A 127,188-nucleotide genomic window follows, 5' to 3' on the forward strand; every position below is an offset into this window, starting at 1 on the left:
ATGAACCCTCCCTTAAAGGAGCCTTCATTACAGGTCTGAACAATTCAACTGAAAAGAATAATAAATTTTTACAGACATAAAATTAAATATTCAATTTAAACTAATACTAAATTTAATACACTGATCTTAGATCAACTCAACTAATTGAGTTTCTCATATTTAGATTTAAAAAGAAAAACCGATTTCTTAAAATGTAATGTTTCCTTTGAAGCAGATGTTGTGTTGACTAGTAGTCAACTTTGCAGAATCTTAGACATTTTAATATCATTTTAGATAATTAGCTGTACTGATTTAATTCCCAACTACTGTGCCTTTGAGTTCCATCTGGCTGCCATGTAGATATCAGTCTCACAGGAATCTTGCTGAATGGCCACTGTGCTGAATGCTTTGAGAAAGCTTTAGAATTACAGAGGGTAGTCTACTCCTCACACTAAGTGAGTGACTGTATAATTTATTATCCAAATTGGGATCTCATTCAGGACAAAAGAAGTACTATTAACACTTACTTCAGAAAATAGGTGTAAATTGAGACCTCCTTACCTACAGGTGAGATTTTTGTTTTTCCTCAAAGTGATTTCCCAGAAGGGAGAGAGACAGAAATAAAAATAGATGAAGATATAAATATAGATTTTATTCAAGCTTTCATGAAGTTTCTCAAATTCTAGGTCAATCCAAGTTCCTTTGGGAAAAAACAAAAACAACAAAATACTGTTTAGGAAAGGTTCATTATCCTGAAATTATTCAACCACTGCTAGTTTTATATTTTTATAAACACTTATGGTCATAGGGCTACATGAAAGGTCCTCAAGAACCAAAGAAGAATCTGGCCTCCAGAGCCCTACATCCATGCCAAGCATGCCTGGGGATGTGGAGGGACCTCAGAAAAGTATATTATCTGTTCTTGGTTATGGAGAGCAGTGATTTGAATCATGGTCTTTCTGATTACTTCATGGCTGCATTTGTGCTGGTAACTTTCGATGCAAAAGTGCAGGTCTAGATTGTCCAGTTGCTATGGTGAGGCAGGCCAGAGGATGCTACATGCAAAGGCACACAGCTGTATCAGTTGAGACCTTGAGCTCAGACATGAGCTCAGACACCAACTCCCGAGCATGGAAAATTGTAAGGAAAACAAGATGACCCTAATGTCTCGCTAGTCCCACATCCTTCAGATTGCGTACTTTGCTCAAACTTTCCCACAAATAACCTTTTGATGAAATCTTTATAATAAACTTGTTGAACTAGCTCTAGGTCAAACTCTATCCAAGGCTGGCGACCCACCTGGCCCCCTCTATGTGTGTCTCTTCATTTTTTCTTCATCCCTCATCACCACTCATATGGTTTCTTTCCCTGAGTTAATGGCTGGGGCTGAGAGATGGGGCTGCATCACTAGGCGGCTTCCTCTTAATTGTGAAGAATCTGTTCTCTTACCTTGTTCCTTTACAGGAACTTTAGACTTTTTGAAGTGCTAGAGTGGGCTTAGAGGTGGATGAGGAGAGCTAAGCCAGAGGACCTGGGATGTGGGGCACTGAGGTGACTTGGTGGACTCCACTCTGTTTTACTTTTCCCCACATTTTGTTATTGGTACATTGCAGTTATACATATAGAAGGGATTTGTTGTTACGTATTTGTACATGCTCACAATATAACAATATAATTTAGCCAATATCATTCCCTAGAAATTCCCCCTCCCTTCCACCTCCCACCCTTCGTCCCTTTCCTCTACTGATATCTCTTTGATTTTTAGGAGATCTACCCTCACATTTCTTGTCCTTTTTCCTCTAGTTTCTGCATATGACAGAAAATGTATGACCCTTGACCTTCTGAGACTGACTTATTTTGCTTAACATGATGGTCTCTAGTTCCATCCATTTTTTCTGCAAAAGCCATAATTTCATTTTTCTTTACAGCTAAATCAAACTCCATTTGTAGACCACAATTTTTTTTATCCATTCATCCTTTGATGGACAGCTAGGCTGGCTCCATGGTTTGGCTATTGTGAGTTGTGTAGCTAGGTTTTAACGAGGGTCTACAGAGGTGCTCAGCATCAGCTTAGGGATGATGGTTCTGGCACGCTTCCTTCTCCAACCATCTCTAGTTATCTTTCTGGTTGGTGACAGTTGAAAGTGGCTAATCAGTTACACGTCTTCTTTGTGGGACTTGGTCAAATCACAACTACCACCAGAGGGCTATGACATAAAACCAAGGAAGCAGATTTCATCTCTGCCACAATCTTAGGGATTCCAATTCCTCCATATCTAGTTTCTTTGAAACTGGAATCCTTTGCTTGGGTAAAATATGCTCTTTTCTTCATTGAAAAGTGCTTTCCTCTCATTTCAAGCACAGATGGTTGGAATCCAGTCATGATCGAGTTCGTCACCAAGTGCTTCCCTGTGCACATCCTCACACAGCTGGGTATTGCATCAGTCCTGATCGGGCTTTCAAGAAAGATGCTGGAAACCAGAAAGTGCTCAGGAGAGAGCTGCCAGCATGGCACAGGATCTGGAAACTGAAATAAATGAAGAACAAGCAAAAGAACATAGAATCTCTAGTTTGGAGAAGAGAATGCTATGTTAAATTGAGGGCTACAAGTTGCTTGTAATGCAGAATTGGGAGCTGATATGGATGATTTGGGATTTGCAAAGATGATAACATAATAAAATTTAAGGCTATTTAACATTGGAGTGGGCTGGGTTGTGGTCATGTATATCCTGTCACCAGAAATGTTCATGGAGAGTCTGGATGGGCATCTTTCAGGGAAGCAATCTAGGGATCTCCTCCAAGGGCCAACTTGTCATGAAAGGCTCTGAGTTTGAATTTGGGATATAAATAGGCTTGTAACAAAGCACCTGCCTTTGAGGGTCTTTCTTCCAAAAGAAAGAATGCCCAAGATAGGATCCTTTTGGTTTCATTTAAACTTGGTTGAGTAAAATACTGGCTTTCTAAGAAGGGATACAAAAATATTAGCATCAGTCTGAGAAAGTGTATGACATAGAGTCTGGGGCCATTGAGAACTGTGGGTGGAAAAGGAGGTGGCAGACTCCAAGGCCTCCTTAGGAGGTGGCACCTGGGCAGAGCTGGGAATGAGATTAGTGGAGAGTAATATTCCAGGGCTGCAGTTGGGGTGTGGGGAACACTGTGAGAATAGAATGATGCTAGAATAAACAGCATGCCTCCACTAGGAAGGAGGGTGGGAGAGGAAAGGGCTTGTAGATATTGGAGAGCCCAATAAGGGACAGATTCTGGAAATCCTTGAATTCTAGACTATTGGAGTAAATTCTCTATTAGGGTTTGAGTTGCTTAATAGCAGTGCCCTTTAAAAAAAGTTTTGATTTCATTATTTCTCCAATATTATCAGAGTAGATGTTTCATATATTTTAACCATGATTTAAGTTTTCTTGATGATACAACTGATAAGAATATCCTACTAAATAATTTCTAGAATCTGCTTTATCTTTTTCATTGGTGTTGGGGATCGAAACCCAGGTCCTTGTGCATGTGAGGTAAGCATTCTACCAACTGAGCTATATCCCCAGCCCTCCTCAATGCCCTTGATATTTGACAGGCAGCACAACTTTCTTTGTGCAGGGTCTCAGAGAGGCAGAATGTTAGAGTAGCAAGTTAAGATCATGGAATTTTCCTGACCTCTTTCATCACGGCAGGCTCTAGCTCTAACAGGTTTTTAAGGAAAATAGTACATTCTTTTTGGTATTTGCCAATATCAGCCTACCCATGCCTAAGCCCTTAAGGCTCACTATATAATTACCCCCAGGAGGCCAGAGGTCATTTAGAAGGGCAAGTGTAGGCAACACCCAGCTATTAGAAGTCAAATTTCAGAGCTCTCACTAAATTCTGGCCTAAAGCATTTTGGAGACTGGAGGAGGTCTATGGGTGGGGGGAACTTTGAGGTCAGTATTTCATGCCTGAAATGAAGGCATTTAGCTTTTGAGATTGGCCTGGGCTGGCTATGTTCCTTCAGGGAGGGTGAGGGTGCATGCTGGACTGGGCAGCCTTTTCTCCTGAAGCCACTGGTAGTAGGCCTGCTCTGCCTCAGCCTCAGTCTCCTGAGAACTCTCACACTGGCCTATTCTGCCTTTCTACATTTATCCTGGACTCCTTGGGAAGAAAACTGAGATGGAACTCAGGGATCCTCCTATGACTCCTGTGGTTCAGGCAGAAAGTGAGGAAGAATAGTCTCTCTGGAAAGAATCCTTCAGTGAGCTTAAGAGCAGCCAGCCAGCATGTCTTCTCTTTCCCGGAGAGGGAGAGGAAGCTGGGGAGTGGGCTGATCTGAAATTGCTCTCCATTCAGGTTGATTCCTTGGGCAAGATGGCAGCAGTGACCAACTTGCTCCTATAAGACCTGCCTGCAGACAACTGCTTCATATGTTATAATTAGAGGGGCCCTAGAAGCTCCCCCATTTGGAAGTAGCTTCCACATTAGGATATTCTTAGAATTAAGTGCTATCATTAAGATAGGTTCACTAACATAAATGGTGCCTTGAGGTTATCTTTAAAAATGCAGTTTCACCAGGAAGCAATAAATTAATCTATTGGTGTTCATTCCAATCTCTTGATAGGAATGTGCTGCCCTGAAAGCATTAGTATAGGAGGAGCAGCAAAAGGCAACCGAATATTTTGACTTGAGAGAACAAACAGTGTAAAGAGGACTTGCCCTGGGATGACACTGACCTATCGGGAAGCATCTCCTCCCTCTGGGACCACAGCTTAGGATAAGGTATTAGACTTTGAAATGAGAGCTTTCTAAGCCCAGTTTTATGCTCAGTGACTCCAGGAAGAGTCCGGCCATGATCACCAATTCCAACCTTCCAGCCTTGAGATGTGCTGTATTTGTAGCTCCAGGATCTTGGTCTTTGATACTGGGGGATCTCAAGCCTGCTCTCTGGAGGAGAAAGTCTGTTGTCATAGCACTCAGCAGGGCAGGCAAAATTGTTCATTCCTATCCCAGTGCAGAAGTCAACCTCTGGCTCCATCTGTCTCATGCAGAGCCAAGGCTCTGGCTCAGATGCTTTCAAGAGAAGGAGCCGGCCAGCAGGTGTCAGTAAGTTCTAAGATGTGTGGGGAGCCTGGCTGGATGATCAAGAGTGTGCTCTTTTTTCAAACCAGTTTAACATTCAAGACTTCAGAGGGGATGGGACTGACAGAAGGGCCTCGAGTGGTGGGGCTGCTAAGGAGGAGAGCAGGAAGGGCAATGCCAGTCCATTTCCTTCCAGAAAAAAAAAAGCAGATTTGTTGTGTGCTCAAGAATTCGAGGAAGGCAGTCTTACAAACGCAGGCTGAAAGATGCATGGTAACTGACAAGGAAGAGATTGAGAGGCACCAGACAGCAATCCATTCTGTCTGTTCCTCTGCCACCGGGCACTGCCCACCTCTGTCCTTATCCAGGAAGCCGCTTCCATAGGCATGGGCCTGTGACCTAGATGGCCAATCAGAGTTCACCTGGGCACTGCTATGAAGAATTATAGGTTTCTTACAGCCAAAGGCATTTAATCCGTAGGTCTATGATACTTGATCTGACAGACCTTTTAATCCTATGTAAAAACCAGCGTGTGATTTTTCTAGAAAAGGGATTGACAGTCCAGAGATGCTCTTATTTTACATTAGAAGCAGTTGTTCAAATATAAAAGCACTGAAAATGGTTTTCTTCTGAAAAACACCTATTAGCCAACTAAACAGGGGCTGGGTAGAAAGTTGGTTTTCACTTTAAACCTACATTCATGGATTCTGAAGGACCAGGGTTGCGTTACATCGTTAGTCAATCATCAACTAGCATGTGGAGGTGCTGTTGCTGCTGAGGAATGTCACTTAGGCAATAGATGGTCTTGAACTAGACCCTGAAAGGAACTGGGTTCACAAGCATGCAGAGTAGAAGTGATTAATTAAAAAGCAAAATCCCAGCATTCTTCTTGAATTTATGAAATTAGATGCATTATCATTACAGAAGAATTAGAAAAAATGCTTAGTGAGTTTCTTAAGTTACGTTTTATATTTTGCAGTTTTGTTTTTTAAGGTACAAGTTTAAGGTCTTTCCACTTGAGCCTGAAGATCACAGTTGGTAAATTCTCAGCCCATTCACCATGACTGTACCTCCGGTGTTTGGTAGACATTAGTGGATCCCAGCACAGGATCGTGCTCAGTCCAAGTGCGATCTTGTAGTTGACCTCAACACAGAGCTCTGTCATCAGCACTCATTATCAGTACATTAGTGTTGGCCTACTGTGTGCCATGTAAAGAAAGTTCTTTTCCAGCATAAAACGCAGCCAATGTACTATTTTATGTAAAGACTCTGAGCAGAAACTTTGCTGGTTCTTATCTGTTCCTAAGCTGGTGTGAGCCAGGCTCAGGGAAGCACACAACTTCCAAATCAATCAACTATAGATTGTGATACTGATGCTGTGAATATAAATGTTTATGGAAAGGCAAAGGAAGATAAGACCAGTTACTTTTAAGTTCTCAACACGTCAGTTTCCTGTCCCTGTGGGCAGAAGATAAATATTCATTGAATGAATCGAAGAATGGTGAACTGTTGAAGGGGACACAGTCAAATTTTCACATTTTCAAATGTGTTTTGCTTCGCACTGACAGGTACCAGACAAACAGTCAAGGAGACCCCAAGGTCTTCTGTAGTTCTTATAAAGAAAGTGGCAATCCCCACCAAAAGCACCAGTTTGGACTAAAGTCTGTCTGGGGCTAGGAAAATTTCCTATTTTTAAGCTCATTTATTCTATGGAATCTTAAGATTCATTCTTATATCAGAGGACTAACAGGTTCTAAAGGAAAGAAGTGTAACAATTTTTTCCCCCAAAGTTGGGGATGGAACCCAGGGAATCTCAGATGCTAGGTGAGCGCTCTACCACAGAGCTATGTCCCCAACCAGAAATGCAGAAATTCTTAGGAGGAGGTATATTAGCATTCTAGGGTAAAAATACCATAAGCAGGGTAGCTTCAAACAACAGGTGTGTTCTCTACTGTTCTGAGGGCTAGAAAACCAAGATGTCAGCAGGTGGACTCCTTCGGAGGAAGAATCTATTTACTTGCCTCTCTCCTAGCTCCTGTCCCTTGTCAGCATCCCTCATGTCCCTTGGCTTGTAGCTTTAGAATCTTTAGATTCTCTTTGTTCATTTTCACAGTGTCTTCTGTGTGCATCAGTATCCATGGGTTCATCTTTATTATAAGGACAACAGTCATATTGGATTAAGTTGTCACCCTGCTTTAGTATGACCTCGTTTTAACTTGATTAGTCATGCCTGCAATGACCCTATTTCTAAATAAGCTCACATTCTGAGGTACTGAGGGAGGTTATTGAACTGGGGATGGGAAAGTATCTGAGCCCATCACATGCTGAACACCGGTGAAGCATGCAAAGTAACATCTTAGTTATGATTTATGATGGCAGGTTCATGGGGCCTTTGAAAGAAGCTAAGATATTAAAGAATGTAGCCACAATGGATGAAAGTGTCTCCACATTGTTATTTTTCCATCTCTGCTCCGATTAGAATGCCGATAGCCACTTAAAAGGCAAAGGTTTTGTATCATATCACCAGACCCCAGAACCATCTTCATTTTTAGGATCCCAAACTTGGAAGACATCTGGCCCATATGACTTAGTATTTGTATCAACAACGCAAATTTTCTGTATTTTGTACAGATGGCTTGTCTGCCCTGGGCTTTCTAACCCACCAGATTTTCAAAAATGGCTTCAATGCATGTGGAAACAGAAAGAAAATCCACACAGGTTAAAGTGCTATGAGGCTGATTGGCTAAGAAAGGTTGTGTTTAGAATAAGCCGATACTGAAACAGTCCGTTTTAAAGAACCGATTGATAATAACCCCATTTTGATTGTACCGATGAAAAAGGACAACAAAGCAGACATATTTTGTAGCATTTGTCTGCTACTATTTCTGTAATTTTTCACTGGGCAGATGCTGGAATGATATGTATTCTATATTACGCAGCAATAGTAGACAGACAGCTAATATTGTTTTCCAGTCTAGTTATTCATATCTCAGCACTGCTATAGGAAAAAAGTCATTTCATTCTTTCTACTGCAGAGAAAGGAAGGAGTTTGGGTTGCCACTGTTCACCCTTGAGTTGGAACAGCCTGTGGCTAATGGCCATTTGCAAAATCACATAGAGAGATAATTTTTTTACTTGCTTTTCTTTCTGGTCCCCAAAGACTCCACTGTCAAGTGTGGTCATTGAAAATTCTATTAAGGGATTCTATAAAATGTAGCAGGAAGGGAGAGAGAGGCACACGTGTCCATGTGACCCTTGAATGGGACTTAACATTATCCCTAGGGACTAGTCACCAAGATGAGTGCCAGGCATAGGCCACGCTGTACGATCCACTGGGGCATCCAGAAGTTTCCTCAGGGAAGAAATGCTTTTCCCCTTGGGAGCGTCCAGGATCTCACAGGGCACGGAGTAGATCTAATCCTTTTTGGCTGGTTGCACCAAGAAACTCTCTGTTCCCAATTAAATCAATTATCTGGATAATCTTTAAAATTAATGGCAGAGTGCTTGAGCCGACAGGACTGGTCGTAGCAAAAGTATTTGTGTGCATGGTTTAACCCACTGCAGCTCTATGGCTGTCTGAGGCTGGGGCAGAGAAAGAGACACTGAGAGTGTGCTGGAGTCAGCTTTCCCAGTTAGGAATGGGCTCTAACTAAGCTTCAGTCCTTGGGCTGTGGAAAGCGCTTTCCCCTAGAAGTCAGGAGATCATGTTTCTGCTCAGCCTCTGGCACTAGCAAACTGTGTCACACTGAGCAAGATTCTATACCTCAGAGTGACGCATCTCTACATCTTTCACCTGAAGCAGTGAAGCCAAATGGTTTTAGTTGGTATTTTTGAAGCAAATGTTGAATATTAGGCATTGTGGAAAACCTAATATTCAAGCAGTGAAGCCAAATGGTTTTAGTTGGTATTTTTGAAGCAAATGTTGAATATTAGGCATTGTGGAAAACATTCTTTCATTTAATCCTCATAAACAATTGTTTATGAAAAACAAGATACAGAGAGGGTAAAGTAACTTCCCCAAGGTCACACAGCTAGTAATTTCCCAAGACCAAGGTCTCTAAACTCTCTCCTGACTATAATTTTCATGGCTATTGTGAAAATCAAGCAGAAGGCTTGGTGGACCAACTAAAGCTCGGGCTAATTTAGATTCAAAATCTGTGAACTAACGGCATGGGCATCACCTGCTAATTTTAGGGAAACTCAGAATCTCAGATCCCACTCCAAAGGTATGAATGAGAAAATCTGCATTTTTAACTAAATCCCAAAGTGACTCATACACCTGTAAAGGCTTGAGAGGCATTCATCTAAGGTCAACCAAGGGCCAGTCGAATTGGAACCATCACAAGGAGTTTCTATTTTCTCTCATCTCTGGTAAGCTCTGAGGGTCCTAGACTGGGGTGCCAGGGGACGGGTGCTGTACCTCCATTCTAGATGTTGTTTTAAGCCCTATGAAGGCTCTACACTTCGTCTTTTATGTCTTACCCAAATCATAGTCTTCTGGTTTTGAGCTTTTCTTTGAAAAGGAAGCCTCCAGTAACCAGAAGGAGAACCAGACTTAGAAGAGCTCTTTGTGGGCCACTTACAGGGGGGGAAGCTATTATGAAGGGATTAATGTATGTGCAGGATGAAATTCTCCAGTGTTCTTCTGCAGGCAGGAGAAATTGCTGTTCTAACTCTCCCACTGGCTTCCCTCCTTTATTTAACAATGACTTCACACAAAGCTTTTCTATGGAAAGATAATTGGATTTCTAACTCTATTTGTTCAAAACTCACTTAACATTATAATGGCCCTTGTTATATTGTTGGTATCAGCTCATCAGTAGTAAAGTACCAATTTCTGGATACATATCTAGATTTGTGCACATACATCTAGCATTGCTGAAGCAGGACGGGAAGAAGAAACTAGTAATAGAAATCCATCAATAAAAACAGATCCCTCACATGCCCTGGTGCACCAGGCTTAAATGTGCTGAGTAAGTTTAGGTTTTCCACACCTGAGTGCTATTTTTATCTTACCTATGTTTATATTTGTTTAGTGTTTAATCACTGTGGTACTTTTGGCAAATGGGTCACTGAAGAAGAATACCAAAGAGGAACATAGCCTGCTGTATGCATAACTGAAGTGCCAATTTCACTCAATCTAGAATGAATTAAACATACCCTTTAATCTAACAGTGATTATCCCTCACTGCCTCTCAATGAAGTCTGCAACAGAACCCTGCTTCCTGAATATGCTAAAGATTCTCTTAGACATTTTTAGTGCTCATATCATTGGATATATCATGCTTTGCTATTTTTATCTGTAAAGAAATCTGGTGGAGGATAAACCTTGGTCTGGAGGTCAGAAAGTCTGGTTTGGAATGTGACTGATATCACTAGATACGTGGTCAAGGGTTTGTCACTAAATATCCTAGAGACATAATTTTCTTATTTAGATAAGAAAACAGCCATGCTTGTATCATTGAAGCTAGTACTAACTTCATAATGCTGTTCAAAGAACCTCCCAGGGCCTCAGTTTCTTACCTGTTTAGTGAACTACAAGCTGATCAGTCTCACAGGCTGTTTGTATTAAATAAAATAATATATATGAAATTATAAGGAACCACAGATGGTTCTCACTATCCAAGGATAATTGATATTCAAAAAAAAAAAAAAAGGGAAATCATTTAAAACATGAATCAAAATTTCACAATAAATGGTATTTTAAAAAGTATTGGTGGTATTTTATTATTAAAAGTGAGATGTACAAAAATAAGTTAGTATTTGTCATATATTTACTAAAATCCTATAATTACAATCATTTTGCTAACTTTTAGAATCAGAAGATGAATCAAGGATTGATCTTTTGGCTTAACTTTGTTGACAAAACTTTAAGACCTCCTTGACTTTTGACCTTTGCTATGGACATGAGAGCACCATTTTGGCAAAAATACTAAGGGACTTCATTCATTTCCCAGGGGGCCTCTTTTAGTTCTCTGATATTCAAATCACTCTCTTTCAAAGCTCAAATTATGTCCTAGTCCCAGTCAGATGAAAGCTTGTATCTATTGCAGGGTATGCAATTTCACTTTGTTACAGTCAATTTGCATTTGATTTGCATTGTATTATTGACCTCTCGGGAGTGTCCCACAAAGATCTGATGCCATGTGTGAGGGCAGACACTAGCATATGGGAAAGTGATGATTGAAAATGAACTCATTGTATAAGTGGTCAGTTAATGAGCAAAACTTTTTTTATCCTGAGAATTTTTGCTTCCCTGCTTCATCATGTTGGAAATGTATGAATATAGTTAATGAACCTCCCTTTCCCTTCTCCCATTAGCACTGACACCCAAGAATTTGATTAGGAGCCACATTCTTAAGAATTGGATCATATTTCAAGTGTCCTTGAGTGGGAGACACTATTTTTAGGCATTCATTTTCAGGTGACTCAAGTAAAATGAAAAACCTACCTAATCCCTGATTTAATCTTACTTTTATATATCTGGGTTTCCAGGAATCACATTTTTTTTAGAGCAGGCCACACCCATATTTCATCAATGAATGGGGGTGGGTGTCAAATGATGTTGCCTGACCTTAGGTCTGCAACATTTTGAGGTCAGGCACAGGTGGATCATGCATGGGCATAAGTTTCCAGGTGTGGGAAGGGTTAACTCCTGTGTGGAGCCCTGACCCTTCCCTGCGCTGCTATTTGATGGAGGTCTGCACAATTCTTCCATTCCTCTTCAGGCAACAAGGCTTGATGATTAAAGACACAAGCAGGCTTGGAAAGGACCAGCTCTTCTCTTCCAGAGCACCTCCCCTAACCTGTAAAATCCCTGCCTTGTCTGAAAGAGGAAGTGTCCTATCTTCAGGATCACAGAGGTTACCCCTTCCCCATCTTGAAACAAACTCCACTTTCCTGTCCTATGGGATAAGGGCTGAGATCAAAGAGGGTTTCATGGAGTTATTGTTAGGTTTCTTATGCAGGCAGCTATGGGCAGAAATTTAGGAAAACAGTAGAGCTTTTCAGGGGAATCTTTACATGATTTCATTACGCTAACACAAACCAAGTTGCTTCCGGTTTCTGCAGCCAAATCTTGGTGTGACAAGAAACTTGGGTTCTGAGAAACTGGAAGAACTTTTAAATGCATTTTGTTCTTTTCTTCTTTCCAAGGAGGTTAGTGGGTGGAGTGGGAAAGTAGAAGAGATACTGGAGGGTCTGCTCTTGCTGGCTGGGCAGGAAGGGAGGCACCATAGTGTTGGTAAGGAGGAGGTCTTTGGAGGAAATGAAGGATTTCCACCTGAAGTCCTCACACAATGCAGTGACCCTCCCCAACTTATTCCTGCCGGGTGTAGGCCTGCCAAGCTCCCACATACTCTCCAAAAAAGAGGAGTCAAATATTGACAGTCTTGAGCTTCACTTCACCACATCTTAAGACAGTCCTAAATGCCTGCAGCTTCTCATTTAGGGAAGAGAGGAGAAATTCCCTTGTGAAAATTCCTTTTGAAGAAAAAAAGCTCTAATGTTTAAAATCAATTCACAAGCTACACCTTTCTCTGTTCTCTCTGGGGCAGCTGGGTCTTCTCCAAGTAAATCACAGGGCTGAAGAGCATTCAATGGGAGGTCTTCAGAGTCTCCATCCCACACTGTAAAGTGCAGCCTCGAGGGAACTATCCACTTTACAGATTATCCTGTTCAGAAACACCTGGACACTGGTGTGTTCGGAAGGTGGATTTAGGAATGTGGTGCAACCCTCACCTTCCAAAACGGCACTGGGAGGTGGTCAGAGTCCTGTGAAATGAGAACTCAAGCCTGGTAAATGGGCAGAGAGAGAGAGAGAAGCAGTCTCCCCAAGGGCATCCAGGTGCCTCTGACCTGCAGCAGGTAGCAATTTAGCCACCCAGGGGGCTCACAGAGTATTCACTGGAGGAAAGAGCAATTCCAGAGTCTGAATAGACCTTGAAGGTAAAGCCTATTTGATTTATATCTGAAAAAAATGATGATTTCGTGGGAAAAGCCCGTCAGTGGAGAGATGAATATCACTCAAGGGCCTATCATGTGCTTGCTTAAAAGAACACAGAGAACATAGAAGTCATGATCTTCCTTGTTTAGAAACTTACCCTCCAGGTGGGGGAGATAAGGTAAAAACACTTGACCTTAGAAGGAGCCATTCTCTGTGGGCAGTATGTCATGTTTGGTGCCTGGAATCTGATTTCTTGCCTTGAATTCTGGCTTCATCCACTTACCAGGAGCTTCATCTCAGGAAAGTTACGTCATCACCCAGAGCTCAGTTCTCTCCTCTCCAGCTTGTGTACCATAATGGCCCCTCCCATGCAGGGAGGAAAGATCAAACGAGTTGTCCCAGTAAAGCACCTAGCACACAGAAGTTCTCAGTACACACCAGTGATCGATACTATCCATCATTCAAAGATGGAGTATACATAAACTGTAAAGTCGTGTGGTATGACCTCAAGTAACCAGCAGTTCAGAAAACTGGGAAACAAGTTGGATTTGAGGCACTTGTGGAAAAATGGGTTGGATTTTGATTATGTGAGAAATGTGAGAGCAGGCACAGAGAGTGTGTTTCTAAGCACAGGCAGTTTGGTTGTCAGCCAGCCTGGAGGAGAGGACTGGTGAACATGGTGGGAAATTGGATTCATTTAAATGTGCAGAATGAGAAAACTGAACTGAAGCAAACGCAGCTGAATACGACAGAGAGAAGATCTGCATGGTGTAAGTTTCTAAGCATGTAAGATCGAATGGGCCAGGGTGCAGGCAGTAGAGATAGCAGTAGAGACAGCCTGGAATTAGGCTGGCTAGCTGCAATGACAGAGTGATCTGGGGGTGTGGCAACTGGAATCTGCAGTAAGGATTAGAAAGACATTTATATGAATCAGGATTTAGTTACATGCATGTGCACGTGAAAGTTGAATGCTTATGTTCATTCAGATATCTGACTGTAAGGAGCAGAAATGCACTCCAGTTAAATCAAATAATTCAACATTTGTACACAAGCATGGGAGTTCAGGAAAAGCTAAACAAACTATCAAATGGAGGTCCCTGGGAGATGGGAACAAGAGAGTCTTCTATACCCAGATGGCTCTAGTCAGATGCCTATGTGTTTCCTTCTAATGCTTCACCAATCATAGCTTTAACTGTGTTCTATGTGTCTGCACCTCAGTTCTCTCCCTCCACATGGCTCCCTGCCCTTTTAAATTATATTTTCTATACTTCACAGTGTCATGAGGATAATATTTTGCAAATATTAAACAAATCTGTTTTCTTTTCCTTCTAAAATTGGATTATTTTCCACCTCTGAGGCTCTCCCCTAAAATCCCTTGTCCTGTGAGGGGGGGAAAAGCAGGTTTGAAAGTCATGCTTGGATGAGAGAGAATCTTCTAGACTTTTTTCTAGAATTTCAGGAAGTGACTTGGATGATTTCCATGATAGAATCCTTCTGGGGTACAGAGCTGATGCCTTTCTGTCCATGATGGCAAAGTAACATAGCTTTAAGTAATGATGGGGAAGGATATGATGTTGATGGGGAAGACAAGGGAACCCCCATCTTTTCTAGCCTGAGGGACTGTGGAAAAATGGAGAGAGAGTGATGGAAAGAGACATGTTCTCATATCTCTAACTTTTACCTCAAGGCCAAACTTAAAGAGCAGTGGGCAGCTTTGGGAACATCCAGGTAACTTGGTACTTAAGTAGCATGAAGATTTTTCTGCACTCTATGCCTGAGACTCTGAACGGCAATCACTTCCCATTTTGGCCTCTGCAGTTCTCTGAGACAACTTCATCTGGGTGAATCTGATTGTGTTGCATGGCAGAGGAGACAAAGTTCCTGGTGGTTTTTTTTTTTTTTTTTTCTGGTCTGATTTTGTTATTCCAGTGATATGGACTTAGTGTAGAAGAAACTGAAAGCTTGAGGGAGCCCTAGATTTTAGCATGTGTGCTTGATGCTGTGGCAAATGAATGGAAGTCACAGTTGCTTAGGAGAGATCTTTAAACTCAGCCAAATGGAGTGAGGCTACATGAGCCAAGCAGGGCTACCAGCCACTGTCACAACTGCAAGAGATACCTAACTGTCCCACCAAGTCAAGTGACACCTAACCTTGCCTTTTGAACCTCTTTCTCTTTAAAACCTCAATCTTATAGAAGCTCCATTTGCCACATAGTCCTAAAGGCCACGTTGAATGAGAAAAGACAGTAAAATAAACCCCTAGTAATCATATCCCAAGGAATCTCAAAATTATTGCAGCAAATCAAGAACTGGACTAAAGTAGTTTGTTTCATTCTGTTCCTTTTATTATGTAGTGGGTGGGGGCTCACGAAGGAGATCAAAACAACTATGAATCAAATGAAGAATCTCGATTTCCATCAGGCCTAATGCCACAGGCCTGTAATCCCAGTGGTTTGGAAAGCTGAACCAGGAGGATTGTAAGTTTGGGGCCAGCTTTAGCAACTTAGTGAGACCCTCAGCAACTTAGTGAGATCCTGTCTCAAAATTAAAAATAAAAAGGGCTGGGGGATGTGGCTCAGTGGTAAAGCACCCCTGGGGGAAAAGAAGAGGAAGAAGGAAAAGGAGAATAAGAATAATAATCATCTGTATTTTCCCTACACAGTGGAATTGTGGTTTAATTTTATAATACCTCTATGAGAGTGTCTACTTGCTCATAGTTTCCACTCTCTAATAACCTCACTTGGATATGGTCCATCAATGACTTCCCAGCCAACTTTCCAATTGCTCTTTAAATCATTACCTACAATTTCATTTCTCACTGGTAAGTGTCTGACTTGCTCACTATTTGTTAGTTCAAGGACTCCTCAGTCAGAGGATCTGCTTGGGCCAAATTATTATTATTTTTTATTTCAGCCAAGTTGTTATGGATTGAAATCTTACCTTTAAGAAATGAGGAGACAGAAATTCTATACAGGGGATTTTTAGGAAAGTGTCTGAAGTAGAACACTTAGTAGAATATTCAGTTCTGCTCTAGATCACCTATGTTTAAAGTCATGACTAAAGGAGAACTGGAAAAAGTGCCTGCTTAAAGGAATAAAAATGTTCTGTTATGACAACAAATTCCTTCCCTATAAACCTCTCCAATAGGTTTATGTAATTGTGATTGAGTTTCTCCACCACCAGAATAAGCTTAGGGAGTTCTGTGAATTTTATTTCCTTTTCCCCCGGTGGAGAATCAGGGATCAGTCAATCCTTTCTTAATCAGGATTTTATTTGTATTTTATAACCACTCAGATATTATAGTTAATAAAATGCTGCCATTGTATGTTATAAATAAGTGGAACATGATTTTAAAAGAATTCAAATACATTAAAACACATCAACTAAAATCACATGCACACTGGTCTTGTTTGAAGGTTCAGAAGATGGTTCAACATTTGGGTGTTTCTCTGGCTTAGAAGTATGAAAATCAGTCATTATTGCTCTTTATATGTGCGTCTGAGAGAGTTTTGGTTAATAGTCTAAGTTAGTCTATAACGTCTACCTCATGTTGTATTTTATTCCAAGTTACATTCCATCCAGAAGCAACTTTGGGGTGTCCAGCAGTAAATTTCCTACCTCATAAACATCTTTGTGAGGAACTCCACATGTCACGTAGCAGGGATGAACCATTTGCAAAGCCATTCCAGGTGATCTGCACTCTTCTATGAACCTATAGGAAAGCCACATGATGACCTGAGTGGGTAGGGAATAGAGGTGGCTGCTGGTTTACTAATTGGTCTAACAGCATGAGTCTAAATCTGCCTTTTCCCAAGTTTGGATGTCAGTGGGAAGAGGAGCTTGTTGTTGCTGGCATCTGTTTTAAACATGGGCTTTGCTCTCTGTTCAAATCATAAAGGTTTACCCAAGGCCCAAGGGACCAATGGGAATGGGGAGGCACAGAAAGTCTGTTTCTCTTTAATTATTAAAGACCTTCATTAGCAGGTGCTAGCAGCTTATTGACTTTTTAAAAATGAAATTCTTAAAAATCTCAGTTTGGGTAAATATGAAACAAAAGTTTTAAAAGCATATTGAGAAAAACCAGGCCTTTGAATAAAATACAATCATAAAAATAATAACAGCTGGGCATGGGGGCACATGCCTGCAATCCTGGCTACTCAGGAGGCTGAGGCAGGAAATTTGCAAGTTTCTAGATCAGCTTCAGCCATTTAGAGAGATCCTAAGCCATTTAGTGAAACCATGTCTCAAAATGAAAAATAAAAAAGGGGCTGGGGTTGTGGCTGAGAGGTAGAGCGCTCACCTAGCATGTGTGAGGCACTTGGTCTGATCCTCAGCACAGCAGGGTATTGTTTCCACCTATAACTAAAAAATAAATGTTTAAAAAAATTTTTTTAAAGGGATGGAAATATAGCTCAGTGGTTGTTATGGTTTGGATGTGAGGTGTCCCCAAAGAGCTCATGTGTGAGGAAATGCAAGAAGGTTCATAGGAGAAATGTTTGGGTTATGAGAGTCTTAACCCAATCAGTGAATTAATCCTCTGTTAGGGGTTAACTGAGTGGTAACTGAAGTGGAGAGTGTGGCTGGAGGAGGTGGGAATTGAAAGTATGGCTTTGGGGTATGTATTCGTATCTGGCAAGTGGAGACGAATGTCTCTGCGTCTTAATCACTATGTGAGCTGCTTCCCTCTACAACACTCTTCTGCCATGATGTCCTGCCTCACCTCAAGCTCCAAGAAATGGAGCCTGCTGTCTATGGATTGAGACCTCTGAAACCATGAGCCCCCAAATAAACATTTCCTCCTTTATAGTTATGCTAGTTGAGTCTTTTAGTCACAGCAGTAAAACAGCTGACTTAAACAGTGGTAAAGCACCCCTCGGTTCAATCCCAGTACCAAAAATTAAGAAGAACTCCATGCTGCATAAATATTGTAGATAGTTAACACCTACCTTCTCTTCATGTCTCATTGCTAGAATTTCATATTGGTTTATTCTTATTGGATGACTAACCAAGTAATGGTAGAAATAGTAAACTGACAGCCTGGCCCTACTCAGCCCTAGCAGCAAGAGCACAGGAATTCTCAGCTGATCTTGGGTCTCATCTTCATTCTCCTTGTCTTCTCCATTGCGGTCCTTCTTCACTGTCTTTGGTGTGGAAGGATCCCTGCAGAATTATGGTCTGGAAGATCGATTCACATTTGGTCTGCTGATCTACTTTGCTCTCTTGCACCCTGGTTGTCAGTGCCTCCCTCATTTTGGAATACTATGGGGACACCCATAATAATAAAGTGGGAACTTTTTCCCTTAGCAGGGCCTGTAGGAGTGCTATCCAATCCTGCTTGCTTTATGTACTCTCACTACTCTGATAATAGTACTGGCAATTGTTTGGTGGACCCCTACTGTGGAAAGCAGTGACTTGGATCATGGTCTTTAACTGCCTCAGAGCTATGGCTGCACTTTGCAATGGGAACTTTCTGTGCAAAGGTACAGGATAAGATCGCCCAGGAGCTATGGTAAAACCCTGCCTGAGGACGTTCTGTCTATAGACACAGAAAAATAACAGTCTTGACCTTGAGCCCAGGGGACAAAGAATTCTGAGCAGAGCAAGATAACCACAATATTTTGCAAGTGAGGTAAACTTTAAACCTGCGACCTGCTTTGCAGAAACTCTGGACGATGGGCTTCCTGATGGGCTTCCAGCAGGATAATAATAGGATGTTCCTAGCACTACAACAGTAGAATAGCTACAAAAATGTTTTTAGTTTGGTAAAATTTTAGTGCACAGACAACAATGTGCACCAACTTCCTGATTATGAGACCCCTATATAATAAACTTGCTGAGCTATATAATAAACATGACCCAGCTTCTCTGGGTCACTGTTCCTCCATCAGAGGTCAGTGTTCCACCTGGTCCCACCCAGCTTTTTCTCTGTAAGTGTTTGTGTGTTTTTCTATCCCGCATTGTCCTTTACCAGTTTCTAGGGTTTGGCCATGCAGATAGTGGCACCCTACCAGGTGGAGAGCAACTACAGGTGTTACAGTCAGGGGCATAATGCCTTGAACTGGAACACCACTAAACTCCACAATCTCCCTCTCAAACCCTGGGAAAGTCATTTTCTGGGTTTTCTTATAGCAGTCAAAATACATTCTTCTGGGTGTTATTACTGATGAAATGACACCCATGATTTACACTAACGTGTTTTACTGTTTCCCAAATCTTTGTTGGGATGCTCCTGTTATTCCCACTTCAGATGGCAGATGTGAGGCTGCCAGGGACCACCAGCTTGCTGTGAGCCTGCCAGTGGTGCTGGGCTTGGTGTTCACAAAGTGCTAAGGGCAGCCTTGGAGGATACTCCTTGGGGTCTCCGGATCTCCTGTCAGCTGTTCCTGGTTGTGTTGATGGTGACTGGGCTGACCAAGGCAGCTGTGGCTCCTCCTGGGCTATGATGATGACTAGGCCAGCCATGAGAGCAGGCTCCTCAGAGCTCTTTGGGGTCCACCAGAAAGTCTCCTTTTCTAATTCAATGCCACTCCTTAGTGTTATATGTGGTGGGAAATAGTGTATCTCAATATCAGCTATAATTGTAAAAAAAATAGTGCCAAATTATAAATAAATGTAGCTTTCATTATACTTGCAGATAAGGGGCAAGCAACTATCCTTTATTCTATTCCAAGTGGTTCAACCAATATTAGTTAATTTATTTTAATTCAAATAACAAATACTTGGTGAATATATACTACATGTAAGATTCTGTATACTGCTGGGGCACAAATCTTTCTAATTGGCTTTTCTAAATTCTAGCATGAACTTCTACAACTTCAGTCCTCATTTAAGGTATTTGCTTGTTTGTAGGACTTCTGATGTCAGAACAATTCAAGATCTTAGGGGAGAAGAACTACATAGTCTGAATGTGCAGAACATTCGAGTTGGGGGTAGATAAAAGGGTGGAGGCCTCTGAGAATGCATAGCCAGATTTTATCAGGAAGAGTAAGGATGAGGTTAGTGGGCATCTGCCTAAGCATCTAATCTATAAGGGGCTCAAAGCATGACTGGACATGGAATAAGGACAAGTTTCTTGCAAGAACTCATCTCATGGGTGGCATTCTGTGTGTTGGAAAGAGGGGTTGAATGTGCAGCAGGAGACTTCTGGTTGTGCATGCTTTAGTAATAAAGGACGTTAAAGTTTATTTTGCTTTTTCTGAGTGAGGCCCACAGGTTTGTGGTAAGAACTGAATTGCTCAGAAAAAGAAAAGAAACTGCAAGTTTCCCGCATGTCTGCCTTCAACCTTTCCCTCATGTAGCACACAGTCTCTCTTCTGAGTTAAACAAGAATTTTAAGAATATTGGTTCATTGGAACCAGTCTGTGTGTCCATGGACACTGATGAGCAGATACATAGGCTGGTTGATGAATGGATAAAGAAAAAGAGGGTATATATACACAGTGGAATTTTACTCAGTCATAAAAGATAATGAAGTAATGTCATTCACAGAAAAATAATCAGAGCTGGACAGTATCATGCTGAGCAAAATAAGCCAGACTCAGAAAGTGACAGGTTGTATATTCTCTCTTGTATGTGGAAGCTGGAAATAATATATATATATATAAAAGGGACTTCATGAAAATAGAAGAGAGATCAGTCAAGTTGAGGAAGAGGATCAGTGGGAGGAAGGAGAGGAAGAAAAGTGGAGTTACTGGGAAAATATAATTGAGCCAATTATGTTAGATGCATCTATGACTATCTCACAATTAATCCCACTATAATGTATAAACATAATGCATCAATTAAGAAAGCAATAGGGGTTCAAAAAGTTGCAAATTACTAGCTCTTTAAACTATCAGATTCCATGTTTAACCATATTCTTCTTTCTTCTCTGGGACTTACCCTACCATTTGTGCTTTATAAAAAGGAGGAAGTCAAAAAGTCACCGTGTAACGGGTGACTGACTGTAAGGAGTTAGATATGCTAGGACATGGTGGGACTCACTAAGTTGCTGGCCATAAAGAACAACAGCCATTGAACTGCTCAATCACATCTGCTTGCAATTGATAAAGAGCTGTAAGGGGCACTAGCAATAGGCATGCTTAGCAATGACTGGTTTCAATTGATAGGGAGCACAGCTCCATGGTCATGTGCAAAGAACATGCCCAGTTGCAATTACATCACCTCACTGGACATAATCAATGGACATTGATTTTCACTGGGTGTAACAGTCACCAACGTACACCACCAACTTGAATTGTATTTAAATTGCTTGTTTTGCCACATTGAAGAATTTTGCTCCAAGGACATCGGTGATACTGGCGGCCCTGCTGTCCATCCCTGGACTGACTCCAGCATTCCCTGACATCCAGCCAAAGGCTGGAGAGAACCACCAGACAAGAACAACATATGCTCTTTGGCTAAGAGAAGTCATGTGGCATAGGAGATATTTTGAGGCTCATGATTATCCCAAGATTGTGTGATTTTCTTATAGTGTCTAATTAGTGTGCATGAATGCTAGTTTGGGTGTTGAAGCTTACCCAACACTTTTTGCATTAATTTTTTATATTTGATGATTGGTGTGATTAAATATATGTTTGCATTTAAGGACAATCTGTCTCTAAGTAATTATTAATAGCGCCACTCTCAACAGTTGGCATAGTCGGCAGGATTGCTTATGACTGCTTAAGGCCTTGATGTTAGGATACCCCAGGGTACGAATCCTGAACCAAGAGAGTGAAGATTACCTCCAAATGGCACCTGTGGGGAACCTTTCTTGGTAGGGGTCTGCCTTGGGGAAAGGAACACACACCATGTTATAATCGCTATTAGCCACCTCCAAAAGCTACCCTTGGGAACCCATGGTAAGACCCGCCCTGGTAGGGGCGAATGCAATCTAGTGTAAGTAACAGTTGGTATTAGCTATCTCCAAAAAGCACCCACGGGAAGCTGTGGTAAGACTGGCTCTAGTAGGGGCAAACTCAACTTCCTTACAGGGAAAGGCTGGATGCAGGAATGGTTAGCAAAATAGTTATGTAGACATGCAGAATTATTAATTGAACCATCTCTGCCAAGCATATATACCAATAGCAGTATATCGTGGTATCGTAGAAAGCACACAGTTAAGGTAATATTGCATATAGCTGTTAAGTTACAGAGTTGATGCAGATTAAAGAAAAACTAGACAAATTGTAATTCTGGTCAAAAGGAACCATAAGGGAATTAAAACCCTAAAACCAATGGCGAGGCATAGAGAGGGCTACACAGGAAAAGCTCCCAAAGTTCTGGAAAGGGACGAATGTAGAAGTAGCATTAACAAACACTGAAGTAGTGCAACCCATAATTACTCAAGCAAATCTGAAAGAAATAGCTTCGATATTGTGTAAAACAATCACAGATGTAGATGAAGATAGACAAAAAGGAAAAAGGCTAGCCAAAACAATTTATTGAAAGAAGTAAAAATGATCCTATCCTACAGGACATGGTGGAAGTCCATAAGGAATGCCTGCCGGTTTTTACAAATAAAATAATTAGGCCAGGGAGCTCTGAAAATCCAGAACAAACTGTTGATATTAGAGACTTAATCAGGACTGAGATACAGTCATATAGAAGTGAGTTTGCACAGGGCTGGGGATGTGGCTCAAGCGGTAGCACGCTCGCCTGGCATGCGTGCGGCCCGGGTTCGATCCTCAGCACCACATACCAACAAAGATGTTGTGTCCGCCGAGAACTAAAAAATAAATATTAAAAAAAAAAACTTCTCTCTCTCTCTCTCTCCTCTCTCACTCTCTCTTTAAAAAAAAAAAAATTAAAAAAAAAAAAGAAGTGAATTTGCACAGGGATGTCAAATACTTTGGAAACAGGGTATTGGCATCAGATCAATATTGGCATCAGATCAATATTGGCATCAGATTCACCATTTTAGGTTGGAGCCAATTTATCTAGAGGCTCTAACGTTTCGGCTCTGAGGCAATGCTGCTTAACTTCCCTAAGAACATGTACCTGCTAAATGGTCAACAGCTTCCCATAAGAACATGTACCTGCTAAACCATCAACCCCACCCCAGCTTCTGATGTCACTCCTAAGCAGCTTATGAAATTCCTCTAGTGGGCTATAAAGCTGCTCTGTGAGTGCTGACACACTGCTGCTCTCCTCCAAGAGACAGCCTTGTCCTTTTGCCTCTTGCTACTGACAGTAAATCTCTTGCATGAGATTTCAGTATGGAGCGTAGTCTTTGGACTTTGTATGGACTCTGCGAGTGTCCATTCACAGGGGAGCAAACAGAGTGAGCGTTTTAGAATGGGAAATGTCAGCCCTAGTAGGTGTCATAGAAAATCCACAAATCCACGATGCACTACTAAAGTTAATCGATGACCAACCCCTTGAGTCATACTCCATATTTAGGTGGGTAGCCCAAACTTGGACTAAAGCATTTCCAATGATAGAACTGCTGTCCTTTGGTACACAGTTACACGGGGCCAGAATAGACCAGTGTATAAAACTGTGTCGTAAGATTGGGACTATTGTAATGATATACTCTGAGGAGGCTACAACACCATAAGCTGCTCCTATAAACCAGGAGATAAAGAATTTAGTTATCAAGGGAGGACCAAGCATCTGAGGCTAACATTATCTGCAGCACTAGCTAACACCACCACCATAAATGACATAAGACAGGCCAGAAACCTGGAGTCAGACAAGACCTTTCGTTCATTACTTAGGCAACAAATGTCCTTCCTGACATCATTTCAAAATATTAATATATAAAACAGGCCTGACAGATGTAACAGATGTAGAAATCCCAGGTGATACGTACGTAATGGTCAATACCAGGGAAGAGCACACACGGGACCACCCTGTATGAGGGGATGGACCAATGCGGAGGGATGGCCCAATAGAGAAGGAAGAAACCCCCCAAATGCCAATCAAATTATTCCAAATAGACCAATATTTAATTCAAAAAATGGATGGAGGGGACCCCTTGGTCAGGACTGGGGTCCTCAAGGTCCAAACAATTTTCATCAATGGCCCACTCAAGGGAGGATGACAAATTGGAGAAACCAACCCAGGTATGCATAACTAGCACAGATAACAGACCATATACCTCCTTATCCATTTTGTATAAAATTATGATTTAAATTTTCTCATAGCTACAGATAGCCAAATAACTCTTGTACGAGACATCCTTGCAAAAATAAACAGACAGCTGGAAGCAGAAGGCATATCCAGAGAAACTTAGAGTTTATTTTATAAAGACCCATATTCTTGCATATAATCGAGATCCCATTAAGGCTGAGTTATTCGTTGTACAACAAATTCCACATAATGTCCTGGGGATGGATTACATCCCCACAATATTTGGAACCTTACTGCCTCTAAAAAGACTCAAGCTTCTACATATTTGTCCACAATTAAAATGCAGCCTGTTAAACTTCCTCTGGCTACACTTTCTTTTACAAAACAATATCCACTAAAGCGGGGGGGGCCACATGGAAATATCTGACAAAATATAAGAATTATTATAGTGATATTATTGAATCAACACAGTCATTTATCTTTAACAGTTTGGATGGCCTGTTCTAAAACCCAACGGCTCATATAGATTTACCGTAAATTGGACTGAAGAGTACCCCCACTACTAGGAAATCTCCTAGAAGTAGAAGAGATCATAAATACTATCACCCAAGATAACCCAGGATACTATGCTACTATTGATTTCACTGGTATATTCTTAAGTATACCCATAGATGATAATCCAGAGAGCAAACCATGTTTACATGGAACACTAAACAATATTGATTCAAGAGATTACCTTAGGGATATAAGAATAGTCCTAATCTAGCTCATGCTACTATCTCACAATACCTGGACCCCAATAAGACAACACACCCAAAGATCAAAATATTAAGTTATATAGATGATGTCATAATTTATGAACAATATATACCCAAGGTACAAGAAACACTTGATACAGTGGTCATAGAACTTACTAAAAATGGCTGGATCATTAATAAAGATAAAGTACAAGGTCCTGCAGCTCAAGGAAAAATTGGGGGAGTAATTTGGAATGCCAGTGGACAATTAATTTCATCTACCACCCTTGATAAAATTATTGCTCTACCTGAGCCCACAATCCAAACACAAGCCCCAAACTTTTAAAAAATATTTTTTTTAATTGTCAATGGACTTTATTTATTTATATACGATGCTGAGAACCAACTCAGTGCCTCACACATGGTAGGCAAGCGCTCTACTACCGAGCCACAATCTCAGCCCACGGACCCAACACTTTTGCATTAGTTATTTATATTTGATGATTGGTGTGATCAAATATATGCTTGCATTGAAAGAAAATCCTCCTCCAAGTAATTATTAATAACGCTGCTCCTGACACTAACCCCAAGCCTGAATGCAAAAAAATAAACTAAGAGCTCTGAGAATCAACGTAGGTGTGGGGGATTGGTGTGTGCGGGAGAGTTCCCCTCCCCTTTCTAGTCAGCCAGTCTTCAGGGAACTTGATTAGCACCATCTATACCTACCTTTTGACTTCCCCTAGGATCTAACTATTTTCCTTTGAAGTGTAAATGCCCCTGTGAAGGTTCAGGGACCAAGGCTAGAGATTTATGGAAGACCTTGAAAAAGGAGCCAGTTCTTCCCTTTATCACACTCTATGCTTTCCTGCTTGAAACCCTGTGCATGCACAACTATGTATCATTTAGACTAGAAAATTTATGACACTAGGTAGCCTATAAATGTTGTGAAAACTGGTGTTGGGAGCTCAGAATTTGGAGTCTGATCTCCTCTGGGCCTGCTGGAAGCAAGAAATAAAGTTTGGAGTTTTTCTCTCCGAGTGCTGCTTGCTGCTTCTTGACAGTCTGTTTCCCTGAAACAACAGGAGGGCCAGAGGGGGTTTGTGGACACCCATCCAATTTCCACCTCTCCCCTCTCCCAGCTAAGCAGGGAAAGAACAAATGTGTCCTTGGGCATTGCCCACCCCACCCCCATTACAACTTCATTGTATCTGTGTGATCTCCTTGGGACCTCATGAAATGGTTCTTACTACCTGCTGCATTCTAAAATAATGGCCGACTGTCAATCCAGCGTCTGAGAGGGGAGGGGAGGGAGAGATTGTTGAGGGCAGGGGAATTGAAGGAACTCCCTTCAGATAGCTTCCAGTTCAGGGTACTAAGAGTCCATCACTTGCAGAATATCAGTGTATGATTAAGGTTGGAAGAGGGGAGATTTCACATGGTCATTTTGGAAATCTAACAAAAGTTAGAGTTAGTTGAAAAACAAAACACGAGAAATAGGTATTTACTTGAACATTCATCTGTTATGGTGGGCTCCAGGACAGATGGAAAGACACTTGTAGGATTGTACGCCTTCAGTGAGATTCTCAAAACCAAGGCACCTGAGGGGATAAAACCTTCCCCATTAAGTTTTTTTTTTTTTTTTTTCTGGTACCAGGGATTGAACCCAGGGGCACCTTACCACTAAACCACATCCCTAGCCCATTTTTATTTTTTATTTTGAGACAGGGCCTCACCAAGTTGCTGAGGCTGGCTTTGAATTTGTGATCCTCCTGCCTCTGCTTCCTAAACCACTGGGATTACTGGGATTACTGGCATGAGACACTGCCCAAACTGTTTCAGGTGCAATACAAATCAGGTAACACCAGTTTTTATTATGTGTTCTTTTCCTCGTTTTCTTTTGTAAGCCTCCTCCTCTATAGTTCAGCATTATTAGCACCAGAGAATGGGTTTTCAGCCTCTTTTGCTTTTAGGGGGTGATACATTAGTGAGTCTTTTTTCTCTATTGTGAATAACAGGTGCTGGAAAGAGTCGAGTAGGCCTTAGCAATCAGATGAATATTCACTGTGGGCAGTCGGATTGCAGGTGTACCAGGCACTTTAACTGACTCATGCAGTTGAGATCTAAGATGATATTGAAGATCTTGGTCTGTATTAGAACAGTCGGCCAGCTTTCATTTGGGATTCTAAGGTAAACTGGGAAGTATTACCTTGGAGAAGAATTTTGTAAATGTTTTACATTAGTTTCTTATGATCACACATTAGAATTCGAAATCAGTATTTGTTTAAAGGCCTAAATCTTGTTGACAGATTTTACTTGGAAAAGATTTAAGCAAGACGACTTACATGTGATTTTATTTATTTGAACGAACAGGCCCCATTGCAATTGGAAATAAAAAAATCCCCTTGGCTCTAAGCATTTCCCTTCACTGTGGTAATTCATTTTTTTATTTCTAATAGTCAATCTCTTTGATTTCCTCAGTTTTATTTTCCTTTTGTTTTCTTCCCTAAAACCTTAAGAATAATGAGCAACAATAGAGTGTAAAAGGTTTTATGCTCAGTTTTTGATGCAGAAATTTAGCACAGTATTTAGTTAAAGAGATTCATTAGAAATAAATGAATACATTTAAGAAATGACGTTTTCCATGCACATATTCTGACAGACTGTTTTCTGGAGACAGGAACATACTATTCTCTTCTTCTGATTTTTAAAGAAACCACAAAGGGTATTAGCAACTATTAAGCATAGAGGCAAAGAGTCTGAAGACTGAGGTAAACAGTTTGGCTCCAATTGCTTACATGGATTACTTGGCTTGGTTTCTTTTAAAAGTACTGTTCTTGCTTGTTCTTGTTCTCTAATAAGGTAAGAGATGAAAAACATTAACTCCAACCACAAAATTTCAGTCTTTCAAAGGGACCTTAGAATAAGAAGGATCTGGTATTTACTCAGTGCATAAAAAGGACAAAAATCTATTAGTCAAGGAATTTTTAAAAATGGACTTTTAGAGACAGGGATGTAGCTCAGTAGGTACATTACTTGTCTAGCATGTGCAAGGCCCTGGGTTCAATCAATCCCCAGTACCAAAAAAAAAAAAAAAAAATCACACATAAAAACAAAACAAACAAACTTTCATTTGCTGCTATCAAATGTGACTATGGACTTTGAAACACAGAGGAAGTCATAAGCAGATAATATAACTGATGGTGAATTATTAAAATTCATTCAGGAGCACTCTAGACTTATATAATGTCCTTCATTATATAGTAATCTGATCTGTCGAATTTGAATTTCTTCCCCTATGGAATTAATAATTAATAAGTCAGAAAAAGATTTTGTATACTTCATGACTAAATTAACTTTAATGATTATTTAAATTCCTCAAGTCCATTCCTGGGGAAGGAAGTGGTTAGAGGGACAGAATCCAATAGAACTATGCTAAAGGCATATTATGGACTCTCTGGTTATTAGAATCTGAACTATCAGACAGAATGACTAAAATGAATGAACAAATTTTACTTGGAGAAAGAAAACAAGACTGAATAAAACAAATACAAAAAATACAACAGTTCATGAAAACTCGTGCTATCCATATACGTTTCATTGAGTGTTCATTAAACTCCAAGAGTGGGCCCCTGGCATTTCCATTCCCAGAGGTAAAATTCAGACCCAGTGGGTCTGGCACACGTATCCTCTGGTGATCAACCCTGTGCTCTTTTTCCTAATCCACAAGCCCTCCCAAGTAAGTGTCTACTGCTGTACAGTGGCTAATTTATGAAGCTGCAAAAAATGGGGGGAGGAGGTAAGGTTGTCAGAATTAACACATAATTAATTTTAACTAGCATCCTCTATTTCATTCAGCAACCCTATCTATGTGAGAGGTATTGGGCACTTGGCTAAAAAGGAGAGACCTGAAGGAAAAAACAAGTCAGAAGTTGGAATCCAACAGTGAAAGTTGGTCTGATGAACAGTCTTGTGAGGGTAAAAATATCAAGATGTGGGTACGCTGGGAAAAAGTATGATTGTGGTAGACCTTCAACAAGCAGGAATTATTCTTACCTATAATGGATTCAGGTCTCTTTTTGTTCGTACTAGGGATTAAACCCAGGGGGTGCTCAGCCTTATCCCCAGCCTCCCATGTTTGTTTTATGTTTTATTTTGAGACAGGGTTTCTCTAAGTTGCTCAGTGCTAAATTGCTAAGGCTGACCTGGATCCCTCTGCCTCAGCCTTCCAAGTCACTGGGATTCAGATGTGTACTACCATGCCCAGCTGGATTAAGGTATTTTAATCTAGAGTAATGCATACCATTAAGTCCTTAATGGTTAATGTCCTAGGCACTAATAGTAGCAACTCACTATATAGGTATTGAATGACTGAATTAAGAGCACAAACTTTGGAATCTCATTAAGTGCCACATATTAACTCTGTTATTTTGATCAGGTCACTTAACATTTTTGGGCTTCAGTACCTTTATTTGTACATTGTACAAAGTTAACATTTCTGTCTCCAAGTTAGGCACTCAGTCAGTGGTGGAAATGGCTTGTCTTCATCATCATTGTCATGGTTGTGATCTAGAATAGCAACTACTAAACATTTTCTGTAAAGCTCCAAATAGTAAATACTTTAGGTTTAGAAGGTCATAACATTTCTGAACCCTGAACTTTGCCATTGTGATTCAAATCAGCTATAAACAATATGTATAGGAATGGGCTTGGCTGTGTTCCAAAAACACTTAATTTACAAAAAAGGGCATTTGGCCTTAGGGCTGTACCATACCAATTCTTGATTTGAAGGAGGGCTCCTCAATCTCTTCCCAACTTTCATCATCATGGGGAAAAGATGTAGAAAGAAGGAATAGGATGCTGCTGGACCAGGTAGATGATCAGGAATACAGTTGAACATTTTTTAGGCAAGTCATTATCTATACAGTAGATATTTGACCTTTGATAGAATTGTTAGCACAGTTCTCTAATTGCTAGAGATGTTGAACATTTTTTTCATCTTTAGATGGAGATGTATGGGAGCCACCTACAGGGCATGTAACAGGAGGCAGTGGCAGAAAACTTGGGTGTCAACCTGTCAACTGTGTGTGTTGAATGTCAGCTGACCTATTAGATTAAGAAAGAGGCACTCTCTAGCAAAACATTGAGGGCAAGGGTTGGGTTTTATGGACTTTTATAAGAATAACTAACACAATAATAACAACAACAAACATTTTTCATTATTATCATTATCATTATTATTATTATTATTATTATGTGCTTTATTGTGTGCTGCTCATTGTGTTAAGCAGTTATATGCATTATCTCATTTAATACATCTGAAATTCTCAAAGAACAGATACTATCACTCTTTCCAGTCTATAGATGAAAAAACAGATTTGGAGACTCACATGATCTTATCCAGAGTTATCCAGAGTTCAAATCTGGGAAGTCTGACTCCAATGCCAGAATGCTGAACTCCTACCCTGTGTTGCCCGAGTCCTCATATGAGGCTTGGTTCAGTTCCTTGTACAGGGACTTATTCATTACTGTCCTATAACCATTTGAAGAACAAGCAAATGAAGGAAGAAAGGAAGAAAGGAAGAAAGGAAGGAAGGAAGGAAGAGAGGGAGGAAGGAAGGAAGGAAGGAAGGAAGGAAGGAAGAAAGGAAGGAAGGAAGGGAAGGAGGAAGAAAGTTTATTTTTAGGCAAGTCATTATACACACAGCATATATTTGACTTTTGATAGAATTGTTAGCACATTTCTCTAATAGCTAGAGATGTTGAACATTTTTTTCATATATTTCTTGATTGATTTATATCACCTTTTGAGAAGTGTCTATTTAGTTCGTTGGCCCATTTATTGTGTTATTTGTTATTTTATTTTTTTTTTGGTATTTAGCTTTTTGAGTTCTTTATATACCCTAGAGATTAGTGCCCTATCTGATGTGTAAGTGGTAAAAATTTGCTTCCAAGCTGTAGGCTCTCTATTCACCTCACTGATTGTTTCTTTTGCGGAGAAGAAGCTTTTTAGTTTGAATACATCCCATTTATTAATTCTTGATTTTAATTATTGCACTATAGGAGTCTTATTAAGGAAGTAGGGGCCTAATTCGATATGATGAAGCTTTGGGCCTACTTTTCTTCTATTAGATGCAGGATGTCTGGTTCAATTTCTAGGTCCTTGATCCACTTTGAGTTGAGTTTTGTGCATGGTGAGAGATAGGGGTTTAATTTGTTACATATGGATTTCCAGTTTTCCCAGCACCATTTGTTGAAGAGGCTATCTTTTCTCCAATGTATGTTTTTGGCACCTTTGTCTAATATAAGATAACTTTAATGATGTGAGTTAGTCTCTTTGTCCTCTATTCTGTACCACTGGTCTACCAGTCTATTTTGGTACTAATACCATGCTGTTTTTGATACTCTAGCTATGAGAAATGCAAATCAAAACTGCTCTAAGATTTCATCTCACTCCAGTCAGAATTGCAGCTATTATGAAGACAAACAACAATAAGTGTTTTCGAGGATGTGAGGAAAAAGGCACACTCATATATTGCTGGTGGGATTGCAAACTGGTACAGCCAATGTGGAAAGAAGTTTGGAGATTCCTTGGAAAACTGGGAATGGAGCCACCATTTGACCCAGCTATCCAACTCCTTTGTCTATACCCAAAGGATTTAAAAATAGCATACTACAGGGACACAGCCACATCAATGTTTATTGCAGCACAATTCACAATAGCCAAACTGTGGAACCAACCTAGATGTCCATCAGTAAATGAATGATAAAGAAAATGTGGTATATGGACACTGCACACAATGGAATATTACTCAGCAATAAAAGAGAATAAAATCATGGCATTTACAGGTAAATGGATGGAGTTGGAGAATATAATGCTAAGTGAAGTTAGGTAATCCCAAAAAACCAAATGCCATATGTTTTCTCTGATTTAAAAGCTGATTCACAGTGGGGTTGGGAGGGGGAACATGGGAAGATTAGAAAAACTCTAGATAGGGCAAAGGGGAGGGAAAAGGAGGGGGCAAGAGGTGTAAAAAATGGTGGAATGAGGTGGACATCATTACCCAAGTACATAGATGAAGATATGAATAGTGTGAATATACTTTGTGTACAACCAGAGATATGATAAATTGTGCTCTATATGTGTAATATGAATTTAATCCATTCTGTTGTCATACATGACAAATTAGAATAAAAAATTTTTAAAAAAGAATTATTAGCACATTCATGAACCATCTTATGAATCTATAGATGCATTTTTTTTTCCAAGGAATTTGAAGCATTTTACCCACAGGTGACTCCCAACATTTCAGTGTTGAAAGCTGAGTGTTTTATCTTCTCCAATTCACACGTGGAAAGAGGAGTGCAGGCAGATAATAGGCCTTCTTAATTGGAGACAGACATAGTGAAGAAAATAATGGAGTATTATATTATTTCAAAGAAGAGGTCTTGTTTATGAGGGATGATGGGACAGTGTAACTACCTGTCACAGTGTTCTCACAATTTCACTGTGACTGACAGCAAAATGTTGTAGCTGAACTGGGTAAAGATGTGTATACTAGAAAAATAGCAAAAAAGGAAAAATGCAGGCTTGAAAATTATTAATAAGCTTTCTACTTTTTATGGTTTTATCTTTTTTTTAAAGAAAATCTTATAATTGGTGGGAGAGGGAGGGCAGGAAAGAAATTAAATATTGTATTTCTCAGTTTTCTTTTGGAGAATCATGGGCTTTCCATCTTGGAAATCATTTCCCTCTGGTCATATGAGATGGTGCTGAGATTGCTGCAGTGGGCCATGGGGAAGAGTGAGGCTGATAAAAAAAAAAAAGCCTAAAAACCATCTCAGATCCAATTCTGATGGGAGTGCGGCATGTGCTGGAGGCTATTTGGTAATGGATTTTGCAGCTTTTGCATTGTCTTCTCCAGAAACATCTGCCACTAGTATTTCAACTGGTTCCTCTCATCTCTATAAATAGTCAATGATTTTTACATAAACAGGGATAACAACAAGAAATTACCTTTATGCTGGGCTAATGAATTAGTCATTTTGTTAGGCTAATGAGATTTTTTTTCCATCAAAAAGTTTCAACTATGGTAAAATATTTGAAACATAAAATTTACCATACTACGCATTTTAAGTATACAATTCAGTGGCATTAAGTATATTTGCATTGAGGTAAAATATCACAACCACTGTTTCCAGAACTTTTTCATCCTGCAAATATGAATGTCTCTATCCATTAAACATTAACATTGCCCTTCTTCTAGCCTCTGACAACCATCTTTCCACTTTCTATTAGTTTGGCTATTCAGGGATCTTGGACAAGTGGAATCATAGAGTATTGTCCTTTCATGATTTGTTGGTTTCATGTAGCTTGATTTCTTCAAGGAATCTTCTTTGAAGACATTCATCCATGTTATAGCATGTGTTAGAATTTCCTTCCTTTTTAAAGCTGAATAATATTCATTTGTGGTGTGTCTTACATTTTATTATCCATTCATCAGTTGAGAGACACAGGTTGCTGCAACCTTTTGGCTACTATTCACATGAGTTGGGCTAATGAATGTTAGATGACCCTGTGCTAGGCACAGGAAGTTCTCAAAGAGTTTTTATTTTAAAGTAAAATCACATGTAGCCAGCAATTATAGCATCGTAGCCAACACTTCCTCATTGACTCATTTGATACTTACGGAGAGGCTACTGTATGTGTACAGTAGAGAATTAGATCTTGCCCAGAGAGAAGGGTTGGCCTTTGTATTTAACTTCTGGGAGATAATTCTCTTGGTTTTTGGGATGCTATGCCTGATAGTTGTACTTTGTTTGCTTGGGTGCAAAAGGTCATACTGGGTAGTCTAACGACATGATTCAGGAAGCAAGCTAGCTATATTCAGATAATCCTATGACAGGGCTTTGGGTTGGAAGATATCAGTATTGAAGGTGGGAGAGTACTGTGTCCTGAGACCACATGAAGAGGACAACAGAAGCTCCTCTGCCCTATGCTACTGTGTTTTTAAGTATAGACATTTTTAGTGAGTCCTGGGAGTAAATTATTAAATTTGGGAGTCCTTGCAGTAAATTATTAAACTTGGGAAACCTGAAGGTAGTTTTGGGAAACCCCCAAACTTGCAGAAGCAAGGGCAGTCACGTTTTATTGTCTTAAATGCTCACACTTAAACATTGTGCTAAGTCATGTTGTTGCTAGAGAACCTGTGGAGCACCAGAGACTGTTAGTTTAGCTAGAGGGAGGGAGGGTGAGTATGATGTGGAAGGGGCCCCAAACCATGGCAAGGGAGAAGACAGATTTCGAGTACTCCCACAGGATGTTGGAGGGCATTGAGGGGTCAAATGCCATGGTGTGTAGAAATGGCAGGAAGTCTGGCATGGCTGGTCTCATTCCAGGCTTTTGGTATTTCTCTGACCCCATGAATGGCATCTCCATCCATCCCATTGGTCCCACCAAACCTCTAGAAGCCATCTCTGACTTCTCTCTCTTTTCCTCAGCCTCACCACCTACTCATCCTCAAATCCTGTGCATTTTATCTTATGATCTCTCAGGTCTACCTACTCCTCCCCATCTCCTCCACTGTTTTTTTACAACTATAATCTGTCCGCTGGACCCCTACAACAGCCTTTACCCTTGTATACCAGATCCACTCCTCCCTGTCAACCATTCTCCACCTTGTAGCCAGAGTGATCTGTTAAAAAATACAGAAATAAATAAATAAAATATGATTATGTTTTCACACCCTCCTTCTCCCAATCTCTTATTTAAATTTTTGTTTTTCTCATTCCCATGAGGGAAAGACAAAATCTTCCACCTGGCTTCCAGGTGCTATGAGATCTGATGTCTCTTCCAGCATCTGCCATACCATACTCACTCACCTTCCCTCGCTTAACCAACCTATCAGCCCTACTAACCTGTCAGCCTCTGGTGCTCCACATGTTCCCTCCCAACAAAATGGCTTTGCACGTGTGCTTCTCCCTACCCGGGCTCTCGTCCTCCCATTCTTTGCCTCATAAACACACTTTCTTCATATCTCAGTTCAGGTTTCACCTCCTTGGAAGGAACTGTCTTCCTTGACTTCTGTAACTAAGCGATAACCCTCTAAAAGTGTTCCACAGTACGGTGAACTGTTCTCTTACAGATTTATAAAAACTGCAATTTTAAGTTTAAAATGGGCATTTACTAGGCCATGTAACTATTATGTCAAAGGAGGGCAGGGAGCTGGGACTCCAGGGGCTCCAACAGTGTTCCAGGACCTGTCTGTCCCTTTTGTTGGCTTCTTTCTTAGCTAAGCTTTCTGCCTACAGCAAAGGTTGTAGGCAGAGACCCCAGCTCAAAAGCTCACAGGGAGATTTGACATTTGCTTGTATGAAGATGTTTCTAATGTCTGTCTCCTTCCCTGAATGGCGAGGTCAATTTCTACCCTTACGGACCTGGCACATTTCCTGGCACAGTGGGAATGAATGGATGGATGAAAAGACCCAAAAGATACGTGTGTGAGGAGAGGAGAGGGAGGAGATGAGACTAAATTGGGAGACATGATGTCTCTAGGATGGCTTTCTGCAGAGAGACTCCTAATTCTTTAAAATTAGGATGCTTTTGATATAAACGAAATAAAGGCAGATGGCTTCAAAGTCAAAACTTGGAGAAATTAAGAGACTTTTTTTTTCCCAACGGAAATATGAAAAGGATTTTTTAAAAACTTTATTTTTAGAATAGTTTTACATTGCTACACAACAATTGTTAAAAAATTGAGGAGATAATACAGAGTTCCCATATGCCTCACACTGAGTTTTCCCATTATTAACATCTTACATTACATTATGGTACATTTGTTGCAATTAATGAACCAATAATGATATATTTTAATTAACTATAATCCACAATTTATTTAGATTTTCTTAGTTTTTTAACCTAATGTCTTTTTGTTGTTGTTGTTCCATGACCCTGTATTAGTTTTCTGTGGCTTCCATTAAAAAACTAAACAAAACAAAATAATTCACAGACTTGGGTGGCTAAAGATTCCAGAAATTTATTGTCTCACAGTTCTAGAGGCCAGAAGCCTGAAGTGAAGGTGGCAGTAAGGTGGGGCTCCCTCTGAAGCCTGTGGGGAATCCTTCCTTTTCTCTTCTTAGCTTCCAATGCTTCTCTGGCTATCTTTGGTGTCTTTAGCTTGCAGCCATAGCTACATTCCTGCCTTCACTGTTCAATTGCATTGCCCATGTAACTCCACATGTCCATCTTAAAAGGATACCAGTCATACTGGATTAGGGATCTACCCTACTCTTGTACAACCTCAGCTTAACTAACTAATTAGTTAATTTAGTTAAGGGAACCCTACTCCAGTATGACTTTATCTTAACTAATTACATTGTAATGACCCTCTTTCCCTATTAAGGTCATATTCTAGAGGATCAAAGGTTACAACCTCAGCATCTCTTTTTTGATAGAATACATACTTCAATGTGTAACAGATCTCACCAAGATACTACATTATGTTTAGCTGTCATGTCTCCTTAGGATATTCTTGCCTATGCCAATTTCTCAGACTTTCCCTGTATTTCTGTGACTCAACACTTTTGAGGAATACTGGCTAGGTGTTTTGTAGGATGCCCCATAATTGGAATTATTGATGCTTTGTTCTTAAGACTAGAGTTGTGTTTTACTGGGAGGAAGAACACTGGTGTATATTTTCATCACATCTTATACTATTAACTTAATTGTCACTGTAGATATCAATACTGTAAAGTTGCTCTTTTTCTCTCTTTCCACATTATACATTTTGGAAGGAAATCACTATGCACAGCAGACACCTAAGGAATGGGAGTTAGGCTCCTGTTTCTTTAGGGTGGATTATCTGCATAGATTATTTGGAATTATTTGCAGGAAAGATTTGTCTCTTATGCTCCGTTTATTAATTTATACAACCATTTATTCATTTAATATGAACTCATGGGTTTTTATTTTATAGAGAAAAGGAAGAGGGCTGTGGCTATAGCTCAGTGATTACTGCTTGCCTCACATATGTGGGGTCCTGGGTTCCATCCCCAGTACTATAAATAAATAAATAAGTAGAAAAGGAAAGATAGAGTCCTCTCCCACCCACCCCAAGTGTGTTTGTGTGTGTGTGTGTGTATGTATCAAGAGAAAAGGCATGTGAAAACATATGATAAGATATCTGTCTACAAGCTGGGAAGAGAGGCCTTTCCAGAAACCAATCTCAAAATCACCATGATCTTGGACTTCAAGCCTCCTGAACTCTGAAGAAATAAATTTCTGTTGTTTAAGTCACCCAGACTATGGAATTTTGTTATGGTATTTATAGAAGACTAATATAGCTCATTTATTTTTTCTTTCTGAACACTTCTTTATTTTTTTTGGCACTATAAGATACACCAAGCTCATATTTCATATTTTATTTCCCTAGTTCTAGAATTCACCATTTCTTCAAGGATTCCTGGCTAATTTTATTGGAGGAAGATACTAGAAAAGAGATCTGGGTGATGAGAAGGATTCTAGATGAAGAAGGTGAATGGTTCAGAAAATAGGGAGAACAGAATTATAGGCACAGTGTCCATGGAAAAGGGAGGAAGAGAATTGACAGGAAAAGAAGAATTTCCTGGTTAGATATAAGAGTGATGATGGGGAGAGATGAGTGGTGGGATGTAAATGAAGAGGGCAAGCACAGAGGGTCCAAAATCTGCTGAGAGGCATTAAAGAAAAGAGCTTTGATATTAGTTGAGTCAGTGATTGTCAGTCATTGAGAAGCTCTTCAATAATTGATTAAAGATATCAACAGTCTATTCCTTTCCCCACTTTTAAAGAATAACTATCTACTTAGTTATAACTTCAGAATCTTGTGAGAGCATAGATTCCCTCAAAAAGTTCAAACAAAATGGAAAACCAGGGGCAGTGGCACATACCTGTAATGCCAGCAGGTTGGGAGGCTGAGGCAGGAGGATCACAAGTTCAAAGCCAGACTCAGCAACTTAGCAAAGCTCTAAGCAACTTAGCAAGAGCCTGTCTCTAATTAAAACACAAAAATAGACTGAGGATGTAGCTCAAGTGGTTAAGCACCCCTGTGTTCAATCCCTGGCACCCAAATCAATCAATTAATCAGTCAATCAAAAAGGAAAAACATGATAGCACCTAAGCATTGCTGCCTTGCTCTAGCCATCTAATGAACTTGAGTATCAAGAAATCAAGTTAGTGCTATCAGCTGGCCTTCATATTGAACATAATGAGTATTAACATTTCAATTATGTGGCCACTGGAAGTGATGGTCAGAAAGACTGGATCGCCATCTGTTCTGTCATTAAACTGTGCTATTATATTTGAACTGTCCCATAGAACTTTTTGAGCTTCTTCTGAGTGTTGTTTTATGTAAAGTCACACCTTAACCTGTTATGGGCTGATTTAAAAGTTAAATGGATCCAATTCTGCTCAGACATCTCATCCTATGCAGAATTGGCCCCCCTTTCCTCATGAGCCCACTCATATAGAAGCTGACATCTCCACCCTCACCCACTTGCACCCTGACCACCATGTCTTTAAACTATGGAGCTGGTGCTAGCTTACTTCCATAGTAAGTACTGGACCTCCAATTATGAGAACTTGGTGACACTTTATGAAATATGTCTTACAATTATACTTGCCTCTCCCATCTGCCTTCTTTGTAGTTTTTCTATTTTTAAGTGGCCCCCTACCCGCATTCAGTGTCTTGGGCTACAGAACTGTCCACTTTCTGCTCCCTTGGCCCAGGCCAGAATAAAACCTCTGTCTTTGCTTCAAAAAGACTCGGCATTTTAGTGGGATTTTGAAATAGTGCCTTAACAAACCTAACTCATATTATATCTTGGCAGTCAGGAATGACAACCTTGAGCACCTGTTTGGCACAAAGACAGATTTTAGTGACTGACTTGACCATATTGAGCAAAAGAATAAAAGTAAGCATAGTGGTTATATACAGAGTATACCATTGTGGGGAACTGGAATTCATTTGTGAAAGTCCTTAGTAGGATGCTTGACTCTCAGAGTTCTGGAGAGTGTGTCCTGACTTCTCTATTTGCCCTCTTACTTCTCGCTTTCTCTTTCTCTTTACCCTTTTTCTCGTTTCCTAGATGTATGTGGCTCTTAAACTTAGCTTTCTATGCAGGTCTTCCAGCCCTCAAGGGCTGCAATCCAAAATATCTTCTTGGTCTTCATGCATCAAAACTATTTTCTGAGATTTTCATCTCATCAGATGTGAGAAGAACACATTTTCTTAGATGGATAAAGAAATCCATAATAAATTGTGAATAGCTTATAGAAATCAATATATTACTCATTACATATTATTGACACATTAAATACACTTTATTTTGTTCAAGAACATCCTTATTTAGGGGTGTGTGCATGTGTGTGTGTGTGTAGGCACCCTCTCCATACCTATGTCCAACCTGAGAAGCTATATAGATCAAGGTGATTAGGAGGATAGGCTCTGGGATTAGTCTTCCGGGTTTTATATCTGGACTCAGTCTTGTACTACATATGTGATTTTATTCCAAATCATTTAGGCTTTCAAAGTGTTAGTGTTCTTATCTCTAAAATGAGCTTAATAATGAGAGCTACCACTTCAGATTGTTGTACAGGACATGAGATGATACATGTAAAGTACTTTGATGAGTGTCTGATGCACAGTAAGTTGCCTTAAAAAGGCAGATATCATGATGGTGGATGATTCAGGCAGTTACTCTCCCACACCACCTGCCCTTCAAATATCAAAAAAGTTGGGATACAATGTGACACTCTTCTCCAAAATTTCTTACTGATGAGAAGAGTATTTTTGTGTGTGTGTGTTGTCCAAGAACAGAAGCATCATTCTAAGAACTCAGTATCATAGTATAAAGTAATTTGAAGGTTTGTGCTATGGACTGAATTATGTCTCTTCAAAATTCATATGTTTAGCCAGTTATAGTAATGCTACTTAGGAAAAAGAAAGATTCCAAGTTTTAGGCCAGCTTGAGTGAGAGCCTGACTAAATAAAAAAGGGCTGGGATATAGCTCAGTGGTACAGCACTTGCCTAGCACATGTGAGGACATGGGTTCAATTCTCAGCACTTGGAAAAAAAAAGTTTAAGCCCTAACCCACAATATGATAGTATCATAAGGTTGAAAATGTGGGACCCCTTGATGGAATTAATGCCTTTTAAAAGATGAGACTCCAGAGCTGTCCTCCACCCACCTCTGCCATATGAGCACACAGCGGGAATGTGTCTGTCTGGAAGCCAGGAAGAGATTCCACACCAGAAATCAACCATGCTGCCACCCTGATCTTGGACTTTCAGCTTCCAGAACTATAGGAAAATAATGCATTTTAAATGCAACTAAGAACAGAGCAGGGAGGAAGAGCATGAGAAGAAGATCACCATTAAACAGGGACAAGAGGGGGGAAGGAAAGGGAGAGAGAAGGGAAATTGCATGGTAAAGGAAGGAGACCCTCATTGTTATACAAAATTACATATAAGAGGAAGTGAGGGGAAAAGGGGGAAAAACAAGAGAGACAAATGAATTACAGTAGATGGGGTAGAGAGAGAAGATGGGAGGGGAGAGGAAGGGAGGGGAGGGGGGATGGTAGAGGATAGGAAAGGCAACTGAATACAACAGACACTAGTATGGCAGTATGTAAAAAAGTGGATGTGTAACCGATGGGATTCTGCAATCTGTATACGGGGTAAAAATGAGAGTTCATAATCCTCTTGAATCAAATGTATGAAATATGATATGTCAAGAGCTTTGTAATGTTTTGAACAACTAATAATTAAAAAAAAATTTTAAAAAATCACCTCGTCTATGGCATTTTGTTACCGTAATCAGACTGACTAATTCAGTTTGACTAACAAGTTAGTCTTACAACTAAAGTTATCAAATGTCAGAATTTTTGAGTGAATTATAAGAAACTTTCTAATAAGGCTGAGACTTTATTCATTGACATGTGATTGAGTTCACTGTATTAATTATAGTCACAGGCTATCATCCGAGCCAGATGTCTTTTAGATGAATCATACAATCATCATCTCTGAGCTGGATAAGAATGTAGGAGTCATTTGATTTATCGTCCCATATGGCTGGTGAGGTCACTGGGGTCCTGAGTGGTTCAGGGTTTTAGCGTAGGCCACTTAGCTGAAGCCCAGGTTTCCCTTTTTTGGCTGGTGTTCTCATCACACAGCACCTCAGTGCACACCCTCCGTCACAGGGTTGGTGGAACGGTGGAGATGAATTAGCCCAAACCAGAGCTTAAAGAAAGATGGCCTGCATATCCTTTCCTAAACTATTTTTTGTTTCCATGTGAGAAAACATTGTGTAGCAGCATCAACTTGTTTCCATTGTTACTTGACTTATTTTTTTATAATGGACCTGAACTTCCCCTTGAACTCTGCTCCCCCAGCAAAGTGGGTGGGTTGGAGTCATCTACGTTTGCCAACAGACAGCATTTACTGTCTCTCCCATTTAGATGGTCTCTTAGATCATTTGGTTTATGTGGGGTTGTTCTTTTTCATTTCTTTCCTGTCTTCCCGATCCTTCTCAAAATGGCCTTGAGGCTGTGTGTCAAGTTTGTGTGCTGCCCTGTACTGCCAAATCTGGCTATTGAGCTGTGTATGCTGAGCTCTGCCTGGACCTGTCTCTGCTTTGGGTGCACAGCTCAGGTAATCTGCTCTAGCCCAGGCCTCCACTAGTCCACCCATTCTTTCAGTTTTAGTAGCTCCTGTCCTTCACTGAAGAATTGGGAACTTCTGGATCCTCTGCTCTGGGGATGGACACAGTACAGCTTTTGGGCCAATGGTTGTTTTTGTATATAAGGTTTTAGTGGAACATGGCCATGCATGTTCACTTATATATAAACTATGGCTGCTTTCATGCTACAACAAAGGTATGAATCACTGTTACACAGATTTTCTTGTTCTCAAAGCCAAAAATATTTATTATCAGTCCTTTACAGAAAAAGTTTGCGACCATAACTCTAAACCAGCAGTGTCCAACAGAGCTTTCTGTACTGTACAATATAGTGGCCACCAGCCACATAGAGTTACTGAGTGCCTGAATTGTGGCTATTGCAACTAAGGAATGAAATATTACATTTTATTTAATTTTGATTACTTTAAATTTTAACTTAAGTAGCTATAGTGTTTATGGCTACCCTAATGGGCAGTGCAGCTCTATGCACTCTGAACAAGCCTTGGGAAACCGGGAATTCTACCTGAGTTATCTTTTCTCTGGCTTCTTCCATTGAGTTCTATATTTTGGCTCCTGGGACATGTTGTCTGAATGCAAGGTTTTATATCAGAGGTATGCAGCTTTTCTCATACAGACTGGGGGAAACATGCTATTACTTCCTGATGTTCCAGATTCTTTCATTTCCATCAGATGTTTTTAGCCCCAAGGTTTGATGCAGGGATAGGATGCAAAGAGCAAACTCTGTGCCATTCTTCCTTTCCCCACAATCTCTTGGGTTTGAGCTGGCAGACATTTCCTCCTTTCTCGTGTAGCTGAGACTTCTCTTATAATATGGTATATTTGCCTCCCTCCTGAGATAACATCGATTTTTTTTTCCCTTCCAAGGACTATCAGATGGATGAGGTGCAGAGATAGAAACCAGCTTAACTAGAAGGGAGGTCCATCATATTGACATTCCAAAATACTGTTCTTGATAGGATTGCTACATTAACTCGATTTATGTGTGGTTAAAAGCTTGACTATTTTCAGATTCAATGCACATTTGTTGAGTGCCAGATATGTTTCAAGTGCTCTCAGTTCATTGCTAGAAAGGATCTAGTCTGCTTCTCCCCTATTTTCTGCCCCTCCCCCCCACCAAGGTTACAAATACAGTTTCACAATCAACTTGAATCCTCTTTCTGCAGTTGTAGAGGGAAAACTTGCAACAGAAGCACAGTCTTTTCTTGAATCATTTACAGTTTTTGAACTATTACCTTTTCTGGAAAGCCTTTCCTTATCACCTCATTTAGACCTACTTCACTCACTCACCCCATTCTTGCAGTACCCCATTCTTGTTCCCTGCTTCGTTTTTCTCTATAGACTTTGTCGCCAAACTTCATAATTATTTGATCAATTAATTTCCTGACTCCCCTTCAGAATCCAAGAGCAGGAATTCCGTCCTTGCTTCATTACTGTATTCTTGGTCTACCAAAGAGCACTTGACAAAATATAGGTATTTGGTTATTTTTGAATGAATGAGAGAATCAGAAATACACCTCACAGAATAATTTTGGTGTTTAGAAACAAACCAATCTTCCTTATGGTTGAAGATGGAGAAGGACAGATGAAATGAAGAGGTGGAGATGTGGAGAACCCCTCCTTACTGCCTTTGTCAGGGTAGGGAGTTGAAAAGGAGCAGGGAATTTGATCTGTATCATGGATTGAGAAACCAGAACTTTGAGAATGATGATCTGCTCTTGGAAGACAAGATATATAAACTTGTGCTCTGATTCCAAATTCCAAGTACTTTTTTTTCATGCTATGTTACTCAGGCTGGCCCTCAAACTCCTAGGCTCAAGTGATCTTACCTCAGCCTCCCAAAGAAGTGACACTCCAGGAACCACCATATCTAGCTTACTGTACCATTTCTTTTTACTTGATTAAAAATTCTGGGACTAGGGCTGGGGATGTGGCTCAAGCGGTAGTGCGCTCGCCTTGTATGCGTGCGATCCGGGTTCGATCCTCAGCACCACATACCAACAAAGATGTTGCGTCCGCCGAGAACTAAAAAATAAATATTTAAAAAAATTCTCTCTCTCCTCTCTCACTCTCTCTTAAAAAAAAATTTAAAAAAATATTCTGGGACTAAAGATGTCTAAAATTTCAGTAGTTATCAAACTTCTGGTGGTGTCTTTTATTTTATTATTTATTTTTTCCACATTTTAAAATTGGTGCATTATAGTTGTTATAATGCTGGGATCTGTTGTTGCATATTTGTTCATTCATATGATCGAACTCTACAATTTGACCAATATCCCTCCACAGCACTTCCCTCCTCCCTTTCTACCTCCCATCCCTGGGTGACTTTCCTCTACTTAACTCCCTTTGATTTTCATGAGATCTGCCTCCACCTTTCTTTCCCCTTTTCCTCTCTAGCTTCCGAGTATGAGAGAAAACATTCAACCCTGACCTGAGTTTGTCTTATTTTGCTTAACATAATGGTCTCTAGTTCTATCCATTTTCCTGCAAATGCCATAATTCCATTTTTCTTTATGGCTGAACAAAACTCCATTGTGTGTGTATACCACATTTTCTCTAGCCATTGATCCACTGATGGACACCTACGCTGGTTCCATAGTTTGGCTTTTGAGAATTGTGCTGCTATAACCATGAGTATGCATATATCACTGTAGTATAATGACTTTAATTCTTCAGGATAAGTACTGAGGAGTGGTATGGCGGGGTCCTGTGGTGGTTCCATGTCTAGTCTTTTGAGAAGCCTCCATACGGATTTCTATAGTTGTTACACTAATTTACATCCCATCAACAGTGTAAAAGTGTTCCTTTTTTTCCACATTATCTCCAGCATTTATTGTTATTTATATTCTTGATGATTGCCATTCTGATTTGTGTGATTGAAATTGCAGTGTAGTTTTGATTTGCATTTTCCTAATTGCTAAAGATGTTGAACATTTTTTCATGTATTTGTTGGCTATTTGAATTTCCTCTTTTGAGAAGTGTCTAGTTAATGTGATTTTCATTTTTAAATAAAATAATTAGGCTTATATTTATATTTGGAATTAGCTGGAATGTTTTCAAGTTATTTTGCACATTAGCAACTTTAAGTTGTAATGTGTCTTAAATTGGTCTTCTGTTTTAGAAAATAAAAAGGGGCTAGCAAATAAAATCACTGGATGTAAATAAAATACTAGATAATATTTTATTATACTACATATTATACATAATATACCTAATATAATAAAATATTATACTACATATAATAAATTTTTACATAAATTATATATCATATACAATAATATTAAAAAATATATATTATAAATTATAAAGAATTTTATGTATTATAAATACTATATGTATCATAAACCATCATATATTCTGCATTTGTAAAGCATTGTTATTGTTACCAACAGCAGCAATCTACAGAATCCTTGAAATAAAGTTTTCTTTCTTACTTTGCCAACTGTATAAAACTATTTAAGAATTGGAAATGGCCTAACATTTAGTTACTTAATGAAAATAGCATAGATTTCCCATTCTGTTGAAGTGATAGGAATCTCTACAATCTCATCAGATAGAAAGTAATGGCTTTGAAAATGCAGGAGAGGGGGAAAAAGAGGAATCAATTAAACTGTTCTTGCTGTAGTAATTACAGATTGTGAGGTGCTGGTTTTGTTTAAGAGTATTTGAATGGCATTTTATATGAGGGCATACTTAATGTCAGGGTAGTTAGCCCAAGGACAAACAAGTCTTGATAAGTTCCTTGTTATTTTCTTGCCACAGAGAATTACCTGGAACACATTTTTTTTTCAACAAGCTCCTGATTTTATGTAAATGAGTAAAGCCTCTGCAATACCAAGAGCCCAAATCTAAAACAAATTTTGTGAGAAATCAGCATTAAAGATAGTAATAAAGTTACTTCCATTTTATTTTTTGTTTGAATATAACAGAGATGGGATTAGGGGGCAGAGATGATCAGTCAAAGCATGTTGTTTAATTTCTTGGGGCCTTAGTTTCATCATCTGTAAAATGCAGCTGAGAGATGGTTAGGTGGTTTCAGTGGCCTGGAATCTGTTTAGGTGAAGCTTGACTTCTAAGATAAAAAAAAGGGTTATTGAGGACCATGGTAAACTAGAATATGCATGGCTTTCCTTAAAGAATTCACATTCAAAATTGTACAATTATTTGCTGTCACAGGTTTGGTCGGTAGACCTCTGGCTTTCTGCCTCTGGAATGAATGATTGTCAAGATATGATTAGACACAGTCCACGAATCCAGATCTTTTCTTTTAGGGAACTGCTTTTGATGTCCATCTGTGCAAGGTATCAATTTAGTGCCTCTCAACTCCAAGTTTACCCTTTTTGTTTGCTCTGGGAAAATTAAGCTGGGCCCTTTACTTTTCCTTTGCCAGTTGACACAATGTTAAGCCAAGCCAGTAGATGGTGATGTAGAGACATTGAAGGAGAAAGGGGTTTATTCTCTGATTTGAGGGAGTTCTTGCAGTATGGGCAGTTTCTGTCGTGCTTAGCTCCTATAAGTGACCAGCTTTTCCAGCATCCAGCTCCTACAACCAGGGTGACTTCTGAAACATCCAGCTCCCACCATGTGCCCAGTTTGCCTAGTGCCTAGCTCTTACAGTGCACTGTGGCCAGCAGCTTCCCTGGAACTCTTGGGACACCTATGTAGGAGAATTCTCTCTTGAGATATCACTCTTTGCATAGCTTTCCCTGACACCCTACACAAAAGATTTCCAACAAGTCCACTGACAGGCATTAGTGACTTCTTTGTCATTCTGTAAGCCAGAGCCATACCCTCCAACAATGTCTTAGTTAGTTCAGGCTGCTATAAATAAGTACCATAGACACGTTGGCTTATAATCAACAGAAATTTATTTCTCACAGTTCTGGAGGCTAGAAGTCAAGATCAGGGTGCCTGCAAGATAGGATTCTGGTAAGGGCCCTCTTCCAGGTTGAGCACTGCTGGCTTTTGCTGCATCCTCACAGGGAAAAGAGAGTTGGAGAGTTTTTGGGGGATTAATCTCAATCATGATGATTCCACTTTTATTACCTAATTAACTCCCAAAGGCCCTCCAAACAATGTCTTGATCTCAGTTTGGGGGAAGGAGCTCTGTCTCAAATGCTCTCTGTCAGCCTGAGGAGGAGTGGCTATATTCTTATATTTCTATTTCTATATTTAGAGTTCTCTTCATTTATTGCTAGCCAATTCCTTGTTACTCAAATCTATTCTTACAGTTAACAACTCACTATATTAAACTTTTTCCTATTCAAATCACCATGTGGGTTCTGTCTCATGAATGGATTCAAAATGAATTATCCTGGAGCTTTCAAATGTTTCTCCATTTATGTTGGTGTCATTTAGATGGAACATCCCCCACCCATTGCAGGTAAGCCATCTCTACCCACCCTTACTCAGAAATCACACAAATTTTACGATATATGTTTATTCACCTTCACTGAATAAACGTGATACCTGGGAACACAAAAAAGTTACATGGTTTCCTCAGGATTGAACAACCAGTTAATTATGGATCTAGAACCAGAACCCTGGTATCCTGACCCCCAGTCCAGACTTCTTTCTTCTCTGCCACATTAACATTATTTACTAAAATAATTAAGCAATTATTTAGATATGGCCTTACAAGGTACTCTAAATATAAAAATTTGACCTCAGGTTTGCTTCTCAGGTAGAGTGAGCAGGGGTTGGGGAAAGTGTGGAATTCAACATCAGAGAGATATGGACTATTTACAAACTGGGTTATATGGGTTAAATGGACTAACATTGTAAAATTAAAATATATACATTATGGGGTTGTCATGAAGAAGAAACAAGATCACATACATGAAGACCCTATCATCATTAGGTAGACTGGGGGAATAAGCCCAAAACTTTATTGAATCACACCAAATCTACTTGGTTTCACTCAATTATTTCCCCCCACTCACATATTCCTGCCATACACATTTTAAGGAAAAAGTTGTGGGGATTTTTTGTTCATTTTGCTTTTTTTTTTTTTGTTTTTAAAGATCTCCCCACCCCCACCCAGTATTTTTTTCCTTACCTCTCACTACTTCTATTTTCCACCAGCAAGTTTGGGTTTTGCAGAGTAATGTAGAATGAGTTTGAGTGAATCAATCATCAAGAGAGGGTGAATTCCATGCTATCTTATTCATTCTTAGATCACATTACCAATGTGGACAGATGGAAAGCTAGATGTACTCGGAACATATCACAAGAGCCCATTTTCCTGTCTGTCAGGCACCACTGGCACAGGGACATACAGTCATCTCCTGTGATTAAAGTCTGAATCCCTGGGGCTTAGATCCACACAGCCACGTGAATGTCCCTGGCCTTAATCCATCAACTCTCCTGGAATCTCCCTTTTGGAACTCTATTATTGGATTAAGAGATTTGGGTTCCATGAACCTTAGTTACACAGTGTTTCACATTTATTTATTTGCATGTTTCATGAAGTGTGCAAAGACAATAAATGATATTAAGATAGTAATTGACATCCTTTATTGTATACTTATAAACCAGGTAGTTAATATATATTGTCTTATCTTCCCAACTCTCCTTAGCAGAAATTAAGGTTATTTTCACTTTACATGAAAAAACAAAAACAAAATTAAAGTGTGTAAAGATGATGAGCTAGCCCAATGATACATGGTCTGGTTGGCTTAAAACACATTGCTGCTTTTAAGTGTGAATTGTTAGTCTGCCATTTTGAAACAAAACAGCATCCCCATTCTGTGGTAGAATTTTGCTTACTGTTTCCTACTGCTTCCAGAGCCAGGAATATGGCCTTTCTCTGAACATAGCTACTTTCCATTTCTCCACATGCTGATTACACTCCAGAACAATGCATCATTTGCTGTATTGTTGGCCTATCTTTCTATCTTGATGCTCTACTCTCTTATTAAAACTTATTAAAGCCATACTTCTCTTTGTTAGATGGCTCAGCTCAGCTCAGAACTGGCTAAACTTTGAAAATAGTTTTTCTTTCAAGAAACAGAATTATGACTTTTACCAAAAAACCAGCATCTCTATTTTGCCCATCAGACTGTGCCCTCATTAGTGTGGGAATGAAGAAAGGATTAAGGCAAAAGTAGAGGATTAGAATTAGTTTGGAACATCTCTATTCCTTGTTCCCCTGACCTTCTTGTCACCCCAACTGACTCTGAAGAGGGGGGTGGAAGATGTCCAAAAATTCATATTGTTAAAAAAGAAAATCTTGTAGCATTTAAAAAGAATTCATTTGATGACAATTATGTTAGGATATTACAAAATAAAATTTAATGTTTAAAATTGTAGTGTGTCAAGACTGTGTCCGATTCTAAATGGTGATTTGCAATGTTGTTATATAACCAGATGAGTTACAGACATAAGATTCAAGAGTTATCAGCAAATAAAAGAATAGACACATTCTCATAAATTAAATCACAGAATATAGCAGAAATGTATGAAATGCTGAGTTTGGAAAAACATGATCATAAGTTCAAAAACTGCTCTTGTCAATGCTTTAGGGCTTAACCACGATATAGGCTATTTTTAATGCTTAACAAGGCTATTTTCAAGAAGATTTTGTGCCCCAGACCATATTCTTTGTATTGAATATTATTCTTTTCTCTCAGAACCAGGTCAGTTTAAAATATTCCCTTTCTAACTTTTTTGTAGTATTATTTTTGCTTATTAAACAGAGCACTTGCCAGCAACATGCACATTGAGCCACATGGACAACTTTCCTAACAAGCAGAAGGAGTATTTTGTAAAGATCAATATATGTGAGCTTTAAGGAATGAAAGGAGAGCAAGTTTCAGAAATGATGACTGTACACTCATGAGTCAATGTTATCGCAATCTGAAGGGGATCAGACTTGGACTAGGCCTTCCGGCCAAGGAGCTGGGGTTTTGCAAGACATGTACACATGACTCTGGCCTGCAGAAGGTGGTGGTTGAACTTTAAATTCCTGCCTTAAGCTAGGACCTTGGAAATTCTGTACCTTCAGTGAAAGAGGATTAACTATCCCAATGACTAGTCTTAAAGTACAAAGAAAATCTGGTTTCATCAGGCAATGTGGGCAGAATAACAAGTTTCTAGTGAGTAACTGATATAAAGTGTCATGTGTGGTTGTAAAATGACAAGTTTTGCTGCCCACAGGGTGATGAAAAGTTGAGGACAAGACGTCAGTGCAAAGCTGGTCCGATACTTGCAGATATACTTGGAGCCTCTGGCAGAAGCAAATATAAAAGCACTGACTAGGGACAGTTTTATAAACCAGTGTATACTAGCTATAAAAATATATATGAGCTTGAAAATCAAGTATAGGTAAAACAAGGAAAGCATTCCTAATAAGAAAAATGAGAAAAAACAGGAAGACTAGCAACCCCAAGAACTTGGCATAACTAGCCAATCTTGAAAAAAGTTATAAAATATTTATGTTTATGATGATAACAGAGAGACAATGGAATAGAAACATGTACAAGAAATAGGGCACAACTTAAAAAGAATATGCACATTTGAGAAATTGACAACATATCTAAAAATGAGAAAAAATACATTCATTGAAATAAAAATCTCAAAGTGTTGTTACATAACCAGATGAGTTATAGATGTAAGATTGAAGAGTTATCAGCAAAATAAAAGAATAGACACATTCTCATAAATTAAATCACAGAATATAGCAGAAGTGTATGAAATGCTGAGTTTGGAAAAACATGGTCATAAGTTCAACAACTGCTCTTGTATAAGTTTCTTTTTTAAAAATACTTTTATTTTATTTATTCATTTTTTTAAAATGTGGTGCTGAGGATTGAACCTAGTGCCCCACATGTGCTAGACCAGCACTCTACTACTGAGCCAAAGCTCTAGTCCTTCTTGTATAAGTTTCTATTGTTACTATAGTGCTGCTTCCATAGGACCCCAAGCATTTCTAACCCACATACCTGGGGTCAGCTGCAGCTCGCTAGATGGATTTGCTGTCCTTGGCTGGGCTTGCTCCCTTATTGGGGCTCTGATGGTTGTTGGCTGATCTAGGCTGGCTTCAGCTGGTGTGACTCTAGTACTCTACTCTGTTTCAGATGTTTCTCATTCTTCAGCAGACTGGCCTGGGCACATTATTATGATGACAGTTGAAGCATTTGAATATGGAGTCTCCCCCAAAGTATCATGTGTTAAAGGCTTGGTCCTCAGGCTGTGGCTCTACTGGGAAGAAGTGGAAACATTAGGAGGTGGGGCTTAGAGGAGGGGGCATGGCCTTGAAGTATTGGGACCCTGGTCCCTTCCTCTCTATTTGCTCCCCAGCTGCCATGAGGTAAGCAGCTTTGTCTGCTGTGTGTTCCTTGATATAGTGTTCTGTCCCGCAAGTGCGAGGCATGGGGCCAAGCACCCATAGACTGAAACCTCTGAAACTGTGGGCCAAAGTAAACTTTTCCTCCTTTTAAGTTGTTGATCTCTGGTATTTTATCAAAGCTAATGAAAAGCTGACTAACACAAAGTGCAAGTGTATGAACAACAGTCAACATAGTCACATCTGTCTCATTTTCTTGATCAAAATAATAACATGGCTGAGCCAGACAGAAGGGGTAGGACAGGTTACCCAATTTATGACCATAGGGTCTTGTTCCATTGCATAGTTATATGGAATAAAACATGGATACAGAGAAGAGTGAAGAGTGAGGACATTACTGTAATTTACCACAGATTAGTTAAGGAGGTGATAATCACACCTAGAAAAAGGGTGGAAAAGGATCTTGGAAAATGTCTTAGTTTGTAGCAAAGAGTCAGATAAAATATATGAAAGAGAAGTGGAGACATTGAAAAGATGGACTGAAGTAGCCTGACAAACATCTAAGAGAAGTGCCCGAAGAAGATGGCATATTTAAGGAAGAAACAGAGTTTTCCAGAATTAATAAAAGACATGATTTCTCATAATGTGGATTCACAAAGATTCCTAAGAAGATTCTATTTTTTTTTAAAAGTTCACACCTCAACATACTTAAGTACAATTTCAGAATATGAAGAGAAAATCTAAAAGCTACTAGGGGTAGAAGGCAGATTATTTACTACGACACATACAGGTAAATTAAAGCAAGATTTTCATCAGTAAGAATAGGTACCAGAAGTCAAGGAACGAACATGAGGAGTGAGAGAAAATAGTTGTCAATCCAGAATTCTATACCATGCCAAATAACCACTCAAAAAAAAAAAAAAGGAGAAATTTTAGTTTCATGCTAAAGGATTATGATATGATATGCTTTAGCAAGAAAGAAGTTAAACCTAGGAGGAAAGAAGGAGATTTGAGAAACAATGCTAATCAAACATACTGGCAGATGTAGACAAATAAAATTATTATTAACTATAAACAAAACAATAACCATAACAACTAATGGAAGGAAGCATTAAAACAGGATAGAGTTTCAAGTGTTCCAAACTCCTTTTGTTATGCAGGAGAAGAGTATAGATACTAATTGACCTTAAATTTTAAATCAAGTATGCTTGCTAAAAATGTAAGGGTAACCATCAAAAGAATAGAAATAGAATATATAACATCCAAAATAACAAGGGGACGTGGGGTCTATATAGAACATAATCATTTTTGTAGAAGGTAGGAAAGAAGTGAAAAGAAGCAAAACAAGAAGAAATGAGTAAAAATATACTATATAATCACATTATTTATAAATATATTAAGCAGATAAAAGACAGGTTTTTAAAAATCCACATATATTGTTTACCTGAAACATAGCAACATGGAAAATTTGGAGGAAAAGAACAATATATTCAATCAATGAAGGATCAATATCCAGCATATTTAATATGTAAATGAGCAAGATAAAGATAAAAGATCAAAAAGGAAAAATGGACAAAGAATAGGAATATGTAAATCAGGAGAAGTAACCTGAAAAACTACCAAACAGATGTAAAAATTTCACTAGTAATCAGGGAAATGTAAAATATTCCATTAGTAATCAGTGATATGTAAAATAAGGCAAAGATGTACCATTTTGCAGCTACCACATTGACAAAATAATTATACAGATAATAATGCTAGATCTATTGGCAAGAATATGGGAAAATGGCATGTCGGGTGCTGTTGGCACAAGAGTAACTTGGTAAATTATTTTGTAGGATACTGTAATAATACCTAATAAAATTGATTACATTTAAATGTATGACCATATGTTAGACAAAGTCATGTCCATACACAAGGCGATATACATAACGAAATTTATAAGAACAAAAAAACTAGAAACAACATTTAAAAGGCAAGTTTTAAAAGATCACACACACACTCACATACATATCAAGCATATCTAGTTAAAAACCTGAAATTTGACGTGTTCAAAGTCTGAACCTTTTTGAGCACTGATACAACAGTCCGCAAATGGAAAATTCTACACCTGACCTCTGATGGTTCAAGCTACACATACTTTTTATTAATAATATGGTATAAAATTCCTTTCAGGCTAGGTGCATATGAAACATAAATAAGTTTTTTGTTCATCCTTGGGTCTCATACCCAAGATATCCCAAATATTCCACAATCTGAAGTGATTCTTGTACATTTTGAACAAGCAATAATCAATCTATAGTATGACATGTACATATGTTTTATTTAATGTATGTTATGTATTATCATAATATTATATGTAATGTTATATTTAATATATAATGTTATATTCCTAAATCTGCTTATGAATTATAAGTAGATACTTATAAGTAAATATTTTAAAATGTGCCCCAGAAGATACCTACTAAATTTCTACTTTCAAAACAGTGATTTGCTTCAGGGACAAAATAAAGGTAATCTAAGGTAAGGAAGGTCGACAGGGCTTTAATGAAATCTTTCTTTAAAAAAAAATCTGTATTAAATGTGGTTAACAATTGTTAAATTTGTGTGGCTACTACTTAAACACCGACTATATCTGTACATTTCTTTGTGTTTGAAGTATTTAATAATTAAACATTTAAAATATAACAACTAACAAAAAGAAATCAGAGACATGGACACCAACAATGAGCCCAAACAACAGAAAATAAAATGCAAACTCAAGAAGAATTCAGAAGAATCACACTGATGAAGAGTCATGACATAATTCAGGTGAAGCATGAACAGGAATGCGAAAGTGGCCCTGATTGTATAACCAAGGTTTCCTGCTTCTTTAGAAAGAAATTAATGTTTAACCAACATATTGTACTTCTTAGTGGTAAGAGAGCACCATAAAACACACTGTTCTCTTTCTCTCAGCTAAACACAAATTAGACTCAATCAGCTTTGAAATTTCATGATCTTGGGGCCCAGAATTCACCACTTCCACGAAGCATTAGTTATACTTCTGAGCCCCTCTTGGGCAGCAGTAATAATCCGGGTTGATTGTGAAAGGTTAGGACTGAACACTCCTTGAGTTCTAAGAAAATCTGCCCCCTCTCCTATCAGTGTGGGGTTTGCAGACTCACAGTGCTTCTTTCCAACAGTGGAGATGGATTTCCCAGTGTACTTCATATTCTGACTGGGGCACTTGCACCTTGTGCTGGGCTTCAGTCAAACAGGGGCTTCCATCAGCATGCCTGAGGTCACTGGAGGGTGAGCCGTAGGCAGTGAGGAAGCCAGGTGAGGCCTGCAGATGCAGCCTCCAGGCCTGTGCCTTTCCACTCTCTTTGCAGGGACTGCCCAGGAGCAGTCACATCTTCCTACTGGTAGCATGTTGAATTGGATCCAGTGTTTTGGGTAAAATCATAGAGAAGTGGTAAGCCTGACAAGAATTAATCAGAAAGTGTGTGTAAGGCACATTTTAAAGGTCACCTTAAAATTTGGCAACAAGATGTTCTTGAAATCAGTTTGAGGACTGGATTGTTTTTTAATGGACCATTTTATTTATTGCCAGGGAACACACCCCCCACTGTGGCACAGCCATGCCCTCTTTTTCCATAAATGGATTAAATCACCAGGTAAAAATGTTGCAGAGCGATGCTCCTTTACCTGGGATACTACTTCGCCTTCCAGACCCAGATCAAATTCCCTTCTCTTGTGGACGCCATTCCTCTTGGATTCTTGTCTTCTTTATCAGACTCTAATATTCACCAGCGGTAGCAGTGGTGAAGTGGGAAAAATTGTCATGGCTTTGTAGCTGGGCACACCTGAATCGGTATTCCATTCTCATTGCAAGATCTCAGGCACTTCATTTAGTCTCTCCAGACTTCAATATCATCATCTGGAAATCAAAAAAATAATAACACTCATCTTGCAGGGTTGTTGTGAAGATTAAATGAGATATAGTATGTGTACTGCTCAGTCCAAAGTCTGGCTCAGAGTAATTGTGAATTGATCACTTATGTTACTGACATTCTTCTCGATCTTTCAATTACTTTTATTTGTCCTTCAGATTTCTTTTTTTTTCATGTTTTTTTTTAATTTGGTGCATTATTGTTTACCTAATGATGAGATTTGTTGTTCAGATTTTTTATTCTAAGTTGGATATGTTTATATGGTTTCAAACTTATATGAATGTCTTTAATTTTTATTCCCTACTGATATTGACTTAAAATATCATGCTTTATTACCAATAAAGTAGCTTTTCTTGAAATTTTGTTTGCTACCCTATACCTAATATTTCCTTTCACTACACAGCAAGGACAGAAAAATTCTCAAAATTGAAGTCAAGTATACTCAGAAGTCCAGCTTTTCTTTTCTTAAGCTTCTCTGTTGACCAGGCCACTTGAGGCTCTACTGATCATTACTGGCATCTCAAAGTTGTCTGCTGACTCTTTGAATCACTGATGTTGGTGTTAAGATCAGTCATTAGGGAAGAGTAAACTTAAGCTTTGGTCACACTATGGAGTCTCATTTTCGGTAAGAAGAGCTGCCAGAGGCCAGGGTAGTTTTAAGTTAAGTTCTTTTCATTTGGATGTTGCCAGAAGAACAAATGTGAGAATACAGACTGTTCATGTCATTACTCAACGCTGAGCATTAACATTTGGCAATTAGCAGATGCTTAACAATCACTGAGTGAAATGTATGGTGCCTCCCATGTGGAGTCTGTCTGGAAACAGACTCCTGCAGGGGTTGACAATAGTCAAGACCTCCCTATAAATACATTTTCACACAACTGGTAACTTGTTCTTTTTCTTTTAACCATTGTCCAAAGGTAAATTCCTGGTTATATATACTTTAGATTTTAGAAAACAGAATTCAGAAAAAAATTAGTAAAATTTTGTAAATCAAGTAGTTATTTTCCTAAAGAAAATTTCCAGATTATAAAGATTTCAAATGACAGTGTGTCTTGGGAAAAAATGTCATTGCTTTGTATTTTTGAATCTTACACACAGTTATAAAAACTTTTGCAACATGATTACAGTGTCTCACATATCCCTTGGGACTAAAAACCAAAGGTATCAGTCCTGTGTGAGGATTGGGGAATGCTGGAGTCTTCCCCATGGCCTTAGGGTGAGTCAACCTTCCCTAGACCAACCCTTGAAGGAATTCACTCATGGCAAAGGCTCCACCTGCTGACCCTCTGCATGGCCCTGTTCAACAGTCTGACAGAGCATTGCATTTCAATAGAATGATGGATGAAAAAGTACCCAAAGAACAATGCAAACACTGTGTCATAATGTTTGTACCAAGGGTACAACTCTTTATTGCTTATAATAGTAATGATGGATATAATGCTTTTGAAATATATTACTAAACATCTTTTTCTTTCTGTATACTTGGCCTTTTTCATAGTCCACATTTCTACCTACTGCTGGGGGATGGGAGTGGGAATCAGGAATTAGAATTCTTTGAATAGGAATTTGGATTCTTTGAATAGGAATTTTTAGCCCCTCATGAGGCAATATGAGGAAATATAAAGATTTTAAATAAGTTAATGCTTCTGTCAAAACCTAAGTCTCTGGTAGATTTGAACATGCAGATTTTTAGAAGGCATAGAGAATTCAAAATGTAATATAAGGGAAGTTCATGTAAGGTAGGAGGAAAAGTACAAAGAGGATCTCACCTTCTAGCTGTGTGAGTGAGGGAGCAGGAGGACTAGGGAGAAGTAAGCCAAGGCTTTGGTCACCATCCGTCTTGGGAGGTGAATTCAAGGGAGTGGTTTAGATGAGAACACAGGAGCTAGTGGCTGTAGCATTCCATGCAGCCCAGGAGAGGCTGAATTTCTAAGAGATCTCCATGTTCACCTCTGGCCCACATCCAGCATGGTGGCTGTGAGGAGGGAGTGCCAGCATCATGCTCCATTAAGACTAGATGGGTCTAACTACTTCTCAGAGGGGCCATTCAGAAACCCATAAACCATGCCCAGAGAGCCACAAACCACTCACAAAATACAGTGGACGATTCCTCAGCTGCTGCCTCACAACAGAGCCAAAGGATGGCAAAGGAACTGAGTTCAAGGACTCAAGGACTCAGAAGCCCTCCTCTTTGTCATTACCAAGAAATCAAGTAAGTCCTCTTTTCCCACCCCATTCAGTACATGTCACTCAGAGAGGAGTAGTGGACTGAAATAGGAAATTGGATAGACTGAGCATGTGTCTAAAAGAAAATGAGTGGTCTAGTGAGACTATTCAATCAAGTAAAAAGATGCTATGAATTAGAAAATTTAAAGCTACCACCCTCTGCCTCGACATCCAATAGTGAGAAAGATTAAATAAATAATAGAAAATGAGATACATTTTCTTTACACTTGTGTGTAATAATGTCAAATTGAAACATGTCTGCACCATAAAGGAAAGAATTGTGTATTTTTTAGTAGTTCTCCTCTTCCATAAAGGATTTGAGGCAGTTTCAATCTGTATATCAGAAAACAAACACTTAAGGAAAGAGAAAAGTTTTAGTTATTTGACATGAAGAAGAGAGTACTGAAGACATGCCTAATGCATTGGTTTCAACTGGAAGGTCAGTGTGGGAGGTGTGGCAACTTGTATCTTCTCTGTTCAAGGAACACCAATGCGTTGGAGAAGAAACCAGAGAAGTGAAAACTGTCTTATTTATGCCTTTATCCCTAGCATTTCTTATACTTCCTGGAGTATAGTGTATGATCAGGTAATATTTATTGGATGAATAAATGAAATCATAAATAAACTGCATAATGTCAGAATGGATAGCCTAAGACATTTTTAGAGCTGTTTTTCATAGTACCACGGGTGAAATGGTAAATCAGGGGACTCTGCTGTGGAAGGGGTAGGACCCTTTGTTTCTCCATCCATCCTGAAAGACCTAGAGTGCATTGCTACTTTGCTTCCCATGGGTTTTGAGGTTGGAGTAGGGATGCTTGCTGCATCCTCAGGTGAATCAGTACAATCTTTGCTGGGAGCCTTATGGAGAGATGTCCCAAGAGTTGAGACTCTGGTCCCAGGGAAGAACATGTTGGTCTGGGAGAAAGAGAAATATCCCCAAGTCCTAGTTTCCAGGAGACAAGCCTGTCCCTGTGGGCTGAAGAAGAGGATGATTGACATTTAGCCTGGAACTAGACTTTATATGCTTAAGTGTGTACATTCACTGAGTGGGCTAAATGAAGTGGGAATCATTAAGCCACCTTTAAACTTGTGTTCCATTAACAACTTACTGTGTATGATGAATGAAGGATTTAAAAGATAAGCTCAGCAATGTCTCATCAGTAGCATGATCAAACTACATTATTAAAAAGAGTTGACATATCTATTCATTAAATGTAAAATTTTAAAATATATAGTAATTAGTAGAATCTTTATTGGGCCTTTTTAAACTTTTATTTTAATTCTAGAAATCTCAAAATCTGAAAGCCACCAAGGTTCCATCTGAGATATTCTGGTACAAATACTTGGGAACATAAACCATACTGAGCTACTAATCATTTTCTAAATGCAATGATTTCTGTCAACTCTGTATTTTACACATTGTTCCCTGGGCCAGGAGCATGGGTCTCCCATATATGTCCCAGCCTTATGAGCAACAGTTTACATCTTTCCTCAAGATACACCCCAGGTGTCACACCTTCCCAGAAGCCTCCTGAATCCCCAGTCTTGCTTTGGTGGCTCTGAGAGTTCACTGTGCCTGCTATATTCTTTACTGCTCATCTTTCTTCCTTAATAGAATGTAAATTCCTTTAGAGTAGACACAACCCACCTCTTCTTATCCCAGGATTGGCACAGTTTGTCACATGGCAGATGCCCAGGCCCTTACATTAATATTCTGGGAGGTTCAAATTCCTAGTTCTGTCCCTCCCTAGAGTAGTAGGATCATTTTTTTAGGGGTTAAGTACAGTTCTAAGTCCACACATGCAAGTCTCGCAGGCTCAGCAGAAATCATGCCACCTGGGGACAGACCTAGCACACCAGGACTCCAACATCAGAGAGTCAGAGGTGGAACTAAGTCAGATAGAAAATTGTCATGGAGCAAGAATATGAACATGCCGGCACTGTGGATGGAGGTGGTAAGTGAAGTGTCTCATCACAGGCCAGATGTGAATCAGCATGGGTCACATGGGGCTGATGCAGGACCCTTCTGGTCACAGGGCTATTTGGAGTCATGGGCCTCTGCTGGCATAAGGCTGTTTGTTTGCAAAATACCCAGAGGCTGGACCTGCATTGGTCCTGTGCACTCTTCTGTGCATTCTTTCTGAAAATAAAATCTTTCACCATTCCCATTAGGGTGACAGGCCTTTTGCAATAGAGTCAATTAAAAAAAATTGTCAAGAAACAAAATGCTACAAGAGTAAGATTGACTCTTCAGAAGATTGGGAACTGAGCTGGGTGAAGTGGCATGCCCCTATAATCTCAGCCAAAGGATAAGGCAGGAGGAGACTGCAAATTTAGCCTCAGCAATTTAGACCCTAACTAAAAAAAGAAAGAAAGAAAAAGAAAAGAAAGGTGAGAAGGTTAAAGAGAATACTTTTAGAGTCAGAAGACATTCATACTCTATTTTTATAGATTTTGCAAGACTGTTGTGAACGTCTTTTAAATGATGACCACTTTCAGGCCCAGGTCAGTCAACACATCTTAGATATAGCATTACTTGGCACTGTCAGTGACCAAGGTTATCGGCCGACAGAATCTGCACTGGAAACAGACATGTTAATTAGTCTAATTAGTTCACTGGGGTAATTAATTACTTAACACTTACCTAATTATCTAACGTTTTCACCTGTCAGAGGCAGAGGCAAAATGCCAAATTGGAATTTGGTGGTCTTCCTCATTGCCCTAAAAATAACTGCAGAGATGTAGCCTGGAATACAAATGAAAGTGTACAGGTCCCAGTGGTAGTCAGTGGGCACAAGACTCAAAATTGCCAGCGATTGTTGGGAAAGAGCAGGAGGTAGACCAGCTCGAGGTGATCCTGAAGTAAGAGACAGGTATTATTATAAATGACAAAAAGGAATAAACTGTCCAGGCTACAAAGGCAAGATACATGTTCAGGCTTCATTTCCATTGTATTTGTCATTTCCTTTTCCAAGATAGGTTTCCTTAGGGACTTTTGGATATCCAGGGCAAAGTTAAAAAATGTCTATTTGGTAATGGCAGTGGCAAGATTTAGGCTACATTCATTATTCCCCAATATAGACTTCTCTATTCTCTTTCCTTCCCATTCTGAAAACTTTGTTGGCTAGCCAAGATGGACTGAAATAGGCCACCACAGAACTGGAGGAGTTTGCTAAGAAGGATTGTTATCAGGAAGTGGAGCAACATATAACTGGAGATCCCAGTTAGGGTACAAGCATTCGGCTCCGGGCTGCTGTGGGCATTCTTCAAGAGAAATCCAGGCATATTATGAAATGCCTCATACCTACTGCTATTTGGCATTTATAAACATTTTAGGTTTTGATTTGTTTGAAAGCCAAGAGACCAGTGTTCTTGAAGCTCTCACCAGCATAGAACTTGAGCTGACAACCATGGGAGCCAAGAGAGAAAAAAACATCAGGATGAAGTTCTTCTACAGCCTTCCAGATTCCCTCATCCCAAGGAAAAGCGAGAAGCATCAACAGAGGTCGTGAATTCATAGGTTTCTTAACAGAGACTCTCTTTTCTGAAACTATTAGGCTATAATTTATTTGCCTGGATTGTCAGAGAGCTGGTTCAGTGGATTTTAGAGACAACCTAGGATTTAACTAAGTGAGGAGGAACTGAGAAGCAAGTTTTGTTTAATTATCAGAACTTCTGTGTGAACTTGAATGGGCAAAGTTCAGATAAAGGGAGATTCTGAGGTCCTGACCTTGAATGTTTTCCCTGTGATCACCAAGAATGAAAACACCTTGGCAAGGGGTGGGACGGGGAGGGGAAAATGAAATGCTTGAGAACTGAAGGTTCTCACGTCTACTGGACACATTTTAAAGATAATGTGGTGGGACTTTCATGAAAACTGAAAGAGGACTTGTATCTATATACAGTTATCTCAAAGTAAATAAGTCTGTGTACTATCCCAGACCGGTGTAGAGATCAAGGTCAGATGTAATGGAAAGGTGCTCTGGTCAATCGTTAACAAACTAACCAAAAAGATAGGATGCTAAACCTTCAAAGGGAGCCTATCTTCTTGGGCAAGTGATATAGAACTGGACTATAGTATAAAAGGCTGTGTTAGGGAGGTTATTTTTTAATTAGTAAGAGAGTAAAATTCTAAGGGAAGAACTCATCAACAATTTCAGAAGAAACATAAGTTTTAAGGAACGACCTTATCCTTACTTGGAGCTGAATAATTATCATTAGACCTATAATTTAAAAGCAAATCACACTCTTTCTCTTTCCTGATATCCATATAATACAAAGTATGGCTTCCATTTTACCTGCTTCCAATCGATCCATGGGACCTGACAGGAATACATATAATGGGTAAGTAATTTTTATTTTCTACTTATTTTGATCAGAGGGATATTCCTTGCATTTTATATTAAACGCTCAGATGATGAATTATACAAATTATAATTATATAATTATAAATATATAATTATGTAAATTATATAAATATATATTTATATTCATTTCTTAAGTTTAGGCAATATATAGTTGGAATACAGCTCATAATACAAATCTAAATAAAAACCATGTAAATGTTCCTCACAGTGACATTTTCATTCCTTGGTTCTTGGTTGGGAGGAGGGAGCACTGGTTCATTAAGAAGTGGGGTGACAGTGAGAAATGCTAGGAGGAGGATGCAAAACAACAGAATTCGAAAAGTTGCCTTGGAAAATTTAGGTCTAGATGGACAGAGAAATGCAGGCCATAAATGAGAAATATAAGTACATGCTGTCATAGGCAGTTACTGCGCTCAAAAACTTTCCCATGGGGCACCTTGGTTTTGAAACCAGGCAGTGGCTTTGACTTGGGGATACTGCAGTTATGTTTCTAAGACTCACGAAGACACTTAAAGGAGGCATTTTGGAGGGAGAGCAAGAACTGCTAATCAAATTAAACTTTTGCAATAACTTTCTCACTCCTACTCCATAGACAGATTCTATAACCTCAGCCCATCACAGTGGTAGGAAGAGTAGATGCTTCCTCCTGTTGCCAAGATTTGGGGTATTCCACATATGTCCACATATGATTCATGGACTGATGATGCTTTGATTGAACCTGAGGTGTTTTACCAGTGAGCTACATCCCCAGCCCTTTCTATTTTTTGAGGCAGGTTGCTTGGGGCTTCTCACTTGTGATCCTCCTTTCTCAGCCATCTGACTTGCTAGGATTATAGGCTTATGGCACAGGGCCCAGCTCACGTATGAATATTAGAAGGTAATTCTAAATCATCGTGTCTTCTCTTTTACCTGAAATTTTCATTCTAATGTTTTTCTTACTCGTGCAAAAGCCATATCCTTATGAATACCAGAATAAACTAGGTATACATAAAAAAAGAGAGAAGGGCGGGGAGTGGGGAGAAAAGGAAAGAGAAAGTGGGGAGGAAGAAGTTACAGAAAATATTCAGGAGTGAACGAATTCTAAGTTCTGCCTAGAATTCACTACAGAGTTCAGCCTTTAATTCCAGGACCATGCGCTGGATCTGAAATATAATTAAAGGGGCCTCCCTGTGCCTAAGGGTGATTTAACTGTGTGGCAGCACATTATGAAGTGATTTCATGTGCTTTGTGATGGACTTTACATAGAATTCACCTCTAAAATACCATGGATGTTATTCATCTGAAGGGTAGACATAAATCTGCCAAAGCTGCCTGCAAATTTAGCGCCAATTTCTGCCCCAGGTTAACAGAACATAATAGAGCATTAATCTTCATGAGGCTTAAGGAATTTTTGCAAGTTCCCTCTGATTTGCTGAGAGTTGTGTGCAATGTTTTGCCATCATGTCGGCATTTCAGAAAACAATCTACTTACTTAGCCCAAACAGCTCCTCCTGCCATCTTTGTTTCCTCAGGGAAGCCACGGAGAGAGAGAAAAGGAAAAATTAGGAAGATGAAGGTAACAGAAAATGGAAAATTTCTTCCCAGCTAGCAGTTTTCTTTGGTGAACAATATTTAATACTGACCATGCTGTGTACTTGCCATGGTTTGCTAGTTTCATGTGTTATAACAACAACAACCAAAAATAAGAAAAGAAAAGAAAGGAAAAAAATTGAAGAGGAAATAGTACATGTAAGTGTACTTAGTAACAATTATATTCTAAAATATATTCTAAATTATATATTGCAAAAGCCAGATTCATACTGGGTTGAATTTGACATGAAATCCCAAACAACTCTTTCTTTTAAAAATGTTTTAAAATTTATTTTTAATTAACAAACAAATAATAATTGTATAAAGTTATGGAGTATAATGTGAAGTTTAAAAAGATTTTTTTTTGTAGCTGTAGATGGACAGACTGCCTTTATTTTATTTATGTTTTATCTGGTGCTGAGGATCGAACCCAGTGCCTCACACATGCTAGGCAAGCACACCACTGAACCACAACCCCAGCCCCATAGAGTTTTGATCTATATATTGTAGAAAAACTCAAGCTAGTTAACATATTCATCACCTCACCAACTTTGCAGTGAGAATGCTAAAAATCTATTTTAAAAGCAATTTTAATATATACATTATTATGAACTCTGATTACCATGCAGTGCAGTAGATTACTAAAACTTATTATACCATTCTGAAACTTTGTTCCCATGGATCAATATTTTGTCTTTTATCATCCTTCTCCCTACCCTCCAGTCTCTGGTAACCATCGTTTTCCTCTCTATTTCTATGAGTTAAAAATTTTTAGATTCCACATGTAAGAGAGACCAGATAGTATTTTTTTCCCGTGTCTGTCCTCCGTTTCCATTCATGTTGTCACTAATGACAGAATTCCCTTCTTCTTAAAGGCTGACTAGTCTTTGTGGGTCTGTGTGTACATACTATATTTTCTTTATCCATGCATCCACCAAAGAACACTTAGGAAGATTCTCTAATTTGGTGGTTGTGAATAATGCTGAAATAAATATGAGTGTACAGATATCTCTTTGATATATTAAATTCATTTCCTTTAGACATACACTCAGTAGTATGATTGCTGGATCATATGGTAGTTCTATTTTTATTTTTTTGAGGCACCCCTCCCATACCGTTTTCCACAATGACTATACTAATTTACGTTCCCACCAACAGCGTGTCAGGGTACCCTTTCCTCCACATCCTTTCCAACACTTGTTATCTTTGCTCTTTGGGAAGATAGCCAGAATTCTAACAGGTGTGAAGCAATATCTTGTTGTGACTTGACTTTGTATTTCCCCGATGATTAGTGGTTTGTTAACCATTTTTCAATGTACCTATTGGCCATTTGTATCTCTTTGGTAAATATCTCCTGATGTCTAGTTTTATTGGGGGTCCCAGAAAAATTTCCAGAGTCTCACCTAGGGTCCACCTCTTGACTTTTAACTGATAGTACTGAAACTATGTGGATCACCTCCAAGAGAGGATGGTTTGCTGCTCAGAGTTAGGAATTTTTAGGAAATTGAGTCCCCTTAGTTTTGCCTCAATATTCTGCTCCCTTAACTTGTTTGAGTAGCTCTCAGCAAGCTTTCTTGTGAGGGTGTTGATGTTTTAGTGGCCAGGATGATTGGAGATTGTTCATGCTACCTATAAGGTGTGACATCATCTTGAAACAGTAGTTTTTCTCAGGAGGATGTGATTATGGCTGGGGAGGCTTTAACATAGCAAACCTCCATCTTCTAGGTGATTTCCGTTAGATAGGCTCCCTGTGGTTTTCAGTCCTCCACTATCCTTTCCTTGCTCACCCCTTCATGGCTGACTGGCTACCTAACAAAATCATAAGTGTTTCTACACACTTAAAGACCTATCTGAAAAAAAAATAGAGGAAAATTATCCTATTTATGATTCGATCAAAACAAACAAAATAATGAGGAATAAATTTAACCAGGGATGTGAAAGACCTGTACGCTGAAAACAATATCAAAGAAAGAAATTGAAGAAGACACAAATCCATGGAAGATATTCCATGTTTGTGGGTTGGAAGAATTAATATTGTTGAAATGTCCATACTACCCAAAGTGATCTACAGATTCAGTGTGATTCCTATCAAAATTTCAATGTCATTTTTCACTGAAATATAACCAAGTATCCTAAAATTCACCTGTAATCAGAAGACACCAAATAGTCAACAAGACTTTCCCTTTTTTGCTGATAGAGTGATTGATCGTCTTAGAAGTGCTTTTCCATGAGCAAATGGAACAATAACAACAACAACAAAAAATCTTCCATAGGACTCCCCCACCCTTGCCTCACCTGCCACCAAATTTTTTGATTGAGGAGTTATTACTGTTAGGAAGAACTTGACGTAAGCAACACCATTTTGAAACATATTCTCCATCTTGGAACAAGGGTCCTCTGACTCAGCCTGACCTAAACCCCAAACAAAATCATAAGAAAGGAAATTGTTATCTGGGGACAGAAATTCTGAAAAATACCTGGTTCCTTATGAAGGTGACACCACAAGGACCCTTCCCTAACAATCTCCTAGTAATGCAAAAAATTCTCCCCTTCCTCTTTGCCCTCTATCTACTCCAGGCTTTAAGTGAAGGAGGGGTCTCAGTCTCCACTGCCCCCCCCAATGGGTTTGTCCCAAATAAACCTGTGTTACTGTTGAGCTGCCTTCCCTTTCTATTTCCTTCATTTGGTTCTTTTCTTACAGTTAGATGTTGGGACCAATCATCAAAGAAATTAAAAGAATATCTAAATGAATGATCAATAGCATTATACTTAGTATAAGAGAATATCATTAGTGACTATGCTTGTTTAAGAATTTCTTCTTGAAGAAGGAAATATGGAGTAGGTCATGTATCTTTTAAAACACAAAAGCCCAGTTCTCTTTGATCAACTGAGTCAAAGATTCTAGAGATGGTGTTCAGATGTCAGTATGCCTTGAAGTTGCCCCAGTGATTCTGATAAGTAGCTAGAATTTAGAAGCACTAGGGTAGATGAATGCAAGTAATGATTTGTAGATTCATTTGGGAATCCAAAAGAAAATCTCTAGATCATGAAAATAGTTTTGGCGGAGTGAAATAGAAAGTGTAGTGGAATTTGGAAGAGGAAGTGGATGGCAGAGTTTCTCAAGTTTTAATGTGCATGTGAATAACTAGAGTTTGTTAAAATGCAGATTTTGATTGAGTAGGTCTAGGGTGGAATCTGAGCTTTTACATTTCTCACAAGCTCCTAGGCCATGATGTCCCTGCTGCTTTGTAGAACACACTTAGCATGAGGAGGGACTGTGCAAATGTTCTCTTGCCTTTCAAAAGAGAAGAAAAGAGGTGTCCTGCTTTGAGATTCCAGGCTTGTCCTGAAGTAGTATAGCAATATCCTGGAATACTTCATTTTTCAAACAAGGAATGACCCACTAACTACTTAGGAATCTGTTACTTCTAACTTTTTGAGGATAAAATTAATAGTATTTTGTTTCACTTCCTGAACAGTCAAATTTAAATTAATAAATAGGATTTGTTAAGACTTGGGGTTAAAGAAAGACATATAAGACCACTTGTATCAAGGAATTTAGAATCTTTCTGGGAAAATAAAAAATTAACTATTACAACATGAAATGTCATCTAACAGCATTAGAATAAGCAAAAGCCTTAGTAGCACAGCAAGGGAATAAAATACCGTTGATTGGGGAGAGAAGATACTTGGAAAAGCCTTCATGGAAAAAATGATATTTCAATTTGAGTTTGAAGAATTATTAGTATTTTTAAAAATATTTATTTTTTAGTTGTAGTTGGACACAATACCTTTATTTCACTTATTTAGTTTTATGTGGTACTGAGGATGGAACCCTGGGTCTCGCACATGCAAGGTGAGTGCTCAACAGCTGAGCCACAACCCCAGCCCCTGATTAGTATTTTGATAAGTGAAAAATGTAAGGGAAGGGAATAGGATGTTTCAGGAAGCAAGACTTACAAGATGAGTCTACATCCCATCATATGGCAAGACTTAAAATTACTTTCAGATCATCTAAATTAATTTCACCTTGTGAGCAGTGATTTTTAAAAAATCTCATTGGTGCTTTTAATGTACAATCAGGCTAAGAGTCACTGGAGGTGTGTAAAGTTGTAAGACTTGTTAAGGTATTTTAAAGTATTTGGAGAGAAATGGGAGGGAAAACCAGAGAAGTCTCAGTTAATTCTTGGCAAAAATGTCTTGATATGAGGTAGATAATTTATCACGAATAATTAGAGTGGTATGTAATTATTACCCAAATAACCAAAGACTGTGAAGAGTGTGCTTTGTAAGTATGAATTAGACTGAATGAAGGTTCTTCCCATAGCAGCAGCTACTGTCTGGCATTCTGTGTTTTTTACCAAACAAGAGATGAAGGATTCGTGTGATAGGGGAAGGACTTTTGTGTTGGGGACCTGGCCTGAGGATGGCGTTGGTTGGAAAGGAATGGATGTCCTCAGCATGGTCAGTGGGGTTCTCAATGACAGTGATATTCAGGGTGTGTCCTTCAGACCAGGAACACAAGTGCCAATAAGGAGCTTGTTAGAAATGATGCATACATCTCAAACATACTGCCATGAATTTCTGAAAGAGGCGATTTTTAGGCACGCTAAATTTTTAGAAGTACTGGTGTGTGGAGCTGAAATAGGCTACGAGATTCATAGCTTACATAACTAAATATACTCAGACCCAGACATACACAAACTCTCCATGGAGAGTTGAGAAGGGTGCAGAGGTTAGAGACATAGCAGTAAGGATCAGCCCTCATCAGGGAAGATAGAAAGGTGGCCATGGGAGCATAGGTTGCTGGTCTATGTGGAATGGGGTAATAATCATGCACAGGGAAGAAGCAGGGGCCTGGCAGCGACAGCTGGCTAGGAAGGATGGTGTAGGCAAAGCTGAGGCTGGAGTGTCACACTAGGAGTAGTGGGAGTGAATAAGTAGCCACTGAGCCACGCGCAGTAGTGAAATGATTGGTGGACACCAGGCCCTCCAGTACCGGTCCTTCCTGCAATGGTCCTTCTTTTATGGTAAGCTTGCCTTCCCAATGGCTCTTTTATGCCCTCTCCCATACTCTTTTTTGGGAAAATGCTACTGGACAAATTGAATTTCTACATTGAAATGTTCTTCTTGTCTTACCTTTTGTTTTAAAGTTTCATTTACCTTCTTACAATAGGTTTATATTCTTTTGGGGTTTAAAACTCAGTATTTCACTTTTTCAATCCTATTTTTTCAAGCACTTTAGCCACACTTCTTCTCCTGCATGCTTATCCTGAACATTCTTTTCTCAGACAGCTCTAAGTCCTATTTTTCCAGAGTTATGTGCCTAGGCATTCTTTCTTTTACATCCGTGTTCAGTCTCTCCAAGAGCCTATTCATTTCTGCTTCCACCCATCGTCCTACTACATTTATTTCTCTCAATTGTCTAATGGGCAAAATACATTGACCCAAATTAATAACCTCTCATGGGTCAGGTAGCTTAATGCTGCTTGGAGATCAGTAGCTTCTTTCTTAATCCAGAACAAGTTGATGGAGTAGCAACTGGGGCTGTAGCTCAGTGGTAGGGACCTTGCCCGGCATGCCCAAGGCCCTGGGTTCAATAACCCAGCACCAATGAATAAATAAAATGAAAATGAAACAGGTTAATGGGGTAAAGAGGGGTGTCTATTCCACATGGCCATTGAGAGACCCATGATTTCCACCTGAGCCAGGCCTGGAAATAGGGAAGTCACATCCACACACATTTCCTAGGTCAGAACAGTCTGGTGACTTATCTTACTGAGAAGGAAACTGAGAATATAATCTAATTTTCTGTTTCCAAAAGGAAAAAGAATTGAGGTTTGACAAATGCATAGCATTCTTTGCTACATTTTTTTCCTGATAGTTCTCACTAAAGCTGCTACCTTTTAGGTTCTCAAGGTGAGAGGTTTAACACTGAGAGCTATGTTTATGCCTATCAGCTGTGTTGCAAATATTTAATTCAGGGCTCACATTAAGCTTACAAAGCAGTAATTTTCACTACCCATTTCATGGATGAGATAATGAAAGGACAAAGATAACTTACCCAAGTTTACACAATTAGTATGTTCAAGATGGAGCTGGTACTGGGACCCAGGCAATCTGATTCCAGAGCCCAGTAGCTTATGTGACATATCCCCCAGAGAGAAAGAAGACCTAGAGGGTCAGAGTGAATGGATCAGGGATGATTGTTTTATAATCCACCGGGTGTGTCAACTTCCACAATTATCTCATCATCTGTAAGTCTTGGCTTCTTCATTTGTAAATCTAATTACTAATTCACTTACCTACCGAGTAGTTATAGGATTAAATGAGTTAACTCATCTGTTATAGGCAGTCTTCATGCCATTGTACAATTTTAACACTTAGTTCTATGCCTGGAACATAGTAAGTGTAAGGCAAATACTAGCCATTGTTATTACTATTATTATACCACATTTTATTATAAAAGAAAGTCTGGGTCCAGCATTTGGGCTAGCGGCAATCTTAGATATAGTCTGAGATCCTTCTTTCTTTGTGTGCTTTTTCTCACCAATTTGTTTTACATCCTCTTTGTATATATGTGGTTTTTTTTTTTCTTACAGAAAAAGGTTGAAGAATCCTTAAACCTTTAAGAATCCTTACCTGGATTCTACGGATGAAGACATTCACTATCACCTGGATTTAGGAACAAAAACACACAATCTACCAGCAATGTGTGGGGGATGTAAAGGTAAACACATTTCTAATTCCAGAAAAAATGATTGAGTTTCCTCTGCTAATTTTTGTTGCTTTACCAAAATAAACTTTATCCCCTTGGCTAGAGAAATGTCAGAGGTCCCAATAGGAACCAAATCTGCACTGATTCTCTAAAACAGTTCAGATGTGAACATCATAAATAATAATTTACACCACAATAAGACATAAAGATTTTCAAACCCAATTTAATGAAAACATGACTATTTGGCTGCTCTGGTCTCTGGAGATAAATACAATTTTATTGATAATACTGTTGGGTGTTTAGAATTCATTATGTTTGAAAGGAGTCAGTTCACTTCTTAATGTCTACATTTATTGGTGAACCTCACTAATTCTCATTTTATTAAATTGAAAAGGAACTCACAAAAACTAACAGTACTGTATTACTCCACTTCATGAAAATAATCATCACTCAATATTTTATATTAAGATTTTTATTATTTCATAATAAAATTTTTCTTATACTACTGCCAGAAAAATTATATTTCTGAAGTATTTGTTTTACCTTATGTACATTTTAATTATAAAGCAATTCATGTTTATTATTTTAAATTGGAAAGCGTAAAAAAATGATTTTTAAAAAAACTATTCATAGTCCTACTACCTCAACACAGAAACCACCAACCCATTTTCTTTTCTTCCAATGCTTTTTAATGAGTATACTTTAAAATAGTTGTAATGACATAACCTCGCATCCTACAATTTTCATTTAATTTTGTCATTAATGTTTTCCTTTATTACATTTTCTTTGAAACACGTTGTTCATGGAGGTGAAGTGGCTGTGCCACAAATTACATAACTTATTACCAACTTCTATGTTATGTTCCATTATAAAAAGGATCCAAATGGATATTTTTGTTCCTAAGAATTTTTCACACTTAAGATTGTTTAGAATGAGTCACAACAATGGTCTAAGGGAATCAACTTTAAAAGAACATTTAATGGTCCACCAGCAGAGAATTTTGTAGCTGTCATCTGATTTGTTTTCCACTCTTTTAGAAGTTAGAGCAATAAAAATAAGAGTTTTCACATCCTCTGTCTTACTAAATCTTCACATTAGCTCTTTGAGACAGGGTTTGCAGTTACTAACTAGCTTTATAGAACAAAGTAATTGAGTGCAGAGGGTTCAGAGGAGGTTAAAGTTAGACTATGGACCAGCTTCTTCTAGGTCCTGCTTTTGGGGTTCTTGCTCATCACACCAGGAGGATTTCTTAAGTTACAGTAAGTCAGAGAAGTCCATTCACTGGATCTGGAGGAAGGAGAGTAAGAGGAGGAGGAGGTTGGGTAGCAGAAGAAACAGAGGAGGAGGAGGCGGGAAGGAAAACTGTGAAGGAAGGAAAGAATAAAAGAAGGGAAGGCCCAGAATTACTATGCTTGTTATCAGAAGGTGCTAAGTAGCTTCCTCCCTTCATTTCTGCTAGGGAGCAAGATGTGAGCTTGTGCGTTGATTTATTGGTAGGGACTTGACCCTCCCTTTCTCCATTCCTCTTTAGAATGCTGTTCCTAGCCTTTGCATGGCCTCTGTTCATCTTCTGCTTCATCTTTTCAATGTACCCTCTTTCCCTATGGTTGTTTCTGATGTTCATGCTTTAAGAGTCACTGATGGAGGCTGCCCTTGGTTCTCCATAGCTGGATTTCACCTGAATTTAAATGTTAGGTTTAAGGTCTGTGCTTCACAATTGTTGTCCCAGGTGCTTATCGAGGGATGACTGATGAATAGAAAGCTCATCATAATTAATAAACTAAGGCACACATCTATTTAGCAAACTCAAGAGACTTAGGGTATGTTTTTGAGACAGAATGATCTATATGTACACACACAGGTTCCATCTCTGCTCTATCGCTTATGGAGTGAATTTCTGTGTCTCCAACTCTGCACAGATATACAAATGGTATGCCATCCAATGCTCACAGCAACCAAGGTAATTATAGTTTCCATCTTACAGATGAGGAAACTGGGGCCCAAGCATCTTTGTAGTGTTATTCCTAATTATATTGATCTGTCTGTAATAGGCACAGCACAGCTGGTGAGTGAAAGAGCTGGATTAAATCCTAGGTTTCTCTCATAAAAAAGGAATCGTTCTTCCCATATTTTTTAAAGCACTATTCTGTTAGTTTCTAGAAAATCAGTGGGAGACACAGTCTTATTTTAGACATGAAAATAAGGAGACTACCACACATTCACATGCATGTGCTCAGACAGGCAAAAGAAGTCTCATCTCTGTCACAATCCCAGGCATCAGGCCTTCCCTTCTCCAGCTCAGTAGCTGACTGGGTTCTCATCAGTACCTATTCTCACACTGTCAGAACTACCATCCAACCTTACATCTCTCCATCCACCTGATTGACGAACCTTCTATAGATGCTCTTTTGGATAAAATACATGCTCTTTTCAAAATCTGGTTTGTCCCTAGTGAGGGCAACTCTACCCATTGGGCCATTTTAACGGATAGGAGGCATGCATGTGCTTACGAGTGTGTGTGTGTGTGTGTGTGTGTGTGTGTGTGTGTGTATGCATGTGTGTTTGGGGGAGATTGAGGAGCAGGAAACAGTTCTAATGATCAAAACTTGCTATTTAACTGAAGCCAGAATTTTGAGAAGCAGCAGGTGAAGTCTGATTTATTTCCAGAGATGCTTTTCTCAGGAACTTGCCTTCTACCAGCTACATTCTTATCTTTAAATGAGGACATCCTGAGTTCAATTTCTTGACTCTCTTAGGTCCCAAGGAAGCAATCTTGGCTGAGAATAATCCATCAGTACCTGGAAACTCAGCCTTGTCCTCACAAAGATGACAATAATTATTAATAACATTGTCTTTAAAGGAAAGGAGAACTCTGGGTATGTAAAGTTTAAACAAAAGACTCTGACAATCACCCTACCTACTTCTTTCCTAACCTCACTCTCTCTCTCTCTCTCTCTCTCTCTATATATATATATATATATATATATATATATATATAATATTTTATATATATATTTTATATATAATATATTATATATATATATATATATATATATGGAGAGAGAGAGAGAGAGAGAGACAGACAGAGAGAGAGAGTATATAGATATATAGATATATATTTTTTTGGTACCAGGGATTGAACTCAGGAGCACTCAACCACTGGGCCACATCCCCAGCCCTATTTTGTATTTTATTTAGAGACAGGGTCTCTCTGAGTTACTTAGCACCTTGCTTTTGCTGAGGCTAGCTTTGAACTTGAGATCCTCCTGCCTCAGCCTCCTGAGCCACTGGGATTATAGGTGTGCACCACCGCACCCCACTTTCTTTTCTTTTCTGAAGGTTTGCCGGTTTGATAGTCCACAATCTCACCTGGCACAATTAAGCTTACTTCTCACCCAGATTATGGTGCTCCTGGTTGTTGGATGGCCTTCCTCAAACTAGTGATTCTGGGACCCAGGCTCCTCCCCCCATCTGTTGCTCTGTCATCTTCAAGGAGTGGCTTGCAGCCTCCTTGGGTGTCACCTCCCATCAGGCAGATGTCAGGAGGTGATGTGTAGCATCACCTGTAGGATTTCTATGGGCTGGAGCTGGAAGTGACACTTATCACTTCTATTCATATCCTAGTGCCTGGAACTCAGGCAGCTTCTAATTGGAAAAGAGCCTAAGAAGTTAAAATCCAATGTGTGTCCAGGATGGAAGGAAAACAGTTTTGGTGATAGCTCTTTTAGTTTCTACCATATTCACTGGAAATAATCAAACCATTGAAAAATGTGATGGGGGGAACTTAGAAGTTATTTTTCAAACTCAACATCCAAATATATATTTTATAATGTCTTTGCAAATGTCTTTTATAAAACCACTAATTGGCACCCTTCACTGTATCCCTAGAAATTTCAAGTAATGTGGGAAATCTTTATTTTATAAGACTCTGAAATATGCATTTTGAAGGGATTTTATAGCCCTTTGTTAACATACAGAATATATAAACTACATTTATGTACTAGATTGATACAACATGACAAAATTAAGATACTGGGGATATTTGAAAGTGGGTTTGTCCCGGCAGTCATCAGGCAAAGAACTTGACATACTTTTGCAATGCCTCTGATTTGCAATGCATTTCCATCTTCTTTGATAAAACCGGGACAAAATCATTTTGTTTATAACATAAATCACTGGATGTCAATGTTGGTGGTCTTCAGCCACATTTTACTTCTCATTAAAGCAGACAGTCTGAAAATTGTGTCTAGAGGTAATGTTTAGTAAGTCTGGTTTAGGAGTAAGGCTTCAAGAGCTAAGCTGCTTCTGTCTATTCGTATCATCTTTATGTCTCCAGAAATATTCAGAAATCCCTGTTGATTGCAGCAGTATCTACAGTTCAAAGAAGAGCTCAAACCACAAGCTATTTTAACATCTGTTTCAGTTTTATGGTCAATCTGAATAACTGTAATTTACATTCACAGGCACCACACAATGAAGTTATTTTCAAACTACTGTATCTTCTTCTTTTTTAAAAATTTTAATGAGTCTTCTTATACTTAGATCTTCAGCCAAGTCTTAGCTACCCAGAACCAACAGAGGACAAAATCCATGAATAATCAATAATAATTGAAAAAAACCCCAACAACTTAAACACTGGTTTTTATCCTCTTGCTACACGGTCCTGATGGCTGACTTCCATTGAAGTTCATTACTAGCTAAAGACCCCATCTGAAAAACTACTGAGAAGCCACAGAAAAGACAATAAGTATAGATAAGAAGCAGAGGGCTTAAATAAAAGGATAATTACATCCTGTAATTGAAAATGAGTATATGTGGCCCAGGAATTATTGCTAAATGCAAACAGAATACATCATGTAATCAGACCACCCAATAGTTATAGACAATTGTCTCTACAGGCGGTGCCCACTGCATAACCTCAGTTAGGTATTTCATTAGACAGATCTTCTTTATCCCTGGAATGGATCTCCCCAGCCCTTCTTCAGTTCCTCTGACCAAAGCTGCCCACATCAGTCAGACATCACCAACTGCTTTTTCTTTACTAGAGAACTTGAAACAGCTTCATTTGTACTAAACTCTGCAATACAGAAACAATGAACAAGCTCAAAAGGAGGTCCAGGAAATTATTATATGATTTTAAAAAACGATAGTAAGCATTTGTGGAACACTGAGAAGGAGCCTGGATTTGTACAGTGTCCTTTGCCATATGCAATCCCATTTTATCCTGACAAGCCCTGTGAGAGGTACTGTTTTTCCTATTTTGATGATGGTCTAGAGCGCAGAGAGAATACATACGTGACATTGACCAAATTATTTAATCAATGATGGGCTGTGGTTCAAAGCCAGGTTTACCTAACCTTGAAGAGCAAGGCCTTGACCACCATGTTGCTTTGATTGTGTTCAAGTTTCTCAACACTGCATCACTGAGGGTTCCTGGGTGACCGTGTGCCTGATGCCCTCTATGGGCTCTCTGCTTTTGCCAGTCCTCTCTATTGCTGACCCTGGTACTGACTCAGCCAGCTGTTCATCCATACCACCAGCAAGCCACTCTGCTCCTCTCTCTGGCATCTACTGCTCCCATCCCTCAGGCTGAAGTATTTCTAACAGGTTATTGCAGAAGTAACTGAAGATTTCTTATTTTTTGTTTTTTGTTTTTTGGCTTAGAAACAACAAATTTATTTTGCACAGCTCTGGAACCTAAAAATTCAAGATTAAGGTGCTGGCAAATTCAATATCTAGTGATAGCCCACTTCCTGATTACTAGATGGTGCTTTCTCATAATGTTCTATTTTTTTTTTCATTTTTTAAAATTTATTTGTTCCAATCAGTTATACATGACAGCAGAATGCTCTTCAATCCATTGTACACAAATGAAGCATAAATTTTCACCTTTCTGGTTGTACACAAAGTAGGGTCACACCATTTATGCAATCATACATGTACCTAGGGTAATTATGTCTGTTTCATTCCACCATCTTTCCTAACCCCATTCCCACTTCCCTCCTCCCTCCCCTTTAGCCAATCCAAAGTTCTTTCACTCAACCCATGCCCTCCCCACATTATGGATTAGCATCTACTTATGATTTTGTTAGCATATTTTACTAGATGTGACACCTTCAGTTTCAACACCTACCTAATTGAGAGACTGAAAAGTGAACAAAACAAAAACAGAATCACATCACTAGGGCAGATGAGATACTGCAGTAATTTATAATAAGAAAGCTTATTCCATGATAACTCCTTCTCAATGAGAAGTTGAAAAATCTTGACATGATTTGTTTAAAGCTTTAAGTTATCATAGTATATTTTATAATAAAAGCTTACGAATGGGGATGTGGAATCAGAAAACACATGTAAAACTGGTAGTTCTCTTTTTGCCCTTTTACTACTTGTATTTCATGTCAACAGTACTTACCTAATAAGCATAAATCATGCCAATGTTCATCACTAGGATGTTTGCATAAACCTAACATGCATGTTGATGTTACTCTAAACAAAAACACCAGGAAATACCTCCTTAAACAATATCAAAACTTACTTTAATTTTCTTTAATTTAGTACATAAAACTTTGCAACTGATTGCCTTCTTTACAGGTTAATGACGCAAATTAATTCATAAGCATAACCCATGACATCTACACATACTTTTTAGTAAATTAACTAAACAATAAATTTAAAACATTAGAGTTGAAAGAACCCCTGGTTCTTATCCCAGTTACTATGGCAAGTATTTATTTTTATTAACAGTTTGTCTGCGTTGGTGGAAGCCCCAACAGGATGAGAGCATTTGCAATGTTTATGCACAAGGAGCTCAGACTGCAGGGAGATGGAGAAGACGTTAAAGACATCTGCGCTGGAACAGACAGATATTGCATGTTCAAAACTGGTCCTGTGCTCTTCATCAGCCTAAGTGTGCAGTGGCTGCCTGACACCAGGTCTCCCCAGGCTAGAGAACAATGTAGGAACTTTCTGAATATAGTTCTTTGCCCTCTGCTTTGCAGTATTGCACAATCAGCCAGGTGTCCAGGTATAACATTCTCTTCTGCCTTGGAAAAAGTCCTCAGGGCAGAGCAGAGCATTTAGTATCACTTCAGTTTATAATTATATTATTAGTTAATGAAGTTAAGGGAGGAAAAACCCCTCAAAGCACACATTTACCTCCTCTATTTTGTAACTAATACCCTTCCCTCCCCATCGATTTTTTTTTCTCCTCTATTCCTTTTCCAGCTTTGCAAATGTTGAGTTTTCAGTGCATAGGAGCTAATTTTCAGGGTTGCTAAAGCAGGGCTGCTTCATGCTATAGTAAGCTTGCGGAAAAGCTGCTGTTGCATTTCCACTGAGCTCTTGTGATGCTGTCCCCTCATTTAGAATATGTTAACAGATCTGGACAAACAAAATGTCCTAAGACAAAATGAAAGTGGAATGATTTGAAGTTTTAGGGGATACACAGATCATTTCCCCTAAGTGGCCCATACTTAGGTGGGTGGCTCTACATGGGCACCCAGCCTACTTTTTTCAACTAGTCTGTCCCCATAGAGCTGAGTCCATCACTTAACTGAACATTGAAGTCCTCCTTAGGAGAAAGAAGGCGGTCCAGGGAGTAGGGGGAGAGTTATGCAGAGGTATGTCAGTTCTAAGGAGCTGAATTGTAAACATGTCTGCACCAGGGGACAGTCACATCCATTATCACTCAAAGTACTCTTTGGTGCAGTGTGGGTGATCATGAATGGAAGTCTGGGGTAACAAAGAAGTATTTAATGAGAAAGGGGCAGCCAAGTTGATCTTCCCTGTAGGCAATAGTGCCTGAAACCTGCTTCAGGCTCAAATGGCAGAATCCATTCATTTATTCACTTGTTCATTCAATAGACAATCATAGAATATCTGCATTCAAAGAAAGCCAAATATCCTTTAATCTTGGCAAATCTCATCTTGCTAATTTTAGCTGGTCTTTTAGATCAAAACTGTTCTTTTCTGGTACAGTAAATGGGGAAGGACAAAAAAGTAAGGTTTATTTTAAAATGGCAGTAAAGCTTCAGAATGAAACATGAAAATAGCAAGAGACGAACTCTGCTTGCCTGTCAAAGAAAAAGATCTGAAATATGTATCACACCAAGGTCAGCCAATTAGAAATGAGTCTTACTAGGCAGGTAGGGGATTTTCAATAGAGACCCCTTTGAAATTTCCTCCTTTCCAGTAGCTGCTGAGGAGTGTATGTGTGTGTGTGTGTGTGTGTGTGTGTGTGTGTGTGTGTGTGTAGAGAGAGAGAGAGAGAGAACAACTTTAAGAGAAACACATAAGTACATTTGTCATTTTATCACCATGTTGCAAAATAAGTGATAATTATAAACTTACTAAGTGCTGGATTTAGAAGGAAACTAATAGATCAAACAACGATTTATATTCATAATTTATTTTTGAGGAAGATGATATTTAGACAATTTATTTATTAGTGACAAAACCCCCCAACGTGTTAATCTTTTTTTTGTGGTTATTTTAATTTTATTTTTTTTTATTGGTTGTTCAAAACATTACAAAGCTCTTGACATATCATATTTCATACGTTAGATTCAAGTGGGTTATGAACTCCCATTTTTACCCCAATTACAGATTGCCGAATCGCATTGGTTACACCTCCACATTTTTACATGATGCCATATTAGTGACTGTTGTATTCTGCTACCTTTCCTATCCTCTATTATCCCACTCCCCTCCCCTCCCATGTTCTCTCTCTACCCCATCTACTGCAATTTATTTCTCTCCTTGTTTTTTTTCCCCATTCCCCTCACAACCTCTTATATGTAATTTTGTATAACAATGAGGGTCTCCTTCCATTTCCATGCGATTTCCCTTTTCTCTCCCTTTCCCTCCCACCTCATGTCTCTGTTTAATGTTAATCATTTCCTCCTGCTCTTCCTCCCTGCTCTGTTCTTAGTTGCTCTCTTTATATCAAAGAAAACATTTGGCATTTGTTTTTTAGGGATTGGCTAGCTTAACTTAGAATAATCTGCTCTAATGCCATCCATTGCCCTGCAAATTCCATGATTTTGTCATTTTTTAGTGCTGAGTAATACTCCATTGTGTATAAATGACACTTTTTTTTATTCATTAATCTATTGAAGGGCATCTGGGTTGGTTCCACAGTCTAGCAATTGTGAATTGTGCTGCTATGAACATTGATGTGGCAGTATCTCTGTAGCATGCTCTTTTAAGGTCTTCAGGGAATAGTCCGAGAAGGGCAATAGCTGGGTCAAATGGTGGTTCCATTCCCAGCTTTCCCAGGAATCTCCATACAGCTTTCCAAATTGGCCACACCAATTTACAGTCCCACCAGCAATGTACAAGTGTACCCTTTTCACCACATCCTCGCCAGCACTTGTTGTTGTTTGATTTCAAAATGGCTGCCAATCTTACTGGAGTGAGATGGTATCTTAGGGTGGTTTTGATTTGCATTTCTCTGACTGCTAGAGATGGTGAGCTTTTTTTCATGTACTTGTTGATTGACTGTATGTCTTCCTCTGAGAAGTGTCTGTTCAGGTCTTTGGCCCATTTGTTGATTGGGTTATTTGTTTTCTTATTGTCTAATTTTTTGAGTTCTTTGTATACTCTGGATATTAGGGCTCTATCTGAAGTGTGAAGAGTAAAAATTTGTTCCCATGATGTAGGCTCCCTATTTACCTCTCTTATTGTTTCTTTTGCTGAGAAAAAACTTTTTAGTTTGAGTAAGTCCCATTTGTTGATTCTAGTTATTAACTCTTGTGCTATGGGTGTCCTATTAAGGAATTTGGAGCCCAACCCAACAATATGTAGATCGGAGCCAACTTTTTCTTCTATCAGGCACAGAGTCTCTGATTTGATATCAAGCTCCTTGATCCATTTTGAGTTAACTTTTGTGCATGGCGAGAGAAGGGGATTCAGTTTCATTTTGTTGCATATGGATTTCCAGTTTTCCCAGCACCATTTGTTGAAGATGCTATCCTTCCTCCATTGCAAGCTTTTAGCCCCTTTATCAAATATAAGATAGTTGTGATTTTGTGGATTGGTCTGTGTCCTCAATTCTGTACCATTGGTCCACCCACCTGTTTCGGTACCAGTACCATGCTGTTTTTGTTACTATTGCTTTGTAGTATAGTTTGGAATCTGGTATCGCTATACCGCCTGACTCACACTTCCTACTTAGAATTGCTTTTGCTATTCTGGGTCTTTTGTTTTTCCATATGAATTTCACAATTGCTTTATCTATTTCTACAAGAAATGCCGTTGGGATTTTGACTGGCATTGCATTAAACCCATAGAGAACTTTGGGTAATATTTCCATTTTGATGCTGTTAGTTCTTCCTATCCATGAACAGGGTATGTTTTTCCATCTTCTAAGGTCTTCTTCTATTTCTCTCTTTAGGGTTCTGTAGTTTTTATTATATCAATCTTTAACCTCTTTTGTTAGGTTGATTCCCAAGTATTTTTTTTTTTTGAGGATATTGTGAATGGGGTGGTTGTCCTCATTTCCATTTCAGAAGATTTGTCACTGATATACACGAATGCCTTTGATTTATGTGTGTTGATTTTGTATCCTGCCACTTTGCTGAATTCATTTATTAACTCTAGTAGTTTCTTTGTAGACCCTTTTGGGTCTGTTAGTTATAATATCATATCATCTGCAAATAGTGATAATTTAAGTTCTTCTTTTCCTATTTTTATGCCTTTAATTTCTTTCGTCTGTCTAATTGCTCTGGCCAGTGTTTCGAGAACTATATTGAATGGAAGTGGTGATAGAGGGTATCCCTGTCTTGTTCCAGATTTTAGAGGGAATGCCTTCAGTTTTTCTCCATTCAGAACAATGCTAGCCTGAGGCTTAGCATATATAGCTTTTATGATGTTGAGGTAAGATCCTGTTATCCCTAGTTTTTCTAGTATTTGGAACATAAAGGGATGTTGTACTTTGTTGAATGCTTTTTCTGCATCTATCGAGATGATCATGTGGTTCTTATCTTTAAGTCTATTCATGTGGTGAATAACATTTATTGATTTCCATATATTGAACCAGCCTTGCATCCCAGGGATGAATCCTACTTGATCATGGTGCACTATTTTTTTGATATGCTTTTGTATTCAATTTGCCAGGATTTTATTGAGGATTTTTGCATCTATGTTCATTAGAGATATTGGTCTGTAGTTTTCTTCCTTTGAGGTGTCTTTGTCTGGTTTCGGGATCAGGGTGATGTTGGACTCATAGAATGAATTTGGAAGATCTCCTTCTTTTTCTATTTCTTGAAATAACTTGAAAAGTATTGGTATTAATTCTTCTTTGAAGGTTTTGTAAAACTCTGCTGTATATTCATCCGGCCCAGGGCTTTTCTTGGTTGGTAGTCTTCTGATGGTGTCTTCTATTTCCTCCTTTGTTATTGGTCTGTTTAAATTGTGTGTATCTTCCTGACTCAATCTGGGCAAATCATATGACTTAAGAAATTTATCGATATTTTCACTATCTTCTATTTTATTGGAATATAGGGTTTCAAAATAATTTCTAATTATCTTCTGTATTTCTGTAGTGTCTGTTGTGATATTACCTTTTTCAACTCATAAGTTAGAAATTTGAGTTCTCTCTCTTCTTCTCTTCATTAGCATGGCTAAGAGTCTGTCGATCTTATTTATTTTTTTGAAGAACCAACTTTTAGTTTTATCAATATTTTTAATGTTTTTTTTGGTTTCAATTTCGTTGATTTCCACTCTGATTTTAATTATTTCTTGCCTTCTACTGCATTTGCTGTTGTTTTTCTCTTCCTTTTCTAGGGTTTTGAGATGAAGTGTGAGTTCATTTGTTGGTTTTTTTCTTTTTTTGAGGAATGAACTCCAGGAAATGAATTTCCCTCTTAAAATTGCTTTCATTGTGTCCCATAGATTCCAATATGTTGTGTCTGTATTTTCATTTATCTCTAAGAATTTTTTGATTTCCTCCTTTATGTCTTCCATTGATCATTCAGTAACATATTGTTCATTTTCCAGGTGATGCAGGATTTTTCCTTCCTTCTTTTATCATTGATTTCCAGTTTCATTCCATTATGATCAGATAAGATGCATGGTATTATCTCCACCCCTTTATATTTACTAAGAGTTGCCCTATGGCATAATATATGATCTATCTTTGAGAAGGATCCATGTGCTGCTGAGAAGAATGTGTATCCACTTGATTATGGTTGATATATTCTATAAATGTCAGTTAAGTCTAGGTTATTCATTGTGTTATTGAGCTCTATAGTTTCTTTATTCAGCTTATGTCTGGTGGATCTGTCCAATGGAGAGAGCGGTGTGTTGAAGTCACCGATAATTATTGTGTTGTGGTCTATTTGACTCTTGAACTTGAGGAGAGTTTGTTTTATGAATGTTGCAGCACCATTGTTTGGTGCATACATATTGATAATTGTTATGTCTTGTTGGTGGATGGTTCCTTTTAACAGTATATAGTGGCCTTCTTTATCCCTTTTGATTAACTTAGGTTTGAAGTTGATTTTATTTGATATGAGTATGGCCACTCCTGCTTGCTTCTGAGGACTATGTGAGTGGTATGATTTTTCCCAGCCTTTCACTTTCAGCCTGTGTATGTCTTTTCCTATCATATGAGTCTCCTGAAGGCAGCATATTGTTGGATCTGTTTTTTTTAATCCAGGTTACTAGCCTGTGTCTCTTGATTGGTGAATTTAAGCCATTAACATTTAAGGTTACTATTGAAATATGGTTTGTGCTTCCAGTCATGTTTATTTATTTTTTTATTTTAGTTTGGCTAGTTTTTGCCTTTTGGGTTATATTTTTTGTTCTTCCCTTTACTGTGTTACCTCCCAATATTAGTTTTGTGTGCTGTTTTTCAATTCCTCTTCTTGTAGTATTTTGCTCAGAATGCCTTGCAGAGCTGGTTTTCTGGCTGCAAATTCTTTTAACTTTTGTTTATCATGAAATATTTTAATTTCATTGTCAAATCTGAAGCTTAATTTTGCTGGATACAGTATTCTTGGTTGGAATCCATTATTTTTCAGCATTTGAAATATGTTGTTCCAGGATCTTCTTGCTTTCAATGTCTGTGATAAAAAATCAGCAGTTAACCTAATTGGTTTACCCCTGGATGTAATCTGCCTTCTTTCTCTCATAACTTTTAATATTCTCTCCTTGTTCTGTATGTTGGATATCTTCATAATTATGTGTCTTGGAGTTGGTCTATTTCGGTTTTGTATGTTTGGGGTCCTGTAGGCTTCCAGGATTTGGCAATCCATTCCATCTTTCATATCTGGGAAGTTTTCTAGGATTTTTCATTCATTAGGTTGTTCATTCCTTTGGTTTGAACCTCTATCCCTTCTTCTATCCCAATGACTCTCAAGTTTGGTTTTTTTTATGACATCCCATATCTCTTAGATAGATTGCTCGTGAGTTTTAAGCATCCTTTCTGTGTTGACTATATTCTTTTCAAGTTGATACACTTTGTCTTCATTATCTGATGTTCTGACTTCTATTTGATCCAGTCTATTTGTAATATTCTCGTTTGAGTTTTTAATTTGGTTTATGGTTTCCTGCATTTCTAGGATTACTGTTTGATTTTTTTTTTAAATCTCTATCTCCTGGTATAGTTTGTTCTTTGCCATTTGAATTTGCCTATTTAATTCGTTTTCAAAATATACTTTCATTGTTTGGACTTGCTTTCTAAAGTCTTCTCTAAGATTCCGTTCCATCTAAGTTAGGTATGCCTTGAGTTCTTTCTCTCACCATTTTTCTGAGGCCTCTAGGTTCTCCTGTGAATTTAAGTTGTCCTGCATTGTTTGTAATCCTTTTTTCCCTTGTTTTTTCATGGTGCTCACGTTGCTTTCCAACTCTGTTTGACTGTTGTGTTTCTGTTTTCTTCTTTAAATTTGTTTTGGTTTTTATAGTTCCAATATCTCTCCTTTGTGTTGGGAGACAATGTTCAGAGATGTTGGATTTAATTGTGATTTAAGGTAAATTCATTAGTTTCTTTAGAGGCCTACAGAATTTGATGGCATGTATAGAATTGAGGTTTGAACTTAGGATTTCATGTTGAGGACGGGTGCTTTGATGGTATGGAGGTTAGTATATGTTAGCTTCTTTGGGGGGTTGCTCAGATGGAGGCAGATATTAACAAGAGAATAGACTGGATTACTTGGGGGTAGTTAAGGGCTTAGGCGGATTATGGACCGATTTGTAGAATTCATCTATTTGCATTTAGTAAGTTGTATGTAATCTGGGTGGTCATGCTTAAGGGGAAAGATGGGGAAAAGGTAAGGAAGTAAACCAAGAAAGAGAGAGGGAGAGAGGAAAGAAAGAGAAAAGAAAAGAAATGGAAATGATAATAAAAAAATAATAAAATGCAGTAAAATAGAAATTACATTAAAAAAATAATATAACTGTAGAAAAGAAAAAATAAAATTTTAAAAAATAATAATAATTTTTAAAAAAGGGACATTGTTAGGCTTCTATTTTCTTTGCTTCCAGTAGGCAGTGCTGAACCTTCTGGGCCAACATTTTGCCCTCTGGCTGTAGGAAACAGTCCGTGTGAGGCCGCTCCCTCCTCCCCCCACTGGTGTCTCTCAAAATCTGTTAGCTTAGGTTAATTCCTGGTTTCTTGTCCTCTGGCTTCTCCTGTCAGCCAGGTCTATCCCTGTGTGCTACCTCTCAGCAGTTCAAACTGCACTCTGTGCCTGCAGTTTCCAGGACGTTGGGCCGAGGCTTTTGGGAACTGGCACCTTATTGTTTTGACTCCTTCCGCTAGCCCCTCCTTCTAGAGCTGGCGAAACAGGTTTTGTTTTCACCGATGATGGGAGGGAGGAGTTGGGGGTCGGGTGCCCTTGCCTTTCCCCCACCCCTCTGCTCACTCTCACTCTGTTAATCCCGCCCCCGGGAAGCCGGGGAGAGATTTTATGTGATTTCCCGGCTGTATGGGAGATAGACTAAATGTCACAGACCTGTTCTATCACTGAATGAGCTGCCATCAGTGGAAAACAGGCGATGGTGACATCAGCTCTCCAAGATGGTGGCCGCTGGCTTCCTCCGTGGTCTGACCTGTGTGGAGAACCGAACTGGACCACTTCCTTCCCCTGTCTCAAACCCAGAATTCAGCACTGAGCACAGTGAGGGCACAGCCGGCAGGAGCCTGCAGAATCCGCAGCGCCGTATCTTTGTGTTGCTAGCTCGTCGTTTCTTGGCGCGCTGCAGTCTCTAGCAGTGATTTGCTGAATAAGCAGCTTGACCCTCCATGCGGACAAATCGCTTGCGGTTGAGCCCCAGTAACCGATCCTCGGGCGATGGAAATCCTTCCTCTAGGTTTTGGAGCACCCCAATCTTGCTGGAGATTCCTAACAAGATAGCTTTTAGCTGTTCTATCTCGTCATTCTCCCGCACAGTGACACGGTACAAGGGGGTGATGCACTCCATTCGCTGCCATCTTTTCCTCCAATCTTTTTTTTTTAAAGAGAGAGAGAGAAAGAGAGAGAATTTTTTTAAAATATTTATTTATTTTTTTTTAGTTTTTCGGCGGACATAACATCTTTATTTGTATGTGGTGCTGAGGATCGAACCTGGGCCGCATGCATGCCAGGCAAGCATGCTACTGCTTGAGCCACATCCCCAGCCCCTGTGTTAATCTTGAATATTCAAATTGGTACAGGGTTGATTCCTGATCCGTCCTAGGAGGCTTATAAGCATTTTGAAGTTGGGGGCATATTGGGTGGATAACAAAAAATGGTGAACCCAGAGGTTCAAACTTTCCATAGTTTAATATTCTTGATGGTGAGAAGGAAGGAAGCCAAGAGAAAACACCATAGACCTGGCTTCATTGGTTTTCCAAAGTCTTTGTGCCTCAGAGTAGAATACATAGAGAAATACATTTGACTCTCTGCTGTTATATTAGGAATAAAGTAGCTATCAAAATACAACTGTTTCAGTTTCTACAAATTACTAAATGGAAAATCTTTCTGGGGAGTTATTAGAGCACAGTATAACCATCAAGAGCCACTAAATCCTCTAGACTGTGTTAACCCTTTTTCTAGTGACATTAATTCTACTGCTCTAAATACTGAAGAAAACCAGGGCTTTGGTCATGATCTACAGCAATTTAAGCTCACCCACATGTTCAGAATAAGTTTCAGATTCTTAGGTGGGAATTAAATTCATAGGAACCCCTCAGAACTCAAACAGAATTGTGCCAAGTAAACGAGGCCACATGAGAACCATGAAATGGATTTCCTATTTCACTTACTGTGGTGGAGAAGGGCATGAACCCAAATTATGTTTCTTCTATATTAAGTCAATTGTGCAAAAAGCTCCTTACATAAGCTTATCAGAAAGCACTCAAGGGGGAGACCAATGCCCTGACACACCTGTACACCACACCATTTCCCACTTCTGCTCTTGACAAGCAGGACTGGGCTCAGTTTAACTGGCAACAAGATGCCTCTCTCTGATCCTCACAGATGGACACATCCGTCAGCATGTCACGTAGGCGTCAGAGATGACTTACGTTTTCTTTAGCATTGGCAAAGTCTTAATGATTATGTAAATTTATCTGAGGGCTGTTAACTTGTAATGAAGGAAGAAAATATGTCCCGTTCACGTATCCATTTGTGAGATGTATGACGACTTCCTCTTTTCTCTTAACAGTATGGCATTGGTATTCCCTCCATTTCTATTATGCTTCATGAACTCATCAAATTATTACATCATGCACGGTGCTGTGATGTCATCAGTATCAGAATTGGTACATCAGGGGGGAATAGGTGAGTTGGATTGATTTTTTACCATTAAAACTGAGAGACTTTTATGTACATTCTCCCGTTCATTCAAAATACACCCACAAACTCAGATCCCAACAGAAACCCAGGTGGGACAAAAAGTGTCAGGAGGCTGGGCTTGAGGTAATTGAAGGAAATTTATTGCATTTTTCTTTTTTTTTTTTCTCCATGGAAACCTGGAAAGAGAGATCTCATTGTTCACTGCCAAAATGATCTCTGATGTTCATATGGGAAAGAATGGAAGAATAGCTCACAATATGTGTTGAGGGTAGAGAGCAAGTTTTGAGACTGGCTCAGAAATTTTCTAAGTGACAGAAATAAGTGTTCTCCATTTAAAAAATTTCAAAGATATGCCTGTTTTATCAGCCAAGTAAGCAGTAGGGAATAATGCATCTGGGATAACATTGTTCCTAAGGTCGCTCATAATTCTTGTGGGATACAAGGATCTGTCTGCATGATACCATCCTGACTATTGCAGTTGCTGTTTGATATTAATGAGTGTCTGTCTTGGACAAGACACTCTGGTGACCATCCAGCTCATAATCATGGTCATTTGTTCCATGGCAACATGACATGTACTGCAGACATTACCAAAATCTCAATGAAGGTTTATGAATGCTGTCAAATTAAACCAGTGCATTGGTGTGAACACCTTCATTTGGGAGTTATATCCTCATTAAGCACTCTTAGATTATAAATAAGATCTATTTGTTTGTTTTATTTTAGGCAACATGGCATTTGGAGATGAAAGAGATATAGCATATCCCTTTGCTAATATGATCACCCCTTAAGTGGGTGAACTCACCTTGGCAAAGAAAAAGTACTTGGTTAAATAGTATTTTTTTTACCTTCTAGAGACTTTTACCATGACATAGATATTTTAGTGCATCTAAGCATTGAGTTGGCATGTGAATAACATCATTTTGGGTGTACACATTTCAGTCTCCTTCTCAATTGCTTTCCTATTCTTAGGACATTGTAAACAAATCAAGAAACCACTTGTTTGTCTCATTTTAAAAGGATCTGACCCATGAAAGCTCTATCTTCAGAGGCCACCTTGGGTTTGTAGCTGTGACTGCTACAGTGTTCTATAATTAATTCTACTTTGATTGATGTGGAATTTATACCACCCAGGACCAGGCTATGCTTCATAGTAGGGACTGGAAAATTTTTCCTATAAATGTCTAGGTAATAAATATTTCAGACTTTCCACACAGAGTGGTTTCTATTGCAACTTCTGTGATCCATGTAATAGCTTGAAAATGGTGGAGGCCATTATGTAAAGGAATGGGTCTGACCATGTTGTAACAAAACTTTATTTACAAAGACAGGTAGGATTCGGCCTGTAGACTAGAGTTTGCAGACCCTGTGCTCTATAACATCTCTATGGAAGCATTTACTCGTGCAATAAATTTCTACTGAGTACCAATAGTGTGATCAATTCAGTGTGAGACCTGGGGGACAGCAATGAACCGATATTATTCGTGTCTTTATAGACTTTATGTTCTATCAGAGAAACAGATAAACAAGTAGCTGTAAAAATGTGATGAGTGTTAAGACAGAGAGAGTCTAGGGCAGTCTCAAGATGTCTCCTTATTCAGGCTCTAAATAGCAATCAGAACGAATCAAGAGCTGCGTCACATCTGGGCCTGGGAAATTCAATGTAACCTATAGTGTTGCCTCTTAGTTGTTTATATTTATTTATTTTTTTAATTTTCCTGCATGGATTCAGACCTGTTGAAGGACTTGAAGGGTGAATTGGTGTCAGTGTGGTGAAAAAGTGTCAGGGAGGACATGAGTGCAGGGAGAGCAGTGGCTGGCAGAAACGGTTCCTGCAGTAAGCCCAAGTCCCCTGAACAAGCCAGATTGTAGCAATGTAAGGTCAGCCAAGTGGCCTAATTTACATGGAGTCAGGGAGGAGAGGGAGCGAATGTGATGAGAATCAGAAGGAAAAGAGGAGGGAGATGCCAAGAAATTATAGTAATCAAGGAGTTGCAGAGGAGATTAAATATCAAGTAGTCACATCACTTTATGAAAGCTACTTGCTGGCAGTCTCATTTAGTTTATTCCTGACCTAATTTATTCAAATTTGAGCCTGAAGGCTGGTACTAATTTGCATGTCCAAGAGTCATGTTTGTCTTGAAATCTAAACCCCATCACATTGTAAATGTGAATCTGGAAAGACAGCAAATGGAAATGCCTATTCTGGATGTTACTTAATTGCATTTGGAAAAGAAAATAATTTTAAAGATGAAAACAGGGAGGATCATTAGCCACCAACATTAATTAATGTTGGCAGAATAGGTTACATACTATGTGTCACAAAAGTAAGAGCTAAATGATATTCTTCTGTAATCACTTATTTATTCCCATATTTTAGGGATTGCACCAGGGTCTGTTGTCATAACAGATACAGCTGTAGATTCCTTCTTCCAGCCCTGGTTTGAGCAGGTTATCTTGGACAATGTTGTCACTCGGAGTACTGAACTTGACAAGGAATTGGCTGAAGAACTGTTCAACTGTAGCAAAGAAATTCCCAACTTCCCAACCCTCATTGGACATACAACGTGTACATGATTTTTATGAAGGTGAGAAGAATTTATAAACTGTGAAGGCAACAGGAAAATGTTAGCAACTCTTTGTTATTCAAGTCCATAATTTGTATTAAAAATCCCACTTTATAAAATTAATAGCTGTGGATTAAAAAAGGAACGAAAACAGCCTTTTAACTTACCAAAGCATAGCAACATAAGGGCCTAATAAGCAGCAGAGAAATATGCAGAATTAATTTATACTGAGAGTGGGTTTAATCCTCCAAGAACAAATTGAATACTAAAATGCAATTAGTGATGTTCACAGAATCTTATCTCTTGTTCATGCCTTTAAGTTAAATTGGTGCCTCTAGGAGAAGGGAGATACGCTGCTTCTATGTTTCTGCCATTCACCCTTATCTCAAAAGGGATCTGGTATCTAGGCAAGAGTGGGGACCAAGAAATTGAAAGAAATGTCTGAGGGAACAAATCTTACAGGGATGGGGTGGTCTCAGAGTGGTGCCTTTATCTCTCAGCCATGAGTAAAGGGTTCTCTCACCAAGTTTAGAGACAAATTGAAGGTCATTGCTAAGTAGCAGCTCCTGGTCTAAGGGGTGAAGGGTTAGGCAGAAGTCCTTTAAGGACAGACTTTGTTCATTCCAGAAGAAGGAATCTACAGGGTTCGTACCAAGATGTGGAACGCATTCAGGAAATCTTGCAGTATAGTTAAATTTGTATCAACATCTTCTGACTTCATTCTGAACCAGTTTTCCTTCTGTATTAGACCTCATACTGAATTTTTAAAAATCATTAATGGACATAGGTTGCATTGTTTATACATTTTTCTTTGGGTTATTAAAGGTGTTTCACTACATATTAGTTATAAATAGGAGTGGTGTTGGATCTGATAAGATTAAAGCCCTCTATCCTAAGCCTCTGGCTCACAGACCCTTCATCTGGAGGGTTATCCAGCAGTGTGTTTAAGATAGAGCTTGCACATTGTGGCCTGTTGGAGTCAATGTTGGTTTTTTTTTGGGGGGGAGGGGGATGGCTATGCAGTATTTTTTAAATGAATTTTAAATGAATTATTTTTCCAACATTTCTTCTTTCTAGAGATTTTATATGAGAATCCAGACGTTTAGCTTTTTGAAATAACATAAGGTGGGGCTGGGGTTGTGGCTCAGCAGTAGAGTACTCACCTGGCATGTACAAGGCCCTGGGTTCAATCCTCAGCACCACATAAAAATAAGCAAATAAAATAAAGGTATTGTGTCCAACTACAACTAAGAAAAAAATTTTAAAAAGAAATAATATAAGGTAATAGAAAATAATATATTCATGGCAGACCAAGCAAGCCCTGGCCCACATCTGGGGCCACATGGACTGGTGACACTTCTGCCTTTGGACTAGGCAAACCATCTCATTGACATTACCTGCCTGGCTTTTGTGGTGGGTGAGTCTGAATCAGCTTAGATAACGCTGTTAGAAGTGTTGTCAGCAGTGCTAAAGAGAAGAGAACAGGGAGAAGCAGACTGCCAGAGTGAAAGTGAGATGAAAGAGAGAGAAGAGAGGGGGTAAAGAAAGCAAAAGGAACCCAAAAGAAGACTGTGCAAATGACAGATGATGACAAAATATTTTTTTTTGCCCTTGGTTATTTTTTTTATTGTTGGTTGTTCAAAACATTACATAGTTCTTGATATATCATATTTCACATTTTGATTCAAGCGGGTTATGAACTCCCATTTTACCCCGTATACAGCTTGCAGAATCACATCAGTTACATTTCCATTGATTTACATATTGATATACTCATGTCTGTGGTATTCTGCTGCCTTTCCTATCCTCTACTATCCCCCCTCCCCTCCCCTCCCCTCCCCTCTTCTCTCTCTACCCCCACTACTGTAATTCATTCCTCCCCCTTGTATTATTTTTCCCTTTCCCCTCACTTCCTCTTGTATGTAATTTTGTATAACCCTGAGGGTCTCCTTCCATTTCCATGCAATTTCCCTTCTCTCTCCCTTTCCCTCCCACCTCTCATCCTTGTTTAATGTTGGTCTTCTTCTCGTGCTCTTCTTCCCTAGTCTGTTCTTAGTTGCTCTCCTTATATTAAAGAAGACATTTGGCATTTGTTTTTTTAGGGCTTGGCTAGCTTCGCTTAGCATAATCTGCTCTAATGCCATCCATTTCCCACCAAATTCTATGATTTTGTCATTTTTTACTGCAGAGTAATACTCCATTGTGTATAAATGCCACATTTTTTTATCCATTCGTCTATTGAAGGGCATCTAGGTTGGTTCTACAGTCTTGCTATTGTGAATTGTGCTGCTATGAACATCGATGTAGCAGTGTCCATGTAGCATGCTCTTTTTAGGTCTTTAGGGAATAGACCGAGAAGGGGAATAGCTGGGTCAAATGGTGGTTCCATTCCCAGCTTTCCAAGAAATCTCCATACTGCTTTCCAAATTGGCTGCACCAATTTGCAGTCCCACCAACAATGTACAAGTGTACCCTTTTCCCCACATCCTCACCAGCACTTATTGTTGTTTGACTTCATAATGGCTGCCAATCTTACTGGAGTGAGATGGTATCTTAGGGTGGTTTTGATTTGCCACTGACTGCTAGAGATGGTGAGCTTTTTTTTCATGTACTTGTTGATTGACTGTATGTCCTCCTCTGAGAAGTGTCTGTTCAAGTCCTTGGCCCATTTGTTGATTGAGATATTTGTTGATGAGATATTTGTTATCTTATTGTCTAATTTTCTGAGTTCTTTATATACTCTGGATACTAGGGCTCTATCTGAAGTGAGAGGAGTAAAGATTTGTTCCCATGATGTAGGCTCCCTATTTACCTCTCTTATTGTTTCTTTTGCTGAGAAAAAACTTTTTAGTTTGAGTAAGTCCCATTTGTTGATTCTAGATGTTAACTCTTGTGCTATGGGTGTCCTATTGAGGAATTCGGAGCCCGACCCCACAGCATGTAGGTCGTAGCCAACTTTTTCTTCTATCAGATGCCGTGTCTCTGATTTGATATCAAGCTCCTTGATCCATTTTGAGTTAACTTTTGTGCATGGCGAGAGAAAGGGATTCAGTTTCATTTTGTTGCATATGGATTTCCAGTTTTCCCAGCACCATTTGTTGAAGATGCTATCCTTCCTCCATTGCAAGCTTTTAGCCCCTTTATCAAATATAAGAAAGTTGTAGTTTTGTGGGTTGGTTTCTGTGTCCTCTATTCTGTACCATTGGTCCACCCGCCTGTTTTGGTACCAGTACCATGCTGTTTTGTTACTATTGCTCTGTAGTATAGTTTGAAATCTGGAATCGCTATACCACCTGATTCACACTTCCTGCTTAGTATTGTTTTTGCTATTCTGGGTCTTTTATTCTTCCATATGAATTTCATGATTGCTTTCTCTATTTCTACAAGAAATGCCGTTGGGATTTTGATTGGCATTGCATTAAACCTATAGAGAACTTTTGGTAATATCGCCATTTTGATGATGTTAGTTCTGCCTATCCATGAACAGGGTATATTTTTCCATCTTCTAAGGTCTTCTTCAATTTCTCTCTTTAGGGTTCTGTAGTTTTCATTGTATAAGTCTTTCACCTCTTTTGTTAGGTTGATTCCCAAGTATTTTATTCTTTTTGAGGATATTGTGAACGGAGTGGATGTCCTCGTTTCCATTTCAGAGGATTTGTCGCTGATATACAGGAATGCCTTTGATTTATGCGTGTTGATTTTATAACCTGCCACTTTGCTGAATTCATTTATTAGCTCTAATAGTTTCTTTGTAGACCCTTTTGGGTCTGCTAGGTATAGAATCATGTCATCTGCAAATAGTGATAATTTAAGTTCTTCTTTTCCTATTTTTATGCCTTTAATTTCTTTCATTTGTCTAATTGCTCTGGCCAGTGTTTTGAGAACTACGTTGAACAGAAGTGGTGAAAGAGGGCATCCCTGTCTTGTTCCAGATTTTAGAGGGAATGCCTTCAATTTTTCTCCATTCAGAATGATGCTAGCCTGAGGCTTAGCATAAATTGCTTTTACAATGTTGAGGTATGTTCCTGTTATCCGTAGTTTTTCGAGAGTTTTGAACATAAAGGGATGCTGTACTTTGTCGAATGCTTTTTCCGCATCTATCGAGATGATCATATGGTTCTTATTTTTAAGTCTATTGATGTGGTGAATAACATTTATTGATTTCCATATATTGAACCAGCCTTGCATCCCAGGGATGAATCCTACTTGATCATGGCGCACAATTTTTTTGATATGTTTTTGTATCTGATTCGCCAGAATTTTATTGAGGATTTTTGCATCTAGGTTCATTAGAGATATTGGTCTGTGGTTTTCTTTCGTTGAAGTGCTTTGTCTGGTTTCGGAATCAGGGTGATGTTGGCCTCATAGAATGAATTTGGAAGTTCTCCCTCTTTTTCTATTTCCTGAAATAGCTTGAAAAGTATTGGTATTAGTTCCTCTTTAAAGGTTTTGTAAAACTCTGCTGAATACCCATCCAGTCCTGGGCTTTTCTTAGATGGTAATCTTTTGATGGTTTCTTCTATTTCCTCAATTGATATTGGTCTGTTTAGGTTGTCTATATCCTCCTGACTCAATCTGGGCAGATTATATGACTTAAGAAATTTATCGATGCCTTCACTATCTTCTATTTTATTGGAGTATAAGGATTCAAAATAATTTCTGATTATCTTCTGTATTTCTGAAGTGTCTGTTGTGATCTTGCCTTTTTCATCCCATATGCTAATAATTTGAGTTCTCTCTCTTCTTCTCTTCACTAGCATGGCTAAGGGTCTGTCAATTTTATTTATTTTTTCAAAGAACCAACTTTCAGTTTTGTCAATTTTTTCAATTGTTTCTTTTGTTTCGATTTCATTAATTTCAGCTCTGATTTTAATTATTTCTTGCCTTCTACTTCTTTTGCTGTTGTTTTGCTCTTCTTTTTATAAGATTTTGAGATGAAGTATGAGATCATTTATTTGTTGGTTTTTTTCTTTTTTTGAGGAATGCACTCCAAGCAATGAATTTTCCTCTTAGAACTGCTTTCAATGTGTCCCATAGATTCTGATATGTTGTGTCTGTGTTTTCATTTAACTCTAAGAATTTTTTAATTTCCTCCTTGATGTCTTCTAAAACCCATTGATCATTCAGTAACCTATTGTTCATTCTCCAAGTGATGCATGATTTTTCCTTCCTTCTTTTATCGTTGATTTTCAGTTTCATTCCATTTTGATCAGATAAGATGCATGGTATTATCTCTACTCCTTTATATTGTCTAAGAGTTGCCCTGTGACATAATATATGAACTATTTTTGAGAAGGATCCATGTGCTGCTGAGAAAAAAGTGTAGCTGCTTGATGTTGGGTGGTATATTCTATATATGTCAATTAAGTCTAGGTTGTTAATTGTGTTATTGAGTTCTATAGTTTCCTTATTCCACTTTTGTTTGGAAGATCTGTCCAGTGGTGAGAGAGGTGTGTTAAAGTCTCCCATGATTATTGTATGGTGGTCTATTAGACTCTTGAACTTGAGAAGAGTTTGCTTGATGAACATAGCAGCACCGTTGTTTGGGGCATATATATTTATGATTGTTATGTCTTGTTGGTGTATGGTTCCCTTGAGCAGTATGTAGTGTCCCTCTTTATCCCTTTTGATTAACTTTGGCTTGAAATCTATTTTATTTGATATGACTATGGACACTCCTGCTTGTTTCCGCAGTCCATATGAGTGATATGATTTTTCCCAACCTTTCACCTTCAGTCTATGTATATCTTTTCCTATCAAATGCGTCTCCTGCAGGCAGCATATTGTTGGGTCTTGTTTTGTGATCCATTCAACTAGCCTGTGTCTCTTAATTGGTGAGTTTAAGCCATTAACATTTAGGGTTATTATTGAGATATGGTTTGTTCTTCCAGCCATAATTTGTTTATTAATGCTATTAAACCTGATTTGTTTTCCTCTTTGATTATTTTCCCCCCTTTACTGTCCTACCTCCCACTGTTGGTTTTCATTGTTGTTTTCCATTTCCTCTTCCTGTAGTGTTTTGCCAAGGATTTTTTGAAGAGATGGTTTTCTAGCTGCAAATTCTTTTAACTTTTGTTTGTCATGGAATGTTTTAATTTCATCTTCCATCCTGAAGCTTAATTTCGCCGGATACACAATTCTTGGTTGGAACCCATTTTCTTTTAGCGTTTGAAATATGTTATTCCAGGATCTTCTAGCTTTTAGAGTCTGTGTTGAGAGATCAGCTGTTATCCTGATTGGTTTACCCCTAAATGTAATCTGCTTCCTTTCCCTTGTAGCTTTTAAAATTGTCTCCTTATTCTGTATGTTGGACATCTTCATTATAATGTGTCTAGGTGTGGATCTCTTATGATTTTGCACATTCGGCGTCCTGTAGGCTTCTAGGATTTGGGATTCTGTCTCATTCTTCAAGTCTGGGAAGTTTTCTCGTATTATTTCACTGAATACATTGTTTATTCCTTTGGTTTAGAGCTCTGTGCCTTCCTGTATCCCAATGACTCTTAAGTTTGGTCTTTTGATATTATCCCATATTTCTTGGATGTTCTGCTCATGGTTTGTTAGCAGACTTGCTGAGCTGTCTATGTTCTTTTCAAGTTGAAATACTTTGTCTTCATTGTCTGATGTTCTATCTTCTAAGTGATCCACTCTGCTGGTAGTATTCTCAATTGAGTTTTTAAGTTGGTTTATTGTTTCCTGCATTTCTAGGATTTCTATTTGTTTGTTTTTTATTACCTCTATCTCCCTGTGAAATTGATCTTTTACTTCCTGGATTTGTTTATGTAGTTCCTTGTCAATGTGATCTTTCATTGTCTGATTTTGCTGTCTCATGTCTTCCTTGAGACTCCAGATCATCTGAAGCATGTATATCCTGACCTCTCTATCTGACATTCCATCTGTTGCAGCTATTACCTCTTCTAATGTTGAGTTGACCTGCATTGCCTGTGGTCCTTTCTTTCCTTGTCTTTTCATACTGCTGGCATTTCTTTGTGCTTGGTGAAACTGTTGTGTTTTTGAAATTTTCCCTCTATTTATTTATATTGCTCTTGTATAGTTGAAAAATCACCCTTGCTGGGCAGGTAGTGGCTGTGATCCTCCTCCAATTGGTGTGATCCTTCTACCATGCTGGCGGGCCCTAGGTCTGCTCTGCTGGTTGGTCAAAGGTCTGCCTACCCAGCAGGCGCAAGGGTCACCTCTGTCACTCCGCAGGTTGCTGGGCCTAACCTCCAGATGTGTCGCAGGTTTGCCTACCTTGCAGGTTCGGGGGGAGGGGGCGGCTCCTCCCCTCAGCAGGCCGCTGGACCTGTCCTGCTGGTGGGTCGCAGGTCCGCGTTCCCTGCAGGCGCGTGTGGCAGCTCTGTCACTCGGCAGGTTGCTGAGCCTGACCTGCCCTTTGTTTGCAGGTTCGCCTAGCTTGCAGGCACTGGGGGAGGGGCCGGCTCCGCCCCTCAGCAGGCTGCTGGGCCTGATCTGCCGGTGGTCACAGTCCCCCCTACCTTGCAGACACTGGGGGAGGGGCCTGTCCTACTGGTGGGTCGCAGGTCCGGGTTCCCTGCAGGCACGTGTAGCTGCTCTGTCACTCGGCAGGTTGCTCGACAAAATATTATTAAGCTAGGCCTCCTGAGGAGTGTGGAGGGGAGAAGAGCTCTGTCTTGGGGGTGTATCTACTTCCTTCTGTTCCCACTAGTTGACCCCAGTGAAACAAAGTGATCCATGAACACTGAGAGCAATCTGGAGCAGAAAAAGTGAGTGTAGAGGGGTGGCATGCAACCCAAGGGGAGTGTGAAGGGAGGAAAGTGGACCCCTAATTGCCTGCATCTGGCTGCTGCTGTCCCAATGGCCATAGGGAGTGCTGCAGTATCCAAATCCCATCCAGGTCCTTAGGAGTCTCACTGGGGCATGAAGCCTCTTCTCTCCCAGCTCTTCTACCTGGCCATCTCCCCATCACTGAGACTTCTCTGGAAGGGTAGCTCTCTCAGCAAGACCCCAGTTCCTGAAGTCTCTAGGCCCGATGCTGGGTGATAGGTCACTCAGGGGTTACTGGCCCCAGAACTGGGCACAGCTCTGGATGCTGTGCTCTTCCTATGAGACTCTTGAGTCAGACACAGCCTTGCTCCATGGTGTCTTCTGCTGGGAAGACTCAGCAGCCAGGTTTATTGCACCTGGGGAGCAGGCTCAAGGGGTGGAGATACCTAAAGATGCTGTAGCCAGCACCTCCTGACCATATTACTGCTCTGCTGGGCTATGAGGTCACTAAATGTTCTCCATTTTCTTTCAGGCCAAGGTTGACTAGATGGAGCATTGTGCTCCTTTTCTAAGGAAAAGAAGTTAGATTACTTGAAAAGAACATAAAAAGCTGGTGTGAGGAACATTGAAATGGAATCTACAGTGTTTGCAGCCATGTGTGGTCTGTGTGCTCTAAAAGGTAAACTTTTCATTAATACTGAGGGTCCCAATCTTTTCTACTAAAGCTATTCTCATTCTTCAGAAGAAGAAACAGGGGATCCAGCCATATATTATTTTGGGTTGAAAGGATGCCCTATAATTGTTTATAACTTATCTCAGAATGTTTTGTGAGTGCACAGGACATTAATCTGATTACGCATCTGAGGAAACACCTCAAGGGTCAAAAAAACAAGTTGCCCCAATGCATCAGCTCATTGGTGATAAAGCAGAAGTTTTGACAATAAGTTCAGACATTTTTTTTTTAATCTTGGAGGTGGATGCTGTTTCCTATTACAATTGAATCTATTGAGACAGGATGCAAATAAGGTATTCCTAAAGTAATCCATCTATCATAATTTTAATTAGCACAGTCAGGGAAGGGTAGGAGAAGGTGACACTTTAGAAAATGTCATGTGGACCTCACATGGGAAGCACATTCTGGTAAACGTAAATCTAAGATCATAAGGAGGAGGCAGAGCATGCTGGAGGAACAAATTGGAGACCAGAGGGCCTGGAGGGGTGAGATCATGGAGATTGAGTGGTAGTGTTCACTATGAGTGACACTGGAGCCCCTGGAGGGCTTTGAATAGAGGAGTGAGCAGATCTGACCTGTATTTTAGAAGGATCACCCTGGCTGCTGAGATAAAGACATACCAGGACCCAGCACAGAGCAGGGGCAGGAATGAGAAGACTGATGCTCCAGGCTAGTGAGAGGTGACAGGTCAGGATGAAAGCTGTAGAGCAGGGAAGATGCAGTTAGGTTTTGGAAACATTTTGAAGATAAATCCAACAAGACGTGTTGATAATTTGATGCAAATTTTGGGAGAAAGGCAAGAACCAAGAATGTCCCCTAGGTTTATGACCTAAACACTAGGCTATAAACTATGGACAAGGTTACTATAATTGGGGAAAGAAAATTGAGGTGAAGATGTGGGAGTAGTGACATCTAAATGGAGGCCAAGTAAGCAGGGGTACCTGTGAATCTAATGTTCAGGTGAGGGGTTTGACTGGAGGAATAAAAGTACACGTTGACAGACAGCATGTAAGTGGCACTTAAAGCCATGCAATGGATGAGATGACAAGGAGAACAACTGCAGACACGGCTGAGAGGGTGAGTCTCTATTAGAACATTAGAAATTGGCTGGGGAGTGGCCATAATGTTGGCAGTACATTGAAAGCACATGAAAGAGAATACAACAAGAAAAAGAAAATGGACGCTGACCTCAAAGGACCAGTGATGCTTTATTAAGCAATAGAGAGGCATATTTTCAAGGGGAAAATGGTGACAGGCTCCAACAAGAGTCTGTGATAGGCTCCAACAAAAGTCTAGGGTTTATCAGGGCCATTCATGGGAGGAGGTTTGGTGGTGGGCCATTTAGGATGGGGCAGGTGGGCAGGTAGGGGAACAGTTGTGTATAAGGGAAATTTGCTGGGGGCTATTATCTGTATATTTTATTCCAGACTCTGATAGGGGTATCATGAGTTGGGGTGACATTATCATATATGGCTACTTCCTGCTGAGAAGGGGCAGAGTAGGATATCCTCCTGCCAGAGAGCTAGAAGAGGATAAGGAGGTGGGAGGTATGTTAGGCTCCTATACAGTCCTGGTGGTTGTGGCTTAAAGGGAGTGTAGAGGGAGGGAACTTTGACATTGTTGTGGGTGACTTCTTCATTATGGGGCTCAGGAGAATGACATTGTGAGTGAAGGAGGAGAATGGTTTCTGCATGTTGTGGGGAGGTGGTCTGGGCTAGACAGGTCACCTTATCAAGAAGTTGCTTCGGTGTTAACAAAGCAGGGGAAAAAGTTATTACAAGAAAAATGAGTGTTAACAGGTTAAGAGGGAAAGAAACCAGGCTGTTCACTGTTTTAGGCATTGGCTTCTTCTCATCTCTATTGTTCATACTGATCCTGTGGTTGTTTAACCTTGTCCCTTACCAGTCCTGATGGTTGACCTGGAAGCAAAATTCTTCCTCAAGGAAGAGGCAGAGGATACCTCATTCAGCAGTAATGAGATCTAGACCCTGATGATGATTCTGCATGACCACAGATGCCAGGGAATCCAGTTGAATTTGTAAAGTTAGTACCAAATCAGCAACCTGTTCGATGTCTTCAATAAACTGTACTGACAGTTTTTTTATAGTAGTAAATAGAAGTTCCTAATCCTGCTGCTCCTGTGCCAATCCTGGCAGATATCTCTAGCCTTATGAGTAAGGGAATAAACTGAAGGGCTCTCTTGTGTCTGGTGTGCACTGTTATCAGGATAGGTAAACTTTGGTTGTTAGGTAAAACATCAATTTGAGGAGTAAGGAAGACCAACGTGCAGAGGCCAGTCTGAATTTTGGTAGGCAGGGGTAAATGTTAGCCTCATAAAGAAATTCCTCAGTGTTTTGAATGGCACCAGGGCTGTGGGGCTGACACAAGTGTATGTCTTAAGTTCTATTACAAAAGACCATCGTCTTTTCTTTTAAATGCTCAGGCATGGCTATACTTTGGTTATAACTATTTTTCCTAGGTGTTTAAGACCAAGCTGATCAAATTGACCTTGTTAAGATTCAGCTGAGTTCCCTCAGGGGGTCACTCTTGGGAACTTGTGAGTAGCCCCTTAGCTCCTTTAGTACCATCTGCCAGGTTGTGTCAGGGTCTCCTTGACCATGTGGCTTCCCTTGGAAGCATTAGCAAGGTCTCCCTTTTCTGATGACCCTCCTGTCTGCAGCATGTGCACTGGTTGGCTTTCTGTTCTCCAGAGTCTTATGGATCCCCTGATCAGGAGGTCACGTGGCTCAGAGTTGAAGAACCCTTAGAGAAGTTCCCTTGTTCTCTGGGTTCAAGTTGATTCAGAGGGCAAGAGCCAAATATTGGTTATTTTTTTTCTTTCTTGGCCTTTTTACTTTCTTAACTTTAATCTCCAAGCTTTATACTTAAACATCCAGCAAGCCAGTTTCAGCAATCTTAAAGTAAGAGAACTGGGTTTTAATTTTAATATCTATAACTTTACAGTCATTCAACCCTTTTATTTAATTGGGGTCAGTATTAGTACTGGAAGTTAGCCTTTCATCCTGTTTATCTATAGATGATGGCCTGATATCTCAAATTAACTAAGGTTGTTATATTGAAAGTTGTATTTCTGTAAGGCACTAATGGACAACAGTTAAAAGTTTACAAGGAAAATACAAAATGAAATTAACAAGAGTAAAAACATATTGAGTTTGTATAATAGCTAAGAACTAAGAAACATAATTTTTATAATCCCAAACCTTTACTTTAAACCTTAGTTTGAAGAAAAACAGCTCAGTAAAATGCTCATCTAACTCTTATACTTTATATACTTATGTACTTGGAATATATGAATACATTTAATATACAGAGGACAGTAATAGCAGCATAATTACACGGATGATTTTATATTGACCAAGTTTAGCTTTTAAAGAAAGATCCAGAATCTGTAATGTAATATAATACTGTAAAATAACAGTTGTTGTTTAGCTAGAATTTTACAAACCCTAATTCCTTTAAGGCCAGTTGCTCTAATGAATAAAACTTAACAAACATAAGCAATTATCTTGATAGGTAAGAGCAGATTAATATTTTATAAAATCTTTGTTACTTTAACCCATAGAGGATGACACAAGAAATTATCTTGATAGATAATAGCAGATTAATGTTTTTGTTACTTTAAACCATAGAGGATCAAACTTTGGTTTATATCAGTACATTAATAATTGACCTTAGGAAAAAGCCTTAAATGACTTTGTGCTAATTATACATAACTAACATAGTTACACAAACTTTTTGAAATTTACCCTCCACAAACCTTCTGCAACTTACTTAGACATTTTACAATGTTTTACTTTACCACACAAAGACTTTCTTATCCAGAAACATTAATTTTTCCTTCTACTTTCTGTATTAAAATATATTTTCATGCCTAGAACATTCTTGTATCTATTTCCTAGCTTGTTTACCCTTTTCTTAATTCACACTCTGAAACAACCCTTATGAAATTTCTAAATTTAGACAAATTATTCCACTTTAATAAGATGAAATACTTTGTTTTTATGGTACTTTAATTGAAGCCCAACTGGCTGAATCTTAATTCTTAGTAACCTTGTTTTCGGTGAAGAAGACAAAGCAATCTTAAACATTTTTCTATTTACCAATTTATGAAAACATACATAAAGTTTCAATATATCCCCTTATAGAATTTAAGAAGAGCACTTGATTTTATATTTAGCAGTTAGCACTTTAACTTTGTAAAGACTTGCATTACTAATTTTAAAGACATTTTTATTTTTATCTGTTTACCTAATTTAAATTGAACTTTTTAAGCCATGTGAACTCAAAGATATTTGGATCCATTTCTCATTTAAATTATAATTTCTGAGTGCTCATTTTTCTATAGCAATTTTGATACCATGTACATGATATGTGGACACAAGCATATATGTAGACAAATAATACAACACACAAGTGTGCATATATAGACACAATAGACAGGAGATAGAGATCTTGTAGCTGTTTGTTGTAAGACGAAATTTTCCCAATGTTATTTGAGAGCTTATCCTTGAAAATTGTCCTCTGGGCAAAATCCTCTATAGTTAGATAAAATAAGACTGATCAGAAAATATACATTAATTTAGGCATACAGGTTCAAATGTGAATTCACCATAAAATCATGAGCTCAAAAATATACAATTTAAAAAAATAAGAGATTTTAAAGAGAGAGAGGGAGAAAGAGACAGCTGTTATAAGATCAGGGTTCAGTTTTTGTCTCAGATTAGAATTAGTTTAGATATTGGAAAGATGAGAGAGCCCTGAAATCCGTAGATAAAGAGTCTCAAGATAAAGAAGACTTGACCATTTTATTTTGCTTCACTGTGTGGTCATGTTTAGGGGGAAACTTGTTAAGGAAGCATCATGGTAACAAGTGGCCTGGATTTAAAAGTGACACTTTTGGTTTTTTCTTCAGTTTCTACCTTTCCTTCCTTGACCTCTGGCTGGGGCTTCACTCAGAATGGAGGATACTAACTTTTTGATAACTATTTTAATTTAAGGGAGGACATTTGCCAGCTAGTTTTGGCCTTAAATTTTCTTACATATTCCGTTTTTCCCTTTGGTTTCTCTTACTCACAGGACCATGATTTCATATGATGCTCCTCAATTTGAAGTGGAAGACAAGGCTATTAGTGCTCTTGTGATGTCTCCACTAGAGAAAATGAATCATTTGGATTCCTGAACTAGGATAGATGAGGGGTAGTTTTACTTTAATTACCTGAGACAGATTTTTCTGGTCTTGTTCCTGCCAGATGAGGGGAATACAGAAGAAATGTGCTTTATGAGAGTCTAGAGAAGGCAGTCTAATTTTAAAGCTAGGGGAGCTCTATCTTGAGAATCTCCCAGTTTCAGGATCTAGTCACAAACATCTCTTCCTTTAGGGAAACTTGGATTCCTCTTAGAAACATTATTTTGGGTCTGCATTTTTTTCTGCAGTGAACAGGTAGTTTGTTAAGGAATGTGACATATCCTGACCTCAGAGACCAGACAAGGCTGCAGGTAAATTGCTTCTTTGAAAAGAAAGCATATGGGGGTCAACACAGTGTGCCTATTTGATAGATTCATTATATATAACATGTAGCATGTTTTCTCCTCCCCACATCCTGTCTCTCTCTTCACCCCATCCTGCATATGTGATTAGTGGCCAAAAGGTGGGAAAGAACCTTCCCAGAGGTGCCTCTCCACATCTGTCCAAATGGGCAGGAAAGGAGCCACCCAGGAGGTACTTCATTAACAACAATTCCCTGGAGGCAAGTGTCCTTGGCAACAGGTGAAAGAGGAGGGGAAGGGCCTTGGATATATTAGCATTTTATTTCCTTCTGAATTAGCCCCCATCTTTCTGACCCAACCATTTATTATTGGCATTGACTGTCTTTTTGTCCCTCAGCTTCAATCCCCCTTTTGAAAATGGAAATATTACTTTAAGAGAAAATGGACAACAACCGCTCTGGCTGCTTCAAGCTGAGAGGGGGTGATGTGAGGCAAGCGATTTGGGTTTTTCTTTTAGGAATCTCTGGGTCAGTCAAGGGGTTCATGGCAAAAGTCTGGTTCATAAAGAACAGTTTGTAATGTTATCAACAGTTTGTAATGCTCCTATGAGAAAAACAAAAAGACATAAGTACTGGAATGAAATTAATACAAAATAAATGTTGCAGCATCTGGAACATGTCAATGAATATCATGAAGATAATAGAAACCATTAATCTCTCACTAGGAAGTACAAGATCTAAGAAGTTGTTCCCAAAACAAGGCCAGTGAGGACAAGGCATTTATTGGGGAATGTAAATCTTTAACATTGCGGGAGTTATCACAGCACTTAGTTTAATAATGTCATAGATGCCCCCTCATAAGATACAGTTAAGCTATCTAATGTCATCTGATTTTTACAAAATACCATTTTATTGGCATAATCTCTGTGGTTAGTATAGATTCCTTTATTTCTGTTATTTAGGCGTTTCTTAGTAAAGTTAGTTAGGACTTTTATGTGCCACATTACATCTTTTAGGCCACTATGAGGGATAAATATTGGTGCTAGATAATCATACTAGAAGATACAGAAACACAGATCAAGTCTGCCTGTGTAGGAGGTTAGGAAGATTTAGGGGTCTCAAATTGACTCAGAAAAAAATTTTGACTCTTGACAGTCTCTCAGGAATCACTGTCTATGAAATTTTCCTTTATTGCCTCTAGCTTTACTTACTTTTGGTGGGAGTTCATCTGCTATTTCAGGGGTGGTAAATGAAGAAGGATGCTTAGGGTCAGAACCTGATCTAGGGGGCTCATGAAGTGGAGCATGTGTGAGAATTAATTGTAGAGGAGAGCAAGTTTGGTATAATGAGGGCCTTGAGCAAAGGTAAAAGAAAGCTTGGAGGTAAGGAACCTCAGGCCATTGCCATTTCATTGGAGGAAATTGTCTAAGTCTTAGAGGATTTGGAGGCCAAAGGTCCTGAATTTCAAATTCAGGCCATTGACTTAGGTTGCCTAATTTAGATTGTGGCCAGATTGGTGGAGAACCCTGGGGTCCAGATGAGCAGTGAGACAACCTAAGGGGGAGTCCTGTGGGAGCCCCCTTGTTGGATAGGTTTGATTGGGGAGGCAGTCAAGATCAAGGCATCTCTCGATGTCTTCTGTTACCAGACAGAGTTCCACCAGAGAATGAGAGGTGTTCCCTCCTTCAGTTTCATTGGTGAAGGACCCCCAGGGTCTGGGTGAGCCAAAAGGCGAGCATCTTGGGCAGGTTACCTTTGCAAGAGACCAGAAGTTATCTTACCTCTCCAAAGAATGAGAAGGCTGGTGTTGCATATGGGAACAAAATGGCAGAAAGGGATCTCTGATCTGGAAGTCTGAATACATAAGAGGAGGAAGGAATTGGAGAGGGTAAGGTTAGAAGGAGGATGCCTCTAATATTAATAAAGGGCCCGAACCAGGTCCTTGCTCCATCCACATGGCAGCAAGTCAGCAAAAATCTAGCCCAGGACTCGTGAAGGCCTTCTTATTTGAGCATAAGGTGGAAAGAGAAGGAGAGGAAAAAAAAAGTCAGTCTGAGAATTCAGCCATGCTAGCCATGACTAGGAGCTTCCCTGGACTCAGAGAGCCAGAGAAGTGCCAGACTTTGAGTATAAAGTGAAGAGGGGGTGGCAGAGGAAGAGGGAGAGGGAGGGAGGGAGAGAGAGGGAGATATATGAGAGGGAAATATGAAAAAGTGGTAGAGTTTCCTTAAGACAGGGAAGGGGAAAGACCCCCAAACTCTGGTTCCTGTGTTTCAGCACCAAACAAAAGCACATGAAAGAGAATACAAAAAGAAAAAGAAAAGGGGAGGCAGAGCTCAGTGGACCAGAGATGCTTTATTAAGCAACAGAGGGGCACATTTTCGAGGGGAAATGGTGACGGGCTCCAAGGAGAGTCTGGGTTTCATAGGATTTAGCAGGGCTAGGTCATGGGAAGAGTTTTGGTGGTGGGCTCATTTAGGGTAGGGGAGCAGTTTAAGGGAAGTTTGCTGGGGCCTATTGTCCATGTCCTTCATACACCACAAGAATATACGTAGCCTTTGCTCCCCTGAGAATAAAATCTTTGAAGAAGTGAAGAATCACAGCAAAATAATGCTTCATTTTATCACAAGTGGAATTTGAATTCTGATATAGACTATCAATTTTAATATAGACATTATATGCAAAGTGTGATAACATTTTTGGAATATATTCTTTTAAGTTATGGTTCATAGGAAGAGATTAGTTGTAAAACAATATATTTTACTCTTATCTCAGCATACATGTGCATGTAAATCCCTGTGCTATCTGCGTGAAGAACAGCAAATGCAACCTTGTGCTCTTTGGAAGGTCATTGTTAATACCCCTTTTTGGGTAAGAGTGGAATAGCTTGATCTTGCCGAGCTGCACTTTAATCAGCACACAGCCTGCAGGGACATGTGTATTTGGATATTTCTGCTTTCTTAAGTGTAGAAAAGAGTGATCACCTGAGTTACATATGTCTCCAAACTCATATGTAAATGAACCAAATCTGGTAACTGATTTAGTTAAACATAAAATGCTAAATTACCAAATGCGGCCCAAGGCCTAAGTGTGGTGTTACCATCAGTTCTTTCTTAGAAGGCATCTATTGGCAGCTAGGGAGAGTTCAGGGCTTGTGAGCTCAAGGTACGAGTCTTTCTCTCTTCAGAATGTTGCAGAAACTGGAGAGAAATTATTCTGTTATGAGATTTGCTGCAAATTCTGTTATTTGTTTGCTGCAAATCTTTGTGACCTCACTCTCCCTACCACCTGCCACCTGCAGGTGGCCTTCCTGGCTACTTTCCTCTACCTTTCAGTGGTTCCTGGCCTCCTGCTGCATTTTCTTTTTTGTTGCAACAGAAGCTGCTGGTAGCTGATTTCATCTCTCAAATAGCTCTCTTCCAGGCCACTGCTGCAGGCTTTTCATCCAGCAGACCCCTCTGGGCTGCCAACATTCACACTAAAGGTTGCATCTGCAACTCTGTAATTCGGTCATTCTTGGCAATATTTCTATCCGAATTTCTTCCTGGTGACAGGGGCTCTTTATCTCCCTCAGACATCACTGTTTTAAAAGGTGGATTCCTGGTAAGCTGCCCCTTGGAAGATCAGCCATCAAGTACACAGACAAAAGCCTCACGCATAAGTTACAATCATGTTCCCATCTTTCATTACCACTTCATAACATCCTTCCCCCACAGCAGTGAAGCTTGGAGCTGGCACCTGGCACCTTTTCATTTTAACCCATTTACAACCTACTCTGTGTGAGTCAGAAAATCTTACATTCACAAGCAGCTGCTGACACAGAGGAAGTTAGGGAGGGTGTATAGCAATGATAAGCAACATGGGAAGAGATATTTCACCTGGCACAAAAAAAAAAAAAAGCCCAGAACCTGTGACTGCCTTTAACCTCCCAGGCCTGTCCCCACCTACAACCTCCTCCTTGCCACTATTAGCAGTGGCCCACCCCAGACTGCCTCTTTCAGCCTTCTTATATGACCTTTTTATTTCTGTCTCTTTAATACGACCCAATGACTACATAAACAAACAGAACTTGTACCAAGGTTCATGCTATTAGTTTTAGCTTATCAATAACATTAAATATAAACAAGGGACTCCTAGGGACCGATAGTCCTAATTCAGAGGAATCACTCACAGGCTTGGACCCATGTAGAAAAAAAGATCTTTCTGCACCCAGCATGGCGAGGTCTCAGGTGTGTGTGAATTGCCACTTTTTCTCTATACAGTTAACGTCAGATCTCGCCCCCTTGGGAAGCTTTGCGTCACTGCACAAACCCACTAACACTGTCATTCTGCTTCACTTCTGGGCATCACATTTACTATTACTGACTATATTTCTGATTTGTTTATATATTAACTTATACATTGCTTTTCGTATATTAATGCAGAATGCTACGTATTTATTATCTCTCTCCATTGGGATGTAAGTGCCATAGAACAGGGACTTTGCTTGTCATTGCTATATTCTCAGCACTTAGAATAATGTCTTTCATGTGTGCATTCAAAAACTCTTTGCTGAATGAATGAAAAGAAGTGCTACTAGATGCTCTTGGCCATACCAAATGTCTATAACAAACTGTATCCCTCATTGCCCAGATATATTAGTAGCTTGGCATTGTCTGAAACAGGAGTGCCTTCTAGTTTCCCCAAAGGTCAAGGTTTCCCTTTTCTATGAGGTCTACACAAATACCTCCTTTGTTATATCTATGGGGTCTCTTGATAGGTGAGCAAACTCCCTGGAATAGGGCTACTAACATTGTAAGTCACTGTTGCTCTACTGATGTCATTATTCTGGACAAGAGAATTAGGAATCCAGTGCTCTCTTCACAAAGATTTGGGTGAAGAGAAATAGTGGAAATCACCGATGTTCTATATCCGAAGGCTGACCCTACAGAATAATGTCAGAATATACAATGGAAACACTGTATAATGCGGAATAAATATATTATCATTTAATAAGATGCACACATCTGGTCCCTCTCTTAAAGTAAAATGTACATTAATTAAGCCCCTAACATTCTGATTAAAGATAATAATCCTTTTGCATTGTGAATTTGAGATAGATATGATTTGTATCTGTTTTTCAAAGACATTGCTGCCTTTTGACACTTCCTTGTGTTTCATATAAAAAAATTATATGAAACCTAATATTTGTCTAAGATTGGGTTTTGCTTGAAATCCTCTTCAATCTCTTCAGTTGTCTGTAACTCACAGTGGCTTTCTTTAGTGTAAAAGAAGAATTCAGCGTTATTTCTTCTGACAGATACTTGTAACTTTGGGGGATATATTCAGTCTCCATTATATTACTTTATAACTGTTCAATAAAAGGTAGAAGAAGCTTGTCTTTAATTTTGCTTTTACATTCTTCTGTTGTTCCCAGCAGTGAAGGGTACTGAGCTCAGGAAACTGCACCATGATCATTGATAAAGTCAAAAAGAGATATTAGAACAAAAATTAAAGATTCTAGTCAACCTGGAGCTAGAGTATTTTTAACCCTAAAATGAAGATAAATCAGGACTTTAAAAAATCCTTCCACAAGGCAACCAACTGCAGCTCTTTTCACCTTCCCAAGAGAGAAAGAAACTGGCTGAGAGGTTAAATAACTTTCTCGCCTTCTCACAGCTGAGAAGTAGCTGAACTGGAATTTGAACACTGCCCCTGATGACTCAAACCTCTCTGCACTATGCTGTGCTCTTCTTGCCAGCAGCCTCCCAGGAGACCCAAGGTCCGTGGTCTCTGGACAGAAGAACCAAAATGTGCACCATTCAATACAATGGAAGTTTTTCTATTTTAAATGTTTTGAGCAGACATTTGTGATACTTCAGCAAGCAAACCCTTAGGGCTGAGCATATCCTAAGATTTAGTGTTGGAATCAAAATGTCAAACAGATATCTATAAAATAGTATGTATAGCCATTACTTTGCCAAGAAAATCAGTCTCTGTATCTGGAAAATCAAGTGTAAATAACAAGTAATTCACTTATTACTTTATCTGTGTTTTTAATTGACACAATAATTATACAAACTATGGGATACATGTGAAGTTTCCATGCATGTATCATTGGTATGATGATCAAATCAGGATAAATAGCATATCCATCACCTCAGATATTTAACATTTCTTTGTGTGACACATTCAAAATCCTGTCTTTCAGGTATTTTTTTACTTATCACTTTTTATAAAGATGAGATTTGAAAAATAACTTGCTTCTGCTTGTTTTGTAAGTTTGTATGTAGTTTTCATCCTTGTCTATGGTTTGTTTGATTCACTTTAATTGTACTCTCCTATGTTATATCTTGCCCCCCTCCCCCGCCACTGCCAGCATATCACATGTTAGAGGCATCAGGGATGAAACCCAGGAGCACTTCACCACTGAGCCACATCTCCAGCCCTTTTAAAAATTTTATTTGGAGACAGGGTCTCGCTGAGTTGCTTAGGGCCTTGCTATGTTGCTGAGGCTGGCTTTGAACTTGCAATCCTCCTGTCGAAGCCTCCAGATCTGCTGGGATTGCAGGTGTTTACCTCTGTGCCTGGCTTACAGGTCCTTTAATGGTCATTGCTTCAACCTTCTGTGTGGCTGGTTTCACCTGTATCTGGCCTCTTCTCTGCTGTGACTCCCTTGTGGCTTCCTGGGTTCCCCCTGCCAGGGGCCACCCCCACCCCCAGCACAACAGACTTCAATCACTGCCATCTTGAGTCATCTCTGGTTGAAGGTCCAGCATCCAGCAGAAACTCAAGGCCCCAAGGTTGCAGCTGGATCTCCTGGAGAAGACAGCATGGTCTTTGTACTGGCAAGATGCTGTGAAGTACATCAAGCAGAGTACGTGGACTTGTGTGAGACCTCTGAGGCCTAACCTCCTCCTTTCTCAGAGAATGAGATCAGACCTAGAGGATGTAATTGAACTTCTTAATGAAACACAGTTAAACTGGAACAGAGATGAACTAGAACTGAGGTCTCTTGTCTATTTTCTGCCGCTCCCTCCATTAATCCATTGGATGTAAAAAGGTAGCATTAATTTACTGAAAGATGATTGATATCCACCTTTATCTGAGAAAGCATTAGTGGCAATTTTCAATTAAAGAAGAATATATAATAATCATTTAAACAATGGCAAAAGAATAAGAGACATTTACTTAAGGGAGCAGATGAGGGAGTATTGATACTAAAGATGCTACCTAGGAATATAATACGAAACTTAAATACTTAGATTTAGCTTTGAGTTTCCTAAAGGCCAAGGTTAAAATGAAAACATTCTAAGTTACACATGCTTCAGTAGTTTAAAAATGACAATGTATAAATAATTTATCTTGGGGAGATCTTCTTTTTATATAGATTTACTGTCCCCTAATTCTGATTATTTATGTCTGGGAGGGAATCTCTACGATGAGTAATCTCTGGTTCTGATGCAGGTGGCCAGTGGACTTCATTTTTTAAAATATATTTTTTTAGTTGTAGATGAATACAATACCTTTTATTTATTTTTATGTGGTGCTGAAGATCAAACCCAGTGCCTCACACATGCTAGGTGAGCGCTCTACCACTGAGCCACAACTCCAGCCCCAGTGGAGTGCATTTTGAGAAACACCAATGTAGAAGAGTTGTTGGTGTGTCCTTAGCATTGACCAGCCCATTTGAATATCAGTTTTCTCCACCTGGTTTGTGATAAGCAGCCAACAGCCTGAGATGATGTCTCAAGAGAGATCCAGGAAGTGCAAAGGCCATGGGTTGTTGATTCAACAACGATTCTGTGCTTTCTATGCCAGGAACACAGGAAGTAAAGAACTCAAAGCCATGAGGAGCAGGAGGTGTGTGTGTGTTGTCAGAGTGAGAAGGGACTAGGGAGAGATAGAAGAAGAGAAGCAGATAGAAAGGCCAGGCTGGGAGCTCCAATGTCAACCATTGCTGTTTTCTCATTTTTCCAAGTCCAACTCATTTGGCTTCTGCTGTGTACACAGCTATCGGTGCCTGGCTCTGCTATCTTTGGTCATTATTTATGGGAAGACGTTCCTGGAAATCTGTTCTGAATCAGAGAAGTGGGGTGGAAGTAGCAGTCCATAGGGCGCTATGATTCCTAAGGCTTTTGTGGGGCCCCGGATACCCTGAAACAATACATACAAATGTGTGTATAAGCATATGAATATTTTGTGTGGGGAAGGAGGAAGGAAGAGGTTCCAATTGCAACTTTAATTGGAGTTACAAAGACGCCATATATGATCTTAAAGTGGGCGTCCTGGGATCCCTGGCCCAGCTCAGGACTCATGAAGCTCTGAGTTCAGATCTGTGTACTCTTATTACATTCCATCCTCAGTTCAGTTACATGACAACCCTCTGGGTGACAGCTGGGTCATTAAGTGTCCCTTTCTCTCCAAGAAACACCCTTCACACCTAATCTGAGGATTATGGTAGCAAACCTGTCCGGAATAATTTTGATAAATTGTTTTGGATAATTAGTCCCTTTTAATTTCTCATGGAAATAGTAATTTTAGGTGACAAGATTATTATATGCTGCTTGTTAGCAGGCTCTCCAGGGTCAAGAAAACACCACCGAGATGGCTATTACGTGTTCTTTCCCATCTTTGGCATTACCCTTGAAATACAGAAAAGACATTCAGTAAAGTCTGCTCCCACTCTGTGGAAAGCACAGAGCACTGGTTTCCTTTTATCCTTCTGCCAAGTGAAGGATTAAAGCAGGACTTTCAACTTTTCTCTGCTACTGCCAGCCCATGTCAGGCTTCACAGACTTGCTGATCATTAACTTGAAAAGCTGGGGGAAGTTTCTAACTCTTCCATTTGCTTGTTTACCTGTTCAGCCAAGTTGCTTTACAACTGAGTGGGTTTTGAATAAACAGGGTCCTGGGCGGTCAAATATTTGACTCAGCTCAAGTGGAATATTTTCATTGCTTTTCACTTCATTGAACATGAGGGTCAGTTTGACAGGTCAACGTGGGTTTGCCTAATGGTTCACCTTGTACCAATCCAGGAGAGGAGTAGATGGAAGGGAGAGAACTCTTCTCAGCAGTTTAGGAACCTGGGAACTGATTGGCTAATTATTTACCAGTTGCGTCGTAATGGGCCATTTGTCTGACCTTTCTAAATCCTCATTTCATCATCTGTCAAAAGAGTGAAAGAATACTGCCTAGCTCATGGCACAGCTGAGTGAATTACATGATAAATAAAAACTCAGTGCATAGCAAGAATTGAACCAAACAAAAGATACAGGGATTGGGAGAAAATATCTGCACACCATGTATTTGAGAAGGGGTTAAGATCCAAAACACTTAAGGAATTCATACAACTTAATAGCAAGAAAACAAATAGCCTGATTAAAAAAATAGGCAAAAGGTCTGAATAGATATTTCTCAAAAGAAATTATACAAATGCCTAGCAAATCGATGAAAAAACAATGCTCAACACTACTAATCACCCAGGAAATGTAAATTCAAACCACAAAGATAGGTCACTTTACACCCATTAGAATGGCTATTATCAAAAAGACAAAAGCTAAGAGTTGGTGAGGATGTGGAAAGAGGGGAGCCCTTGTATACTGTTGATTAAAATGTAAATTAATACATCTCATTTTGGAAAACTTCATTAAGTTCTCCCAAAAAACTAAAAACAAAATTACCATATGATCTAGCAATCCTACACCTGAGTATATAACCAAAATAATTCAAATCAGTATGTGAAAGAGACATCTTCACTCCCAGGCATGCAGCATCTCTCACAATAGCCAAGATAGAGACTTGACCTAACTGTTCATCAACAGACTACTGGATGAAAAAAAAAATGTGGTTAAAATACAAAATAGAATACTATTCAGCCTTAGTAAAGAAGGAAATTTAGTTATTTGGGACAATATGGATGAACCTGGGAGATAGCATGTTAAGTGAAATAAGCCAGGCACAGAAAGACAAATACTGCATGCTTTCATTTACAGGGGAAATTTAAATATTCAAACTCATAGTGGTGGATATTAGAATGGTGCTTATCAGAGGCTAAGAGTCTGATGGCAGGGGTGGTAAATGGCTAGCTATTGGTCAAAGGGTATGAAGTTTCAATTAGAGGAATACATTTTAGAGATCTCTTGCACAACATGTGAGTGCAGTTAACTAAAATATATTTGAAAATCTCCGAAAGAAATTTTAACTGTTCTCATCATGAAAAGAGACAAGTATATGTGAGGTAATGGGTATGTTAGCTTGATTGAATCTTTCTACAATGTATACATATATCAAAATATCACATCATATTCCTTAAATATGTATGATGATTTGTCAAATAAAAGTAAAATTTAAAAGATAGCATGTCCTATTATGATCCTGATATACTTCTCCCCAAATCAAATCTTACAAAGATGTCTTAAGTAGTAGAAGGGTAAGGAATAAATATCGCACTCATGCCCAACTGTATCTTTACATCCTTAAAACTTGTTAATGTAGATATGTCTAATCCCATATATGCTGACATCCTTTAAAAATGATCAGAGGCAAGAGGCAGATAGAAATTATTTCAATGTTATCAATTATGAGTGCTTAACATGGATGTCAATGTAGGTAACCACATTCCTTGAAATCAAGGAATTCCTTGATGTGAAACTGGAAGTAAGGAATTTTTATGCCTCCCATTATTTTTTTCTCTCTAACTTTCCAATGAAACAAACCAAAGATACTGTTCTTGTGCCAACTTTAAAAAAAATGAGAATTTTGTTCTTTTAGGAAAGTTTTTTTGTTCTTTCTCTCCTACTTTCTTATCTATCATAGAATTGTATTCCCATTCTTTAGAAATCAAATACTAATACATTTGCTCTTTTATGGAGCTCTTATTTTTAAACGTTTCATTTTTCAAATTTCATAAGATTTTCTCAAATTTCATAAGGCTTACAGGCTGCACCTTGCTGTCTCTGAATTCATCTTCCCTTGCGGTCCTTCTGAATTTGACACTCACCTTTATTGACATTTCGTAGGTCGATGTTCCATATCTCTTCTCTATTTATTTTACTGTCCAGTAAGGGCTGAGGGAGAAAAAAATCAAACATTTCCTTAAGGAATAAGGGCTAGCTCTCCAGGTATATCCTCAAAGAAGAAATCTTCTCTAAGAACTGAAAATAGGTTCAAAAACTAGAGCCTATGTTATAGATGGCAAAGATCTCTCCTTGTTTTAACTTAAACCTGAAGCTTTCTGAGCTTTATCTAACTGTGAGAGAAAGTGGAAAGAGGAGTTTGCATGATATTTTCAATTAGCTTATTTAAATGAACTCTTTGGTGAGATTCCATAGAAATATGAACTATAAATATGAATTATATAGAAAACTAGAGGGTTTATCAGATTGTGTCTAATTACAGAGAAAACAACACAAACTCCATATAATCTGGATGGTGGCTTGCTAGGCTAATAGTCCTGTAGAAAAGGTCAAATCATTCACTTCAGTAATCCTGTTACTTTCTCTACTAGCTGCTGAAGTGTCTGAGTGACCCTTCTTGACCGCTCGAATATGACCAGATCAACTTGTCTCATGATGTTCTGATGGGATACCAGCAACGGCTTCAGCTCCTAATCTCAAACTTCATCAAAAAGCAACTTGGACTTTGTGACCAGATGTCATAAATTGCCAGTCCAACCCTCCCCAACTTTCAGTTGGTAGATCATGATTTTGAAGCCATGTTTTTTTTTGTAGCATTTTCCTACAGTTCTCATCCACACACTAAAATCATGATAGAGAGGTTTCATGATATCCCTTTATCTTAAAAATGAATTTATAGGAAGAGAAGTTAATACCACATTAAATGAAATTCAAATTCCATTTTAGAATAAGCTAACTAGATCAATCTAATAATTCAAATTTTTAAAAAATTCCTGGATTGTGACATTTGGAGTTTTATATGCAGCATTAATTAAGCTCACATCAAAATAGATCAGCCATTTGTAGATACAGTTACCAGTCACTCTGTTGCTGAATCCATTCCAGAAATTCATGTGAGAAAGTTTTCAGGCACTTCTAGGTGTTGGACCAGTGACAGAAATTTGATCATGCACATTCAAAATATTTACAGAAAAAAAGTATCAGTGTACTGTAGGTCTACACATACGAGTTATCCCTAAGGAAATATAACCATACTTCTTTTTTACCCCCGCACAATTTCAGTGCACCACAGAATAGGATTAGAGGTCTATATGTGCCTGCATTTGTGATTTATCACAGAACAACTCTGAATTACACATTTATTTTCAAATGAAATTTCTTGGTGATGCAAAGAAAGATCTTTTTTGTTCAGAAATCACAAGTGACTAAATTGCCTTCCAGCAATCTTTTTTTTCTTTGAAAGAAATGTGCTTTGAGGAGGCTGTGTGTGTGTGTGTGTGTGTGTGTGTGTTTTGTTCATTTCAATATGAACCTGAGAAATTACTAACAACTAAATTTAAAGTTGTGTTTAAAATGTTAAAGTAATCCTTTTGTGTGGTTTTGAAGCAGGTCTTTTCTAGACCTCGAATAGACTTCCAACCCATTTGATCCTCTGGGAGACTCTCAGGCTGCACCTTGCTCTCTGTGAATTGATCCTGACTGGGGCCTTTCTGAATTTGACATACTGGGAAGTTGGAAAGAATGGGTGGCGGATGGGTGTGGAATGGCTGGCAAACTTGTATAGAATGTAATGTTGTGTACATATATTTATATGGTTGAGACTAAAATAAAACTTAATTCCAACCATGGTATCTGGCTCCTGGAATCATTGTCCATCATTTGTGGCTGAATGGAGGCGTAGTGTGTGATTCCCTGTTGATGGTCAACAGGTTCTAGGCTGGTGGAGTTTGAATCGGTCTGATCCTGCAGGTAAAACAGTTTTCTCTCCTTAGCAGCAACAATAAGCAAACCCCTAAAGGGTGCTTTGGTTTGTGAACTTCCTTTGGCAGTAGAGACTTTTGGAGTCCAACTTTTCCATATCCAAACAGTTGACCGTCAAATACAAAGATCTAACTTTTATCCCTCTGTTCCTGGGAAATCTTTACTGGGACAAGGGGAAGCTATGAGAGATGGGGGGAGGGACAGGCATGAAATATATTTTTCTTTTCAATTCTTTGTTAGGTGTGTGTGTGTGTGTGTGTGTGTGTGTGTGTGTGTTTTAATCATTACAATCTTGTATCTCAGAAGAAACCTGAGACTCATTTGATAATTCTTTCTTCGTCATTCCCTATAAATCACCAAGTCCTACAAACTGGTTCTCCTAAGTCATTCCCCAGCCTCTCCACATTTTCCAATTCCCTTGCACCTGCCCTGGTCCAGCCACAATGCTCTCTCTTCCACACCACTGAGGTGGCCTCACCCTGGAAAGCTATGTCTCCATTTGTAAAGTTCAGTTGATCTACCATCTTGCTTCAAAGCCTTCACACTGGACTAACACGAAATGCAAGGCTCTCAGCATAGCCCATGAGCTCTGTGCTCAGTGCTGGGCCCAGCTGGGCGATCAGGCTCACACCTTCTTCTTCTCCTCCCTCTCCTTCTTTCTTCTTCTTCTTCTTCTTCTCCTCCTCCTCCTCCTCCTCCTCCTCCTCCTCCTTCTTCTTCTTTTTTTTTTTTTTGCATCCCCTGACTCCTCAGTTGTGCTCAAGGCACAAAAGTAAAAGGGCACAGTCCTTCACAAAGGATTGCCCACAGAACCCTCAAATGGGAATATTCAGCTAAGGGAACAAGTGGGACTTGTTCATCTAGCTGTGAGCACTGGTTCAGCCACATCCAAGGAGAGAGAGGTCTTTTCCTGATTTGTCCAGCAATATTATATAGGATAATGAGGACTAGTTGTCAACATCCCTTCCCATATCAGAGTCATTTGCTATCTACTCTCCCTGCAGGGCCTCCCCTGAGCTCATGCACATGGTTGAATTATGTTGTGATTTAATCAATGCCTGATGCCTAGACTATAAAGGTCTTGAGGGCAAAGACTGCACCTGTTTTATTGACTGCTGTTCCCCCAAGAACCAACAGTGCCTGTGATATACTAGATGCTCAGTAAATACTTGTTAAATGATATTTCAGAGCACTTCCCTACTTCCTTTGTGAACCTCCCTTCATTATGAGCTGGGTGCAGGTGTCAATGGATTTGCTCCACAACACTGCGCTGTGGTTCTCAACACTGGGGCCCATTGGGATCACCAGAGAAGGCTTTCAAAAACATCTTTTGAGGCTTCATTTCAGACCAACTCAACAAGAGCCTCTGGGAGTGGGACTAGGAAGCTCTATTCTAAAATATATCTCAGACTGGGCTGAGAGCTGCTGATGCAGAAGAATAAATCCAGCAGATGGTCTTCCAGCTGAGCTGGATGAAAGTCTTCAGATGGTCCCTCCACTGGAATACTTACAGAGAGGGAGAGCTTTCACTTCACTCTTACGCCTAATGCCAGGAACAGCATCTTCAGCATTTTATGTTCCCAGAAGCATGCACAGAGCCCAGCACATAGTAAGACTGGGGGGATTGATATATCTCACTATAATATACTCTATATCATATGGGATAAAGAGGACTTGTCCTCATTATCATATGGACATATGACATCTATCCATGTATATATATCCATATATAGTTATATATACAGATATAGGGTTGTACATAATTTATATATAATGTTAATATTATAATAATTATCATATATAGGTTAGTGCTCTGAGATTTAAGAAAAAAACTAGGATGCCTTGAAGAAGACTTCTATACAAGAATGTGTTCTTCTGTTTGTAAATTCTCATGAACTTTCCAGTGCTTGCAACTTGAGAAACCCAATGCTCATCCTATTTTGCTATCTGGCTGCTGGGCATCACATGTTTGATAGAATTGAAAACTTGAATAAAAGACAGATAAATGGCCTCTACTGCCTCCCTCCAAGCTATGAGTCCTGTCATCCTGTCATGAAAGGAAATTAGAATTGTCTGACACATACTGAGCTTCATAAAGCCACACTGTTCCACTTCAGGCTCCTGCACGCCCCTAGACACACCACGAGTAGATTTTTTTGAAGATCTGATCTGCAATTTTCATCTCATGGTGAGAACTAAGTCAACTAATCTTTAATTGTTAAGGTCCCCCTTCAACTCTTTTAAAAACAAATGAACTATAATAGATCTATTTTTTCTTTCTTTGATTCTCTGACTTTCTCCATCTTTTAAGAATCCTAAAACGAGAGCAGTGACTCTGCAAAGTCTCCTAAAATGAATAATCTGAAAAACTTGTAATTTGCAATCTGCTTCATTATTCAGTCCACAATGATTTCCTCCTTTTCTGATGTGCTTTTCTATTCCTTCCAAACAGACGTCATTCAATCCAGGATCAATTTAACATTTATTTTTCTAAAAAGTGAGCATACCAATTTTCCCTTGAGAACAAAAGACCACCATTAAACCACCTTTTCCCTGAAACTTTAATTATGCTTTAATAATTATTCTTGTAAGTGTAGTTAAAAATTCATTAGGCAAACAACCTAGAAACCAATATCATATATTCTGTAAGGTATTGATCTAGAATCACCTTGCCAAAAGGCAGTAATTTAGGGTTGTGTCTATCTTCCTAAATATCTAAAAGTTCTTAGGAAATCTATTGCTTTCTATAATAGCTTAATTGTTAACATCTTAAACTCTGTCCCAGAGTTGCAGGAATTATCTGGGTCTTCTGATTTTTCTTCAACCCATTAGAACAAGAATAGATTCTTAAAAATCTAGATCATTCTTTTTATTTCCAAATAACTTTATTTTTTTTATCTGTTTAAGTTCCTTTGCATTCACAATTCCTCCCAACATTACAGCTAACAAGAACAAACGATGAGGTGAAACACAGTGGAGCTCAGGTTCTACTCTGGGTAAATGATCAGCCATGAGCACCAGTCTCCTATTCAGACCTGCTGCCTTCACTAGGTCTTTGTACCTTCAGGGCTGTTGAAGGTTGGCAGAGGACTCGTGTCCTTTAGAACTGATTCCACAATTGGTTTCAGGTTGCAATACCACAGACCTAGTCCAAGTAAACAAGGAAATGATGGAGCAAATATTCAGAACGAATGTTTTGTTTTTGTTTGTTTGTTTGATTTTTAAACCGGGAATTGAACCCAGGGGCACTTGACCACTGAGATGCATCCCCAAACCCTTTTAACTTTTTATTTTGAGACAGAGTTTCATTAAGCTGCTCAAGGCCTCACTGAATTGCTGAGTGAAGTAGGCCATGAACTTGTGATCCTCCTGACTCAGCCTCCTGAGTTGCTGGGATTAACAGGTGTGCATCACCACAACCAACAAGAACCTATTTTCTGTAACTCACAAGGCTAGGTGTTGTGAGAGAGCAAGACAAAGTCACTTCCTTTAAGCGATTTATAGCCTAATAAAGTTGAGGCAATGAGACAAATATGTGAATGAGTACAATTCAAAAGACAATCTAGGTTGGGTGCAGTGGCTCACACCTGTGATTCCAGAAACTTTGCTTGAGAGGCTGAGGAAGGAGGATTACAAATTTGAAGGCAGGCTTGAGCACTTAATGAGACCCTGTCTCAAAATAAAAAATAAAAAGGGCTGAGTATGTAATTCAGGGGTAGAGCATCCCTGAGTTCAATCCCCAGTGCTGCAAAAACAACAAAAACAAAAGAAAACAGAATGATTTGATAGGCTCCAGAAGAAAGGTCGTGGAAGTAAAGGTGTTTTGCGGGGGTCAACAGAGAGAGGGTTCATATAGAGCTGGGAGGATGTGAAAGTGGTTTTGGACAGGTAGGTACTTGGAATGAGCTTAATTTAAGGGGCATAATTTTGATAAGACTCTGGGGAAGGTGTTGCCATCAAAGAAAAAGCACACACACACACACACAAAAAAAAAAAAAAACAGAAATGAGAAAAACTGGGAACATGACAAGAATAGCAAAGAATCTTGGTTGGCTGGATCTGGAAAGGCCATTTGATTCCTAAAATCAGGTGAAGAACACTGGACCTTATTTGCAGGCAGTGGGAAGTCAGTGCAAGTGGAGAACAGGACAATTCAGAAAACTGTGGGGACTACACAGTGGACAGCTGAAAAGAGGATCAGTGGTAAGAGACGATGCCCCAGTATGGACGATGCCCCAGTATGGACGACCAAGATTGAACAGGCTGCCTCTCACAAGGTCCAAGGGGGTTGTGGGTGGAGGCGGATTCAAGATAAGAGGAGGCCTTCAAGTTCATGACCCTTCAGTCACCTCTCCGACTTGAGAAGGTCAATGGCTTCAAATTTTTGAATAAGTCAAATGCTTATGCATTTCAGAATAAAAAATTCCTTTTCATGTGAGGATGAGGTATTTCCAAAATCTTTCTTTGGCTAAAAGGCTAAGGAGAGTCCACATGTGGCAGAGCTGGAGCAGAAGCAGTGGGAGAGAGTTCCATGGAGGGATGCCAGCCATGAGCACAGCATAAATGCAGATAAAAAGTTCTTCAGCTCTGTGGTTAACACAAAATTATAGTTCTAAAAAAGAGTGTGTGGGTAAAAGGCAATTCGTTAAAAATTCTGATACATGCTACCACTTGGGTGAACCTTGAGGACATTTTGTTAAGTGCAGTAAGCCAGACACGAAAGGACAAAGGTCATGAAATTCCACTTCTATGAGACTCTAAGCACTATTGAATTCAGAGAGAAAGAAGGTAGATTAGTGGGCCAAGGGGAAGAAGAATGGGGAGTTATTGTTGAATGAAGACAAATTTTCAGTGTGGAATGGTGAAAAAAAGTTCTGGAGATGCGAAGTAGTAACATCTGAGCGATAATGTGAATGTATTTAATGACACTGAATTGTAATGTAAAAAGGCTTAAAATAGTTCAAGTTATGTACATTTTACTACAATAAAAAAATAAAGGCCCAATATGGTCTTATTGTAGGTTTCACAGTATCAAATTCTAATTTATTTGTTTTTAGAGAGAAGAAGGGTTGCACCGTGAACTGATCCTCATCCCTGTGGGTTGGCATTTCTACACGGAATAGTCACATGATCTGAGAAGGTTGCTTGGTGAGTGAGGAATCAGAGCAGAGGGTTGGGTACCAGCAGGGAGACTGTTTAGCCTACTGTTCTTTGTACAATATAGGAATACATCTGCCATGGAGGCTTGAGTGTTGGCAGCAGCCTGGCTGGGTATTCTCGCTCAAAGTAATGTAGCTGACTAAAGTTATCTGTCAAAGCAAAATTTATCAGAGTCAGGAATGCAGTGAGAAGATGTGACTACCACATCAGCAGCTATCAGAAAGAATGATTGTATCTAAAATACTATAAAGGACAGAAGAAGAAAGCTAGCTGCCAGGGAATATTTCCACAGGACAAAGTCTGTGGGTTTAAAATGAAATTTCCCTGCATCAACTCACCAGGCATTACCCTTGGTATAAATGCTTTGGTGTCTCAGTGACAGTAGGAGGCCAAGTAATAATGCTATTTATCTTTCCAAGTTGTCATTTCATATGGGACTCTGTGGGATCAAATATACCTCCAGAGAAGAAAAGAAACTGGTGTGAGGTGGAGGAAGACAATAAGAAAAGGAATGGAAGGAAATATTGAGAGGTAAGGGAGACTCATAAGGAAGTTGTGAAATAGTATGATGAAAAGAAGGAAAAAAATGTACTGAGGTTTCTGCAAGATGGAGAGCTAACATACCCCTGAGTATTGCAAACACCAAGAAAAGCCGCATGAAATACTTTTGGAAGAGAATCAAAACTTACTAGAAAAAAAAAATAGGAAACTTAAAGCCAGAGTTGTGGTCTGAGCTTATTTCTGCTAGTTGGAAGCTTAGATTTAAAGCTCACGTAGTCACCAGGCCTCATGTTGGATGAGCTGCAGTGTGGGAACTGAGGCCCAACAGAAAAACTCTGCCCATCTGCACAGGCTACTCTAGTGAAATCAGCTTGTCTCTACCTGGCAATCAATTGGTTTTTTTGTTTGTTTGTTTTTTGTTTTTTTATAATTCCCTAAGAATCCAAACTCTATGCCTTGATTCAGACTTAGTGTTTGAATTTTCATTAGGCTTTAGGAACCCTACTTTTAAATAAATGCAGATAGGTAGAAATGACCCTGGTACTCCTGGATTAAGAAATGCAAATCACATGGGGGGAACGACACATCCAAGGGGCCTGGATTCTCACAAAATCAGGAGTTTCGCTGAAGATAAGCTCATTATAGAAAATCATGGAATAAGCAGATAATTATTTTTGAGTGAGGATAGTCAGGGGACACAAGATATAGGAGGATTAGATCAAATAACATGAATTACTAGAATGAGACTGTTATGGTTTACATATGAGGTGTCCCCCAAAGCTCATGTGTGAGATAATGTAAGAAAGTTTAGAGGTGAAATTATTGGGTTATAAAGTCTTGACCTAATCAGTGGATTAATTCACTTATAGGGATTAACTAAGTGGTAACTGTAGGCAGGTTGGTTGTGGCTGGAGAAGGTAGGCCTTTGGGATAGTGCTGTCGGGATGTGTATTTTGTCAGTGGTGAGGGGAGCTCACTTTCTGCTTCCTTGAGATGCCATGTCCAGAACTGTTTTCCTCTGCCATACCTATCTTCCCTGATGCTCTACCTCACCTAAGGCTCAGAGCAATGGAACTGGCTGTCTATGGACTGAGACATTTCAAACCATTAGCACCAAATCAATTTTTCCTCCTCTAAAATTGTTCTTGTCAGATATTTCAATTGTAGCAATGAAAAGCTGACTCAAACAGAGACTTAGAAGGTGACTGCCAGAGAAAAACTTTAAAATTATTAAAATTGTAACAGAAGTAATTGAAACACAAAAAGATATTGAAAAGACAAGGCTGCTACAGATGATGTTGATGATAATGAACACACAGTCTAACTACAGTACTGACCTCATGCCAAGAACTCTTCTGAATGCTTTGCAGATATTAAAGCATTTAATCTTCACAATAATGTTAGTCTTCATATATAATGATATATTACTATTTTCCTATTTTATAGATGAGGAAACTTGGGCACAGGTTAATTTAGCTCCAAGTCACAGATATAATAAGTGACAGAGCTGGCATTTTACAAGGGCATTCTTCATCCAGAGTACAAGGTCTTAAGCACTTTACTAAACCAAGAATCAAATTTTATTTCCAATGGCACTTTGAATTTCAAAAGAACTTCAAATTTTAAAAAAATTAAAAAATTTATAACTGTAAAGAAAACTGGCAGGTGAATTAAATAAGGCTAAAGAAAGAATTACTGAAGTGTATAATAGAACTGAAAGATATAATAACACAAAAGAGAGAAATGGAAAGTATGAAAACAATAGTGAAAAACATAAAAAATATAATGAGAAGATCCACCATATTCCTAAGTTTCAGAGGAAAGAATAGAGAGAACTATAAAGAGGCAATCATCTAGATATAATGACTCAGAAATTTCCAGAATTGGTAAAGACATGAATATCTAAGTCATACATGGAAATAGTATAGTGAAACTAAGAAAATTAAGAGAAAATGTTAAGAGTAAGCAAATGAGGAAAGGGAAAAATTCCCTACAAATGAACACTTTAACTGATAGCACAAATTTCAATAGCAAACATAGAATCTCAAATATTTTAAATCATGTAGAAGATAAGCCAGTAGAGTCCTAATTAAAAATACTGCCAAGTTAAAATTATATAAACAGGGAGAATATCATTCAATGAGAGGTCAAAATAAGTTTTTTGAACAAACATAGAGTTCCCCACACTTAGATTCTTGCTGAAAGAATAACTGGTTGATGCATGAACTTCAGGAGCTGGAAATTGACTCAGAAGGATGAGTAGGGTGCAACAAGCAATGGTGAAAAAAAAATTGGTAAACACTGAACAATCATTTTGGAGGATTAAAAACAAGTACCAGAAGACTTAAAATGAAAAACTGAAGAGCAATCAGAGTTGAAGGATCCTAAGGATTCACCATCAACAGGAAGGAGTGCAAAGGTTTAGACTTGAGCATTTGTGTGTATGTAAAAGACATAAAATTGAGGGGGCTGGTGATGTGGCTCAAGCAGTAGTTCGCTTGCCTGGCATGCGTGCGGCCCGGGTTCGATCCTCAGCACCATATACAAAGATGTTGTGTCCCCCGAGAACTAAAAATAAATAAATAAATAAATATTTAAAAAAATTCTCTCTCTCTCTCTCTCTCTCTCTCTCTCTCTCTCTGTCTCTCTCTCTTTCCCCCACTCTCTCTTTAAAAGAAAAAAAAAGAAATAAAATTGAGCACTGAATTTCCAAAGAATTGGTGGGGGAAGTGGGGGCAGGGAGAAGCTACAGGAAAACTTCATTAATATAATCAAAGAAAGAAAGAAAACAGAAGAAAGAGAAAGATTGGGAGTGGCATGGTCACTAAGAAATAGAACATAAGGTGGGTAGAAATAAATCTAAATGTACTGATAATAGCAGTAAAGGCAAATTGATGTAACTTATCAGCAAAAAGATTATTTCCAGTTATAATCTATTTTTGGGAGAACTTCTAAAACGTGACAAAACAGAAGACTGACATTTAAGAGATAAAAAAGAGACCAAAAAGAGATAAAAACAAAAAGAGACATATTTAAAAAGAGTAGAGAAATCCTTCTGCCTCCCCCCAACCATCTGGATTGGGGCAAATTACTCAATAATATTTAAAATGCCCTGTTAAAAGAAAAGTGATGTTGGCATCATCACAACACCTGATCTTAAATTACACTATAGAGCTATAGTAATAAAAACAGCATGCTACCAGCATCAAAACAGACAATGGAGAAGACCACTGGAATAGAATAATAAAACCAAGAATCAATAAGTGGGATGCCATTGAATTAAAAATCTTCTGTACAGCAAAGGAAACAATTAAGAGAGTGAAGAGAGGGCCTACAGAATGGGAAAAATCTTTGCCAGTCACTCCTCTAACAAGGGATAAATATCCACAATATATAAAGAATTCAAAAAACTTAATGCCAAAAAACCCTGAATAACCCAATTAATACATGGGAAAAAAAACTAAATAGAAACTTCTCAAAATAGGAAATATAAATGACCAACAAATATGTGAAAAAAAAAGTTCAAGATCTCTAGCAATCAGGTAAATGTAAATCAAAACAGTTACACTAAGATTTCATTTCACCTGGTCAGAATGGCAACTATCAAGAACACAAATAATAGTAAATGCTGGAGAGAATGTGGGAGAAAATGAACCCTCCAACATCGCTGGTGGGACTGCCACTACTTAAAGCAGTGAGGAGACTCCTCAAAGAACTAGGGATGGAACCATCATATGGCCCCGCTATCCCACTCCTTGATACTTATTTCAAAAAACTAAGATCAGCATACTATAGCAAAATAGCCACTTCAGTGTTTATAGCAGCACAAGTCACAATAGCCAAATCAACTGGGTTGATTCCATAATAAATAACAAATGAATGGATCAAGAAAAATGTGTAGAGTTCCACTCATCCATAAAGAAGAATGAAATAATGACTTTTTCTGGGAAACGATGAAAATGGAGAAAATTATGCTAAGTGAAATAAGGCAAACTTAGAAAATCAATAGCTGAATGTTTCCCTTTATATGTGGAAGTTAGAGCAAAATAAGGGAAAGAAGATGGCTGGGAAGGGGATTACATATCATAAAAGAAATGAGGTAGATCTTTGGAGTAGAAGGAGAATAAGAGGGAGGGAGGAAAGAAGGGAAAGGGATAGAAATACAGAATGAATTTAACAATATCATGTTATATATATGCACACATATATAAAAAACAGAATCTCTCTCTCCTCTCTCTCTCTCTCTCTCTCTCTCTCTCTCTCTCTCTCTCTCACTCTCTCTCTCTCACACACACACACACACACACACACACACACACACTAAAAAATAGCCAGACACAGTGGCACAATGCCTGTAATCTCAGTGACTTGGGAGGCTGAGGCAGGAGATCAGCAAATTCTAGGTCAGCCTCAGAAATTTGGATTTGGTGAGGCCCTAAGCAACTCAGTGAGACTGTCTCAAAAAAAAAAAAAGAAAGAAAGAAAGAAAGGAAGGAAGGAAGGAAGGAAGGAAGGAAGGAAGGAAGGAAGGAAGGAAGGAAAAGAAAAAGGGCTGGGGATGTGGCTCAGAGGTAAAGCGTCCCTGGTTTCAATCCCTGTACCAAAAATAAATAAACAAACAAACAAATAAATACAAATGAAAGGAAGATCAATAGAGGAGAACGGAGAGAACAGGGAAGAGAGAAGGCAATGGGGATTGAAATAAAAATCCTTGCATGCATTATTTTGTGACAATGAACCCAAATACTATGTTTAATTACAATGCTCTAAAAATAAATTTTAAAAAGACTGTATTTCTGTATGCTAAAATAAATAAATAAAATAAAATGCCTTGTTAAGATCACAAGAAATTAACAGGAATCCTTAGGAAGAATCTAAAACCACAGAAGTAGATGAACATGAATGCAGAACCTAGTGTTTTGGTGCAGATTGCTGACACGTGTCTGGGAGCCAAATCCAGACCCACCTTCTGTTTCTGTAAAGTTTTCTTGGAATACAGCCAGATCCATGTTCTGTGGCTCTTTTCATGCTATAGTTGAATGGTTTTGACAGAGATCAGAGATCATATGAATATTGAAGGTGGAAATGTTTGCTATTTAGCCCTTTAGACACAGGTTTAGGGACTCCTGTCCTAGGAGCCCCAATATATGGGGATTAATGGCTGTCTGGGTGGCAGAGAAGTGTCATGCAGGAACAAAACCTAGGCTCCGAGTCTGGGGACAAGGAGGAAGAATGAGACTCCCCCCACAAGCCAGCACACTGGAAAGGACTCGTTCTCTGTAGGAAGATGAGGAGAGTCTGGCTTTGTGAAAAGGGTACAGAAGGAAAGCTGACTTCCTAGAACCCTGCTCTAGATGGAGAGTGACTCTGATCAGCAGCCATTGCCTGGACTTGCGCTGCCTTCCATACCCACAATCCAGCCCCACTGACCAGAAGTCCACTTCCCTGGCATTTTCTCAGCACTTTCCCGTTGTGTTCTAAATGAGGTGTTACCAGCACATGCCCTCTTCTTCTGTGCACGTTTTCATTCACTATGGTACATACACTCTTATGTGGTCAAAGTTATCTCTCCAAGAAATGATCATTGTTGCCCCCACCCGGGGACCCACTTCTAATCCAAGCAGCTCCAGAGGCTAAGCCAGGAGGATTTTGAGTTCAAAGCCACTGTAGCAAAGGAGAGGGGCTAAGCAACTCAGTGAGACTCTGTCTCT

The 127,188-nt window shown here is 39.1% G+C and overlaps 1 protein-coding gene across 1 annotated transcript; it reads left to right on the plus strand.

Annotated features, from left to right (window-relative positions):
* Positions 1–61,226: 61,226 nt before the first annotated feature.
* Positions 61,227–114,579, plus strand: Upp2 (uridine phosphorylase 2). Its single transcript, XM_026401472.2, is given in 10 exon segments — positions 61,227–61,297; positions 69,492–69,603; positions 69,605–69,619; positions 76,355–76,519; positions 86,258–86,369; positions 88,766–88,961; positions 88,963–88,976; positions 97,231–97,377; positions 110,775–110,790; positions 114,444–114,579. Coding segments are annotated over 10 exon segments (975 nt in total). The 5' UTR covers positions 61,227–61,235.
* Positions 114,580–127,188: the final 12,609 nt, after the last annotated feature.

This window comes from Urocitellus parryii, chromosome 1 (genome assembly GCF_045843805.1).
Source record: "Urocitellus parryii isolate mUroPar1 chromosome 1, mUroPar1.hap1, whole genome shotgun sequence".
Lineage (NCBI taxonomy): Eukaryota > Metazoa > Chordata > Mammalia > Rodentia > Sciuridae > Urocitellus > Urocitellus parryii.